The 144,179-nt window shown below is 42.4% G+C and overlaps 2 protein-coding genes, 1 long non-coding RNA gene and 1 pseudogene across 7 annotated transcripts; 3 read left to right on the top strand and 1 right to left on the bottom strand.

The window, feature by feature from the left end:
* Window positions 1-20,261: 20,261 nt before the first annotated feature.
* Window positions 20,262-21,545, top strand: LOC132231893 (actin-related protein 2/3 complex subunit 1B-like; annotated as a pseudogene).
* A 36,754-nt stretch (window positions 21,546-58,299) lies between these two features.
* On the top strand, window positions 58,300-84,707 carry ECI2 (enoyl-CoA delta isomerase 2). 2 transcript variants are annotated; one of them, XM_059688506.1, is made up of 10 exons: window positions 58,300-58,446; window positions 62,622-62,784; window positions 65,626-65,724; window positions 65,948-66,136; window positions 67,847-67,916; window positions 76,945-77,047; window positions 77,799-77,919; window positions 82,214-82,303; window positions 83,708-83,851; window positions 84,451-84,707. In XM_059688506.1, the coding sequence occupies exons 1-10, from the start codon at window positions 58,391-58,393 to the stop codon at window positions 84,604-84,606; spliced, it is 1,191 nt and encodes a 396-aa protein (XP_059544489.1). In that variant the 5' UTR covers window positions 58,300-58,390; the 3' UTR covers window positions 84,607-84,707. The 2 variants fall into 2 exon arrangements, with proteins under 2 accessions (XP_059544489.1, XP_059544490.1); XM_059688507.1 differs by lacking the exon at window positions 58,300-58,446 and adding an exon at window positions 58,476-58,725 and having other exon boundaries at window positions 83,690-83,851.
* On the bottom strand, window positions 80,384-132,669 carry LOC132230680 (uncharacterized). The gene is made up of 4 exons (XR_009451909.1): window positions 132,582-132,669; window positions 105,401-105,594; window positions 86,601-86,850; window positions 80,384-80,501 (listed from the first exon to the last, which is right to left on the bottom strand). It is a non-coding gene; the product is annotated as an uncharacterized LOC132230680 (long non-coding RNA).
* On the top strand, window positions 131,815-142,930 carry FAM217A (family with sequence similarity 217 member A). 4 transcript variants are annotated; one of them, XM_059688502.1, is made up of 6 exons: window positions 131,815-132,276; window positions 133,207-133,294; window positions 134,845-134,929; window positions 136,000-136,074; window positions 136,167-136,234; window positions 141,415-142,930. In XM_059688502.1, the coding sequence occupies exons 2-6, from the start codon at window positions 133,245-133,247 to the stop codon at window positions 142,631-142,633; spliced, it is 1,497 nt and encodes a 498-aa protein (XP_059544485.1). In that variant the 5' UTR covers window positions 131,815-132,276; window positions 133,207-133,244; the 3' UTR covers window positions 142,634-142,930. The 4 variants fall into 4 exon arrangements, with proteins under 4 accessions (XP_059544485.1, XP_059544487.1, XP_059544488.1 ...); XM_059688505.1 differs by lacking the exon at window positions 131,815-132,276 and adding an exon at window positions 135,080-135,093 and having other exon boundaries at window positions 133,127-133,294; XM_059688504.1 differs by lacking the exon at window positions 136,000-136,074 and having other exon boundaries at window positions 131,817-132,276.
* Window positions 142,931-144,179: the final 1,249 nt, after the last annotated feature.

Below are 144,179 nucleotides of genomic sequence, written 5' to 3'. Positions count from 1 at the left end.
GGGATTGATCCTGACCGAGTGATCCAAACACTTACTGAACTTGCTCTTGGTCGTCAGAGAAGTCCTCAACACAAGGAACAGAAATGTAAAGAGGACAGTATAATGTGCAGATAAATGTGGTCTACAAAGAAATTAATGGTCTGGTCTCTGCACCATCTTTCAATCCTGTAAAAAGAAATCTCTTGCTCCTTAATTACAGTTCTTTGGAGTCCACAGGACTTTCCGAAATAATCGCATCACATGTCGGACCAGGGGCCCTTCGTTGGGATAGTGTCATTTAAAGCACCAGGAACAGGAAAGGGAGCTCTGAGAACTGCCTTCATTGGCCGGCCTGCTGGGCCCCATGTGGTGGGAAGCCACCAGTTCCCCACAGGAAACCGAGGAGGAGGGCACTCACCAGGTTGCTCTTTTGTTGTAAATAACAAAATACTGTCCTAAGAGCCTCAAAGCAGAAGTAAATGAAAGCCTTTTATCTGAAAAGCTGAAACAAAGGTGGAAAGACAAACTAAATGAATTGGTAACTCCAACAAAATATACAAAAATAGAAAAGAAAAAAGTATCTGAGCTAGCTTTGGATGCATATATGTAAAACTCCTGTGCCTGGGTCACAATAACAATGTTTATTATAGATAAACAACAACATAACCACCTGCAAAAAGAAGGAAAAAAAAGAGAAAAACTTTAGATTAGTTCTGTCATATTGGCCACACAATTTGGACTCAGCTTATACTTTTGGCACTTACTTAGCTTAACCAAACTATACTCAGGTGAGAAAGGATCACCTGATAGAGCCCAGAAAGAAACAACTGAAAATAGAAATTGGTGGAGTTAGAGTTCTTAAAGGATAAGCACTTCCCAGTGCTCTCAAAACTTGACCAAGAGCCTGGCTTGTGTGGCTCAGTTGATTGAGCACCATTCCATGAACCAGGAGATAATGGTTCAATTCCTGGTCAAGGCACATGTCTGGGTTGCACGCTCAGTCCCCAGTATGGGGCATGCAGGAGACAGCCTATCAATGTTTTCTTTATCATCAATGTTTCTATCCCCCTCCCTTTCTCTCTCTGAAATCAATAAAAACATTTTTTTAAACCTGACCGAAAAATATATTAGATGGCTCTTCTTTACCTTTAATATCTCTGTACCAAGCCCCTTACCTGATATGAGTACCACTTCCTATAACTGTATGGTCACTTCCTTTTCTAAATTCTTTCACTGCACTGTAGTCATGTGCAGTTCTTCCAGAGAGAAACTGTTAAAGAACAAAACTCAACAGAGTAAACCTGAAGATCTAATTGGTTTTATTAAGTGATTTATGAATTGCTCCAGTGAGATGTATAAAATAGACAATTTTTATAGGCAGAAAGTTAAAAGAGTGGATCATTTCAGGCAAGGTCACCTTCCTTTAGGGAAAGTCTTATCAGGCAGATGACCTCACTAGTGCTGACCAGAAAATTCAGACTGGTTTAAATCCCAGCCTGGGAGAGGCTGAAATGGCAATTAAGTTGTTAAGTTTTGTTTGGTGATGTTGCCTAGCTAAAGTGTCTCCATTTTGGCCAGTTTCTTTCTTTAATTAAATAAAAAGCGTTAAGAATTCAATGTGGGTGCCCTTTTTCTGGCTCTGCTGCCACTAGACTTTGGATTTCTAACTCTGATTGTTAGGATAAGGTCTTCAAGGTCCTGTAGATCCTACAAGGTCCATCCAAACCTGTAGAGAATTTTTATTATAAGAGCTTATTTGAGCCAAAATGATGACATATGCTGGGGGGCAAGATTTCAAATGCTCCAGAAAATAACAGCTTCTTTTGCAGCTTCTTTTATGCATTTGGAATTAAGGAGGGGACACAAGGAAGATTGGAGAAAGCAAGATGGGGATTGAATTACAGGATAGTTAACAAGATTGCTTGCTCTCTTGAGAATTAATTCCCCCTTTACAGTATTACTTCTGGTATTTCTGAGCTGTGTTAACCTAGAACAATATGCAGGGCTGGCTTAAAACCTTTCACTGAAGAAGTTATAGGCCTGGAGCATAACTACCCTCCATGACCTGCCCAATTAGACATTTATGATCAGATCATCCTGTGAGGTTACTTTCTATAGAATCCTTTTTTTTTTTTTGTCCACAATACAGATTTTATATATAATAATTATAATTATAGCAGTATTTTTTAAACTCAAGACTTTAAGTAGACAATAAAAGTATTAGTTGAGAATGACTACACTCATACTCATAAGAATTATGTTCAAATCACAACATATGGTCATAAAGGATATACAGTGGGTTGTGAAATTGATTCCTAATCCCTCCAAAGAAACTAGAGATAGTTAAACTGAGCATTCCCATGGTGCCTCTCATATTGTTCCTAAGTGCTCTGATTTGAAGAATGACTGATCAAAAAGTGTAGGTCACATTGCTTCCGTGAGGTACAGGGATAGAAGGTGCAGGGTACATATAATCTTTCAAAGCCTGACAAAAAAGAAGTAAATAATGCATATGATTAACAAAGTAAATTGTGAAATCAATACATGACTCTATCTGCTCTTACCCAGTGAAACCAACTTTTTCTTCAAGACATAATATGAAAACCCAAAAGGACCCCAAAGGGCACCATGTTGATAAGTACCAATCATCTGCACCTTTTCCTCCAGTTTTGTTTTACTTTTTTATGATAGACTGTGTGGTATCTACTCAATTAAAGACAATAGCCTCATGGAAAATCCAAGTTATCTTAACTGAAGCAAGTCTAAAGTCATATCAGGGAAATGACACTGTGCTGAGTGACAAGGTAAGGAATCAGGTGATATGAATCACAGGGGAAGGCCAACAGTAAGAGCACACGGCAAAGAAAAAAGTTGAGGGAAATATGAGTATTTTAGAGGCCTATTTTTAGATAAACTTGCCATGTGATATGGGGATGAGTTCAGCTTTAAGAAATTGAGTGGGGCAATGACAGATAAATAGGACAATGGGACAGGTTAGAGAGCCTAGAAGCATGTGCACACATGTTAGTGTAGTTGCTCTAGAAGCAAGCTCTGAGACTAGGATTTGGGGTGAAGCAGTTTATTTGGGAGGTGTGAGGAGTTGAGATAGGAAGAGAGGCAGTCTAGAGGGTGAATAGCTAACTAAGCCAGCTTTGACAGTGGGCTATGGGAAGATTTTTCATGGGAGAATGCTGTGAGAAGGTCTAAAACATCTCAGAATGATCCCACCAGAGGAGTGAGGGCGGGAACTGGAATATTCCTAAGCCAAGTTCTTTCTGACTTTGGTTGTGAACTGTTCCCACAGCTGTCAACTCCCCAGCACTTTTCAGCTTCTGTGGTTCTGGAAGTCCTCAGGCAGAGATCAAGTGATGGTGACTGGAAGTCATCGGGAGCACAGTGAAAAGGTACACTACATGTATGTTATATTTGGCATATGAAAGAGGTAACCCTATGAAGAGTGAGGGGGGGAAATGACTATTCAATAGATGATGTTGGGACAAATGACTATCCGTATGGCAAAAGGTAAAATTAGTTCCTTATCTCACGCTATATACAAAAATAGAGTCCAGATGGACTAAAGACCTAGATGTAAGAAGAAAGAATATGTAAAATCATGGGTAAATATCTTCATGAAATCTGGATATGAAAGATTTCTAAAGAAGTGAAAACCAAAAATTATAAAGAAAAATATCCTGTATAATAAAAGCCTAATATGCTAAGTGTCCAGTTGACTGGTTGGCTGTTCAACCAATCAAAATGCAATATGCTAATGATATGCTAAAGCCGCTCAACTGCTCGCTATGATGTGCATTGACCACCAGGGGGCAGACACTCCAACTGGTAGGTTAGCTTGCTGCTGGGGTCTGGCCAATAGAAACTGGGTGAGACAGATCGGACACACCCTGGAGACCTCCCTCGGTCCCTTCCCTGCTGGCCAACCTCCTGTGTCCCTCCCGGGCCCTGATCATGTACAGGTGGAGTCCCTCGGCCTGCCCTGTGCTCTCTTGCAATCCAGAAACCCCTCAGGGATGTCAGAGATCCAGTTTCAGCCCAATTCCACAGGCCAAGCCGAGGGACCCCACTGGTGCATGAATTCGTGCACCAGGCCTCTAATTTTAAAGAATAAATACTTGAGACCTAGCCAGTGTTTCTCAGTGGTTGGAGTGTCAGCACAAACACAGAAAAGTTTTGGGTTCAATTCATGGTCAAGGGCAGGTACCTGGGTTGTAAGTTCAAGCTGGGGCCCAGGTCAGAGGCAACTGATCGAGTTGTCTCTCACAGATTGATGTTTCTTTCTCTCTCTCTTTCTCTCTCTCTCTCTGTGTCTCTCTCTCCCACCCCTTTCCTTCCTCCCTCCACTCTCTAAAAATCAATGGAAAAATATCCTCGGGTGAGAATTAAAAATAAAAAGTGAAAAAGGAATAAACACTTGATAAAATTCAATGATTAAACGTAAAATACGATTAAAAATAAGTCCTAGCAAACTTAGAAAAGAAGGTAATTTTTTCAATAAAGAAAATTTACAAAAGTTCTTCAGCAAACATATTTAATTGCAAAATATTTCAACCTCTTCTCCTCAAAGAAAAGAAGACAATTATGTCTGCTATCACCACTTGTGTTCAACATTGTACTAGAGATCTTAACTAGCAAGAAGGTCTTACAAGAAGGCAAGAAAGAGGGGAGAGTAAGGTTAAAAAGGAAGAAATAAAGCTATCATTATTTGCAGACAAGTCTGTGTACATATAAAATCCAAAAAAAAATTATTAGAATAAATAAGTAAATTTAGTAGTGTTGAAAACTATAAGGTCAATATGCAAAAATTAACTTAATTTCTACATATTACCAAAAAAAAATTAGAAAATAACAGCATCAGAAAAAAATATGTAGAGTAAATCAAACAGAAGATTTATAAGACCTCTATATAGAAAACTACAAAATAGAAAAAAATATTCAAAACCTAAATAAATGAAGAGATATTCCATGTTCATAGATTGAGAGAACATTGTAGTTACCTGGCCGGGTAACTCAGTTGGTTAGAGCATAGTCCTGACGTGCTAAGGTTGTGGGTTTGATCCCCACTCAGGCTACATACAATGAATGCATAAATAATTGGAACAACAAATTGATGTTTCTCTCTGTGTCTCTCTCTTCCCCTTTCCTCTCTCTCTAAAATCAATAAATAAAAATGTAAAAAAAAAAAAGGAATGTTATAAATATGTCATTTTCACCACATGGAACTATAGATGCAATATGATCCCAATCAAAATCCCAGCAGAGCTTTGTTGTTTGGTTTGGGTTTTGGTTGGTTTGGTTTGGTTTGGTTTGGTTTGGTTTGGTTTGGTTTTTGGTTTTGTTTGGTTTGGTTTGGTTTTTGGTTTGGTTTGGTTTGGTTTGGTTTGGTTTGGTTTGGTTTTTGGTTTGGTTTGGTTTGGTTTTTGGTTTGGTTTGGTTTGGTTTGGTTTGGTTTGGTTTGGTTTGGTTTTTGGTTTGGTTTGGTTTGGTTTGGTTTGGTTTGGTTTGGTTTGGTTTGGTTTGGTTTAGCATAGGAAGAGACGAACATGGAAATGTGAGGCTGACATTATCTTAAAGACAGAAGACATACAACAACATACATCCAAGCCTATTATAAAACTTCAGTAATTAAATTAACATGATATTGTTGAAAGTATAGACAAATAGACCAAATAAGATAGTAGAGTTCAGAAACAGATGCACACATATACTGTATTAGGGAAAGTAGTCTTTTTAATAAATGGTGCTGGGAGAATTGGCTGTCTCTATGGGAAAAAAAAAAAATCAATCGTGGCTCCTACTTTACACCATAGACCAAAACCTGGTCCAGGGAGATTTTTGAAAACTAAATATGAGAATTAACAAAATAAAGCTTCTTAAAAATAAATAGAAAGGAATCTTCATGACTCTTAAGTAGGCAAAGATTTTTTTAACAGTACATTTTTAAAAATCAACCCTAAAGGATAAGCTTGATGAACTGAAGAAGCTAAGAATTTCTGTACATTCAGAAAAAGTAAGTCATCAAAAGAAAAAAAATAAAGCCAATAAAAGGCAAGTAGAACAAAATAAACTGTTGTAAATCAATAAGAAAAGACAGAGAACTAAATATAAAAATGGGCAAAAATTCAAATAGACACCCCAAATAAAGACACAAATAACCAAAGCTGTTTAACATCATTAATTAGTCATAAAGTATAAGCAAATTGAAACTGATACCATTGTAATAATCTGTTTATTATTTAACAGGAAAGGAGTAAGGGGAAGACTAAATAATAGAGGCATGCCATTTATACAGCTTTTCCTAGAAAGCTGTGATTTAACATTCAAGTCTGTTCCCTGCTGATCGATGGGGGAAGGGACTGGACAAAGGCAGGTTAGACGAATGCCCAGTAAGGTCTAAGTGGCGTGGGGAGGTGCTTACCTGTCTATCAATCACACCTGGGAATAAGTAATTGGCCAGAATTGGTATGCCTACTGCTGGGGCTCGAAACCTGAATATTTAAACTTCTGAACAAAGGCAGTTTGTCCCTTGGCTCTTGCCTCTCCTGCTTGCCTTCGCTCCTGTGACTCCTGTTACAGGGGGCATCCCATGTGGCTCATGGCCATGTGGGCTCCACACAATGGACTGATGGACTTTAATTAGCCTGAATGCTGAACTGGACCCGGCTGCAACATGGAACCAAAACTCTGGACACTGGCTTTGCTTCTGGCTCTGCTGGAGCCCCAGTTGCATCGTCTCCAGGGCTGGATTAAGAGACATGGGACTTTACAACCCGAGGCATGTAACTCCATCATGCAAATAAAGTCTTTTACCACATCTCACTCTCCATGGGGGCTTCTGTAAGTGCTCATTTCAGCGGTGCCCCAAGAACCCCATTCCCACAAGCAACAGAGGAATCCCACTCAGGTATTCCTCCAATAACAAAACTACAATAAAATACCAATATGCACCCATTAGAATGGCTCTAATATTTAAAATGACACTATTCAGTACAGGTAAGACTGTGGAACAGCTGAAATTCCTGGTAAGAGTGTGAGTTACTGCAGTTATGTAGGAAAACTGGCAGTATCAACTACAGCTGAAAAAACACATTCCATTCCTATGCATCTGCCCAATACAAATTCACACAATTGTGCACCAAACACCATGAACATTAATGTTCTCAACAGCATCATTTGTACAACAAGAAAGAGAAAGGCATGACATCCAGGAAAGGAGGAATACAACACAGAAAAAAAGACAAAAGGAATTCCGAGAATAAGAGCAAAGAAAAATCCCAGGACAACAGGGGAACAGAGGGCAACTAGCACAGGGTGGAGAAAAAGGTAATCTCCAGTTGGTGTCTTTGGAGGAAAAAAAAAAATGGAACCAATAGATTATTTGATGTGAATCACCTTGAGGAAAATTGCACTGTGAAGCGATGACATGTTGAGATGTGTGCAAAGCATTAGCAATGAACACAAAGAAACTAAGCAAAAAAAGAGACTGGTAACTGCTACTTTCGGCGGGCAGGCGGGGGGGCGGGGCGGAGAGGAAATGATCATGGTGCACAACTATCAGCTGCAAAGATTATCTGCAGATGTATATTAATATACTGAATATTGCTTTTGCAAATTGAGTGACTGTGAAGGAGGGTAGGGGAGGAGATTCAGAGACAAAGACTTTGTAAGAAAGATAAATCTTTGTCACAATAGGCAGTCAATAGGTAATGTCTAAATTTTGAAAATAATTAGATGCGCAAGGACCAGAAGAGACAGATAAAATAATTGAAAGTAACTGTCTCTGGTGGGGATTCCAGAGGGAGTGGGGAAGGGAGAGAAAGGAAACCACTGCATTTGATTTTTTACAATTCTGTGCTCATCTTACTTCAATAACATGAAAATTAAGTAATTAAACAAGGAAAGAATGAAATGAGAAAAAAAGTCTAAAATAACATAAACAAAAATATTAGTAGCAGTGTCATGTGATTACAGGCTATTATTTTTTCTTTCTTTTGGCTTCTTTGATTTTTCTACAATGGACATTTTTCACAATAAAATGATACAACGAATTCTTAGGCAGAATATTTTATTTCTTTGAGGTGATAATTGTCTTTTGTCAGGGAACTCCCCAGGGAGCTATTACAGGTCATTGGGCAATAGAATCAGAACTCAGGAATCAAGCTGGGGCCTGGGAAAAGGTGACATCACTGAACCAGGAGAGAGTAACCAAGTGGTCCCAGCAGCACCTAAAAGGGCACCCCGTGTTCAGACATATTCCTGAATCAGTCAGTGCACAAGTCTGACAGTAGGTAGTGGGCAGAGGGGCTAATGGTGGCTGTAGAAGCCTGGCAGAGAGTGAGTACTCAGGAGTCCACAACCGGCTAGTATTGTTCAGAAGAGGCCCTGCCTTCCACATCTTCGATGCTCAAGTAGGATCTGTTTTCAAGTAGTCATCTAAGCTGGGGACAGGTGAAGCCTCAGTCTTAGAAGGGGAAACTAGAGGATCAGGCAAGTAATCACTCTACACTCAGTGAGTTCAGAAAAAGCCAACACGGGAAGCTGAGGGGTGTCCCTAGTCTCCAAACCCTAGGCTTCCCAGCAGTGGAGACACCTGAGGGCAACTCAGGAAGTCTAGTCATTGTGACCAAGCCCCTGAAAACTGGCCAGGAGGAGTAAATTCATTTATAGGTGTGTTAGTTTCCTGGGGCTGCCATAACAAAGTACCACAAACTGAGTGGCTTAAACGGCAGAAAATGTGTCTCACAGTTCTAGAGGCTGCATGTCCAGCATCAAGGTGTTAGCAAGGTCATGCTCCCTCTGAAGGTGCTAGAGAAGGATCTGTCCCAGGCCTTTTCTCCAACTTGGATAGTCTTTGGCTGTGGCAACATAATTCCAGTCTTCATGTGGCATTCTCCCTGTCGTGCATGTTTGTGTTCAAATGTCCCCTTTTTATAAGGACACCAATCATATTGGATTTAGGGCTCACCCTATCTCAATATGACTTTAACTTTATCTTAACTCACCCTACCTCAATATGACTTTATCTTGCATGAAGATTCGTGCAAGAGGCCTTCCTTCCCCTGGCTGCGAGCACTGGTTTTCCGCTGGTACCTGGGACCCAGCCTTTGGTCCAGCCGCAGCAGAGGAGCCAAGCCTTGAGGCTAGGCTTTTCCCCTCTGGCTGCAGCGAGGCTTGGCTTCTCCGCTCTGGCAACAGTAGAGAAGCCAAGCCTCTTCAGTCTTCAGTCATCTTCAGTCTTCACTCCATGCCTGCATATGCAAATAAACCTGCCATCTTTAGTGGGTTAATTTGCATACTCATCCTGATTGTCTGGTGGGTGTAGTGGAGTGATGACCAATTTACATATTTCTCTTTATTAGTGTAGATTTGCAAGGACCCTATTTCCAAACAAGAGCATAGTCTGAGGTTACGGAAGTTAGGACTGTAACATGAATTCTGGGGAGACACAGCCCCACGCAGCTATGGATGGTACCATCTGGACTTGGCCTCAAACAGTAGTGAAGCACACCGGTGGGTCCAATTTCAAGAAGCTGAGGAAAGCAGAGACAGGATAAAAGAGCAAAGCTACACTATGCTCAGGTGCATATGTGAGGATGGATAAAGAGATGGCATTATCCATTTTATTTCAGATATGACATGGGAGTGTAGCATAGTGGTATAGCACAATGGAGTCATTTTTATCAATGCTATCATGGCATAATCAAAATCAAAGCTGAAAAATGTTGAGCACTTACAGAAGTGTGCTGTTTTACATGACTAGACACAGTTAATCCTACACTCAGACCAATGGGGGAGGTGTGACTATTAGCCCCATTTTATTTTATTTTTAAAAATATTTTTTATTGATTTCAGAGAGGAAGGGAGAGAGAGAAAGAGACAGAAACATCAATGATGAGAGAGAATCATTGACTGGCTGCCTCCTGCCCACTCCCTATTGGGGATTGAGCCTGCAACCTGAGCATGTGCCCTTGACTGGAATCAAACCCAGGACCCTTCAGTCCACAGGCCCATGCTCTATCCCAGCGGTTCTCAACCTGTGGGTCGCAACCCCTTTGGGGTTCGAACAACCCTTTCACAGGGGTCACCTAACACCATTGGAAAACACATATACAATTACATATTGTTTTTGTGATTAATCACTATGCTTTAATTATGTTCAATTTGTAACAATGAAAATACATCCTGCATATCAGATATTTACATTATGATTCATAACAGTGGCAAAATTACAGTTATGAAGTAGCAATGAAAATAATTTTATGGTTGGGGGTCACCACAACATGAGGAACTGTATTAAAGAGTCACAGCATTAGGAAGGTTGAGAACCACTGCTCTATCCACTGAGTCAAGCCTCACTTTCCTCTTTTGTAAAATTTTCCTCATTTTACCAATGAGGAAAGTGAGACTCAGAAAGACTGAGTGGCTTTGTATAAGTTCCCAGCAATTAATGAAATGACCCAGGATTTGCTCTTGATCTGTCTGACTCTAAAGTCTGTGCTCACCTTCACCACTCTTCTTGTGCTCACACCCATTGAATGAAAGGGCTGCCAAGTCTCTCATGGAAAAAAATGATGAGGTTTAGTGGGAACCATTAATTTTGGGTGTCTGCCATAGACATGCAAGTGGGGAGCTAGGACACGTGTGCTGTGTCTTTGCCACTCTAGTGGGAAAAGCTCTAAACAGGGAGTCCAGAGAGCTGGGTACTAGGCCTGGCCCTGCTTTGTCTATGGGCTTAAGGTGTCATCTGTCTGTGTATCAATGGGCTCGTGAGATGATTTAAAATTTCCCTTCTTGCCCTAAAATTCTATCCTAATACATAAAAACCCTGGGTTGTAATGACCGGTCAAGACCGAGACTGACCAACTGGAAGTCAGACCTGCTGTGGCAACCCAGCGCTGACTGCTTCCGCTGCAGGCAGGGTGACTGCTGAGGGGGCTGTGAATCAGGGCCAGAGAGAGGCCTGAAGAGAGAAGCAGGGACTGATCCGTTGCCTCTGTGGCAGCTTTTGATCAGCACTTGCCTCTCTCTATCTCTCCCAGTCTGGCCAGCAGCCGTGCCTCCATTTCTCTCCAGGCCTGCACCCAGCCCCACCTTTCTTATTAAGCCCCGTTGATAGGCCCAGAGATGCTGACTGGCATAGGAACTGACCAATCAGAACAGAATCAGGGTGCTATGAGGAGCGAATGACTGCCTAGGAGGTGGAGCTTTTGATGTTGATTGACATAAGAACCGACCAATCAGAACCAAATGTGGGTGTTGTGAAGAACCAATGGCTGTCTAGGAGGCAGAGCTTTTGATGCTGACTGGCACAGAAACCAACCAATCAGAACCAAATTGGCCAGCAGAGGAAAACAGTTGGGGGCAGAGATCAGGCCTGGGTGGGGGGGGGGGGGGCGGTTCCGGGCAAAATCAAGCTGGCAGGGGAGGGCAGTTGGGGCAACCGGGCCTGCAAGGAATGGCAGTTGGGGGCAAGATCAAGCCAGCAGGGGAGGGCAGTTAGGGACAAAATAAAGCTAGCAGGGAAGGGCAGTTGGAGGCAACCGGGCTGGCAGGGGAAGGCAGTTGGGGGTGATCAGGCAGGCAGGCAGAGGCAGTTAGGGGCGATCAGGCAGGCAGGCAAGTGAGCAGTTAGGAGCCAGTGGTCCCAGATTGTGAGAGGGATGTCCCCAATTGGAGAGGGTGCAGGCTGGGCTGAGGGAACCCTCCCCTCCCTGCACAAATTTCATGCACCAGGTCACTAGTAATTTCTATAAAGGAAATGATTCAGTTGTTCTTCCTGTCTCCTAAAGAACAATTTATAAATGTGTAAATTTATATATGTGTGCATATTTACATAAAATATTTTATGTAAAAAATACATATTTTTATCTGAACAGAATTCCCTTGCAGGATTTCTTTCCCAAATGATGTGTAAGTTGGTCAGAGAAATATCTCTGGCTATTAGAATAGGCTCCTATATAATTAGCATTAAAAATAATGTGTGGTGGGTGTTCCTGCGTAGGAACTCTGGAGCCCCCATTAATATGCCACAACACATAAAAAGGGGTTCTTCCATCATTCACTGTTCAGGTTGGGGATGGGTAAGCATAGGTGGGAGGCTATTTACATTCATCTCAACCATTCAACTGTATTCTTCATTGCACAGGAGTGCTAGAAGGATTAATGATTGTCAGGCAGTTTAACATTTGTGAAGCATTTTGTAATCCTTGAAGAAAAGAAACATATACATGTAAGCTCATACATGTCAGCCTAAAATAACAACCTTGTCTCTCCTCTCCTTCAATACATGCCAATAAACTTTCTCTCTATACAAATCCTATCATGCTGCTGTGAACGAATTTCAAAGAAAACCCATGGGAACTTCTCCCAACCTCTTCACTTGTGATCTATCATCATTCACAAAACAAATGTGTCTTTATGTCTGAAATGTTTAGACCTTGAGAACTCTAGACAGAATCTGATCATATCTTTCCATTCAGAAGTTGGCTCCTTCACTACACAGCAGGCGCCTTTCCGTAAAATCTCCTCATGAGGAAAGAGCAGGCTGCTTCCCTCCTGCTCTCTCCCATGTACTCCCCTAGACCCTCCTGGGGGACAGAATAATTCAGGCATTATACAAGCATGGAGATGCGGGGAGGGGCTCTGCCTCTGATTTTGAGTGGTTGAGAGAACACTCTGAAGGAACTAGCACTAATAAAAATCAAGACACATTACAACCACTCAGTAATTAAAAGTGTGATATTGGCACAGACAAAAGGAGTATAATGTAGACTAGCCAAAACACCATTGAAAAGAAAAGACAAAGTTAGAAGACTAAATCTACCTGATTTCAAGACTTATTAAAAATATTAGTGTAAAGATAAACAAATTGAATGAATAAGGAAGAAAAGTTCAGAAATAGACCCATACATATATGAACAATTGATTGTTCACAATCATACCAAGGCAATTCAATAGGGTCCTGGAATAATTAGGTCTCTATATGCAAAAGAATCAACCTGGACCCATAAACAAAAAGTAACTGGAAATGGATCATAGACCTAAATGTAAGAGTTAAAACTATAACATTTCTAGAACAAAACAGAAAAGAAAATCTTAATGACCTTGGCCGTGGTCTTGGCACATCAAAATTACAACTAATTTATAGAAAAATCAGCATAGAGAACCACAGGAAGACCAATTAAACAGAAGTCCTATAACTAAGGATATAAACAAGAAGTCACATTGAGACTGGTAGGAGGGGCAGAGAGCAGAAGCAGGCTGGTCCTGTTATCATCATAATTACCTAATTATTAGTATTAATGAAGGGGTTGAACAAAGGGGATAATGGGTGCATGGGCAGTGAAGTTGGGGTGACATGAAGGTGCTTGCCTGTCAGTCTAACCTGGGAAAAAGATCATTGCTGGAGCCACTGCAAGCCCATGGAATCTTGGAAGTTAAAACCCCAGACAAAGAATACCCTCTCTGCCTGGCCGGTTGGCTCAGGGGTTGAGCATCGACCTATGAACCAGGAGGTCACAGTTTAATTCCCAGTTAGGGCACATGCCCTGGGTTGCAGGCTCTATCCCCAGGAGGGGGCATACAGGAGGCAGCCAATCAATGATTCTCTCTCATCATTGATGTTTTTCTCCCTCTCTGAAATCAATAAAAATATATTTAAAAAAAAAAAAAAGGAATTCCCTCTCTCTTGCTCTCTTGCTTCGCTCCTGCTCCCTTGCACTCTCTTACTTCATGACCCACACTCGTCCATGTGCTAATCTACCATGTGGCCTTAGCAGCCGCATGGCCCATGGCCATGCAGCCCCCACACCCAATGGACTGCAGCTGGAACACAAGTTAAGCTAACCAGATTCTGGACTGGACTGTGCTTTAAAATAGGAAAGAAACTCCGGGAAGTGACTTTAATACTAGACCTACTGAAAACAAGATTGGACTTGTCCATGGCAGGAGAGAAGGAAATAGGACCTTGGAAACCAGGGGTTTAATTCCACAAAAATAAATATCACTCATCCCCCCATGCGAGTCTAAGAAAATTTCTGTCCTTTCGACATCGCAAGAATTCCGCTTCAACCAGTACCAGGCAGAGACACAGAGGGCACCCCACCGATTAACAGCCCCACACCCACATGTGGCTGTTGAGAATCAGGAGGGTTATCTCATCTGCAGAGGTCCCCCCTGCAGAGTGAAGGGTCCCAGCCCCACCCCAAGATCCCTAGTCCAGAGCACTAGAGCCAAAAGAGCCCACAAAGCATCTGGCTGTAACAATCAGCAAGGATTCGTCCATGTGGGTGAGACTAAGACAGAGGGCTATTGGAAACCCAGGCATCCTCTTAAGGGGCCCACACACAGACTCTCACTGACAGACACCCACCCTGGGCTCTGGCAAAGGGACAGTGACTCAGTGGAGGTGGGGAGTGCCAGAGACATAGGGGAGAAACTGAGTTGTGTGGCTTCAGAGCAAGGATTGAAGTGATGACTGCCATTGTCCCTGTGTTGAGTCCTCCTCCAGCTCAGCCAAATCTGAATCTACATTAGACGGTGAACTCCACTAGCTCCATCCTGATGACTCCCTGAGACTCCTCACCACCCAACTCGTGACCACCTGAGGTTCTTTCGGCAGCCGGCAGCCAGCCTTGGCCCACACTGCAATCTTTCTTAATTATCAAAGTTCCGCAGGCCCCAAGTGGGCAGCACCTGGGCTAGGTGTAATGTACCCTGTGACTCGCTGAGTGGCCCCAGGCTGAGCACTGGTGCCAAATCTGAATTGGCATTAACCTGGTGAACACCGCTTGCTCTACCATGGTGACTCCCTGAGACCATGTCTCACCCATTTGCATACTACCCAAAGCTCTTTCAGCAGCTGAGCCTTATGGGCATCCAGCAGGCTGCAGCAAGCCTCGGGGACCCTGGGTTCTGTGCTGAGCAGCTGCAAGCCCAGTAGTGGTGGTAGCTGGCTTTGGTTCACAACATGGCCTCTCTCATGTATAGCCAGGTCCATCACAGGCAGCTACCAATCATTGATAGCTTTGTAGCTCCTAACAGGTAGCCCTGGGCCAGTAATAAGCAGTGGCCAACACTGACCAGCACTGGAGCTCCTCTGAAGAGTCCCCAGAAGCAGCACAGGCAGTAACCGGCTTCAGACCACAACAGAGTACCAGCCGATTAGCTCTACAAACAGCATACCCAAAATGTGGTTTTGGTAGGCACCAGACCCCACTGGGGCAAATCCCATTCCGTGGGGTCAGCCCCTGCACAGCAGTTTCTATGCTGTGGTTGTGGCCAATATTCACAGTCAGTCAGCCTGTGGGTTAATTCTACCCACTGACATGTCAACAATAGACAAGGCTCAACTACAATAGGAGGACATACACAACCACACAGGGACACTCCTGGAGTAGCTGGGTCAGGTGATCAGGGAGACTATGCCACTGGGCCCCACAGGACACCTGCTATATAAGGCTACTCTTCCAAGACTAGGAGACATGGCAGACCTACCTAACACATAGAAACAAACACAGGGAAGCAGCCAAAATGAGGAGACAAACAAACATGTCCCAAATTAAAGAGCAAGAAAAGTCTCCAGAAAAAGAACTAAACAAAATGCAGGCAAGTAATCTACCAGATACATAATTCAAAAACTAGTTTTAAGGATGTTCAAAGAACTTATTGAAAACTTCAACAAAGAGATAGTAAGCATTAAAAAAGAGAGAGAGAGAGAAAGCCTCAGTTGGGTGGCTTAATTGATTGGAAAATTATCCCATGCACCAAAAGATTGTGGGTTCAATTCCAGGTCAGTTCATATAACTAGGTTTGGGGTTCGGTCTCAGGTTGAGGCATGTATGGGAGGCAACCAGCTGGTGCTTCTCTCTCACATTGATGTTTCTCTATCTATCTATCTATCTATCTATCTATCTCTAAAATCAATAAAAATATTCTCAGGTGAGGATTTTTTAAAAAAGAAATAGAAAACATAAAAAGAACCAGTCAGAAATGGAGAATACAATAACTGAAGTAAAGAATACACTGGAGCCAAAACCGGTTTGGCTCAGTGGATAGAGCGTCGGCCTGCGGACTGAAGGGTCCCGGGTTCGATTCTGGTCAAGGGCGTGTGCCTGGGTTACGGGCACATCCCCAGTGGGAGATGTGCAGGAGGCGGCTGATCAATGTTTCTCTCTCATCGATGTTTCTAACTCTCTATCTCTCTCCCTTCCTCTCTGTAAAAAATCAATAAAATATATTTTTTTAAAAAAAAAAGAATACACTGGAATGAATCAACCACAGATTAGATGAAGCAGAGGATCAAATTAGTGATTTAAAAGATAAGGTAGCACCCTAGCTGGTTTTGCCCAGTGGGTAGAGTATCGGCCTATGAACTAAAGGGTCCCAGATTCAGTTCCGGTCAAGAACATGTATTTCAGTTGCAGACTTAATCCCTGGCCCTGGTCAGGAAACCTGCAGGAGACAACCAGTCCATGTGTCTCTCTCATATCAATGTTTCTTTTTCTGTGTCTCTCCTCTTCTCTCTCTCTCTCTCTCTCTCTCTCTCTCTCTCTCTCAAAATCAATGGAAAAATTTCCTTAGATGAGGATTAACAGATAAATAAATAAAAGACAAAGTACCAAAAAACACCCAGTCAAAGCACATACATAAATAAATAAATAAATAAATAAATAAATAAATAAATAAATAAATAAAATGAGAATAGTTTCATGGATCTCTGGGACAACATCAAGCATATCATAGGGGTATCAGAAAAAGAAGAGAGCAAGGGACTCTGAACCTATTTGAATAAATATTGCCTGGCCCTCACCAGTTTGGCTCAGTGGATAGAGTGTTGGCCTGTGGACCAAAAGGTACCAGGTTCTATTCCAGTAAAGGGCACATACCTTGGTTGCAGGCTCCTCTCTGGCCTGGGCCCTGGTCAGGGCTCATGCAGGAGGCAACCAATTGATGTGTTTCTCTTAAATGAATGTTTCTCTCTGTCTTTCCCTCTCTTTTCCACTCTCTCTAAAAATCAATAGAAAAAATCCTTGGGTGAGGATTAACAAAGATAAATAAATAAGTATTGCCTGAAAACTCCCCTAACCTGGAGAACCAAATAGACATACAAATCTAAGAAGTGCAGAGAGTCCCAAGCAAGAAGAACCCAAAGAGGCCAAACTAAAACACAATTAAAATGCCAAAGATTACAAAGAAAGATTTTAAAAGCAGCAAGAGAAATACAGTTATCTGCAAGGGAGCTCCCATAAAACAGATTTCTCAACAGGAACTCTGAAAAACAGATTTGGCACAAAATATTTAAAGTGATGAAAAGCATGAACCTACAACCAAAACCTTTCTACCCATCAATGTTATCATTTAAAACTGCAGTAGAGATAAAGAGCTTCCCAGACAAGAAAAAGCTAAAGGAGTTCATCATCACCAAAGCAGTATTACAAGAATCAACACTAATAAAAGAGAAAAATGGTAATTGGCGTACGAGCTACCCTTTTCATTGGCTAATCAGGGCTATATGCAAATTAATTGCCAGCTAAGATTGGCAGTTAACTGCCAACAAGATGGTGGTTAATTTGCATATGGAGGCACAATGCAGGGAGGCCAAAGGGAAAGCAGGAAGAAGCCCCCTGCCACTGACAGTGATTGGAAACCCAGCGGGGAGAATGTCCCAGCCATGATCGGAGAATGTCCCAGCCATGATCGGAGAATCAGGCGCCTTTTCCGCCCTGGCCAGTAATAGCAGGAAGTAGGGGTGGAGCCAGCGATGGAAGCTGGGCACGGTCGAAGCTGGCAGTCCCAGGAGCTAGGGGTCCCTTGCCTGGGCCTAAAGGGAAGCCCACGATCATGGGGCTGCTGCAGCTGCGGGTCCCCGCTGCCCAGGCCGGACGCCTCAGCCAGAGGCGTCCTGCAGGGGCAGGGGCGGAGCCCGCACGATCGCGGCACCCCCCGCTGCCACTGCAGGTCCCCGCTGCCCGGGCCGGACGCCTAGGCCAGAGGCGTCAGGCCTGGGCAAGGGGCCAATCCTGCGATTGGAGGGTGATGGGGGTCAACGCCTGAGGGCTCCCAGTATGTGAGAGGGGGCAGGCTGGGCTGAGGGACACTCCCCCCCCCACACACATCCAGTGCACGAATTTCATGCACCGGGCCCCTAGTCTTATATAATAAAAGCCTAATATGCTAAGTGTCCAGTTGTTCGGTCATCTGTTCAACCAATCAAAGCGTAATATGCTAATGATATACTAAGGCCACTCAACTGCTCACTATGACCTGCACTGACCATCATGGGGGAGATGCTCCGACCAGTAGGTTAGCTTGCTGCTGGGGTCTGGCCAATCAGGACTGAGTGAGAAGGGCCAGACACGCCTTAGAGCCCTCCCTTGGCCCCTCCCCCCAGCAGTCCCACCTCCCATCGGCCCCCATCAGGGCCGCCCGGCCAGACCCCATCAGTGCACGAATTCATGCACCGGGCCTCTAGTGTTAAAAATACTTCTTTAAGAAGAAGAAGGAGCCCTGACCGGTTTGGCTCAGTGGCTAGAGCATCGGCCTGAGGACTGCAGGGTCCCGGGTTTGATTCTGATCAAGGGCATGTACCTTGGTTGCAGGCACATCCTCAGTGGGGGGTGTGCAGGAGGCAGCTGGTCAATGTTTCTCTTTCAATGATGTTTCTAACCCTCTATCCCTCTCCTTTCCTCTCTGTAAAAAAATCAATAAAATATGTTTTTAAGAAAAAAAAAAAGAAGGAAAAGAGAACATAAATATCTATATACTAGAGGCCTTGTGCACAAAAATTTGTGCACCTGGGGGTGTCCCTCAGCCCAGCCTGTGCCCTCTTGCAGTCTGGGACCCCTCGGGGGATGACCACCTGCTGGCTTAGGCCCGCTCCCTGGGGGGTTGGGCCTAAGCTGGCAATCAGACATCCCTCTGGCAGCCCAGAAGCCCAGCAGCCCTCGGGGGATGTCCACTTGCCAGCAGGGAGCAGGCCTAAGCTGCAGTTGGACATCCTTAGAGCTGCTGAAGAGGTGGGAGAGGCTCCCACCACCACCGCTGTACTGGCAGCCATCAGCCTGGTTTGTGGCTGAGCAGAGCTCCCACTGACCACCAGGGGGCAGCTCTTGCATTGAGCATCTACCCCCTGGTGGTCAGTGTGTGTCATAGTGACCAGTCATTCCCAGTGGTTCTGCTGTTAGGGTCAATTTGCATATTACCCTTTTATTATATAGGAGTGCCTGGGTGAGGAACTTATGGTTGTTTGCAGTCTGGCCACAGCCCTTTCAGGGTAGGGGTCCCCCCTGGGGTGCCTGGCCAGTCTGGGTGAGAGGCTGAGGGCTGTTTTCAGGCTGGCTAAGCCCCCCAGCGGGGACCCTTACCCATGAGGGTGTGGCCAGCCTGGGTGAGGAGCTGATGGCTGTTTGCAGGCTGGCCACAGCCCCCAGCCACCCAAGCTCCCAGTGAGGCTGGCTGGATGCAGGTATCTGGGACTTATTTGTCTTCTATAATTGAAACTTTGTTGCCATAAGCAGAGGCCACAGCTGGCTCAGGGCAGGCAGGAAGCTTGGCTTCCTCCATCGCCCAGGCAACCAAGCCTCCTGCTTGCTCCAGCTCCGAGGCTGCCGGCCACCATCTTGGTTGGATTAATGTGCATATAGTCGTTCTGATTGGCTGGTGGACGTGGCTTGGGGCATAGCAAAGGTGCAGTCAATTAGCATCTTTGTCTTTTATTAGTGTAGATATAAAAGGCTAATATGCAAAGTGTCCCCTCAGGAGTTTGATTGCTCGCTATGATGTGTGCTGATTATCAGAGGGCAGCACGGAATGAAGAAAGGCCCCAGCCGGCAGCCAGAAGGTCCCAATTGGACCTGATCACAGACTAGGGCTAAGGACCCTACCCGTGCATGAATTTTGTGCACCAGGCCTCTGGTGAATAATAAAATAGCAATAACTATGTACCTATCAATAATTACTTTAAATGTGAATGGATTAATTGCACCAATCAAAAGTCATAGGTTAGTTGAATGGACAAAAATACCAGATCCATATATATGTTGTCTTCCAGAGATCCCTTCAGATTGAAAGACACACACAGACTAAAGGAAAGGGATGGAAAAAGATATTTCATTGCAAATAGAAATTTTAAAACATTAAAGTAGCAATACTTATCTCAGAGACTTTAAAACAAAGGTTTAAAGGTGAAGAAGTAGCTGTGGGTCCCAGAGCCAGTTCGGCCTGTTGACTGCCCAGAGTCCTTGGCCTGGAGCCCTAAGAAACTGAGAAGCCATGGACTGCCACAGCTTCCTGGTGGAGCCCATCAGCTGCCAGGCCTGGCAGACAGACCACACGGAGATTGCCATTTGCCCCAACCACCCAGAGGTGCACACCTATGGAAAGGGCAGAGCCAAGTGGGTCAAGGTGCACCAACTCAGGCAGCACAACGGGCAGGTGACAGGCGTTGACTGGGCCCCGGAGAGTAACCGCCTTGTGAGCTGCGGCACAAACCGCAATGCGTACGTGTGGAGTCTTAAGGGCCGCAGTGGAAGCCCAGCCTTGTCATCCTGCGGATCAACCTGGCTGCTGGCTGTGTGCGCTGGGCCCCCAACCAGAACAAGTTCGCTGTGGCAGCGGCTCCCGCGTATCTCCATCTGCTATTTCGAGCAGGAAAACGCCTGGTGGGGGTGCAAGCACATCAAGAAGTCCATTCGCTCCACCGTCCTCAGCCGGGACTGGCACCCCAACGGCGTGTTCCTGGCCTCAGGCTCCTGCGACTCAAGTGCCCAATCTTCTCAGCCTCCATAAAGGAAGTGGAGGAGTGGCCAGCACCCATCCATGGGGCTCCAAGACGCCCTCTGGGAGCTGTTGTTTTGAGTCCAGCAGTGGCTGCCTCTGGATACACAGTGTCTTCTTTTCAGCCAGGGGCAGCCGCCTGGCCTGGGTCAGCCACGACTGCACGATGTGCCTGGCTGATGCTGACAAGAAGGCAGTCGCGATCTGGCCTCTTAAAACGCTGTCACTGCTAGCCGTGACCTTCCTGACCTTCGTCACAGAAAACAGTCTGGTGGCTGCGGGCCTTGACTGCTTTCCGGTGCCTTTTACCTACGAGAGCGCCTAGGGGGCGCTGAGCTTCGGTGGGCGGCAGGAGGTGCCCAAACAAAGCTTGCAGCGCGGCTTGCCAGCCTGCGAGCCCTTCCAGAACCTCCGCAAGGGCGGCGTGGCTGGGGCGGGCCTAGACTGGCTGCACAAAAACAGCATCCGCCAGATCTCCGTGCTCCGCGGGAGGTGGGGGAGGGGGAGGCCGGCAAGTGCTTGCAGTTCTGCACCACCGCGTGGGCATGGACAGGGGCATGAGCATCTGGGATGTCAGCCTTGAAGGACTTCAAGATGAAATGACCTGTGAGGAAAATGTTGGCCTCCTCCCAGCGCTGGGGGAGGGGTCAGGGAAGCTAAGGCTCACTTTGCTGAATATTTCTAGGGTACCATTTTGGGTCCCCACAGGGGAACGGGAGGAGAGGAGGCCGGAAGCTTTTCTTACCTATTTGAAGGAACACGTGTCTTTTTCTTAAACAAATACTTTCATTTATTGTAAAAAAAAAATGTCCCCAACGCACTCTGCTCGTCAAGAACTGCTTCAAAACGTGGAGATAATAAAAATACAATTGTAGACATGAAAAATAAGTACATAAACAAACAAAGGTTGTAAAAAAGACAAAGAAGGACACTATATAATGATTTTAAAAAGTCAATCCAACCCACCTAAATATATAAAGCAAATATTGATGGACATAAAGGGAAAATTGACAGTCAAATGGTCGTAGTAGGGGCCTTTAACACCCCCAGTGACATCAATGGATAAATCTTGCAGACAGAACCCTGGTCGGGTGGCTTAGTTAGTTTGAGCATCATCCTGTATTCCAAAAGATTGCAAGTTTGATTCCCAGTCAGGGCACATACCTAAGTTGCAAGTTCAATCCCTGGTGCTAATGATAGGCAAGCAATCAATGATTCTCATATTGGTGTTTCACTCTCTCACTGTCTCTCTCTAAAATCAATAAAAAATAATATCCTCAGGTGATGATTTAAAAAAAGTCTTCCAGACAGAGCATAAAAAAGGAAACAGGTCTTAAATGACACATTAAACCAGAATGTTTTAAAGCACTTTACCACATTTATTATGAGTTCTTTTCTGACAAAAGTAGTATATGTTCACATGAAATTTGGGAAACACATATAAGTACCAAAAATAAAATAGAATTATAAATAATGGCATAATGATAGCCACTGACAGTATCTAGGTATATATACTTTCAGTCTTTTTTCTATTACACACATATACACCTACACACTGCATTTAACAAGACTGGGCCCACGTTCTGCACCAGGTTTTGCTATCTGTGTACCAAGTAAAGGCTGTTGCTCCCCAGTATTAACTAGACTAAGCACGGATAATTCCTGCTAGTGGAGTATTCCAAAGCCTAAATGTACCATAAAGTGAGGGAGGGTTCTATTTGACCAGGTGGGAGGGACTTGAGAATGTTTTTATCTGCAGGTGAGAAACCCCAGCAGAGCTGGAGAGCTGAGGGCCTGAGGGGCATGGGGATGGTGGCATTTAAGGCATAGTTCAGGGGAGCCTTGGTCCTTTCTAAATGAGTATTGCACTTCCTTGTCTTAGAACACATGTTCAAAAATTTTCTAAAACATTTGCTCATTGTAAGAAGGTTGAGTAATTTCAAAAATTACATAAAGAAAGTAAGTTTCATGTAATCTTATCAGCCACTGATCATATTTCTTTCCTGATTATGGTCACAAAACTCATGTATGTATCTGTCCATAAGAAAATACATTGGTTACTGTAAAATACTATTGAAGTGTAGTTACAGCTGTGCTTCTGCCAGAAAAGCCGATTGGGAAACTTGAGTCAGGGGAAGGTGTGAGGTGGGTTACAAGGAGTCCGGGTGGGTGTCAGGCATGGCTTCCCTCACCTCCAGGCCAGCTCAGCAAGGGGACAGTACCCTGTTGTGGGACCCCTGTTTCAAAGGGGCCAGTGCTACCAGAACAGGAGCCCCAGACACTCCCTTACCCTGGAGACACAAAGAGCCAGCAAGGGGTGCCGCAGTGGGGTCTCTGGGCTGGGCAGTGACCCTGTATGGTCACAAGTCGCCCCTGCCTGCTAGGAGTTTACAGCTCATCACAGCCCAGGAGAACGGGCTCATGTAGGGCTTGCCCCTAGAACCACATTCCCTTTCAAAGGGTTTGTCTTCCTAAGAAATCGCCTTGTCTGAACTGGCTGGTATTCCAACTCCGGACACTGTCACAATGTAGGGGAGAGGTGAAGCTCTCTGTCCCAGCATTTAGGATTATAATTGACGTCATGATTTTCTTTTTGTAATAGTCGAATGTGTAAGAAAAACAGACACCCACATTTCCCCTTTGGCATAGTACATCATGCTTGCCAGCAAATTACCACACCTGGGAGAAGGGAGGTCCCTGTCTCTTGCTTGTCTCATTAAGGCTGGGATGGGGGGTGGGGGGCTGAGAGAAAAGGAAAGCAGACCAGAGGCTGGGGAGGGCACCAGCAGAAAGGAGGCCAAGCCTGTTGTGTCTGGCTCCTGCCTGGGGCACCCAGGTGATTGTCTTGTGCTCTGGACTTTTTAAAAAGGCTTTTCTATAAACAGTCACTGATTCACATAATGCATAACTCAACAGACAATAAGATTCCCTTATATTTTATACAAAACTACTTATCAAATTTAAGTTGGGCCAAAAAGATGTTCTAAAATGTAAATAAGTTACTACCATCTTCTAATGCCCCCTGGCTGGCAGTAGCCTTCTTAGAGAAGGATGGCAGCCTCTCCCGCCCTGGTGATGTTTCCTGTATGCTTCTCTCTCCCCTCCAACCCCCAAGACTGCACAGAGGGCAGCCCAGCCCTCGGCCACAAGATCCCCCTGTCCAAACAGCAGCCATTCAAGGAACCTCACTGTAGGACAGCTGGGGCTACAGGACAAAGACAGCGACGGACCCTCCCCACGAGGGTCTCTTCTCAACCAGCTGAGCTAAGTGACTCAGGCGTTAGATTGCTGTAAACTCTGGGCCACCACATAGGCCAGTGATGGCGAACCTTTTGAGCTCGGCATGTCAGCATTTTGAAAAACCCTAACTTAACTCTGGTGCTGTGTCACATATAGAAATTTTTTGATATTTGCAACCATAGTAAAACAAAGATTTATATTTTTGATATTTATTTTATATATTTAAGTGCCATTTAACAAAGAAAAATCAACCAAAAAAATGAGTTCACGTGTCACCTCTGACACGCGTGTCATAGGCTCGCCCTCACTGACAGACCAAACTAGCTTCCTAGCTTTTCAATTACCTTTGGTTTCAGTCAACTATAAACTCAGCACAGAGACCGGATTCTGTCCACCACAGACACGGGCATTAAAGGCACAAAACTCCACAATGATGAGAAAGGTCCAACACCTCACAAAGAATGTCCTAGACTTGCTTCCTCAAATGGCTCAGAAACTCTTCCCTGCTGGAAAGTGGGGAAGGAGGGCTCCTCCTGCCCCAGCAGAGACTCTGCTGCCGAAGAGGTTCACGTTGGACTGCAGGCTGGGTTCTTGAGCAGCCTCCGCATTGGGCCCTACTGGACGGTCCACTGAGTGGGTGCACAGAGAGCAGGGAGTGCAGGAAGCCACCCATTGTCTTCACTATCAGAGAAGTGCAAACAAGGATCCCGGAATGCTGGTGAACCTTGAACCCATGGCAAAGGCCAGAGTTATGCACCGATTGTCTAGTCCAGACAATGGGGGCTCAAGCTATTTCCTGACCAAATAGTCTCAGAGTAAATCCTTCTAATATTTACTGACCTTTAAGATTGTCTTGAGAGAAAAATCAGGTTACAGTAACAAGATGGGTTTAACATTTACAAAGATTAACATGGATAGCTTTTTATATAAATTCTTTTATAAGCTTACTTCGTTAATACATTCTCATTTTAATTCTATTCTATGGCTAATCAGATATAATATAATTAATATAATCCTATATAATAAAAGCCTAATATGCTAAGTGTCTGGTCATCTGGTCATCCCTTCAATCAATCAAAGTGTAACATGCTAATGATATGCTAAGGCCGCTCAACCGCTCGCTATAACGTGAACTGACCACCAGGGGGCAGACAGTCGACCGGTCAACCAGTTGCTATGATGTCAACTGACCACCAGAGGGAAGACACTCTGACCGGTAGGTTAGCTTGCTGCTGGGGTCTGGTGGATCGGGACTGAGCAAGACAGGCTGGACATGCCCTAGCTGGCCAACCTCCCATGTCCCTCCCCAACCCTGATCGTGCACCAGTGGGGTCCCTAAGCCTGGCCTGCACCCTCTCACAATCCAGGACCCCTCAGGGGATGCCAGAGAGTCAGTTTCAGCCCAATCCCACAGGCCAGGCTGAGGGACCCCACTGGTGCAAGAATTTGTGCATCAGGCCTCTAGTATAATTTTTTTTTTACCTAATAATAGACAAACATGTAAATTGACCGTACTTTCATTATGCTAAACAGCCAATCAGAAGAGTATGCAAATTAACCCAACAAAGATGGCGGTTGATTTGCATACATAGGCTCCAAGTGGTGGAGCAAAGCCTAATGGCTCTGGGGCCGGAGCAGCGAAGCCTGACGGAAGCCCTGTGTGTTTATGTCTCCCGTCAGGCCCCAGCAGCCCCAAGTCCCACCACCTCTGTGCTGGGGCTGCTGGGGCCGGATTGGAGACACAAACATGCAGGGGAGCCCAGCACCCAGCAGCCCCAAGCCCCACTGAAGCGGTGCTAGGGCTGCTGGGGGCTTGATCGGAGACACAAACCAACAGGCCTGGCACCCAGCAGCCCCAAGGCCCACCAAGTCGGCGCTGGGGCTGCTGAGGGCAGGATCGGAGACACAAACCCTGCGAGCCCTGCACAGGACAGGTCCTCCGCTCCAGGCAAAGTGCTTTCCCTCCGACCCTGCTCTCCCTGGGAGTCCGGCGTGGAGGGCGCTCTCCCTGGGAACCTGGAAATCCGCCTCTGGGGCGACTGTGCAGCAGCCACACCTGGCGAGCCACGGAGAGGGTGACCTACCCATGCGGATGTGTACGCTGGCGGAGGCCACACAGCTGCCATAATTGAAGTCGTCCTTGATGTAGGAGCAGGGGTAGTGGGGATCAGAGTGGGCCAGGTTGGCAATGGAACCCCAGCTCCCCACCGAATGACTAGGGCACACGGTCCTCAGTCACTTCCTGAGCAGCAGTCAGCCCCGACCGGGGATTAAACCCAAAACCTAAGTAGGTGCCCTGGCGGAATGGAACCCAAACCTTTGCTGTGGCAGAGGAGCTCCAACCCACAGCAGGAGCCAGGGCAGCCAGAGGGGTTTTGTTGAGGGGCCCTGACAGGCAGCGCACAGCGCAATGGGTTAGAACCTCCTCTTGATATAGCAAGGTTGCGGGTTGGATCCTGGTCAGGGTACAGACAAGAAGCAACCAGAGACAGCATAATAAGCAGAACAACACACTGGTGTTTCTCTCGCTCCCGTCCTCTCTCTAAAATAGTCAATCAATAAATATTAAAATAAAAAATAAACCCTCTGGCTTGCAGAGTTGCTAAAAAAAGTTAGAAAGTGAAGTCCCATCCCTTCCCGCTCATTCAACAAATACTTCATATGCTCTTTCAATAATCACACTGGGGATGGGTGTTTGTTGGTTTGTTTTGGTTAATCCTCACCTGAGGACATTTTTTCATTGATTTTTTTTTTTTTTTCGGAGAGTGGAAGGGAGGGAGAAAGAAAGAAACTAATGTGAGAGACATCAATTGGTTGCCTCTTGCTGAATCCCCGACCAGGGCCCGGATTGAGCCTGCAACCGAGGTACGTGCCCTTGGTTGGAATCCAACCGGATACCCTTCAGTCCGCCTGCAGAAGCACTATCCACTGAACCAAACCAGCATTTCTTTTTCTTTTTAAGTCCTCCCCTAAGGATATGCTTTTTTCATTGATTCTAGAGAGCGAGGAAGGAAGACAGAAAGTTCCCCAAGCATTCTGACAGGGATGGAATCCACCACCTGTGTATGTGCCCTCACCTGGAATCGAACCCATGACCCTTTGGTGCATGGGAGGACACTCTAACTACTGGTCCACACTGACCAGGACCTGGAGGTACACTTAAAAAAATTTTTCAGATCTGCCCTGGCCAGGCGGCTCAATTGGTCAGAGTCTCAACCTGTACACCAAAGGATTTCCTGTTGGATTCTAGGTGAGGGCACATACTTAGGTTTAGGTTAGATCCCAGTGGGTCAGCAGGTGCAGAGGCAGCCTACTGGTATTTCTCTGTCACATGGATGTTTCTTTCTCTAAAAATCAATTTTAAAAACATCCTCAGGTGAGAATTAAATTTATATATATATATATATATATATATATATATATATATATATATATATATATATGTATGTATGTATAAATTTTCACATCTAAAATTTTATTTGGTTCTTTTTTAAATTTTATTTTTCATTTACAGTTCACATTCAATATCCTATCCTATATAATAAAACCCTCATATGCAAATTGACCAAATGGTGGAATGACTGGTGGCTATGAACTGACCACCAAGGGGCAGACGCTCAACGCGGGAGCTGCCCCCTGATGGTCAGTTGCCGGGAGCCGGTCCATCCTTGCTGTTTCAAGGGACCTGGCATATATGGCATACTGTTCTTAATATGTTTGCTCACCTTCTTGGCACTGTGTTTTAACCAAGGTCACCTCTCTGAGAAAGGTTGTTTCCCCAGGTAGGGATTTTCCCCTGAAGTTAGGGAGGGAATAAAACCCCTTAACTAAGTGCCAGGCGGGTAATTAATCACTTTAACTATGAACAATCATGCTTAAGCTACATAATCTTTACTCCCTGGAATGGAGATAAGAAACGCCCTAACCTTTGAAATAGAGATTGATAGGATTGGAATCAACTGGTATAAATACAGATGTGACAACAGGACACAGAACCTAGACACAGAAACTAGACACAGAACCTAGAGACAGAACCTAGGGAGAGAACATGGCAAAAGATCCTGGACAGAAACTGGCCACAGAACCTAGAGACAGAACCTAGCGAGAGAACCTGGCTGAAGAACCTAGAGACAGAACCTGGCTACAGAACCTGGATAGAACATGGCAAGAGAACCTGACTAGAACCTGGTGACTGAACCTGGCTGGAGAACCTAGCAAGGGAACATGGCTACAGAACCTGCCTGGAGAACCTGGAGAACCTACAGAACCTGGCAATAGAACCAGGCAAGAGAACCCAACCATGCTGATCAACTGAACGCTGCCTCCATGTCATTCCTTCTTCGCCGACTCCGTCCACACCTTTGGGGACCCCTGGACCTGCTGGGGTTGGACCCCAGCAGTCAGTGTGTTCCCACAAGGGGAGTGCCACTCAGCCAGAAGTGGGGCTCACAGCTGGCGAGTGCAGCGGTGGTGGCAGGAGCCTTCGCGGCAGCACTAAGGAGCAGCAAGCCGAGCGGTAGGAAGCAGCAAGCAGGTGGGCGGTAAGGAGGGAAGGGTCCCGGACTGTGAGAGGGCACAGGCCGGGCTAAGGAACAACCCCTCCATCCCCAGTGCATGAATTTCGTGCACCGGGCCTCTAATATAATATAATCTACATATATAAAACCCTAATATGCAAATAGAATGGTGGAACAACCAAACAACTGAACAACCGGTGACTATGAAGAGCGCTGACCACCAGGTAGTGTGCACAAAACATGGCAGGCATTGGCCATGGCAGGATGGTGGAGCAGGTGAGCAGGGGTGCCAGACCAAGGCAGGGCGCTGGTCGCTGTCATCAGGGTGAGCCTCTGGTAGTTACTGAAAATTCTTTGCTCCTGTGCACCATAGTCCTACCTGGTGCTCACACCTGCTACCAGCACCAGCCCTGCTCACACCCGCTGTCAGCACCTGGCACCAGCCCCGATCACTCAGTGCTGTCAGCGGGTGTGAGCAGTGGCTGCCAGCCCCAATCACCCCTCAGGGCTTTGCCAACTCCCCCTGCTCCTGAGGGGTGATCAGGGCCAGCAGTCACCTCTCACACCCGCTGCCGGCAACGGCCCTGCTTGCACCCACTGCCAGCGCCAGAGCTGCCGCTCACACCCACTGCCAACGCCAGCCCCACTTGCACCACTGCCAGTGCCCGGTGTGGTCCCGATCACTCAGCACCATCAGCAAGTGCTAGTGGCAGCTTCCAGCCCCAATCGTCCCTAAGGGCTTCTCCACCTCCCCCTGCTCCTGAGGGGTAATCAGAGCAGCAGCCCGTGCTCGTAGTAGCTGCTGGTGCTGACCCCAATAGCTCCGCACGATCAGCGGGTGAGAGCGGGGCCAGCGCCGTCAGTACATGGGAGCGGCGACAGCGGGAACAGGGTTGCCCACAGACAAGGGGCTGGGGGCCACGGCAAGAGACCCGCCCCTGTGCCCACTGCAGCCTCGCAGCCCACAGTTCCTTTCAAGGTGCATGAATTCGTGCACTGGGCCCCTAGTACAATACAATACAATACAATACAATACAATACAATACAATACAAAATTTCCTCCTACAGAAAGCACAATATAGGCTCTTGCCCCTCTCCCTCTGCCTCCTGACCACCCTAGCGCTTCCCCGTGTGGCTCTGTGTTTTCAGGGAGCTGTGAGAATAACAAAATGGTAATTTTTGATTTCTGATTTTTTTCCCTTGATTTGCCTCTAGTTTCCCCATAACCTCATTCAGTGTAATTTGGTTAAAACAGTCAATTATACTTTAATAAAGATTTAAACAAAAGAGAGAACATAAAGATATTTACACCCACCCCCATAGTTTTACAGAGGAGAAAAGGAGAAACCTGTTTTCTTCTCCTGGGTGTAGGGCAAGTGGCATTGTGGGGTGAGCCCCTGAGCCAGCTTATCAGCTGCACAAATGGAATAATTTTTAACTGGAAGTCTCTGGACTTCATTTAACAGAGGAGGAGTGAGTGAGGAAATGTAGGCATCTTGGGAGCAGAAAGCATAACTTTGTGAAGAAAATGACAATAAAACCCAGGGCAAATAGAATAGAACTGGTATGCAAAGAGCAGAGCTTGCTGTGCAGGGTGAATTAATAATCAGCATGAATGACAGGCTCAGGGGAGAATCCACAGGAGACCGACCAGAGGGAACTGATGAGTGCAGACAGCAATCAGAGAGCCTAGGACAGGGGTGGGCAAACTTTTTGTGAGTGCGTGCCAAAACCAGCAAAATCTCTGACTCAAAATTCTTCTGTGTGCCCTGACCAGTTTGGCTCAGTGGATAGAGCGTCGGCCTGTGAACTGAGGGGTCCCAGGTTCGATTCCAGTCAAGGGCATGTACCTTGGTTGCGGGCACATCCCCAGTGGGAGGTGTGCAGGAGGCAGCTGATCGATGTTTCTCTCTCATCGATGTTTCTAACTCTCTATCCCTCTTCCTTCCTCTCTGTGAAAAATCAATAAAATATATTTTTAAAAAAAAATTCTTCTGTGTGCCAACCCTAATTTTTTGAGAACATGTTATGCCTACTTGATGTGTATGTATGTGAAGAACCTTGAAGAAATAATAAAATTAATTCGAGTGACAAAAACACAGTATATGATGATGAAAAATACATGTATTTTTTAATGTATACATGTACACTGATAGTCCGACAGAAAGCTATGACTCTGATATTATCAGTGGGACTTTTGCTGCTGCATCACTGATGACAGAGATTTTACATCAGGTTTATATTTCGTGACCTTCAGAGATATGCATGAGCTACTACTTTCATCCGTCAGGCTACTCCTATTATGAGACTTAACAAAATTCATCACTGAGAACAAAGATTCACAAGCGTATGTGGATGAAAACATGGAGAATAACACTGTTGCAAAGTTTTTTAAAAAGAAAAAATTTTCTGGAATGGCATTCCAAGTCCTTAATAGTTTGTTTTCAACACTTCACTCTGGTATTCCTGTCTCTAATCGCTTTTTTTTTTTTTTCAATGTTTTCCAAGTCAACTCTAAGGCCAATAAATTTCTGCTTCCAAATTGAGCTACTCTGAAATTCAATCAACTGCATTTCAAAGTCAGCCATGTCTATCCATGAAAACATTTATAAGTTTAGTTCCTCCAGTTTCATGCTGTCTGGAAACCTCATGAATTTTGCTGTCTCTTCCAGTTCTCTGAATTTCACAAATCTTGAGAAGAACTGCTCAATAGTTGACTCGATGATGTTTAAAAACAGCTTTTGAAGGCTTTGACAGTTTGTTCTGTCATCTTTTGGGAGGTCTTTGATGTGCCTCTTGAGGTTTGGGAAATATCTAAATCTCTCACCATCCACATCCCTCTTAAAGACTTCCAGTTTCTTTTCAAAAGCCTTTATGTAACCAAACATAACATCAAATGTCTTGCCAGTTCCTTGTAATTTAACATTTAAGTCATTCAAATGTTCACAAAAATTGTAAATGGAAGATTATAAGAGAGGGTTTCGCATGCCAGCAAAAGTTACTGGCGTGCCATGTTTGGCACGTGTGCCAGGGGCTGCCCACCCCTGGCCTAGGACAAGTCTGACAGGCCCCTTCTGACCAAAGAAGCTTTTTTCCTCAGGGGAGATTTGGGCAATCACATGGTCTCAGATAATGATGGTCTTAACCAGCAAAGAACAGCAACACTGCATGTGAGCTAGGCTATAGGTGACTCACCCATGCACCTACCACAGTAGGTTCGGTTTGATCTCTCACTCCCACTAGCAGTTCAAAGCAGTCCTTACCTCTCTTCTTCTTCCCAGTCCCTCCCTTCATGTCATTTCCAGAAGCACATCTCTGATGCACACTTTGCCACTACCCTTCACCCCCACCTTCTGCAGTAGCCCAGCTCCTGCATGAGCCCAGCTCTGGGCCACAGAGGCTCAGGGAAATTCTGCCCACTTGCAACATATCCCTTTTAAGCGCCACCTCAACCAACAAGCTAAACAGAGCTTCTCTGTCTGTTTAAACCCTCTGACCTGTGTCTAAGGCTGTGAGATGGGCCCTTGAGGGTCCCATACATTTCTCCAAAGCTCAATTTTCCAAAAATTAATTCACCAAATGGCCAATTCACTAAAGGGCTGACTCACCAAAAGCCAATTTGCTGAGTTGCTGACTGAGGCTCACAAGTTATTGATTGGAGCCCAGCCCTCCAGGGCCAGGGATCCTCACCCAGCCAGGGCTCAAACCCATAGTCATAAACAGAGATTTTGCCTGGGTGTCCACTCCTCCCTATATAACTCTCCCAAAAGCCTGAGTTGGCTACTGGTCCAAGGATTTGGGGATCCTGGGTCCCCACAGTTGCTATCTCAGCCTCTTGCTCAGGGGATGTGAGCTCTGGTCCCCCAGTAACATCTCCCAAGTGATCGGTAGCAGCGCCACAGGCCTCTGGGTTGACCGGGCTGGCAGTCACCAAGGGGTAAATAGGGACAAACCTCCTTTTCCAGACTCTCTATGTTCATTCTAGCTTGAGGAGAGCTGCACAGTAACCCTTTCAGCCTGCTGTTCTTAACAGACAAACCCTGGGGAGGTGCAGCTCTTGTGAACTGAGCAGGGATGTAAGGCTCATTGGCTGAAGCTTCCCGCCTCTGACCTTATATCTCACTCCTACTTTGCTACCACCCTCTACCTGCCACTTCATTGCATAGTCTCAGTTTTGCATGAGATAAGCCCGTACAGACATACCTTGCTTTAATCACATTTCACTTTCTTGCACTTTGCTGATATTGTTTATTTTTTACAAATTCAAGGTTTGTAGCAACCCTGCCTCAAGCAAGTCTATCGGCACCATTTTTCCAACAGCATTTGCTACTTCATGTCTCTGTGTCACATTTTAGTAATTCTCACAATATTTCAAACTTTAGTAACAGTAGTAGTATATTTCTTACGGTGAACAATCATCTTTGATGTTACTGTTGTAATCACTCAGATGATGGTTAGCATTTTTGAGCAATAAAGTCTTTTTTTAATTAAGGTATATACATTGTTGTTGTTTTTTTAGGAATCGTGCTATTTCACACTCAATAGACTACAGTATAGTGTAAATATAAGTTTTATAAGCATTGGGAAACAAAAAACAATTGTGTGACTTGCTTCATTGTGATATTTGCTTTACTTCAGTGGTCTGGAATGGAACCCACAATATCTCTCAGGTATGCCTTAGATAATTTAAATAGTAATTTTGAAATATTTTGCTTCCAGTGAGAAGATATTCTGCAGATTTCCTTATGGCTTGCTTAGAACACTGACCCTTTCCCTTGGAAGTCAGAAGGGATTTGTCACTTAGAGCCATGATAGTGAGATTTGACAAATATAAAGCTAACGGGCGTCCTGCAGTGTAAGCTGCACTGAGGCTGATTCCATCTGATTCAGCTCCTCCTGACGGTCAGCTCACACTATTTGCACCACTTCCTTTAAGACTTCTGCAGAGACTTCGTTGTTTTTGTTGTTAATCCTCACTTGAGGATATTTTTCCATTGATTTTTAGAGCAAGTGGACGGGAGGGGAGAGACAGAGAGAGAGAAACAGTGATGTTAGAGACACATGAATTGGTTGACTCCTGCATGCGCCCTGACCAGGGCAGGGATTGAGCCTGCAACCCGCGTGTCCTTGACAAAATCAAACCCGGGACCCTTTAGTCTGCCGCCGGCACTCTATCCACTGAGCCAAGCTGGCTAGGGCTGTAGAGACTTTTAGAACCTGTTTTACTGACTCCTTTCATGTGGGTCATTCATTATTGAGCATTTCCCCAGATTTTAAAAAAAAATTATTGTTAATGGAAGAAACATTCAAACCGGTGAAGAATTTTTGTGAGTTTATTTGAGCCAAACTGTTGACAAATGGGAAGCAAAATCTGAACAGATTGAGATAATGCTCTGAAGAACGGCAGTTTTGCACCTTGTTGCATACATCACAGTCCAAAGAGGAGACTAAGTGGGTCGCATGAAATCCATTGGTGATGGATTAGGGAGGCAGGAGAAAGCAAAGCGGGGAAACCTCTGGGATTGGGTACAAAATAAAATGACAGACACACATACTTATTTTACTTGGGAGGGTGCAGGATAGTTAACAGTCAACAATGAACTCAATAACCATGAGGGGATTTGTGGTCTCTGCAGAGCGATGCCTGTGCTTTGAGGGGTCTGGAGAAAGGGAAATTACTTTGTTTTTGCAAAGGCATGTTAACCAGGCATGTCATCCTAGGGGCAAAAAGACAAACGGACAGGCTTCGTTAGGTGAAGATTAACATTTGTTAGGGAAAATGCTTTCTTAGGGACATGACTTCCCACCCTAAACTGCTGTTAGTTTAAAAAAAAAAAAAGTTTTAGCCTGGCTGCCGTGGCTCAGTGGCTGAGCGCCAATCTACGAGCCAGAAGGCCATAGTTCACAAAACTCCCCCAGGGGCATACTTTGGTCTAGGTCAGCGGTTCTCAACCTGTGGGTCGCAACCCCTTGGGTAGTCGAATGACCCTTTCACAGGGGTTGCCTAAGACCATCCTGCATATCAGATATTTACATTATGATTCATAACAGTAGCAACATTACAGTTATGAAGTAGCAACGAAAATAACTTTATGGTTGGGTCACAACATGAGGAACTGTATTTAAAGGGCCAGAAGGTTGAGAACCACTGATCTAGGTGAATGTGATCACTGGACATCTATGCTCTGAAATGGAAGTGTCTCAAAAGATCTGCTCTTTTCCTGCACTTTTAGTGACTCTAAGAGGTTTGGAGTAGGAGAGCAAAGTTCAAGGGCAAATACAGTCAATGCTGGCATCTATATGTATAAAAGGCTAATATGCTAAGTGACCGTCCAACTGGTCGCCAGACACACACTGACCACCAGGGGCCAGACGCTCAACCCAGGAGCTGCCATGATGTGCACTGGCACCACGGACCTGGCACCCAAAAGCAGCACTCAGCTTCCACCAAGTGGGACACAGTCCTCGCCACCATCCTGTAGCGACAGCCCACCAAATCACAGCCAAAGCTGCCAAGACCCCATGGCATAAAACACAGCCCACAGCCCAGCCCAGCCCAGGCCAGAGACAGTCTCTGTGAGTGCAGGGTAATGACATCACATAGCAACACCCAGCTTCCTCTCCCTAGCAACAACTAGCCTCCTTGCAGTTTCTTCAGCCCAGGAACACAACTTTCTTTATATCCAGGTGTAACCATTTCACACTTTAACCAAATGTCTGTGAAGCATTTTCCTGTGCCTCATCTCATTTGATCCTCATAGAAGTCCTGGAGTAGGTAGATAGGAGACTCAGTGGAATCCTATTTTGTTTTCATTAGCTGGAAAACAGAGATTTAGAAAGCTTAGAAACTTGACCCAACTGAAAAGAAGAAATGATGGACCTTGAAAATGACTTCAGGTTTTCTCACTGCACAGAATATAGTCAAACACTGCTGCAGTTAAATATTTTACCCTTTGTTCTCCCTGCGTGATCTCCAATAATAATCTGCTTCGTGTTGATATTTACTGCTGTGTTGCTGACAATTACCTGAAAGAGAAGTTGGGGTGCTTCACTGGGCTGGAAAAAGTTTAGCTAAATCAGAAAGCAGCTCTAATTAAGCAAGTTTATTCTATATCTATAAAAGGCTAAGTTGACTCGCACATGCACAATACATATAAAGCTCTCACTGGCTCCAATCGCACGCATGTATTTTCATCTGTCATTGTTGATCATGAATTTGGTTGACACCTCTATTATAAAGAAAGGGTGAATCGCGATATTAAAATATTTCTTTTAATTAATTTCCTTTCAAAGTGCACAAATCTGTGCACTGGGCCACTGGTTGAAAATAATACTGAACTTTGTTCCCACCACAAGGATTGAAGTCAACACCTTTGTTGAAATTTCTCAACAACTCAGGGCTGAGCTCCAACTTTGGGAGTCAAAGTCCTCCAGGTGTTAGGAAGTTAGGCAAGGGGTGGGGCCTGCCTTGGGGTCCTGACAGGGGTCGGACCAACATTGCCTTCCAGCAGGCAGCAGACCACCAGCAGGTAGGTTCAGAACAAGCACATTCTTGGCATAAGCTCATAGGAAAAGGGCTTGACTTCAATACGACCTTACTGTGACCCTGAACTAATTATAATAGAATTTGCATTGCAGTTCTCTCTCTCTCTCTCTCTCTCTCTCTCTCTCTCTCTCTCTCTCTCTCTCACACACACACACACACACACACACACACACACACTATGGGTTTTTCTGTATGCATTATGGGTAAGGGCATGCACAAAAGAAATATAATTTTTTAATCCTTGCCACGACCTGCACAGTGGGGTTCAGGATCTGAAGGAGAGGCCAATGCACAAATGAAAATGCTATACAGGAAATATAAATTTAGCAGGCATTGTGGGTCAGGGAGTGTCTCTTTCGTTAATAGCACACTGACCTCTGGCCTTCTGCTTTTTATTTACTTGAATACACATTTGCCCTTTAGCAATGCATACATCCATAGCAAAGGTAAAGTTTGGTAGACAGTAAAAGGATTATCAGGTGAGGGAATTGCCTCGAGCCACCACTATCTCAACACCCAGTGCTTAGCATCAGCCCTGCTAACACCCAAGGTCCATCAGCCTTCTGCATTCCTTGGTGCACTCTCCTGACAGTATCAGCAGTGGGTGGCTTCCCACAAATCTTTTTCTGTCAATCATCCCTGAATGCAAATGAAAGTTTCAACCCAGAAAATCTCTCATTTAAACCATATAACCCAGGAGTTCAGGGCCATTTTCTCTCTCTGCTGGCCCATTCCTCTCTTGGAGTGTATCTTCAATACATCCCACTTAGCTTTATTTTCATTTTCATTAAAATCTTTTTTTGCATCATGGAGAACTGAGGTCCCAGCTGGTAACCCCAATTGGTAACATAGGGTGCCTGGACAAATCTCAAAATGAGAAATAATGTAAATCTAATTTCCCCCAGACCACACCAGACTTGGTTCAGTGAAGGACCTGGCTGACAATCCACTAGGATTTGGTCTCAATAATGACCCTCCCCCACCATGTTATCCTTCTCAATCTCTCCTTATGGACTCCATATTTCTTTTAGCTATTTTTGCTTTTTACTTTTCAGAGAGTTCTTAATCCCTTGTGCCCTGCTGGGCCTCTGCTGTTCTTAAAATTGAAAAATTGCCTTAAATTATTACAGGTCTTTCAGCCAATGAGTGTCTGGCTGGCTTTGAGCGGCACTGCATAGTTTGGGCCCCATTCTGGCTCAAAGGTTCTTTTAAGTTTTCAGCTTGGACATTTAAGTCAAAATTAAAAACAGGTAGTGGTCATATGCTAATAAAAGAGTAAGCACATCATCAAAGGCTATACTATAGAGAAAAGGTTGAGGCCAAGGACCAAGTTAACAGCTCTAAGCTGGATGCGGCTGTTGTAATTATTTGAATGCAACGGCAGTCTGAAATCTAAGGTGACAAGGCTCATAAAGAGGCAAGAGAAATGAAGGGTGGCCAGTGCCTGAAACAAAAGGCACGGGTCTCTAAACTAAGTGTTTGACAGCCCCTCCTTTGATGGTCTTTAGTAATATAGGCTGTGCTCAGCCTCCAACATGGCTCTAATAAATCAAATGTATAAATTCATCTGCTTAGAAATGTCAAACACTGCTGGAGTGAACATACCCACTGTGCACTTAAAGCCATTCCTTTGTAATGCAGGCCAGTTTTCTAAACCAGGGTGCTTGTCTTCCAGCTCTCACTGACACCTGGTGGCTAAATGCCCAAAAGATTAGGACACTGCTTTGTAGGACTTTTTTGTTGTGGATGACAGAAATCTGACTGAGAATAGTTTACGCTATTACTGAGGAATTTTGTTATTTTTAAAAAATTATCCTATATAATAAAAGCCCAGCAACCGAATGGCAGAACGACCATGACAACCAGTCGACCAGTCGCTATGATGTGCACTGACCACCAGGGGGAAGATGCTCAACGAAGGAAAGTCCTTCACCTGGGTAACTCCCATTTCCCACTGTGGAAGCGCTGCTCAGCTGACCAGGATGAGCAGCGCTCCCACAGCAGACCGATCCCCACAAGCCATGACCCCCGACCAGTTCATGAACCCCGTGCACCAGGCCTCTAGTTTATTAAATAATTTAAAATTTATTGGCAAGTACTAAATGTATCACTTAATTCAAGGAAGGGTTGGCCAGCTGGCTATAAAGAAAACAGGGATGTATTTGGGTGTCGGTAACATTTAGAGTCAGAGTTTGGATACCCCCAGGACTCTTCATCATTATCTGTGCCTCCATTCAGTAGCCTGCTGTCTCCCTGCTGGACAGCTTTTTCCACGGGGCCAGAATCATGGAGGCCAATTCCTTGCTGCTGTTGCCTATGAAGGTATGTTTCACTGACAATTCAAAGCAATCCAGGGAAGGACTGTTACGAGACTCGGTGGGCAGTGCACCCACCTGACCAATCACTGTGGTCAGGGGTTGGGGCTCCACATAGCCCACCCATAACATAAAGTGTCTATGGGAGGCTGGGGAGAGGATTCCATTGCCGGGAGCCGGTCCATCCTTGCTGTTTCAAGGGACCTGGCATATATGGCATACTGTTCTTAATATGTTTGCTCACCTTCTTGGCACTATGTGTTTTAACCGAGGTCACCTCTCTGAGAAAGGTTGTTTCCCCAGGTAGGGATTTTCCCCTGAAGTTAGGGAGGGAATAAAACCCCTTAACTAAGTGCCAGGCGGGTAATTAATCACTTTAACTACGAACAATCATGCTTAAGCTACATAATCTTTACTTCCTGGAATGGAGATAAGAAATGCCCTAACCTTTGGAATAGAGATTGATAGGATTTGAATCAACTGGTATAAATACAGATGTAACAAGACAACAGGATACAGAACCTAGATACAGAACCTAGACAGAACCTAGACACAGAAACTAGACACAGAACCTAGAGACAGAACTTCGCTGGAGAGAACATGGCAAAAGATCCTGGACAGAAACTGGAGACAGAACCTAGAGACAGAACCTAGCGAGAGGACATGGCAAAAGATCCTGGACAGAAACTGGCCTCAGAACCTAGAGACAGAACCTAGTGAGAGAACATGGCAAAAGATCCTGGACTGAACCTGACTACAGAAATTGGCAAGAGAACCTGACTAGAACCTGGTGACTGAACCTGGCTGGAGAACCTAGCAAGAGAACATGGGCACAGAACCTGGCTGGAGATCCTAACCAGAACTTCGGTGGAGATCCTGACCAGGACTTGGCTAGAGATCCTGGCTAGGCTGCTGATCAACTGAACGCTGTCGCCATGTCATTCCTTCTTCGCCGACTCCGTCCACACCTTTGGGTAGCCCTGGACCTGCTGGGGTTGGACCCTAGCATTCCATAAATATGGCAACTCCCAGGAGAACCATGGAGTTGGAGAAGAAGAGCAGCCATTCCCAAAGGAAGGAAAGGGGCTAGGCATCTCCTAACAGAGATGTCCGATGCACATTCAGAAAGTCCTTCATCTGGGTAACTCCCCTTTTCCATCAGGCTCAGCTCAAGAAAACTTTCTCTGTCCCCTAGTCTGGATTAAGTGCCCTAACCAGCACCCAGCACCCGCACATACATCTACCTCTATATTGGGTTTCTGATCAATTGCCTGACCCTACTCCAGACTATGATTTTCTTGGGAATACAACTGTGGTCATACATTCTTGTGTTTTTAATACCTAACACAGTGCCTGGCACATGACATGCTTTCCATAAAAGTTTGTTGACTAATAAATGCATCAAAGAAACATTGAAAAATAACAATGGTGATGGGAAAACGGCTATAGACAAACCAACTACAAAACAGCTCTTGGACCATTTGGTGCAAAAGAGAAGACACTTGAGAAGATTCTGGGAGCAGCATCACACACTAGCACAGAACAAACTTAGTGCTCACAGAGTCATCAAGAAATAGCTCTCTGCCACTTGGCTTGCCGTTGTGTCAGTGAGTGTGGTTGGGGAGCCGAGCTAACTCGAATAAAGACTCTCTGCTTTTGCACCGGACTTGGCTGGCTCCCTGGTGGGCTTTTGGGGATCTTGAAATCTGGGCATAACATTTGGGGGCTCATCCGGGATCCCCAAGACCCTCGAGAGACCCCCAATCCGACTGGCCGCGGACATAGAAAGAAGGTTTGGACCATGCCATCTTGGGAAACAGAGCTGCTTGAGACTAGGATCCTGGCCTCAGCACCACCCAGTCTGATCTCAGATGCATACCAGGACCCTGCAGCCACTGGGGACAGAGACCTGTGACCACAGCCACAGGCCTGCGGACACCAAAAGTTCAGAAATCCCCACGGCAGATCCGTGAGTAACAGAGCCCATCCCCCTTTCCCACAGTCTCGCGGGCAGTGCCAGAGTAACTAACTGATAGACCCACCTCTTGCCGGGGCCTCAGCGCTGCAGGAACTTTGGCCTGTAAGTGCACGAGCGCCTTGGAACTGATCCCACATAGGGCCGGGTTCAGGGGTCCTGGGCTGGGAGCAATCGCACGAACACTGGGAACTGGTCCTGCTCGCACTGCCTGCTCCAGGAGCCCTGGGCTGGGAGCAAACATGCAAACACCAGGAACTGATCCTACGTGCACTGCGGGTTTCGGAGCCCTGGGCTGGGAGCAATCGCACAAACACTGGGAATTTGTCCCGCGTAGCACAGGCCCAGGGACTCCGATTCTCTGGGCAGGAGGCAGCACCAAGCACCAGTGACTTGACTGTGTTTCTTATCACCTGTGCCTGAGATCCTGATTCCCTGTGCATTCATACTAAGAGCCAGTGAATCCAATTCCTGGTGCAAGGGCACACAGGGACCCTGATTCTCAAGGTGAGGTCGCGCAAAGCAACAGAAACTCTGATACTGGATTCTTGGGGAACTCTGACTCCTGGCGCACGCTAGGGGGCTCTGGTTTTCAACACGCTCCAGGGTGTCTCTGTTTCAGCACAGTGCAAGCAGGGTCCTGATTCTAAGGGCGCATACGAGGCCACATTGAGCGCTGGCAACACTGACTCAGAGCCAGCCTGGTTCCCACCAACCCACAACAACCACACATCTTAGTGTCAGAGCTCTTCAGTGACACTAGGGTGGTGTGAGGCTCCCACTGCACACGGCCCAGGCCCACGCAACTCGACGCTTGAACCATCGGGAGATAATCAGAATGAAGAGACGAAACAACACCCAGAGGAAAGACAATGAGGAGTCACCAAGAAAGGAAATTAATGAATTTGAAGCATGCAACATGACAGAAAAAGAATTCAGAATAATGGTTGTACAATTCATTCACCGGATGGATGAGAAAATCAACAACCTATGCAAGAATCAGGAAGAAATGAAAAGTGATATGGCTACAATCCAAAACACCATGGAAAGTTTCAACAGCAGACTAGAAGAAGCAGAGGACCGAATTAGTGAGTTAGAAGATAAGGCAGAGAAACAAGCTCACTCTCAACAGCAACTGGAGAAAAAAATTAAAAAGCAGGAGGAGAGCCTAAGGGAGCTTTGGGACAACATGAAATGAAGTAACATGCGCATAATAGGGCTGCAAGAAGGACAAGAAGAGCAGCAAGGATTAGAAAATCTATTTGAAGAAATAATGACAGAAAACTGCCCAGATATGGGGAAGAAAAAAGTTACACAAGTACAGAGAGTCCCAGGCAAGATGAACCCCAAAAGACCCACACCAAGACACATCATAATAACAATGGCAAATGTACAAGACAAAGGGAGAATCTTAAAGGCTGCAAGAGAGAAACAGAGAGTTACCTACAAAGAATCCCCCATCAGATTATCAAATGATTTCTCAACAGAAACACATCAGGTCAGAAAAGAATGGACAGAAATTTACAAAGTGATGCAAAGCAAAGGACTGAATCCAAGAATACTCTATCCAGCAAGGCTATCACTCAAACTTGAAGGGGAAATAAGAAGCTTCACAGACAAAAAAAAGGCTAAGGGAGTTTATCACCACCAAGCCAGCAATGCAAGAAATGCTAAAGGGACTGGTGTAAAAAGAAGAAATAAAAAGCCCAGAAAGAAAACAGCCACACAAAAAAAGAAATGGCTACGAACAAGTACCTTTCAATAATAACTTTAAGCGTAAATGGACTAAATGGTCCAATCAAAAGACATTGAGTGGCTGAATGGATAAAAAAAACATGACCCATATATTTGCTGTCTACAAGAGACCCACCTCATTAGAAGGGACTCACACAGACTGAAAGTGAAGGGATGGAAAAAGATCTTTCAGGCAAATGGAAATGAAAACAAAGCTGGGGTAGCAATACTTATATCGGACAAAATAGACCTCAAAGTGAAGGCCATAACAAGAGATAAGGAAGGCCACTTCATAATACTAAAGGGATCAATACAGCCGAAACCGGTTTGGCTCAGTGGATAGAGCGTCGGCCTGCGGACTGAAGGGTCCCAGGTTCATTTCCGGTCAAGGGCATGTGCCTGGGTTGCAGGCACATCCCCAGTGGGAGATGTGCAGGAGGCGGCCGATCGATGTTTCTCTCTCATCGATGTTTCTAACTCTCTCTATCTCTCTCCCTTCCTCTCTGTAAAAAAATCAATAAAATATATATTTAAAAAAATTGTATAATAAAATTATAAATAAATAAATAAATAAAGGGATCGATACAACAAGAGGATATAACCCTGATAAACATATATGCACCCAATGCAGGAGCACCCACATACATAAGAAAACTCCTGGAAGATATCAGGGGAGAGATCGACAACAATACAATCATAGTAGGGGACTTTAATACACCACTGACATCACTGGCATCTGGAATAAAAAATGACCCCGAATAGCTGCAGCAATCCTGAGAAAGAACAAAGTAGGTGGGATCTCAATACCAGATATCAAGCTGTATTACAAAGCCACTGTTCTCAAAACTGCCTGGTACTGGCACAAGAACAGACATATAGATCAATGGAATAGAATAGAGAGCCCAGAAATCGGCCCCAACCAATACGCTCAATTAATATTTGACAAAGGAGGCAAGAGCATACAATGGAGTCAAGATAGTGTCTTCAATAAATGGTGTTGGGAAAACTGGACAGATACATGCAAGAAAATGATACTAGACCACCAACTTACACCATACACAAAAATAAACTCAAAATGGATACAGGACTTAAATATACGACAGGAAACCATAAAAATACTAGAAGAATCCAAAGGCAACAAAATCTCAGACATATGCCGAAGCAATTTCTTCACCGATACAGATCCCAGGGCATTGGAAACTAAAGAGAAAATAAACAAATGGGACTACATCAAAATAAAAAGTTTCTGCACAGCAAAAGAAACCATCAACAAAACAACAAGAAAGCCCACTACATGGGAGAACATATTTGCCAATGCTATCACTGATAAGGGTTTAACCTCCAACATTTATAGGGAACTCATACAACTCAACAAAAGGAAGATAAACAATCCAATCAAAAAATGGGCAAAGGACCTAAATAGACACCTTTTAAAAGAGGACATTCAGAAAGCCAAGAGACATATGAAAACATGCTCAAAGTCACTAATCATCTGAGAGATGCAAATCAAAACAACAATGAGGTACCATCTCACACCTGTCAGAATGGCTATCATCAACAAATCAAGAAACAACAAGTACTTGAGAGGATGTGGAGAAAAAGGAACACTTGTGCACTGCTGGTGGGAATGCAGACTGGTGCAGCCACTATGGAAGACAGTATGGAGTTTCCTCAAAAAACTACAAATGGGACTCCCATTTGACCCTGTGATCCCACTTCTAGGAATATATCCCAAGAGACCAGAAACACCAATCAGAAAGGATATATGCAGCACAATTCACCATAGCTAAGATCTGGATACAGCCTAAGTGCCCATCTGTAGATGAATGGATTAGAAAACTGTGGTACATCTACACGATGGAATACTATGCTGCTATAAAAAAGAAGGAACTCTTACCATTTGCAACAGCATGGATGGAACTGGAGAGCATTATGCTAAGTGAAATAAGCCAGTCAATGAAGGAAAAATACCACATGATCTCACTCATGCATGGATAATAGAGACCATTATAAACTTTTGAACAATAATAGATACAGAGGCAGAGGTGCCTCGAACAGACTGTCAAACTACAGCAGGAAGGCTGGGGAGGGTGGGGGGGCAGGAGGGGGCGGTAAGAGATCAACCGAAGGACTTGTATGCATGCATATAAGCATAACCAATGGACATAAGACACTGGGGGGTAGGGGAGGCCAGGGGATTGTCAAGGGCAGGAAAAAAAAAGGAGACATATGTAATACTCTTTGTAATACTTTAAGCAATAAAAAAAAAGAAATAGCTAAATTTTTTTCACTTTTTGTTTACTATAGATAATTTATATATTTTTAAGATGTTCATTAAAATGGTGAAGAAGTAAATATTAGTATCCTTGATTTCTGTGAAATTGTGCTTTCCTGATTCTCTTCTCTATTTTTAACTAAGGAAAGCAAAGGGCACTTTCCACCTGCCAATTCTATAGCAGAGGCAGTGCGAGGCATCAGGGCTATAAGGTATTCACAGCCTGCTGAAACCAGTTGAGGCCTTTGGGAGCAGAGGACAGAGGGCTCTTGGTCATGCTGGGGGATCTGGAAGCTTCCAGAAACAGCACTATAGAGGGAGACAGAATAGAGATTTGGGTTATTTGGTTGCAAGCACAAAATCTGACTCTGGCCAACTCAAGCAAAATCAGACCATATTAGAAAGATCTATCAAAGACAGACTCAGAAAAGACAGGAGTCAGAACAGGTCCAGGGATCCGGAGGTCCAGACAGCAAGGACTTGCTGACCATCGGTCAGAGCTCCAGAGCTGGGGGGAGGAGATTCTAGCATTTCCTGTTCTTCCTTACATCATTTCAGTCATATTTCCTAATCCTGAGATGAGGATCTAGGGACCCACCCTGAGTTACACATCTTTTCCTTAGCCAGGGTAGGTCAGAGTGTATAAATGGCAGATCCACAATTCTGCACATATGGTGGAGAGAAAATATCACTTTAAGAATAATGATGCTCAGTTGATAGTGTGTCATCCTATGCACTGAAAGGTTGGCAGTTCAATTCATGGTCAGAGCACATACCTGGGTTTTGGGCTCGATCCCAAGTAGTGGGGTGTGCAGAAGGTAGCCAATTCATGTTCTCTCACATCAATGTTTCTCTCTTTCTCCCTCTCCCTTCCTCTCTCTAAAAAAATCTTTTAAAAAATAAGGAGAAAGAGATTCTGATAATAAAACAAGAAATAATCAGTAAGTATAGCAGAAATTATCTAAATGAGGAGGAAGAGAAGAGCTTGGCAGTTGTATGGAGATACAGTTGCTTATATTATTGGAGCAAAAGTTCAATGTTGGGAATGACAAGATTGAGCAATAGGAATGGGAAGGGTTGACCCTGAAGAACTTTCAGTCATAGTCTATGCCAGCGGTTCTCAACCTGTGGGTCGTGACCCCTTTGGCGGTCGAACGACCCTTTCAAAGGGGTCGCCTAAGACCATCCTGCATATTAGATATTTACATTACGATTCATAACAGTAGCAACATTACAGTTATGAAGTAGCAACGAAAATAATTTTATGGTTGGGTCACAACATGAGGAACCGTATTTAAAGGGCCAGAAGGTTGAGAACCACTGGTCTATGCATTATCCCAACAGCTTGGAGAGGCTCCAGAAACCACTGGAAGGTTTGAGATAGGGAAGTGACTTGATAGGGTTTGTAGTTGTTTTTTTTTTAATCCCTGGCAAAGATGGAACTGGCTGGGAATGGACCACCTGAAGGGAGGTGGGTGATGAGGAGCACAGTGGGAGATGGGGATAGAGGTCAAGAACAAATGAAGGGACAGAACCCCAGAACTTGATGGTTGAACTTGGGAAACAGGGTCAGGGAGTCAAGAATAATAACAGGAATAATAACAGGAATTCTGGCTTTTTTCCTGTTGTGACAGGAAACAAGGGCGAAGAAACAGCTGAGGTCCCAGGAGCACAATAAAAAGTGAGTTCAGCCCGGCCGGCATGGTTCAGTGGTTGAGTGTCGACCTATGAACCAGGAGATCACAGTTCAATTCCTGGTCAGGGCACATGCCGGGTTATGGGCTCATTCCCCAGTGTGGGGTGTGCAGGAGGCAGCTGATCAATGATTCTCTCTCATCATTGATGTTTCTCTCAATTCTTCTCCATTCCTCTCTGAAATCAATAAGAATATATCTATTTTTTAAAGTGAGTTCAGTTTTGGACACGTTGAGTCTGGGGGTTTTATGAGGTTTTGCAGGGTCTTAAAACCTCAAATCTACCCCTCCCGCCCCCAGAATAATTCTTTTGTTCATTTTATTTATCGAGCATTTATTGACCTCCTATAATGTGCCAGTGTTGGGAATATAGCACTTAACACAATCTCTGCCTTTTAGAACTTGCCATCTAGTGGACAGATTCTAATAAAGATATACAGCACAGTAAGATAATGTGCTACATAGAAGGGTAGTTAAGAAAGGTCAAGCAAATTTCCTCTTTTACTCTTTGGCCTAAAGCCAGACCTAGGTGGAAGAAAGCTTTTTTAAAAATCTTTTTAATGATGATTTTAAATATTATAGTACTCCTGGAGTCATTTTTCTTGTGATTCCCAAACTGTGTATTTTTAACTCTTCAGAGACCTTCCATTTTCACACTATAAAGACATGAAATTTCCAAAAAATTTCCTCTTCTATATTTTAGTTTGTTTCAACTCAATATGTAATTTATATTCACACAATTCATATGTATATACATATGAAGAGATAGAACCCCAGAACTTGAAGAGAGTTTGTAAACAGCTACAATAAACAACAAATTGGTCAGAACACAACTTGATAGAAAGCCAAGCTGTTAAATGAATCCCAATCACTCCCACAATTGCCATATGCCCTGCCACCAGAGCAGCCCTGGGAGTGTGTGTGTGTGGTGGGGGGGAGGCGGGGGGAAGGGGAAGGGAGGCGGGGGGGGGGGGCAGGCAGGAAATCTGGAAACTCCTTCTTGGTTTCCCCACCTCCACCCTCTTGCTGCTCTCCAGTCCTGACCCAGAGGATAATTTCGTGTGACTCACAGACATACACATCCCTGAGGTCACCTGTTTTCAAGAAATTATGGTGCAAAACTCATCCTGGGAAATGTACTACAAAGATGTCTCTTATACCATGAATCATATTGTGAAGAGTAGAAGGCAAAGATGAAGGGGGAACTATTCTATCTGCTGATTTAGGAATGATGCACGCTCTTGATCAATGGCTTGCCATTCTCTAACTCAGCGGTTCTCAACCTGTGGGTCGCAACCCCTTTGAGGGTCGAAAGGCCCTTTCACAGGAGTCGCCTAAGACCATCGGAAAACACATATATAATTATATATTGTTTTTGTGATTAATCACTATGCTTTAATTATGTTCAATTTGTAACAATGAAAGTGGGGGGTCACCACAACATGAGGAACTGTATTAAAGGGTCGTGGCATTAACAAGGTTGAGAACCACTGCTGTATACACTTTGAGTCAGTCATCCATATGGAGAAATACTTTGTAAGGAAATAAATATGTAAGTCACAAGTATCTAGCTCCAAGATGGTCTCATAGCCCTTTTTATGACAAAGAAAACTAAGACTCATCCTAAATGTCAAATGAAAGGTTGCTTATTAATAATTGATAACACATCAGTACAGTGAAATATTATTTAGCAATTATAAACAAAGGCTTCTTTTTTAAAATTTATCTTTGTATTACAAAGTGTTGAAAATATTATAGATGCCCCCTTTTTTTTTCCTTTAACCGCCTCCACCCCGGCCCCCACCCCCTGACTCAAGGCCTTCATAGCACTATTGTTTGTGTTCATGGGTTATGCATATCTATAATAATAAGAGGGTTATGCATATCTAATAATAAGAAGAAGCTAATATGCTAATTATACTGGAATCCTTCTGGGTGTCATTCTGGACGCCCTTCCAGATGAAGGCGGGGCCAGAGTAAAGCCTGGGTCCCGAGTGCCAAGCCAGCCCGGGTCCCAGATGCCAGAGGGAAGCCAGTGCCAGCAGCTGGGGTAAAGAAGGCCTAGTCTTGCACAAATATTTGTGCATCGAGCCTCTAGTATGCATATAAATTCTTTGGTTAATCTCTTCCTGCCCTTCCCTTGCCCCCTTTCCTCTGAGATTCATCAGTCTGTTCCATACCTTCATGTCTCTGGATCTATTTTGTTCATCAATTTATCTTGTTCATTAGATTCCACATATGAGTGAAATCATATGATACTTGTTTTTCTCTGACTGGCTTATTTCACTTAGCATAATACTCTCCAGGTCCCTCCATGCTGTCTCAAAGAGCAAGAGATCCTTCTTTTTTATAGCTGCATAGTATTCCATGGAATAAATGTACCACAACTTTTTTCCCCACTCATCTACTGATGAGCACTTGGGCTGTTTCCAGATCTTAGCTATAATAAATAGTACTACTATGAACATAGAGGTGCATATATTCTTTCTGATTGATGTTTGGGGGTTCTCAGGATATATTCCTACAAGTGGGATCACTGGGTAAAATGGAAGTTCCATTTTTAATATTTTGAGGAAACTCTAGTAGTGAAACCATAAAAATCCTAGAAGAACAATAGGCAGCAAAATCTTAGACATCTCTCATAGCAATATGTTTGCCAATACATCTCCTAGGGCAAGGGAAAAATAAACTAATGGGACTATATCAAAATAAAAGGCTTCTACACAGCAAAATAAACCATCTTCAAAATGAAATGGGAGTCCACTATATGGGAGAACATATTAACCAATGATACATCTGATAAGGGGTTAATTTCCAAAATATATAAAGAACTCATACAAATTAACAAAAGGAAGACAAACAATCCAATTAAAAAATGGCAAAAGGACCTAAATAGACAGTTCTCCATAGAGGACATACACATGGCCAAGAGACATGTGAAATGATCAAAGTCACATCAGAGAGACGCAAATTAAAACAATGAGGTATCACCTTACACCTGTCAAAATGGCTACCATCCGCAAATCAACAAACAGCAAGTGCTGGAGAGGATGTGGAGAAAAGGGAGCCCTAGTGCACTGCTGGTGGGAATGCAGACTGGCGCAGCCAGTACAGAAAACAAAGACTTCTTAAATAGACTACAGTTCAGCCATTCAAATAAATATTATATGTGGAAAGAATAAAACTTCCGCCCTAGCCAGCTTGGCTCAGTGGATAGAGCGTCAGCCTGCAGACTGAAGGGTCCCAGGTTCCATTCTGGCCAAGGGCACATGCCTGGGTTGTGGGCTCAATCCCCAGTAGGGGGCGTGCTGGAGGCAGCCATTCAATGATTCTCTCTCATCATTGATGTTTCTCTCTCTCCCCTCCCCCTTCCTCTCTGAAATCAATAAAGAAATATATTTTTTAAAAAAAGAATAGCCCTAACCGGTTTGGCTTAGTGGATAGAGCCTGCGGACTCAAGGGTCCCAGGTTCGATTCCAGTCAAGGGCATGTACCTTGGTTGCGGGCACATCCCCAGTAGGGAGTGTGCAGAAGGTGGCTGATCGATGTTTCTCTCTCATCGATGTTTCTAACTCTCTATCCCCCTCCCTTCCTCTCTGTAAAAAATCAATAAAATATATCTTTAAAAAAAGAATAAAACTTCTTCTAGACTAAATGGAATACGGGAGACCATATTTACATGCTCACCCAAAACACCTAAAAAAATGGACAAAATACACGAAACAATGGTTTTCAGGCATTGGATAATAGGCATCGCAAAACAATTCTCCAGAGAGAAGAGGGAAAAATAAAGTGATGCCTGCAATACCCCAGCTTACTGCTTTGATAAATATTTCAGACCGTGGCACAGAAAGGTGGAACTTAGTCAGAACCTCGTGGTTTCTCGAGTTGGGAGGTCAGGAAGGTCAGGACAGCTGAAGTTCACAGTGCTGAATATCAACAAGGAGAGAGCTGAACAAGAGGACATTCTCATTAATGTGCAGGTGCTTCTCCTCGTGTAGACAAACATGAGAAAACTAGCCCAGGTCAGGGAAATAATTTCCCAAAAGGATTAGAAGGAACGACCTCCAATGATCACACTGGGGCAGGAATAGTGCCTGCTCTCACCATTCAGAGTGGAAAACTTTTTTTTTTTTCACGCGAGGACATGCTTTTTTAAATTTTATTTGATTGATTTTGAGAGAGAGAAACTTCGATGGGTTGCCTCCTGACACCCTGACCAGGGTTTGAACCCACAATCCAGATATGTGCTCTGACCACGAACCAAATTCACCACCTTTCAGTGTACCCGGCAATGCTCCAATCAACTGAGCCACGCTGGCCAGGGCTGGAAAACATTTTAATTCAGAGAGATTGGGTACAGTACTCAGAAAGGTTTTGTCTTAATAGTGGAGGAAATTAATGCTAAACTAAACCCTGTTCTGATCATCCCTTAGAAGCAACATTAAAAAAAAAAAGTATTTCTTTATTACCTTACCCACATTCCAGAACAAAGTTCAAGAATATTTACAGAAATATAAAAATATCCAACACCTATCAAGATAAAATTTCCAATATCTGGGATCCAATTAATATTTAGCAGGCATGCAAAGAAGCAGAAAAATATAACTCATTATGAAGAGAAAAATTAATCCATAGAAACTAACACAGGAAAGATATAGATTATAGAATAGTAGATAAAGTTATTAAAAACAGTCTTTATTATTGTTTTTCATATGTTCAGGGGATGAGAGGAACCAGTAAACAGTTAAAACCAAAATCAAAGTTCTAGAGACAAATACAGTGTCTGAGATGAAAAACGTACTGAATGGAATAACAGCAGATTAGACATTGCAGGAGAAATCATAAGTGACATTGATGACAAAGCAATAGAAACTACCTAAAATAAAACACACAGAGAGAAAAGATATTGAAAAATATACAGAGTACAAGTAGATTGTTGGACAACTTCAAGCAGATTAATATACATCGAATTGTAGTCTCCAAGGAAAAAAGAGGGTGTAACAGAAAAAAATTTAAAGAAAGAGTTAAAGATTTAAATAATATGTTAAAACTATAAGTCTACATATTCAAGAAGGGCAAACAAACTTTCAGCACAAACAAGAAGCATGAAGAAAACTATACCAAAGCACACCATAATCAAATTGCTTAATACTAGTAATAAACAGAATATCTAAAAGCAGATAGAGGGGGAAAAAACACATTATATGCAAAGGAACAAAGATGAGGATGACAGCAGATTTCTCACCAGAAACAATGCAAGACAGTGAAATAAGAGGTTTAAACTACTAAGGGGGAGCCCAGCCGGGTGTGGCTCAGCGGTTGAGGGTCGACCCAGGAACCAAGAGGTCACTGGTTCGATTCCTGGTCAGGGCATATGCCCAGGTTGCAGGCTCTATCCCTAGTGGGGGGTGTGCGGGAGGTGGCCAATCAATGATTCTCTCTCATCATTGATGTTTCTATCTCTCTCTCCCTCTCCCTTCCTCTCTGAAACCAATAAAAATATATTTTTTTAAAAAAGTACTAAGGGGGAAAAGAAAAAGAAACTTCTGTCAATCTATAATTCTTTACCCAACAAAAATATCTTTCAATATGGTTATGCAAACAATAAAACAAATAAGTATACCCACAACGGTTACAATTACCACAACTTAGTAACTTAAAACAAATCTATTACATAGTTTGGAGGTCAGAAGTCCAACATCAATCCCAGTGGGCTAAAATTAAGATGTTAGTGAGTCTGCATTCCTTCTCGAGAATCTATTGGAAAATGTTTGCCTTTTACAACTTCTAGGCTGCCCCTATCACTTCAATCTCTGCTTCCATTGTCTTTTTCCATGACTCTTACCCTCCTGTCTCCCTCATTTAAAGACCTTTATGATTACATTGGGTCCACTCAGATAAACAAGGATAATCTCCCATTTCAATATCCCTAAATTAGTCATATGGCAAAATCCCTTCTGCCAGGTAGGAAACATATTTACAGGCTTCAGGGGACATATAGTTCATATGAGGGAGAGACAGTCACATACACAGGGACTGTGGTCAAGGGACAAATGTAAAACAGGATCTACTGGAGAAGGGAGAGATGGAGCAGAAGACAACTGCAGTCTGGAAACAGTGAATCATTCTTTATATTTTCCATCTAAACTGATTGGTCAGCTGCATATACAGTTAATTCTCATTATTGGTGGAAGTTAGATCCTCTACAGTTGCAGGGACACTAAGTTAATGAATCCAGACCATTGCTCCTAGGGAAAATACAGGGTTAGGTTCCTACGAGCCTCTGGTCACAACATTTTCATGAACTGATCACTACATAACCTTGCTTTATGAGTGTTTTTTTTTCAATGCATCAATTTAATATATAATGAATCAATATATCAATGCAATAAGATTGAACTCATGACCAACAGCACTACAACTCAGCCTGAAAGAAGCTTATCAAGCACTTGTATTGTCTCCGTAAGGCACATCACAGCCTTCTTGCACCTAGGTAAGCTAGGCAGCACTTAAGTGCTGCATTTGGAGGCAGTGAAATCACCAAAAACACAACAATGTCGAAAACCTGACACTAAAGAGACCATGAAAAGGACACTTGTTTACAGTATGAACAAGAAGGCAGAGCGTCACCTTATTGACCTCAGCTGGGAGCACGCATGTGGAGAAACTCAAACTTTTCCATTCTCTGTGCACATCTGCAAACAGCTGCTGAAGCCGGGAAGCATCGATTCTGAGGTTACAAACACATTTTAGCAAGTAGGTGAATTCTAAAATATGGAATCTGAGAATAATGAGTATTAGCTATGTCTCTTCAAGATCTTAATTTGAACATTTATGGATAGAACTTTTAATTTACTCCTTTCCTATACGAAAAGGAGAGGCCAGGGCCTGTGCTGGTCAACAAGGGTGACAGCCGCTCCACCACCCTGGATGCCATCCTCTGACTGCTTCCTCAGCCTGGAATCAAAGTGCGTTATAAAACATTGTGCTGACTACAAAGCTTAGGATTCTTCTGTGGCTCTCTCTCCGCAGTTCAATTTCACTGTAGCCATTGCTCTTGTCTAAGCACTTAGACAGGGTATAAGTTAAGCTTTGGTAACAAGAAAAAGTGGAATGACTCTGGAAAAATCAGGCATTTCTTGTAGATTAATATCTATCAGTTTCAATCATTCTCAGAGCAGAGTGCCTGAGAGAGATCTCTTTGCTAGAAAAGAATCGTTGAAAAATAATCCTTGAGAACTGTTAGGTTAGGTGGCTCAGGAGGCAGCGCAGGAAATAAAAGAGAGTCGAGTTAATCAGAAAAGAAAGAAAGGAAAGGCTTTATTCTGCATCCCGGGCGACCCATGAACCCCAAAGCCAGGGCACGTGGATCCACACCAACAGGGAGGGGGGCGCTTTTTTTTATACAGCTGTTCAGTGAGGGCGGGGGAGCATGAGCTGTGGGAGTTCCGGCCGCGGGGTCCTCACTGTTTCCAGGTGTCGTCATCAGTCTGGTAGCTGACCTGCTAGGAATTCCAGGGCGGGACCGGTATCTGCGTCACCATCTACCTGGTACACTGGCCTGTTACGGATTTCAGGAAGGGCCCAGTATCTACGTCACCATCTGCCTGGTAGAGGCATGCATCAGCTCCTGGACCCCCTTTCGACCTAACAAGAACAAGGCGGAATTAATGTTTGTATTACACAAAACAAAAAAATGTGGATAAAATAGCTTTGGGTGAATGAACAAATTATCCGGCTATAGGAAATTAAAGCTGGGGTGATATAGTGAGTCAAATGTTTACTTCTGAAATGTCTTTCTTCCCTAAATTATAACAATTAGGAGTAAGAAAAAACACATGAGATTCCAAATATTATTATTTTTTTTAATATATTTTATTGATTTTTTACAGAGAGGAAGGGAGAGAGATAGAGAGTTAGAAACATCAATGAGAGAGAAACATCGATCAGCTGCCTCCTGCACATCTCCTACTGGGGATATGCCCGCAACCCAGGTACATGCCCTTGACTGGAATCGAACCTGGGACCTTTCAGTCCGCAGGCCGATGCTCTATCCACTGAGCCAAACCGGTTTCAGCTATCTAAAAATCTTATGTGAGCTGTGCAAGCAGAAAGACTTAAACTAAGTGCCATACAGGTAGTTAATCACCATAGCTAAGAATAATCATGCTTAAACTACATAACCTTTACTTGGGCCATAGAATAGGAAAACGTCCTTCAGTTATTTTCTTATAGCTTAACAGTAGAGCAGTAGAATAGTGACCTTGGAATAGAAATAACAAACTAGCCCTTATAATGAAACACAGAAACTAACCTTTAGAATAGAATGTAGAAACATAGACAATAGATAAGATTAAAATAAACAGAACTAGATAGAGATAAGATTTTTAGCAAAGGTCAGATAAGAAACTATAAACATAAAACGAGGAATTGTAAAAGGTGAAAGGAGGACCCAAAACATGCCATGATGTAACTATAGAGGCATGCTTATAGAATCAAATAGTATAAATACAGTTGTAACAGGACAATAAAAAAGAACATGACTATGCTGATCATCTGAATGGTGTCTCCGTGTCCTTCATTCTTTGCCAACGCCGTCCACACCTTTGGAAACCCCTGGACCACTGGGGCTGGACCCCCGCAGACATCCTGACCCCTAAGAGTTATTACAGCCCTGTGACCATTCAGGGGGTCTGGGATTCTCTGTACAGACAACGGCATCCATCCCATTGTAAGCAGACCCCTTCTGACAATCAATCCTATAAAATAAAAACCTAATATGCTGAGTGTACCGACTGTTCATTCAACAGTTCGATCAGTCGCTTTGATGCACACTGACCACCAGGGGGAAGACGCTCAGACTGGTAGGTTAGCTTGCTGCTGGGGTCTGGCCGATAGAGACTGGGTAAGAGGACCCGGACATGCCCTAGAGCCCTTCCTGGGTCCCTCCCCAACCCCTATAATGCACTAGTGGGGTACCCTGGCCTGGCCTGCACCCTCTGGCAATCCAGGACCCCTCAGGGGATGTTGGAGAGCTGGTTTTGGCCCAATTCCCACAGGCCAGGTCTAGGGGCCCCACCGGTGCACCGGGCCTCTAGTACTCTATAATAGGATCTAACTGAATAGGATATTAGCTCCAGGGGAACTGATCATATAAAACAGGGTGGAGCTCAGACTTTTGGATGAGATTTTGACTGGGCTTCTGCATTTCTTACTCTTAAATGAAAGCATTTCACTCTAAATCAGTGGTTCTCAACCTTCCTAATGCCACGACCCTTTAATATAGTTCCTTATGTTGTGGTGACCCCCAATTTCATTGTTACAATTTGAACATAATTAAAGCATAGTGATTAATCACAAAAACAATATGTAATTATATATGTGTTTTCTGATAGTCTTAGGCAACCCCTGTGAAAGGGTCATTCGACCCCCAAAGTGGTCTTGACCCACAGGTTGAGAACCGCTGCTCTAAGTGAAGCATGGTAGCAATCATCTCAGGTAGAAACTATAGTTTACCTTTAACCCTGCTGTTTGGCTTCTGTACTTATTTGCTTTGTTTAACAATAGAAAAGTTATTTTGATTTTCTGAACTATATAAATCATCCCATTCGACTGAATACCCTATTGATTGTAATATGAATCATACTGCTCTTAGAAAGCACATTTTCCTTTACCTGGGAAGAACAGCACAGTTATCCCAAGGTCAGAGGGCTCCAGTTAACATGTCCCTGTTGACTCAGTGTTCCAGAGACCCCAAAAAACTATAATTTAGATAACATGCTGCTTCTACTTCTGTAAACTGCTTTTTTTGCAAACCAGGTTCCTCATTCCAGACCCAAGGACTCTAGATAATGTGTTTCTGTCAATTCAGTGATCCGGAGACCCAAAACTATAATTTAGATAACATGCTGCTTTGCTTCTGTAAACTGCTTTTTTTTTTTTTTTTTTTTTTTTTTTTTTTTTTTTTTTTGCGAACTAGGTTCCTCATTCAAACCCTGGGATGTAATCAATACCTTTGTGATTTTTGCCTATATAAACCTGGTGTTGCGACCATCTTATCACTATGAGATCTGGGAGAGCGAAATGCCCCCTCATAGTCCTGGATTTGCAATAAATGTGACTCTTTAATTTGACTTCTTGAGGTGTCTTTGTGTGATTTGCGGGGTACATTACAACATAAGTATATAGTAGGAATATATGATTATACTAGGAAATGGATAACCAGACATACTACTTAAATCTTCAGTGGCTCTCCATTGCTCTTGTTGTAATGTACCCTGTGAATCACAGAAGGATGCCTCAAGAAGTCAAATTAAAGAGTCACGTTTATTGCAAATCCGGGACTATGAGGGGCCATTCCCCAAATCTCATAGTGATAAGATGGCTGAAACACCAGGTTTATATAGGCAAAGATCACAAAGGTATTGATTACATCCCAGGGTTTGGAATGAGGAACCTAGTTCACAAAAAAAAAAAAAAAAAAAAAAAAAAAAAGCAGTTTACAGAAGCAGAAGCAGCATGTTACCTAAATTACAGTTTTGGGTCTCTGGATCAATGAATTGACAAACACATTATCTAGAGCCCTTGGGTCTGGAATGAGGAACCTGGTCAGACTTAAGCATGTTATCTAAATTACAGTTTTGGGTCTCGGGAACACTGAGTCAACAGGGACACATTAACTGGAGCCCTCTGACCTTGGGATAACTGTGCTGTCCTTCCCAGGTAAAGGAAAATGTGCTTTCTAAGACCAGTATGACCACAACAAATAGGATTTCACATTACAATCAACAGGGTATTCAATTGAATGGAATGATTTATATAATTCAGAAAATCAAAATAACCTTTCTATTGTTAAAGCAAATAGGTACAGAAGCCAAACAGCAGGGTTAAAGGTAAACTATAGTTTCTACCTGAGATGATTGCTACCATGCTTCACAACACAGAATCTGAAATCCTTATCATGGATAAAATCATCTTCAGGCTCAGGTGGAGCATCTAACCCACTCACAATGGCTCCCTTTTCTGAGAACTGGTCTCTTCACCCGCAGGCCATGGTCACCATGATTAAATGGTGTGGCCTGCACTCCTGGGAACAGTTTAATACACCAAGGTGGACATTCTCTGCCAGTAATGTCTTCCCAAACCTCTCCCCTCACTCAAACACTGCCATTTAAGGGGTCTTTAGTAAATGACAGCTGGTAGAGATGCAAATAATTTGGGGGGTGGGGGAGGGGAGTTACTTCAAAGGTTATGGTTTTATTGCTCTGTAGGACATTAATCATTTTTGTATCAAACTTGGCAATCTATTCCAGCATTTTTTTACACTAACTATATAAACTATTTTTTCAAATGCTGTTATTACTATACTGATTCCCTAATTAGTAAGTTAAGTCAATCTTTGACACATGTTCTTTCTGTATTTGTTAAATTATACTTTTGATAAAGAGCTAATTTCCCACACCCCACTTTTCTGTGTGAAATATAAGAGGCATAAGCCTGGGAGAGTTCACTTGTATTATAAAAGGGTTCGCAATCCAAACCTGCTTCCCAGTAAAGGACTTTTAAAAATATTAATGGTATTTCTATGAGAGGAGTTTCATCTTCTGGAGCCCACTGAATCTCCCAGAATCCGCATTTTCCGACTAGTGTATCCCATTACCTCCGAGGGCCACCTAACTCAGCCTAGGAGCGGGGTCAGGGTCTTTGACTCAGCTCAGCCTCCCAAACATCATCTTGCAATATCTGAAAAAATATTTAGAATAAGTCCAAATTGTTCTACTTGGCCTTCAATCTCACCCCCACCTACACTATTACCCAGATCCGCCTGATGAAGCACAAATAATAATGGGCCACCTGCACGCAATAATAAACTCACTTGGGCCTTGGACTCCGAGCAGGGGGTTGAATCAGGACTTTGACCACTTTGGGAAAGTCACCTAATTAATGTTTTCTGGACCTCAATTCCCACACCAACAAAACGAAACAATGACCTAGCGCGTCCCCGCCCACCTGCTCCCCCAGCCCCGCCCTCGCGATCCGGCCCCGCCCCTATTGTGTCCAGGCCCAGCCCACATTGGTCCAGGCCCCGCCCCTATTGTGTCCCGGTCCCGCCCCTATTGTGTCCAGGCCCAGCCCACATTGGTCCAGGCCCCGCCCCTATTGTGTCCCGGCCCCTCCTCGCCACCGGCCCTCCCCGCCCTCGCCCCGCGCCCGCTCTCCCTCCCCCAGTCCCTCCTCCCCCATCCCCGCGCCCGCCTATCCGGGGCCCTTCCACCCCAGCCCCGCCCCACCCACCGAGTTCCTCCACGCCCCCGGGATCGCTATGGCGGGCGTGGCGGGGAGGCTGGCCCGGCGCTGGTGTCGGAGTGCCGTCCGGAGGTAAGTGCTGAGCCCGGGCCGGTCACGCGCGGGACGCCGCTGTCCTTGCGGGGGTGTCGCCGCGGGAGCTCCCTCTCTGTGTCTTGTCTCCGCGGCACCGGGGTTTTGCTGGTAGGGTCTTCCGAGGAGAGAGTGACACCAAGTGCCCTTCGGAAAGGCGCACGCTCCTCCTCGGCGCGGAGGGGTCACGGGGAAGCGTCGGGAAGCCCGACTGCTGTTCCCTTTGCGCGGGGCCGCCACCCTGGCTGCTGCGGGCTGAAACGCACCGACTGGGAGCGTGTGAGCATGCTGTGCTTGTGTGGGGACGCTGTGGAAGCGCAAGTCTTAGGAGCAGTGTAACCAGCGGTTCTCAACCTGTGGGTCGCGACCTCTTTGGCGGTGGAACGACCCTTTCACAGGGGTCGTCTAAGACCATCCTGCATATCAGATATTCACATTACGATTCATAACAGTAGCAACATTACAGTTATGAAGTAGCAGCGAAAATGATTTTATGGTTGGGTCACAACATGAGGAACTGTATTTAAAGGGCCAGAAGGTTGAGAACCACTGTCTCTGCCTTTTGGAGAATACTTCTGTAATGCCAAATGGCGGGGTACGCAAACCATGTAAAAACCCAAACGAATCTATCCGTAGGAAACAAAAAACCCTGGGACATGGTGGTTGCCTTGTGGTAATGGAGTTTTGAGTTATTTTCTTGATTTTCTATATTAAACGGTCGTGTTTTGTTATTTTTTAAAATTCACTTTATTTTAAAATAAGTAAGTTTGCACTATAGTTTGTGAGAACTTGCACATTTAGGCCTTATTTGGACTTCTTTTTTTTTTTTTTTTTTACTTTCGTTTCATTTTCTACTTGGAATCTGCCAGGTGCCAAATTCCTGTAGGATACAGAGTTTTCCCCACGGGGGAGAAAACCAAGACTCGGTCAAATATTTAGTATAAAACCTATTGAAAACCAGTTTTATTGAATTACAGAATAATATCTCAATGCTTGATCCTAGACTTCATCCTACTCTTTGAAGATTACATTAGTGCAGAGGAGGTGATACATTTGCTATGTTTGGGCTTTATTTGTAACTATTATTTTGTCATCTTTGGTGCAATTAACTTTATTATCCAAGATCATCATTGTGAACATCCATTTTTTGCTTGTGGCCTCCATATTGTGCACTGAATTTTCCTTCCCTCTGCTAACTGTGTGAGCTTAAGAACTTCTTTTTTTTTTTAATTAAATCTTTATTGTTCAGATTATTACATTTGTTCCTCTTTTTTCCCCCCATAACTCCCCTCCTCCCAGTTCCCACCCCACCCTCCGCCCTCACTCCCCACCCACTGTCCTCATCCATAGGTGCACGATTTTTGTCCAGTCTCTTCCCGCATCTCCCACACCCCTTTCCCCCCCCCCCCAAGAATAGTCAGTCCATTCCCTTTCTATGTCCCTGATTCTATTATGATCACCAGATTATTTATTCACTTGATTCTTAGATTCACTTGTTGATAGATGCATGTTTATTGTTCATAATTTGTATCTTTACCTTTTTCTTCTTCTTCCTCTTCTTAAAGGATACCTTTCAGCATTTCATATAATACTGGTTTGGTGGTGATGAACTCCTTTAGCTTTTCCTTATCTGTGAAGCTCTTTATCTGACCTTCAGTTCTGAATGATAGCTTTGCTGGATAAAGTAAGCTTGGTTGTAGGTTCTTGGTATTCATCACTTTGAATATTTCTTGCCACTCCCTTCTGGCCTGCAAAGTTTCTGTTGAGAAATCAGCTGACAGTCGTATGGGTATTCCCTTGTAGGTAACTGAGTTTCTTTCTCTTGCTGCTTTTAAGATTCTCTCTTTGTCTTTTGCTCTTGGCATTTTAATTATGATGTGTCTTGGTGTGGTCCTCTTTGGATTCCTTTTGTTTGGGGTTCTCTGCACTTCCTGGACCTGTAAGTCTATTTCTTTCACCAGGTGGGGGAAGTTTTCTGTCATTATTTCTTCAAATAGGTTTTCAATATCTTGGTCTCTCTCATCTTCTGGCACCCCTATAATCCTGATGTTGGTACGCTTGAAGCTGTCCCAGAGGCTCCTTACACTATCTTCGTATTTTCGGATTCTTTTTTCATTTTGTTTTTCTGGTTGGGTGTTTTTTGCTTCTTCGCATTTCAAATCTTTGCCTTGATTCTTGCGCTCCTCTGGTCTGCTGTTGGGAATCTGTATAGAATTCGTTATTTCAGTCCGTGTATGCTTAATTTCTAGTTGGTTCTTTATCATAACATCGAGGATCTCATTAGGTTTCTTGAGGATCTCACTACATTTATCAGCGGCTTCTAGACAGTTCTTAAAAGACCTTAAAAGTGTGGTTCTGAACTCAATATCCTCCATTGACAGTTTTGTCCTGTTTCTTTGTCTCTGCATTTTTTATGCTTTCTTGGTGCACCCCTAGTGGTCTTTGTGCACAGTCTTGTTGTAGTTAAGCCTTGATTGATGTCGGCAATACTGGGGTGATTTGACCTCCAGGCTAACTGGCTATGAGAGTCAGCTGTGTCTGCAGTGGGAGAGCTTCTGTGCTGGATCTCTAGGGCGGTGCTAATCTAGCGTTTGCCTGAGGCTATCCGGCAAATGGCTCTGTGCAGGGCTTGGGCGGGGCGGGTCCCCAGGGATCTACAGGGCGGGCGGAGCGAGCAGTTATGGCTGCTCTCAGTTCCGTCCCTAGGGGCTCTGCCTCACAGAGTCCCAGCAACCGCTGCAAACCTCGGAGAGAAAGCTGCCTTCGAGTTCCAACCGAAGCCAGACAGTCCCGCTTCTCCCGTTTGAGTCTGGGTCCCTAGAGACTCGCCCGGATCTGGAGCTCAGAGTCTGAAACTCCCTCCCGATTGAAAACAACAACCATGCCCTCTGCCTCCAGCCCGCTCCGCGTGCACTCCCCACCTTAGTATTTCACTTCAGCACTGCGCCTCCTCTGAGTCTGGGTATGATATTCTCTTTCCTCCTAGTTGTAGAATTTCCACTCAGCCAGCCTTCCTGTGGTTCTGGATGATGTCCATTCCGTCTTTTAGTTGTTTTTTGAAGTGGTTGTTCGAGGCAGCAATCTCCGGCATTAACCTATGCTGCCATCTTGGTTTCCCGCTGAATTTCTTCGAGCTTAAGAACTTACCAGCGGTGCTTGCTGTTCTGCTCCTGGCTGTCTGGTTAAAACATGTGGGGTTAGGAGTGAGTCTGTGTCTGCTCATTGTTAAGTGCAGAGGCTGTTTCTAGGCCTTGGGACACAAACTACTAAATTCTTTCAGTGCACTTTCCCCCTTGGTCCTAGTCTCCTGATTTCTTCTACCTTGTATGCCTTTCATTTTCTTCTTGCCTGTGGCAAAATTTACAAGGGCATTTGGGCTCCTCATACCTCATTTTATTGCACTTTGCTGCACTTAACAGGTGTTGTTGCATTCTCTTTACAAATTGACGGCAAGACCCTCCACCAGTCAAAAGATTAGAACTTGCTCTATTGCAAAACTCACTTTATTGTGGTGGTCTGGAGCCAAATCTGCAGTATCTGTGTGGTATTTAATTTGAGTTGCTACAAATAATGTGCTGGATAGTAGCTTCTTTTACTGTTATTTTTAAATTACTACAGTTAGCTTCTGTATTGATGTCTTATCTAGGGATCATTTTGGAAACTGTTAGGTTAGGTGGCTCAGGAGGCGGCGCAAGAAATAGAGAATCCAGTGAATTAGAAAAGAAAGGAAAGGAAAAGGTTTATTTCTGCGTCCCCAGGAGACCCATGTACCCCAAGGACAGGGCACGTGGATTCACGCCAACAGGGAGGGGGGCGCTTTTTTTGTACTGCTGTTGGGTGAGGGGCGGGGACATGAGCTGAGGAATTCTCTGCCGCCCGGAATGGGCGGGGGTATTCAGAAAGAAGTCAGTATCTATGTGGAGGTATGTGGATTAAGGGAGAAGAAGCTGGTATCTGTGTCTGGCACATTGATCTGTGAGAAATTCCAGGGGAAGTCCATTGTCTCATCACATGTCTGCATGTATCTGATCCTGGGCTCTCTCCGACCTAACAGAAACCACTGACCTTTGCACCCAGGTTGCTGGGGCAAGTATAGGGAAAATATTTATAGAGAAACATAGCATTTTAGTATGTAAGTGTTGGGAATAATTAGAAATCCGTCTGCCTGTTTGCAGTCCTCTGCAGGTCATTAGTTTCCCATCACTTCAGTTGCACTTGAGTGGAACAGCAATGAGAGCCAGTCAGGAGGACTTTGAAAGTGCAATGAATCAGGTAAAACTGTTGAAGAAGGATCCAGGAAATGAAGTGAAGCTAAGACTCTATGCACTATATAAGCAGGTAAATGTCTATGGTCTGATATAATTTAGAGATGTTTTGAGTAGATGGCTCCTCAAATTGATAAACTGTATGTTTTTTTGTTGTTGTTTTGGGTTTTTTTTTAATATATTTTATTGATTTTTTACAGAGAGGAAGGGAGAGGGATAGAGAGTCACTAAGCCAAACCGGTTTCGGCTAAACTGTATGTTTTACTGAAATTCAGTTTTACTATTTTTAGGGTTTGTTTTGCTGCCTTTATTTTTATTTTTTTAAATATATTTTATTGATTTTTTACAGAGAGGAAGGGAGAGGGATAGAGAGTCAGAAACATCGATGAGAGAGAAACATTGATCAGCTGCCTCCTGCACAATCCCTACTGGGGATGTGCCTGCAACCAAGGTACATGCCCTTGACTGGAATCAAACCCGGGACCCTTCAGTCTGCAGGCCAACACGCTATCCACTGAGCCAATTGGCCAGGGGCCAGGGCTGTTTTGCTGCCTTTAAAGAGTGTATTAACCTAAAAATAAAATGTCAAAGTGAAAGGCTTAACAAGTATTTATTTGAGGTCACAGAATTGCAGTTCAGGGTACAGATTCAGGCAGAAACACAAATTGCATCCCAATTACAGGGTGAAGGCAAAGGTTTTTTATAAGAAAGGAAGGGAAATGATTACATGAATAAAGGAAAGAAATTCCTATTGGTGTTGACACATTGAGTTACTGATTCTATCTTCAGAAAGGTAAAATCTTTCCTTGTGGCCCGGGTGTCTGATTTCCTGTAGTTTTACAAATAATTGCTTTGGCCCAGTTCAAAAATTATTTTGCCAGTTCACAAACATTTCAGAGGTTCCAGGAACAAAATGTACAAGCAATTTTTCTGCAGTGGCTACTTTGGCTCTATTTTAAAACCGTTCCACTTGTGTGAACTTCTCACAGGAGTATACATGTGTTTGTATACTATATTTTCAAACCCTGTTAAGGCAAAAAGTAACCCTTCAGGACCACTCCAGAGGAAAAGAGACTTGACTTGAAGGATATAACAACCAAATGTGTAGACCTTATTTGGCTGCCGATTCAAATAAATCAACTGAAAAAGTTGTTTTGAGAAAGCTGGGGAAATTTGAATATGGACTGAGTAGAAACTGTTAATAGTATAGTGGTTATATAAGAAAATGCTGATTTTTTTTTTTTCCTGAATGCATATTAAGAATGTAGGGTGTGCCCTAGCCAGTTTGGCTCAGTGGATAAAATGTTGGCCCTAAGACTGAAGGGTCCCTGGTTCGATTCCGGTCAGGGGCATATATGTAGGCTTGATCCCCAGCCTGGTCAGGGTGTTTCCTGGTGTGTGCGGGAGGCAACCATTCAATGTGTCTCTCTGGCATTGATGTTTCTTACTCTGTCTCTCCCCGTCCCTTCCACTCTCTCTAACGAATCAATGGGAAAATATCCTCAGGTGAGGCTTTTTAAAAAAAAATAATGTAGGATGTGCCCAAGGGCTACTCCAGATTAATAAAAGATTGGAGCAGCCTGAGCAGTGGAGGAAGTCCTTCGGGACTTGGCCGCCTGGTCCCCCAATATTGCAAAATTAAAAAAAAAAACAAGATAGTAACAATGTGATTTACAGTGGGACTTCAGTTACATATTCCATGCCGATGAAGCTCACGATGAAAACTCTGAACACTGAGACTTGAGTGAGCTTCCCTGGTAGGTGATAGATATCCATGCGTGTTGTCACACATCAGTTCTGGGAGAGGTACACTGTCCCGACCCCACAGTGGGGTGGGAGGGGTATACTTCCCCAGACTTCACCTTACGTATCTCCTCCCTTGCTGATGTTAATCTGTATTCTTTCCTGGCAGTAAATTGTAACCGTGAGTATAACAGCTTTCAGTGAGTTCTGTGGGTCATTCTAGCATATTTCTGAACCTGGGAGTGGTAATAGGAGTCCTCTAACCTTGCATTTGGCATTAGAAGTAGGGGAAGTTTTGTGGACTTTGTTGCCTCTAATTTCTGATGTGGTTAACTCTTGCAGTCACTTTTGTTTCTTTGTCTTTGGACAGTCTTAGCTTTGTTTACTGCCTTCGTTTTTCAAAGCTCTTCTTTCCTCTTTTTAGCTAATTATATTATGTAATTTAACATTTTTAGTTAATTTTTAGTAGTTATTTAGTGGAGTCTTAAATTGCCATTTCTGAGAAGTAGTTGATAAGGTAGAATATTTTATTCATCTCAAAACACTCACTCCACCTACCCTCAAACAAGTAAAAAGTCTAGTTTCTTTTTGCTTTCTACTCACATGTCCTTTGATTCAGTTTCCTAAGGGCCAGTGGCTCTGACAGCCCCATCCTGCTCCCTCAGCTACAACTCTGTTGCTCAGTCACCAGAAATCCACCACTGAATTGGTGGTAGTTTTTTGTATTTTTGAATGGGCTTTTAGGGTAGACTGTGAGTTTCTAAATGTTTATTGGCTAATTACACTTAAAGATTGTTTGCTTGAATATTTTATTTATATGTGAAAATGTGATTACCAATTTAAAACTAATGAACTATTAGAATTTTTGAAAAGTGCTTTCCCACAACCTTTATCTTGCAGCATTTTCATATGTAGGTGGTTATAACTTATTTCACGGATTCATAGCCAATAGCACACTTTGTCTCTCCAGTCTTTTTTCTGTTACTTGTGCATTTTTAACAACAGCACCAAAGAGAAGACAAAAGGGAAGTTCAGATCCATTTATGTACCTTGTGAAAGTAGTTGGGAGGGAAGGCACATTCATCCTAGTTGTGGATTTTATGGATCTTAAACTTTAAGGCTCCAATTTACTTGGACATTTGGCTAAAAATTGCCCTTCTCCTTTTCACAGGCCACTGAAGGACCTTGCAATATGCCCAAACCACGTGTGTTTGACTTTATTAATAAGGCCAAATGGGATGCATGGAATGCTCTAGGCAGTCTGCCCAAGGTAAATTTGTTACTTTGCTTTTGTTTTACGTGCTGTACTCCTAAAGGAAGTTGGGTGTTTCTCATTATCAATCCATTATAGATGGAGCCCTTGAGATCTTAATGTAATTCTATTGAATCAGAACCTCTTTCTCCATTGCAAGGTACTACTTATTAGCATAGTAAGTTTCTCCAAATGCTTATTTGTTGACCATGGGTTAAGTTATTTGTCATCTTCTCTTCAGGAAACTGCCAGGCAGAACTATGTAGATTTGGTATCCAGTTTGACTTCTTCATCTGAGTCCTCCAGCCAAGTGAAGCCTGGAGCAGACAGGGGACAACAGGAATATGAAAACCTAGTGGTGACCTCTGAAGACGGCATCACAAAGATCATGTTCAACCGGCCCACCAGAAAGAATGCAATCAGCACCCAGGTGACGTTACCTTCCCTAGAGTTCTCCACCTCCCCCCACCCCACCCCCCCCCGCCCCCGCCCCGGCTATTATACTCAAAAACTATAGTGTTTCAGTATCATTCCTGTTTTTGTAATATATCATTTGATTTTTGCAGAAAGGTTAGTAATTGTGGCTACTTCACACAAAAGAGGTAGGCCTTCATTATTTAGAATCTGTGAGCTTCAGGTAGGTTCTAAATTTGTGAGCTTTGGGGAGTTCCCCAAAGGGAACTACAACTTCCCAATGATGGAAGCACAGATAAATCAACATAAATGGAACATACATTAATGTGCGAGAATGTGTGTAGAGGTTCTCTAAGGTTGGCATAGACCATCCCCAGAAGTATTTTCATGTCGCTTAGGCTTGAGAGTGAGCGCTGCTCTACCTGCATGAAGCTTTATTTTGAATAAGTAGAGGGAGAAAGGAGAGCAGGACTTCATCTAAAATCAATTATAACCCATCTCTGCTTGAAATGTGCTACTTCCCAAGAGCAACTTTAGTCTCTGAATCTGTCATTGAATTAGAATGATAATAAAAATAAGCACTTTAACCATTTCACCTTGAAAAAAAATTACAGGGAGTTAATTGGATGCTTGGTGCTGCACTAGAAGTGAAATTTGAGAGGGCTCTGACCCCTTTCATTGAGTTTATCATTTACGTCTTAAATAAGAATTTCATGAAGTTGGATATATGCCATTCAATTAATAAAACATTTGGTTTTCAAAGCTGTTTTTCCTTTTATCCTGACTCTTTCTATATTATCTTATTAATAATAATAATACTAGCTACTCTTTACAGAGCCTAGTATGTGTCAGCCGTTTCCACATTCCCACAAGGAGCCTAGTTGTTCAAATTCACATAACAAATATGGAGGAAAACCTAACCCCAAACCCTGATATATCCATCTCCTAATCCTGGCTCTTGCCAGTTACCCTGTCCTACTGTGTCATCATAACTATAATAATAATGGAATGACTTCCTTATCCCCTTCCTCAGTGGAAAGATTTTACCTTTATTCATATATTTTGAAAAATTCATACATATTTTTCTAAGTGTCTTTGTATCTGTAAATATCAGCCTTCTTCATCATCATCTCCTACCTTGAAGTCTATCTAAGGTAGAAACTGCGCCTGCTTTAAATGCATTAAAAGTGATAACAACTACACATCTAGTATTTTCAGCAATGTTGCTGATTTAAAATATTGGGCCTATTGTCCTTCACTATCCTTACAGTGTCTTGGAAATCCCAGTCTTTTAGCATCATTAACACTTCCCAGACTGACTACCTGGGCTACTCATGCTCTTTCTTGAGGTTGTAGTTGAAAAGTTGCTTCAAGGAAATCTTTCTCTGGCCACTTCCCATCATATCCACCCTAGATAAGTATCATGCCTTCTCTGAGTTTCCTGCTACTTTGTACTTTCCACCCATTTTAGAGCAAACCCCTCTATTCCAAAGGCTCAAGGATTGTGTCTTATTTGTTTACTTTTGGAAAAAGCATCCACTATAGCACTTGGTACATATACAAGCAATCGTAAAAGGAATAAAAATCCCTTCAAGTGTATTGGGCTGGCTTTTTGATTATTTAAATACAACCAACATAAGTGTTTGGCACTGTGCAGAGAGCAGGCTTGCAGACTGACATTTAGGGAATCCATCCCATAATGGTTATCATCTTCCCCTTTTCATAGATGTATCAAGAAATCATGCTTGCACTTAAAGCTGCAAGCAAGGATGACTCGACCATAACTGTTGTAACAGGTAAGACATTTTCTTAGATTCCTTTTGTTTGTTTGTTTTTAACAGGAGAAAATCAAAGTGTGATACATGCATGGGGAATTCACATAGATATAAATCAATGAAAATTCCAAAGACAGTGAGGCAACATTGGATATGTAAGGTATTTTGGCAAAGGGAAAAAGGGGAGTAACAGGGTATTAGAGTTCAGCAGAGAGACTGGGCGATTTACAAGTAGTTGAGGAAGAGCAAAACTTTTCTTAGATTTCTTAATTAAATTTCTATTTTGGGGGATTTCCTACTAGATAGGAAATTGAGTACATAAGCTCTAAGATCTTGTCCAGTACTAAGATAATCTAATTCTTAAATATATGAAAAATTTAATAGGCACAAATTGGTATTTATAAAAAGCAGATACACATAAGTAAGGAAAGTATTATTGGTACTAAAATTGGGTACTTGCCAATAATAAGAGAAAAGTAATCTTGGCAGCATTACTTTGTGAAAACATTCTAAATATGTTGCCATAATAGAATAATGAAGCAAATTATAGAACATCCATTAGGCTGTATATTGCACAAGCATTCAAAAGTATAATTCTAAAGATCAACAGTATAGAAAATGTTTAAGATATTTAAAAAATTAAAAATATATCAGTATTGTGATTATACTGGAAAATACGATGGATGCCCATGGGCCTGGGCTGATGAAAACATGGAAAATGGAAGTTGTTGGACTTGGAATGGGCATATGCATAGTGGGGACTCATCAACTTGAGGTAAATCCTGGGTTCACTCCTTACTCCTGTGGGTGACCTCTGCTTCTGAACAGAAAAGACAGTGTTTTACTAACGCCATTGAATGGATGGATGAGATGATGACATGAGATAATGCAGGTAAGGGGCACGGCACACAGCAGACACCTGTTAGAAGTAGCTGTTACTGTTTGTAGGCATGGCAGAAGCAAGAGTGATTTTATTTTTAAATTTTCATTACAACTTGTAAAATAAATAATTATCTAGGCATATCAGATACGTCTTACTAAAAAATAGAGGGGGGGGGACTCTAATAGCTGATTCGAGGGAGGAATAAAAGGGAAGAGTTGAAAATGGCCCTCGTCTAGGGGACTGTCTAGGGCGGGAGAATAAAATGGATACATATGTAATACCCTTTGTAATACTTTAAGCAATAAAAAAAAAAAAAGAAAATGGCCCTCGTATTTCATTTGTATGCCCAGATAATTTAAGAGAATAAATATAAGAAAAAGAGTCTAGAAATAGCATTGGTTTGATACTGGAGAAAAATGTTTTATATTTTTTAAATGAACTGTTCTTAATTAAAGTAAAATATAGGTACATGGTATTTTTTTAAAAAAACAAAATGAAAGTTACATAACAAAACTAAATCTCACTCTCTTTGGAACCCCAATCCTGCTTCCTAGAAAAACTCAGTTTTCCTTGATGCCTTTCAGAAAGTTGTCTATGTATATACAAGCGTGTGTGTGTGTTTGTTTCCCTCCACTTAAAAAAAACAAAAACAGAAAAGGAAGCATATAATACACACATATTATACCCACCTTCCTTTCTTAACATTTCCTGAAAAATTGTTCTGCCAGTACATACACTTCTAAGTTTTTCTCTTCAGGACTACAAAGTACTAGTATTAAATTTTTTGGATTTCATAATTCATCATTCCACTATTGATGAACATGTAGATTGTACTTAGTCTTTTGCTATTGAAATGGTGTTGTAGTAAGTACCCTTGGATGTATGTCTTAGAACTAACATGCAAAATATAGGCTGTATTCCTAAAAGTACGATTCCTAAGTTTAATAACAATGATAATAATGGTTAATAAATATATAATACTTTCTGTTTTCCAGGCACTCTAAGCACTTTAATTATTTTTAAAGTTTTCTTTTAATTTCTTAATTTTTTTAAGCTTTCTCGTAACAAGCCTATGTGACTAGGCCCTATTATTACACTAATTAATAGGTTAAAAAATTGAAAGATTAAGTTTTGATAAATAGTGCTTTCACTCATTATTTTCTATATATTTTCCACTTTTGGTTTCTAATTCCTCTTTGATCTAATCATTACATGATAATATTCCTTTAATTTCCAGAAAGTTTGTTTGGGGGTTTCCATTTCTGTTCATTCCTAGCTTTATATATTATAATCAGAAATAATCAGTTTTAATAATTTTACTTTTTTAGAATCTATTAAAATTTAGTGTATATTACTATCTATTGAAAATTCTATCTTAAAGATAAAGAAGTAGAAAATGACCAATTTTTATATCCTCCAGGAGCACTTCAACAGTTCTGTGCTATTTTATATATGTAATAATGTACAATATAATATATGAAAAATAATTTTAAGTAATACATTTATTCTTTTTTTAATTCTTTTTAATCCTTACCCAAGGATATGTTTATTGATTTTCATTTTTTAGAGAGAGGGGAAGAGGGAGAGAGAGAGAGAGAAATATCAATGTCAGAGGAAACATTGATCGGTTGCCTCCCATATGCACCTCGACCAGGGATAGAACCCAGAACCTAGGTATGTGCCCTGACCAGGAATCAAACCCATAACCTTTTGGTGTACAGGACAGTGCTCCAACTAACTGAGTCACCCAGCAAGGGTTATCATCATTTTTAAGGTGTAGAATTTAAATTGTCAGTTTATATTATTTTGATTCCTCAAATTCTGTTTTTTCTTCTAATGACTGTCTTGGATGGAAAAAAAATGAATTAAAGGCATCTATCACTATTTTGTTTCTGTCACTTTCTCCTTTGTGTCAAAGAAAATAGGCCTTTGTTTTAAAGCATGTTTTTATCTTGATGATACTAAAAGATTTATGGTTAGTCTCTTCAATATGGAATTTATCCTTTATTGCCAACTGGCCCTCTAGCTCATTTAATGCTTTTTGCCTTGAAATCAACTCTGTCAAATATTAATGCCATAACACCTGCTTCAGTACTGTTTTCACTTGTCTGTAAACCTTTATTGATCTTTTAACTTGACACTTTTTTTAATTATTTTTTATTGGCTGTTTCATATAGCACATTTTTTGGGGTTTTCCTCCTCTGATCGTGTGTGTTTTTATTGTAAAGGTTTGTGTATATGACAGATATGTTGGGTTTTAGTTCTGGCATCTTACATGCTGTCATTTATAATGCTTCCTTTAATTGTTATTTTTTACTTGATAGTCTGTGTTTCTCATTTTGCTTAGTGTGTGTTTTATTCCTCACCGTTTGGAAGCTTTTTACTGCTTTTACAACTTTATGTGGTGCACATAAACATCTCTATCTTCTATTACTCCCTTTGGGTAGTATCTGTTGGTTGCCTCCATGAAAGGTGAGGAAGTGAGCATGAATCCCCTGATATCCTTAAACCTCTCTCCAAGTGTATAATCTGTTAAATAGAGCTCCATTATTTTCTAGCATCGAATGTTGCTGGGGAGATATTTGAGACTACCATTAATTTTGGTTTTAGTCCTTTAAGATCATTTTTTCTCTCTAGATGACCATGGGATACTTTCCCATTTTTTTAAATCACTTTTCCCTAGGCAGTGCACATCCTTTTTAAACTGATTATAAGGCCTTATTTTAAATTTTCTTTGATAATATCTCTGAATATTTTTGTTTCAATTGATCTGTTCTCTTTGAAAGAAATTCTAGTAATAGAAAAGTAATGTTTGGTCTGCTGGATCTGTTATCTATTATTTTCTCTGAATTCTTAACTCTGTAGTCTTCCATTTGTTTTGCTCAGTTGTCTCAATCCTGTATTTCAATGCCTTGATTGCATTTTTCGCAATGTCTCTTCTCCTTTTACTGCTTCTAATGGCATCATTTCTTTAATGATTATGGTTTTCTCTTTCATTTTTTCCTGGATTCTCTCAGGCACCTTTTCATTTCTTTCTATTGTCCATCACTTCTATTTTGAGTCCATAGGACAGCTCAGCTCTTAATGTTTTAGGTAGGTGGGTAGGTGGGTGGATGGATGGATGGATGGATGGATGGATGGATGGATGGATGGATAGATAGATAGATATAGGATAACCATAAGCATTTTTTGGAAAAGATTTATTGTTCGGAAATTTGTTGAAAATACTATTTATGACACTATTTCCTTCTAGTGGAAACAAGGAAGAAATTGAGGAACAAACATTATGTAGTAATACTGCTGAAATTAATACAGCTCTTTGCTTCTCATCACCCCACATATAACTGTGTAAAGCCCTGCTTACAAAACAAACATGTCCTTTGAAACTGGCCCTCGAGCCCATGTGATCTCTGTTTTTGCTTAGGTCTCCACTGACCATTATATAATTAAATCCACATTTTCAGGCTTTATTTGACTTTCCCTCCTTCTTAAAGCTCTGTCTTCTCTAGGCTGTAGGGGCACAGCCTGCCCCTGGTTTTCCTCCTGTTCCTGGTTGTTCTCTCTGATCGCCTTTGCAAATTCATCTTCTATGTGGCCACCAAATGAAGTATTCCTGAAGGTTTAGCCCTAGGCACTCTTCCCTTCTTGATCTGTGTTCTCCCTGGACCCTCTCATCCATGCCTACTATTAAACTTCAACAAAAGTCTTTAGCCTATGATTCCCATGTCAGTATCTTTAGTCCAGGATGCTCCCCGGGGTTCCAGACTGGTATGGGTGTCACTTCCCACATCTCTACGTGGGTCTTTTTTAGTGTTCCAAATTACAGTGGTGGTTCCATATGTACCACTATGTAGATCAGAATCCTAGCATTCATTTTTAAAATATTTTTTTATTGATTTTAGAGAGGAAGGGAGAGGTAGAGAGAGATAGAACATCAAAGATGAGAGAGAATCATTGATCAGCTGCCTCCTGCAACACCCCCCACTGGGGATCAAGCTGGCAACCCAGGCATTTGCCCTGCCCAGGAGTCGAATCATGACCTCCTGGTTCATAGGTCGATGCTCAACCACTGAGCCACGCCGGCCAGGCCCCTAGCATTCATTATTGATACTTGTCCCTTCCTCAACTTCCGTGTCCAGTCTAATCTCATTTCACTTTATCAATATCTCTGGAAGAATCGATCTTTTTTTCTTTCTGTCTTCTCGGCACTAGTCCAAGCCACCACGGACTCAGTCTGAACTGAAGTCAGCCCATATCTAGTCTCCCTGACTCCCTTTTTCCTTCTTTCTCATGCCCAGTCCAGTCTCCTCACTACATTCAAAATAATCTTTTCCAAATAAAAAGCTATTCCTCCCCCATTTAAAAGTCTTTAGTGGCACTATGGCGCTTCAGTGGAGAAAGAAAAATCTTTTAACAAATAGTGCCAGAGCAACTAAATTTCCATATGGGGGAAAATAAATTTCAATCCCATCTTACACCTTACACAAAAATTAATTTATCTAAGCATAAAACCCAGAAACACAAAGCGTCTAGAACAGAACAAAATCTTTGTGACTTTGGGAGAGGCAGAGGTATCTTGGACAGGAAAACAACAAAACAGCATTAGCCACAAAAGAAACAATTTATAAATTAGACTATCAAAATTTAAAATTAGCCGAAACCGGTTTGGCTCAGTGGATAGAGCGTCGGCCTGCAGACTGAAAGGTCCCAGGTTCGATTCCGGTCAAGGGCATGTACCTGGGTTGCGGGCACATCCCCAGTAGATGTGCAGGAGGCAGCTGATCGATGTTTCTCTCTCATCGATGTTTCTAACTCTCTATCTCTCTCTCTTCCTCTCTGTAAAAAATCAATAAAATATATTTTTAAAAAAAAGAATTTAAAATTAATATAAAGTTACAGGCTGGAGAAAAAATATTTGCCATATAAAAATCTGATTAAGGACTAATATTCAGAATATATAAAGAACTACTAATTAATAAGATGAACCGTCAGATTTTTTAAAAATATATTTTTATTGATTTCAGAAAGGAGGGGAGAGGGAGAGTGAGAAACAATGATGAGAAAGAATCATTGATTGGCTGCCTCCTGCACGCCCCCTACTCGGAATGGAGCCAGCAACCCAGATATGTGCCCTTGACTAGAATCAAACCCGAGACCCTTCAGTCTGCAGGCTGACACTCTACCCACTGAGCAAAAACAGCCAGGGATGAACGATCAGATTTAAAAACTGGATAAAGACTTGACACTTCATAAAAGAAGTGAAAAGGTTCTCAATATCATTAATCAAAGAAATGCAAATTAAAACCACCCTGAGATATGTCACCCACTAGACTGGCTAAAATCCAAAAACAGACAATATCAAATATTGGTGATGATGTAGAACAACTGGAACCCTTCAACATTTCTGATATGAGAACATTTTGTAGTTATTAGTTGGCAACTTGTTATAGAGTTACACATCAGCTCAGTGACATACCAATGCAAAAATTCAAGATAAATTAAGGATATATCTATAAAAAAAAAAAAAAAAACTTGTACAAAGAACAATCATGGTAGCCTACTTCACAGTAGCCAAAAACTGAAAGCAACAAAATGTCTATCAAGCCCAGCCAGTGTGACTCAGTGGTATAGTGTCAACCTATCAACCAGGAGGTCCTGGTTCCATTCCCAGTTGGGGCACATTCCCTGGATGTGGGCTCGATCCCCAGTAGGGGGCATGCAGGATGCAGCCGATCAGTGATTCTCTCTCATCATTGATGTTTCTATCTCTTTCTCCCTCTCACTTCTTCTCTGAAATTAATAAAAATATATTTTTTAAAAATGTCCATCAATAAGAGGATAAATGATCAAGTTATCCTAGTATATAAAAAAGCCAGGGGCTGTCACGACCGAAACAACTGGACGGACGACCGAACAGCAGGCTGAGTGGGGCGACAAGGCCGGTAGGGGGATTAGTGACGACCAAACGACTGAACAGCAGGTTGCGTGGGGTGACCAGGCTGGCAGGGGGGGCAGTTGGGGATGACCAGGCCGGTGGGAGTGGCAGTTGGGGGCAACCAGGCAGGCAGGGGGGGCAGTTAGGGGCAACCAGCGGGGGGGGTGGGGGGGCAGTTGGGGGTGACCAAGCTGGCAGGCAGAGGTAGTTAGGGGTGATCAGGCTGGTGGGGGGGCCAGTTAGGGGTGATCAGGCAGGCAGGTGAGCAGTTAGGAGCCAGCGGTCCTGGATTGTGAAGGGGATGTCCGACTGCCGGTTTAGGCCTGATCCCCGGGATTGGGGCTAAACCGGCAGTCGGACATCCCCCGAGGGGTCCCAGATTGAAGAGGGTGCAGGCTGGGCTAAAGGGAACCCCCCCCCATGCACAAATTTCATGCACCGGGCTTCTAGTCTATTTATAAAAGCCTAAGCAACCGAACAACTGGTCAACCAGTCACCATGACATGCACTGACCACCAGGAGGCAGATGCTCAATGCAGGAGCTGACCACCTGTCTCGGTGGCCCACCAGCCCAATGGCAGCCACTCCCTCAGTAGTCCCTCAGATCCAATATCTGGAGAACAGGCCAGGCACCTACAGACCACACTGCCAGCCTCCTGGAAGTCGGCCTTGGATGTCCTGGCCGCTTCCCCTCCCTAGATGCTCCACAAGGAAGAAATGATATAAAAGCTGCTCCCAACAACTGGGGTGAACGTCAGTGGAAGGGATCTGGATCCTGGGCCATCAAGGGTGTCCCACCACCCGCCTGGAGGGCCAGTCACATCCTGGACCCCTAGACCCACCTCGAGATGGGCATCAGATGCAGGTCTCACGACTGGCAAGTCCTGCTGCAGCAGCATGAGCCTCTCCAGATCAGGACTGACTGGGTGCGAGTCCAGGGCAAGTGCAGCAGGGCCAGGATGAGTGGGAGCAGCAGGTGGCGTTGGACTGCCAGTTTTGGCCCAGTCCCCACAGGTCACTCCGAGGGACCCCACCCATGCACGAATTCATGCACCAGGCCTCTAGTTGACTATACAATGAAATGCTATTCATCAATAAAAGGGAATAAATAACTGACACACACACAAGAACATGGTGGATCTTTAAAACATAGTTGAGCAAAAGAAAGAAGACACACAAAAAAGTATATATTGTATGATTCCAGCTAAATAAACTTCTAAAATAGGCAAAACTATGGTAATTGAAGCCAGAGAGCCTCAGGACAGGGTTGGGTAGAAGTTTAAGGGAACTTTTTCTGGGATGATGGATGTTTTGAATTGCGATCACACAGATATTTACAGTTCTCAAAAATCACTGAACTGGCCCAGCCAGTGTGACTCAATGGTTGAGCATTGACCATGAACCACGAGGTCATGATTCGATTCCCAGTTAGGGCACCTGCATAGGTTTCAGGCTGGATCCCCGGTAGGGGGCGTGCAGGAGGCAGCCAATTGATGATTCTTTCTCATCGTTGATGTTTCTATCTCTCCCTGTCCCTTCCTCTCTGAAATCAATAAAAACATTTTTTTTAAATCATGGAACTGAGTCTTTAAAACTGGTCATTTTATTGTATGTAAATTATACTTTAAAACAAACAAAAAGAAAAGACCTTCAACGGCTCTTCAAAGGAAGGATCTCCAAAGCCTTGCATGCTTTATCCTACCTATCCTCATCCTACTCCTACTCCAGCTGCTTCCCCCGGCCCCCTGCTTTTTCTGCCCTGGCATAATGGTACTTCTTTGAACCCATCATAAACACCAGGGTTACCCCCTCCACAGAACCTCTGCACATGCTATTTCTCCTGCATGAATATTGTTCTCACACCTTTTTTTCTAGTTAACCCTGCCTCTCCTTCAGATCTCAGTTCAATGTGAGAGAGACACATCGATTGGTTGCCTCCTGCACACACTTTTCCTTAGAAAAGTCCCTCCCAAAACTCTGATTAAACCAAACCCCCTATTACATATACTCATATTCTTGTCATGTACCACTCCTTTGTGTCATAGTTTCATTGCTTACACTTATTTGTGTGTTTTAAAATCAATGTCTATTTTACTCACTAATCTGTAAATTGGGGCAAGAACCAGAGCTGGTTCACCAGTGTGTTTCCAGTGTTTGGCACCGAGCCTGGTACATAGATTCTCAACAATTATAGAATGAATGAAAGGTGAGCTTGTTGATTTTATTTACAGGAAATGGTGACTATTACTGTAGTGGGAATGATCTGGCTAACTTCACTGATATTCCCCCTGGTGGAGTAGAAGAGAAAGCCAAACAAAGTGCTATTATGCTGAGGTAAGAATGTCATTTCTCTGGTCCCAGAGGGTTCATCCATATTTGATCAAAGTGGTAATCAGTTGAGCAAAAGAAAAATAAATACTTCTTGTATCCATGTGATTAATTGTGACTTTGCACAGGCATATTTCTCCAAACTGCTTTATCAACAGGTAGACATTCATTCTATCTCTTTAACTTCTGTTACCTATTCATCCTCTGCTCTACATGAGATGCGATTGGAAAGCATAAAAATAAACTAGTAAATAAAGGAAATAAAATTCTCTCATATTGAGGCAGAGGAATTTAGCAAATTATCATGCAGCCAAAGGAATTCATGACTTCCATGATTGCTGGTAATAAGAGACTTTGACATAATCTCAAAAAACAGAAGGTGTGAGGCTCGTCTTCCTGTCTCATTTATCCCTGCAGGGTCTCTGATTCCCTCTGAGCTGTGATATGCAGCATATGCTCAGTCAGCCATCTTAATCTCTTAAGTCCACAGCAGCTTTATGGTCCTGAACTAACTGCCCACAATGCAAGATTTGAACCAAGGTCGAATCTAGGACTCACTCTGTGAGCTGTCAAGTGCCATTCAGATGGCTGTCCTGGATGCATCTGGTGTGGCAAGACAGGGAGGCCTGCTGGGTGAGATGGGAACACCCAGTCTGGCCAGAAGAGTTTGTTACTTCAGAGTCCTGCTGTCTTGCCTGTGCTTCCATAATGCAGCTTTAGAACATTTAAACATGCTTTTGTATTTCTATTTCTGTAGGGATTTTGTAGGCACTTTTATAGATTTTCCTAAGCCTCTGGTTGCAGTGGTAAACGGTCCAGCTGTGGGGATCTCCGTCACCATCCTCGGGCTGTTCGATGCTGTGTATGCCACTGACAGGGTAGGTGAGCTCCCAGAAACTTAGCAAGTAATGCCAGTAAAATGAGATCCTTGACTCTCCATTATTGTTGCTAGTAGTAAATAGATTACATATTGTTTGTGGTTGAATGGACTAAATTTAAATTTTTCTCAAAGAATTAGTCTAACTAATTTGACTCATTTTATTTTGAATTTTTAAGTTGAATTTTTCTAAACACCAATATTGTTGTGAACATTTTCTCAACTCATTTTACAACTCTTTCTGTATTTTAATCAAATTATACAACAGTGATTCAATTTTCATGTTACTCTTAAAATATTTTGGAGACTTTAAAAGCTTGTTGGGAGAGGGGGTAAGGGAATAGCATCTTTGCAGGTTATGCAAGTGGATTATTTGATACTTTTTTTCCTAATAAATGAATGCTACAATTTAGAATTTTAGAATATGAAGGTCATTTTTGAGCATGATCTACTTTCACTTCCTCCTTTGCAGATAAGAAAACTGAAAGCTCAGAGGACTGACTTGCCCAAAACACAATTCAGTCTTGTATTCACCATTGAATGATACTGATTTTAATTTCTGTTCTTACTTCAGTAGAAAATTTTGAAAAATATGGAAAAGTACAGAGAAAAAAGTTAGAAATCATTTAGCTACCACTCAAGAGATAACTAGTGCTAACATTTGAGTTATTTAACTTATTAGTTTAACCAGTCTGACTGCTGGAAGCCTTGGCTGCTTCCAGTTTTTGTCATTACAAGCGAAGACATGATGAACATTTATCTTAGAACCTTTACCCTAGAACTTTTTACTGTAGAATTAGTAGCCACTTCTAGGGTTATCTGGTTATTAGAGTGGCCCTTGATGATGTCATGGTAAAATTTGCTGTTCTACAACCTGGTGGGAAACGTGATTTTTACCACTGATGAGAGTCCTACTTGTGTTTGGAGGTGTTTTCCCCACTGAGAGCCAGGCCTGTATAATAGGGTCCCTAACACTTTGTTTATCTTTTACTGGATTCCATTTAACCAGATTGGGCATTTTGGCAGATGTAATTCTTATTAATAATTTTCCCATAATGGGAGCAAATGAAATTCTAGCATCTACACTGCCTAACCTTTATATGTGGAAGTTTCTGCTCAAAGGCAGAAATCAGTAGTCTTTGGCTACATTCTTTGTGTTAAATGACCAATTAATTGATCTGCTTTGAACAGGGGTGGCAAATAAGTTAAATGCTGCTCATCGTCAGCTCAGTATGTACCTGTTTGTGGCCCCTTAGCTATGAAGGGTACCTGGCCTGAATTTGGGGGTCTCACTCTTCACTACTTAGAGGGCAAATATCATATTTGAATCTTGTCCTGATTCTCCCACTGTATTCAAAATGACTATCATATACATTATCCTTCTAAAGATTTCTGGAACTTTCATCTTATGATATAAATTAGAATTAAAATTAAAATTAGTGTCCCCAAAAAATGTATACACATACTTTGAATAATGATAATGGCAGTGTTTATGAAAATACATTTCATTTTCAAAGCTATCAGTTGTTAAAGTGTGTATACATTTTGGGGGAACATTGTATGTGTGTGTGTAGCTAATATATACTTAATATATAAATATAAACTTTTTTTTTAATTCTCACTCGTTATTTTTCCACTGATTTTTAGAGAGTGGAAGGAAGGGGAGAGACAGAGAGAGAAACATCAATATGAGAGAGACACATCGATTGGTTGCCTCCTGCACACACATACACCAGGGCCAGGTATCGAGCCTGCAACTGGGTATGTGCCCTTGACTGGGATTGAACCCAAGACCCTTCAGTCTGTGGGCCAGAACTCTATCCAGAGCCAACCTGGTAGGGCTAAACATACATTTTTTTAATGCTAAGCGATTTGGTCCAAAGTAAAATATTTAACAAATAATGACTACTGCTAAGAGTTCACCCTACTGAATTAAATCAGGTCTTAATTTTAAATTAGGGAATGACACAGAAGTAAGAACCAGTAGAGAGGAATTCATTTTCTAGGATTCATCATTATCAGCTTCATAAATAAATACATACATTAAATATGGGTTAACATTTAACCCATGTAACCAAATTATTCTTTGTTATAATTAATAGTTAACTCCTATTAGTTTCTCTGTCAGCAAATGGCACATTTTCTCTATGAGTTAATAAAAAGGTTGAAATCATAAAAATAGTAAGCATTTGAGTACTCGACTGTGCTAGGCACTCTGTTGATGCACAATAATAGTCGCTCACTGCACACAGCAGTCCTGTGAGATAGGTACTCATCCACATTTTACAGATGAGGAGCCTGTGGCACAGAGTGGTTCAGAAACTCCCAGAGTCTCAGCAGCCTAACACCAGAGCATCAGACTAAACCCTCGACGACATCTACTGCTCCATTTCCACAGATAAATTAAATGCATGCCTATAACAATGCTTATAAATAAGTTAAATGCTGCTCATCGTCAGCTTAGTATGTACCTGTTTGTGGCCCCTTAGCTATGGTTGTTGGCCTTTTAGTTTTCATTCCATTTTTTTCAGTTTTCTGTTCCTTAGGTTGTGACTTCTCAGTATATTTTCTTGAATAAGCTTTCTTTTGGGAGAGGAGGGAGAGAAAATAGGGAGAGAAGACATTAATAACCATATATTTTTATTATTTTGATTAATATGCTGCATACATTATATATTTACACCTTCTAACAATATTCATTAAAATAAAAACACCACATCTGATAATAGGAAACAAAGCCTAAATATTCTGTTTGTATATTGTCAATATTCATCAAGAAAAACACAGAAATATTTCTGAAATATAAAAAAAAAATACTAAAAATGACTTATTTTAAATAACGAACATTGAAATTGTTCCTAGTGTTTAAAGCAAATCAAGAAACCTCTGGGGCGAAATTGAGACAAATGACAGATTGGGAAAATAGTTTTTCTACTCACATAATAAAGGCTAATCTCTCTAATATATTTTAAAAATACATCTAAAGAGTGATAGGTCACCAACTTAATATAAAAATTTGCGATTAAGGCACAAATAGCTCACAGAAAATAAAGTATAAATGACTTAATAATATATGAAAAAGACACCATTATGAAAATGACTTGTAACCAGAGTATATAAAGAACTCTTACAACTCAATAATAATAATAAATAATCTAATTTAAAAATAGTGGGAAAAGTACTTGTAATAGCTACTCCACCGAGGAAGATATGAAAATGACTAGTAAGTACATGAAAAGATGCACAACATTATTAATCATTAGGGAAATGTAAATTGAAACCACAGCAAGATACCACTACATACCTACTAGAATGGTTAAAGTTAAAAAGACTAATAATAACAAGGTTTTGCAAGGATATGGAGCAATTAGAACTCATACACTGCTGGAGGGAATGTTAAATGGTACACCACTTCAGAAAATAATTTAGTAGCTTCTTATAAAGTTAAACCATACATTTACCACACAACCCAGCAATTCTACTCCATGAGAATTGAAAACATGTTCCTGCAGAGACTTGTACACAAGTGTTCATAACAACCTTATTTATAATAGCCAAAATACTGTAAATTACACCAATAGCTTCAACTGATAGAAAGATAAATAATGACACATCCATGCAGTGGACAAACTAGTAATACATACAACAACACGGGACTCTCAAAAGCCACATGCTAAGGACAAGAGCCTACAAAAGGACAAAATGCTACACAGTATATTATTTCATCTATATATATAAAAAGCTAAGTGACTCTCCGACCATCCAGTAGGTATGATGCACACTGACCACCAGGGGACGGACAGACAACGCAGGAGCTGCCGAGCTGCGGTAACATGGCAGTGGTGGTTCTCGGGTGATGCACCCCAGAACCAGAGAGGAGGGAGCCTGATTAAATATTAAAGTATTTCTTCTAATTAATTTCCTTTCAATGTGCACGAATCCATGTACTGGGCCACTAGTTTACATATAAATTTCTAGAAAAGTCAAAATTTTAGGACCAGAAAGCAGATCAGCAGTTTTTTGGAGCTGAGAGTTTTTTGGCTGCGAGGGACACAGGGGATGATTGGGGGTGATGGAAATATTCTGTATCTTATTAGGGTGGTGGTTACATAACTATACATTTGTTAAAATTTATCAAACTGCATACATTAAAAGAATGAATTGTTTGTGTGTATAATACCACAATACTAATTTTTAAAAAGTTTTCAACTAAGTAATGTGAGGGTATAGATAAATAATGATTTTTTAAAATCACATACAAAAATTATTTCTTTTTAATTTTCTTCTCCAAATAGGCAACATTTCATACTCCTTTTAGTCACCTAGGCCTAAGTCCAGAAGGATGCGCCTCTTACACTTTTCCGAAGATAATGGGCCCAGCCAAGGTAACCTTTGAAAAACCTTAAAGATAAATTTTAATGACATCTCTTTTCCAAAAGTAATCCTGTGCTCTCTTCTCTTTCCCTCAATAATAACAACAAAAGAGAAGGAAATTTTCTGCTCATCAACTCTTAAAGAGTTTTAGCATGAAGAACCAGGCTGTGGGAAATGTCTGCTATGGGGGGAAATCAGAAACTCGCTCTCCAGCACCCCAAATCTGGGGAACTGGTCTTTCCACTGGCTGCCGAGTGCCAGCTGCACCACAAGTGGCACAGGCCTCCTCCTCCACAGCTGCGCGGCATTCTTCAGGGGAAGGACTGGAGCTGTGCCCGCCTCCCTTGGTCTGCGAGGCTGATTCCTCTCCTAATCTCCTCATGGATGAGCATCATCCACTGAAAGCGATACAGTGACATCTTTACTTTCAGAATCATGGGAAGTACCAGCAGATGTGAGGCCCCACGGGGTCCCACTTTGTCACGGAGCCTTTTCATCAGCTGGTTTTAGCAGTGTATGAAGGTTCCTGGAGGGGCTAGGTGGCTGCTCAGGTATATCACTGGGTCTATGAAAGCATAATTGTCATGCTCTGTGTACATAGCTCCAAAGGGTTCATGACAAGACCAGAGAGACAGGGATAGGGAAAGGCTTAGCGAACATTCTTCAAGGCCTGAAAGGGAGAGTAGGAATTGAGCCTATTTTCATTGCTGTTAGGGTTTTGTTACATATTTTTTAAGTCTATTCTGTCATATACCTTGAATTGTTATTGAGGTTTTAACTTTGAAACGTTGGCTAGAAATAACCCTAAGGTTTAAAAGCATTTGGCTATGAAATAGTCTTACTTTTCTGGAAGAGAAATTGCAAGTGTAGAAATATATATACTTAGTGATATCAGGTTTTTTTGAAACTGAATATTAGTCTTATCACTTTCCTTCAGTCAAATAGAACTAATTTGAGTACCTGTGCAGGTAAAAGAAAACCATCAGAGCTGGACCGCTGGGTAGAATTTCCAGGGAAAGGAATTTTGAAGGTTAGGGATTCTAAAAGTTGGTTGGCATTTCCTATGACCATGATTTTTTTTCTTTTTTTAAATAATTGTTTATAGTGTATAAAAGCAGAAAATCATACCTTCTGTGGGTTATAAAGTCAGCACCTGCTTCAGGTCATTTCTGCCCCAGCTTCCTCTCCAACACAGATAACACACAGAAGCAACAACCCTACAAACCTTCTAGAGAGCCTCACTGCTCAGTTTGCAAATTATTGCCTATTGATGGCCTCAGTTTCTTCCTTTGAGAAATACTAGCAACCTCAAAAGACCATAAGTAAATCTCCCTATGTCTATTAAAAGCAATTAATTCTCGAGTTAACAGCCTCATTTCATTAAGTTATTTTCTTAGTCTTGCTTTTCATTTCAGGCAACAGAGATGCTTATTTTTGGAAAGAAGTTAACAGCAGGAGAAGCATGTGCTCAAGGACTTGTTACTGAAGTTTTTCCTGATAGTACTTTTCAGAAAGAAGTTTGGACTCGGCTGAAAGCATATTCAAAGCTCCCCCCAAATGTTAGTATTCTTTTTATTTTTTTACTTGTATGAACCATGGAAATAATTTATTTACCTTAAGAAAATAAGCAATTAAAAAAAAAACACACACAAGACATATCTTGGTTGGCTTTAAGTACACCTAAATTTGAGATTAAAAATTATAATGTTTGCAATACTAATTTTTAGAAAATTTATCAAATAGGCATTCCATTTCTATGACATGAAGGCAGAGGGGCCAGTTCTTTCTGGGGATAACTTTGAGGAGAATGATAGGCAGTATTTGCCAAACACTTTTAGTCTTGATTCTAGGTGAGAAACTAGGTAAGATAGCTTAACTTTTAGGTGATTCTTAATGTAGCACTTTTGTTTTCATATGCGATTGGTAGTGACTGATTGATATTTTTGCTGCTCAAATTGCCATCCTGGAATCAGAAGCTTTAGTATCTAAGATGGTTTGTATGCACATTAAAATTTGAGAAGCACAGTCTTATATTACACAAATATGTTAATGTCTAATCAGATTGAATGAACAGTGCAGAAACAAGAATCAGAATTTTAGAATAATCCCACGCTATTAGAATACCTCTTAACCTTATTGTTGGTTTTGTTTTTTTTAGTCCATGAGAATTTCAAAACAGGTCATCAGGAATATGGAGAAAGAAAAGCTACATGCTGTTAATGCTGAAGAAAGTAGTGTCCTCCAGGAAAGATGGCTATCAGACGAATGCATAAATGCAACCATGAACTTCTTATCCAAAAAAGCAAAACTGTGATGACTAATATAGCAAAGTTAAGCATTTCAAAGGAGGGGATTTGCTATGATTTCTAATTTCCAATACTTCAACTAAATAAACTTCATTGTGCCTTTTTTTCAGTGATGAAATATTTATGATTATTATATTCACTAGAGCCGTGATAAAAAATTATATAAAACAAGCTTTAAGAATTTACATAGTTTTGATGTTCAACTCCTGACTCTGGTGAAGGAATGAGAGCCTTATGGGGCCTCAGTCCTCTCAACTCCAGGTGCCCCCCCACCCACTTCCTCTCCATGTGCTGGGCCTTGGCAATCTCAGCTGCTGCTCTCACATTGCCCTGGAGCCAGTTGATCATTTAGAATTTGATGACACCATACTAGTGTTCTCTACCGGGCTAGTGCTGTCACCTAACAGTATTTGGGAGTGCTAGGGCATATTTTTGGTTGTCATGGTGACAGAGGATGTATTGAGTGTCCAATACCAAGACTTGGTAATATCCAGCATGCCAGGATAGTCACACCTATTAAAGAATTTCATCTAAAACACCCATCATTGAGAAACTTGTTACACCTGGCAGTTTTAGAGTTCCACATCTAATTTTTATTCCCAAAATAGAATTACCCAAGTCAGAATTACAACTACTACATTATCTGAATTTTATAGGTTTGTGGTATTTATTTTAAATCCCCACTTGTGGAAATGTTTTCTTTCCCCAGAAGAATGCTGGAGGAAACTGTGAAACAGCTAAATGTACTCTCCTGCTACACTGATGCCACAATAAGTTTTGTTTTTTCTTAACCATTGAGGTGTCTACAATTCTGCAAAACAGCCAAGTTATTTTAAAAAGTGCCCTTTTCCTAACAATCTTTGTTTTGTGTTTTTTTTTTAGCAAAATTACAATTTGATCTTTTACATAAACAACCAATGGGGAGAGTGTGGAGGCACGTAAGCATGCCTGTTTTGGGTGCTCTGGAACTGTTTTGTAGCCAGTGGTTTTTAGTATGCAGCAGATGTGTTAAACTTCAACACCAGCTGAGGGATTCAAACTTGACCCCATATAAATCAAGGAATGGGAGCGGGGGCCGGGGGGGGGGGTACATTGGGAGAGATCCAAAATGACTTCTCTAGTGCCACGATGTAGATAACTTTATTGTCAGAGTTTTCATTAGAGTGGTAAGCGTTTCATAAAAGATCACTTTAAAACTGAGCTAAACCTTGATACTTTAAAAAACTTAACACACTAGATTTATTGCAGCCTTTTAAAATTAGCAGACTCACCATATCACATATGTGATAGAGCATACTTTTTCTATAACCAGGTACCTTTTGCTGCTTTTGAGTAAGACTTTTCCTGGTTAGATTTTAAGCATTGCCAAAAAGAACTTGTTCTGTTCCCTTGACTGTAGCGTAGCCTCATAGCTCTTGATGCAGCATTTCTATGAGGAAAATGCGTGTCTGCCTGGAAATCCAGAGGACTAGCCATGTTTCCTCAGACCCAACATGTAGTTTGCACTCTTGCCTGTGAGGAGCTCTCTGGCATGTGATTATTTACTTCAAACTAAAGTTTCATGTGCATCCTGTGCAGAATAATTTTTTAATGTCAGATATAACACACTGCACATACTGCTTTTGCACTATTTTAAAATTTTTGTAATAAATAGAAAATATATTCCTTGAGTATGAGACTTAAATAGATGGCCTTATCACTTTATTGTTTTATAACAAATTTTTTTTTCTCAATTATTCTGTTGCAATGTTACTCCGAGCAAATCCTATGCCAAAGTCTTGCATAATGGTTGCATGGCAGATTAAATTTTACTTTTGCATGGTAAGAGTATTCAGTTATAGCCTTCATAGTTGGAATTTGGCATTCCTGCACAAAGTCCACAATGTATTCAGAAATCCAAGTTGGTGTCATACATTTCATTTGGATGTAAGCTTTGCTTTCCTTTGTTTTAAGACCATTTCACAATAAACATTTTGGCAGGAAAAAAAGAAAAAGAACTTACATAGGTTTTTGGTAAAGGGACCCTTACAACTTTTGACATAAATGGTTGTTGCCAGGAACACTGCACCATGGTGCCAGGGGTCCTGCTGTGAAAAGCACTCACAGCATTGCATGCTGAAGTCGTGTTCTCAAATACCACGATGGCACTTTGCTGTCCACAAAGGCTGACTGACTTAATTGGCCCAAAATTGGACAGCTTCTGGATTACTGACTGAAGATCTTCAGTGGGTTTCATGTTCCTTTTCAGCCATCTAGCAAGGGAGCAAATGGAAACAGTAGTATCACCCAGAAAGTAAACAAAAACCTTAGTTTTCATTTATTATACCCATAGGGGAAAAGTAAATTTACAGTTCATATGGAAAATAACACAGTAATCCTATCTAATAAAAGAGAAACATGCAAATTGACCATACCTCTGCTATGCCCACAAACCAATCAGAGTGACTATACAAATTAACCCAACCAAGACAGTGGCCGGTGGCCATGGAGCTGGAGCGAGCAGGAGGCTTGGGTTTCCCTGGCGATGGAGGAAGCCAAGCTTCCTGCCAGCCCTGGCCGGCTGTGGCCTCCGCTCAAGGCTACAAAGTTTCAATTATAGAAGAAAAATAAATCCCAGATACCTGCTTCCAGCCAGCCTGGCAATCCGCTCACAGAGGTGCTTAAAAGAAAAAAGAAAAAGGAGATGCTGGGAGCTTGGGTCGCTGGGGGGTTGGCCAGCCTGCAAACAGCCATCAGCCCCTCACCCAAGCTGAACAGGCCCCCTAGCAGGGACCCCCACCCTGAAGGGGGTGTGCCAGCCTGAAAACAGCCCTCAGCCCCTCACCCAGACTGGCCACACCCCCATGGGGTGAGGGTCCCCACTGAGGGGCTTGGCCAGCCTGCAAACAGCCATCATCCCCTCACCCAGGCTGGCCAGGCACCCCAGTAGGACCCCCACACACACCATGAAGGGGCTGTGGCAGGCTGAAAACGGCCCTCAGTCCCTCACCCAGGCTGGGCAGGCCCCCCTCTGGGACTCCCCACCCTGAAGGGGATGTAGCCAGCCTGAAAACGACCCTCAGCCTCTCACCTAGGCTGGTCAGACACCCCAGCAAGATCCCCCACACACACACCCTGAAGGGGCTGTGGCCAGCCTGATAATGGCCCTCAGCCCCTTACCCAGGCTGACCACTGGCCCATGGAGTAATAGTCCCTGCTGGGGGACATGGCCAGCCTGAAAACAGCCCTCAGCCTCTCACCCAGGCTGGCCACACCCCCATGGGGTGAGGGTCCCCACTGGGGTCTTGGCCAGCCTGCAAAAGCCATCAGCCCTTCACCCAGGCTGGCCACACCCCTATGGGGTGAGGGTCCCCACGGGGAGGCTTGGCCAGCCTGCAAACAGCCATTAGCCCCTCACCCAGGCTGGCCAGGCACCCCAGTGGGACCCCCTGCCGGGAGCCGGTCCATCCTTGCTGTTTCAAGGGACCTGGCATATATGGCATACGGTTCTTAATATGTTTGCTCACCTTCTTGGCGCTGTGTTTTAACCAAAGTCACCTCTCCGAGAAAGGTTGAATCCCCAGGTAGGGATTTTCCCCTGAAGTTAGGGAGGGAATAAAACCCCTCAACTAAGTGCCAGGCGGGTAATTAATCCCTTTAACTACGAACAATCATGCTTAAACTACATAATCTTTTCTCCCTGGAATGGAGATAAGAAACGCCCTAACCTTTGTAATAGAGATTGATAGGATTAAATCAACTGGTATAAATACAGTTGTAACAAGACAGAAAGACTCAGAACTTAGAACAGAATCAAGAAGACAGAGCCTACACGGAGCCTAGAGACAGAAGAACTTCGCTGGAGAGAGCATGCCGGAGGATCCTGGAGAGGGACTGGCCTCGGAGCCTAGAGACAGAGCCTAGCGGGAGAACATGGCAAGGGATCCTGGACTGAACCTGACTACAGAGATTGGCAGGAGAACCTGACTGGAACCTGGACACTGAACCTGACTGGAGAGCCTGGACAGAACCTGGCTGGAGAACCTAGCGAGGGAACATGGCTACAGAACCTCGCTGGAGATCCGAAGCAGAGCCTCTCTGGAGATCAAGACCAGAACTTGGCTGGAGATCCTGGCTAGGCTGCTGATCAACTGAACGCTGTCTCCGTGTCATTCCTTCTTCGCCGACTCCGTCCACACCTTTGGGGACCCCTGGACCCGCTGGGGCTGGACCCCGGCATCTGGCGCCCGAACAGGGACCCCTAGGTAAGCGCCCCGCACTCGGGACGGATCAGACTCCACCGTAGGAAGAGGGTGGATAGTCTTCGCCGACTCCGTCCACACCTTTGGGAACCCCTGGAACAGGGTTCCCTTAGGTAAGCCCCCCCATTGAGAACCCCACACTCGGGACGGATAGGACTCCACCGTAGGAAGAGGGTGGATAGTCTTCGCCGACTCCGTCCACACCTTTGGGAATCCCTGGAATAGGATTCCCTTAGGTAAGCCCCCCCCCCTTGAAAACCCCCACACTCGGGACGGATAGGACTCCACCAGGGTGCTACAGACCCCCCTATAGAGTATAAATAGGGTAAGAAGGTGGATAGTACAGAACTTAGATTGAGAAGCTGTGCCATACTGAGTCCAAAGAAAAAAGACTCTGTATTGATCTTTAGATTAAGAAGATGTGCCATACTGAGTCTAAAGAAAAAAGACTCTGTATTGATCTTTTAACATATATGCTTGCTAGCAGAGGAGTTAAGGTTACTCCCAGTCAGATGGAACATTTTATACAAGAAGTATGTCCATGCTTTTCTGAGGAAGGAAAGGTGCCAGAAAGGTAAATGTAGAGGCATGAGAGAAGGTAGGCCCAAGGAGCCTTATCCTTAACCCCACTGCAGCCTTTCCACCCCGGGAAAGTGCAGGATTGGCAAGCTCTCCCTGGGGTGATAGATCAGGACTCAGGTAATAGCAGAAAGCGCCAATCCTACTCTTAAAATGGATACAAGAGAGCGTTTCAGGTTTTTCTTTTTAATGCTTGCTTTTAAAAAATAAAAAAGGGGGAATTTGCCGGGAGCCGGTCCATCCTTGCTGTTTCAAGGGACCTGGCATATATGGCATACGGTTCTTAATATGTTTGCTCACCTTCTTGGCGCTGTGTTTTAACCAAAGTCACCTCTCCGAGAAAGGTTGAATCCCCAGGTAGGGATTTTCCCCTGAAGTTAGGGAGGGAATAAAACCCCTCAACTAAGTGCCAGGCGGGTAATTAATCCCTTTAACTACGAACAATCATGCTTAAACTACATAATCTTTTCTCCCTGGAATGGAGATAAGAAACGCCCTAACCTTTGTAATAGAGATTGATAGGATTAAATCAACTGGTATAAATACAGTTGTAACAAGACAGAAAGACTCAGAACTTAGAACAGAATCAAGAAGACAGAGCCTACACGGAGCCTAGAGACAGAAGAACTTCGCTGGAGAGAGCATGCCGGAGGATCCTGGAGAGGGACTGGCCTCGGAGCCTAGAGACAGAGCCTAGCGGGAGAACATGGCAAGGGATCCTGGACTGAACCTGACTACAGAGATTGGCAGGAGAACCTGACTGGAACCTGGACACTGAACCTGACTGGAGAGCCTGGACAGAACCTGGCTGGAGAACCTAGCGAGGGAACATGGCTACAGAACCTCGCTGGAGATCCGAAGCAGAGCCTCTCTGGAGATCAAGACCAGAACTTGGCTGGAGATCCTGGCTAGGCTGCTGATCAACTGAACGCTGTCTCCGTGTCATTCCTTCTTCGCCGACTCCGTCCACACCTTTGGGGACCCCTGGACCCGCTGGGGCTGGACCCCGGCAACCCCCCACCCTGAAGGGGCTGTGACCAGCCTAAAAACAGCCCTCGGCCCCTAATCCAGACTGGCCAGGCACCCCAGCGTGACCCCTCATCGTGTAGGGGCTGTGGCCAGCCTGAAAACAGCCCTCAGCCCCTCACCCAGGCTGGCCAAGCACCCCAGCGGGACCCCCGCCCTGATCCAGGACACCAGGGAAAACCAACCAGCCCCCACCTGTGCACCAGGCTTCTATCCTATATAATAAAAGGGTAATATGCAAATTGACCCTAACAGCAGAATGACTGGGAATGACTGGTAACTATGACACACACTGACCACCAGGGGGCAGACGCTCAATGCAGGAGCTGCCCCCTGGTGGTCAGTGTGCTCCCACAGGGGTGACGGCTGCTAGCACAGCAGTGGTGGCAGGAGCCTTTCTTGCCTCCTCAGCAGCACTAAGGATGTCCGACTGCAACTTAGGCCTGCTCACCTCTGGCAAGTGGACATCCCCCGAGGGCTTCTGGGCTGCCATAGGGATGTCTGACTGCCAGCTTAGACCCAATCCCCCAGGGAGCAGGCCTAAGCCAGCAGGTGGATATCTCCTGAGGGGTCCCAGACTGTGAGAGGGCACAGGCCAGACTGAGGGACCCCCTGGGTGCACAAATTTTGTGCACTGGGACTCTAGTCTATATATGTAAAAGCCTAAGCGACTGTGCGACCATTCGACCATCTGACCAGTAGCTATGACACACAATGACAACCAGTGGGCAGACACTCTGACCGGTAGCTGTGACCATCAGGGGCAGATGCTCAACGCAGGAGCTGCCAAGCTGCAGTGACTTGGCAACTGCAGTTCTCAGGTGATGCACCTGGAACCAGAAAGGAGGGAGCTCGATTCTGGGGTGCATCACCCCAGAACTGCCTTCTCACAATCTGGGACCCCTTTGGGGATGTCGGAGAGCCAGTTTTGGCCTTATCCCCACAGGCCAGGCCGAGGGACCCCACCAGTGCACAGATGTGCATTGGGCCTCAAGTTAATAAATAATAACACAAGAACAGACTGTTTGACCTACAAGTGCAAACCTACTTTTGCCCCTCCCTGAATATCCTTCATTCTTATTTAACTTGTTATTTTATAAAAGGCACTAGAGGCCCAGTGCACAAAATTTGTGCACTGAGGGAGGGGTTGTCCCTCAGCCCAGCCTGCACCCTCTCCAATCTGGGACCCCTTCGGGGGATATCCGACTGCAGTTTAGGCCTGATCAGTCGGACAGCCCTCTCACAATCCAGGACTGCTGGCTCCCAACCGCTTCTGCCTGCCAGCCTGATCGCCCCTAACTGCCCTCCTCTGCCAGCCCAATCGCCCCCAACTGCCCTCCCCTGCCAGCCCGGTCGTCCCTAACTGCCCTCCCCTGCCAACCTGGTTGCCCCCAACTGTTCTCCCCTGCTGGCCATCTTGTGGCTGTGGGCGCCACCATCTTTGAGGGTGGACAGTCAATTAGCATATTCCCTCCTTATTGGCTGTGGGCACTGCCATCTTTGCAATGGCATGAGCGTCAATTAGCATATTCCCTCTTTATTAGATAGTATACCTGCAAGCTGCTTTAACTGTCCTTTAAATTCTGTATTGATTACTGCCATATGTATCAATTGAAAAGGATAAGGGTATAATTTCAGTGGCTACAAAATTGGCATAAAATATTTTGCTCTTCTAAATGTCCTCTCTTTTTAACCTTCAAGCATCAGCATCCAGGTAGTCAAACCAACAACTTCTAACTTTTTAGTTCTTACTATTTTTTTTCCAGTAATGCTAATCCAAAATGTTCACTCTTATGGTACATACATGAATAATACCTTAATGTATATTGAGCACTTATTGTCTGTTACTAGTGCTTAAAGCCCATAATCACATTTTATTTTCAGGACACAATGCCAAAAATGAAAAATGAGGTAGGTAATGTTGCTACCACCATTGCACAAGTAGGGATCCAGAGGCATAGAGATGTAGTAGCTTTTCCAGGCTCAAACTTCTATTAAGTGTTGCAGAGTTCCAGTTCCATCCTGACACCTTGAGCCAGTGACTGCCTATCCCACTAATTTCAACTAAAATCTCTTGGCAAAAATATGAAAAAATTACTTGAGGATGCTGAAATTGAAAGCAGATGGATTGTGTCAGTACGGAGAATCATCTGCACAGGGAAGCATCAGACTGCAGGGAACAGGACCTCTCTCCTGAGCATGTGACTTACGCTTCAAAGGCAACCCCCCTGTGGAGCAGCGCAGTAGTGGCCATGATGTGGCTGGCTACATAAAATCTGAGGTAAAGAGAAGCATCTTTCTAATTAAGGAAAGTATCCCTTGGGGGCTAAAGTGAGAGTGAGAGGAGAAGCCCAGGATAGCAGAAAGAGAAAGAGACCTTCCTTTCATTCTGTATAGGAACCCGCACGAGTTTTATGAGTGGGACAGACTCAAACCAACATATTAAAGGTTTTGAGAATTAAACGGGCATTTTAACCACCATCCACACAAGATCAAGGGAGAGCATGCAGTCTGACCCTAACCAGGTTGAAAACAAAAAGACCAACATTCTCCAGATAATCTCAATAGGAGCCAGGGGCCATGCAACACAACATTGACAATGTCCATGACACAAAACAAAGTTATTTGACATGCAAAAGACCATAATACTCTCAGGTGGCAAAAGACAATACATGTCAAGCCTGAGAAGACCTCATGGAATTGTCACATGAAGGCTTTAAAGCAATTCTTATAACTGGTTCACAAAAAAGACGCACACATGAGAAAAGTGGTGTAACCATCACAGTGAAGTGAGAAGACTCCTTTTTATCTTCCCCTAAATTTACAAGTAGGATGTCTACAATCCAATAAAGGCTCATTTGCTCAATACACAGACATGTCTGAGAGATCCACACATGAGTACATCTGCAGGTGGGTGTATTGAAATGTGTAGGGGAGGCAAGATGGGAGGCAGGACAGGGATAGTGTCTGCAGGGGCAGTTCGGCAGCAGCTGCAGGAATCAGGGTTTGACCACACTGCAGCCCACAGACTATGGCACAGTGGAGGGTAAGAAGGGCAGTGGCAACATCGGTGCCCAAGAAGCAACCCCCCCCCCCAATTGTGAGGAAACCTGGTGGCAGAACTTGAGAGGTACTAAACAGCACAAAGGTGCTAAAAGCCATTAGCAACAATGCTACAGGCTCCTAAGCCTGGCTCTCCCTACCCTACACATCCACCCGACCATGGAGGTGGTGCCCTAAGACCAAGGTGAGCTAACACAGTGGGGAAACCCACTACCCCATCACACAGTAGTCAATTTTCATGACAAACACTCCTCTCATCTCCAACCTGGCAGCAAAGTAACAGAGGTAAGAGGAAACAAAAATTTGCACTCTAGTGTTATCTATTGGTAAACAAAAGAAAAACATATGGTTATTAACCTGCTGAATTGTTAAGATCAAAACAGTAACTAAACAAGAGCCTAGTACTTCACATGTGTGAGCAGAAGAATAATACATCAAGTAACATGGTAACCCAAAAAGAAATGACAAGTCTCCAGAAACCAAACTCAAAGTCAGGAAAGAGTGTGACTTAAATGACAAAGAATTCAAGATGGCAATTTGAGGAAACTCAATGAGATAATTCAGAAAATAAACTCAGAAAGGAGATTCAATGAACTCAGGAAGAAAATTAATGAACAAAAGAAATACTTTACTAAAGAGATTGAAACTATAAAAAAGAACCAAACAATAGGAACAAGATGGTGGTGTAGGTAAATGCCAGTGCTTGCCACCTCCCACAACCACATCAAAATTACAACTAAAATACAGAATCACCATCATTCAGAACCACCTGAAAGCTGGCTGAATGGAAGTCCTACAACTAGAGAAATAAAGCAGAAAGCACATTGAGACTGGTAAGGGGCAGAGGCACAGAACGGGCTGATCTGACATCCATGCGTGCTGTTTTTTAATCAGAAGAGAGATGGCCCCTGTGGAGACTTCCCATGAGGAACAAGGGGTCCCAGTCCTATACTAGATCTGCCCCAACCCAGGGTCCCACAGCTGGAAAGAGAAGTCTCTATAACTTTGGGTTGTAAAAACCAGCAGGGATTGAGGCTGCTGGAGACCCAGGTGTCCCTCTTAGAGGGCTGGCACACAAACTTACTAGGACTCCACCCCTGTGAGCTCCAGCACCAGAAGGCATCAGGGGACCCAGACACATGTGTCTGGCACTGGGGCAGGAACTCAGGGGTAGCTTTCTCCCAGATAGGAGTGCTCCCAGGGGTTATTGTTCCTGTGCTGGAACTCCCCTGTCAGAGGGCTGAATGGCAGCTATATCTGAGTCTCCATCATCGTGGCTCAACCTGTTTGCTCCACCCTGATGATTCCTTGAGACCCTGCCCCATACAATTTGCAGCCCCATCCAAGCTGTTTGCAGCAGCTTTTCCATATGAATGGCCTGTCCAGGCTCAGGCCTCAGACTTTGCTGAAATCTCTCAAACAAACTGCAGTTGGTGTCAGCATGCCCCAAAACTATCAATTAAAGGCCCAAGACCTGGCACTAGCACCAGACTGCCTCACTTCCCAGCTGGGCCTCACTTGGGCACTTACAAACCCAACACAAATAGAAGGCATCTGCAGATTTCTTTGTAGCTCCTACTGGGTCGCTCTAGGCAATGGCTTAATTTGCACCTTCCTGGAGACCCTAGAGCCAGTGCACCCAGTGAACAGTTTCAGACCACAGCTTCAGACTACAACTCTAATGACAACCTCAAGGGGCAGACTCAGTGAGCACCAAAACCCTACAGAGGCAAGTCCTTCTCCATAGTGTTGTTTCCTGCACAGCTCTCGCACTGTGGTTGAAGCTGGTCCTCACAGACAATTTTCCTGGAGGTCAGTTCCTCCCAGTGACACCAACAGCAATTAAGGCTCAACTACAACAAGACTGTGCACATAGCCCATACAGGGGTGCACCTAAAATGCCCAGTTCAGGTGACTATGGAGGCTAAGCCAGTGGGCCCTACAGGACACCTACAACACAAGGCTACTCTACCACCTCCAGGAGACATAGCAGCTTTACCTAATACATAGAAACAAACACAGGGAAGCGGCCAAAATGCAGAGACAAAGAAGCATGCCACAAATGAAAGAAATGGAAGAAAGCAAACTGCTGGATACAGAGTTCAAAACCACAGTTATAAGGTTACTCAAGAATTTTCATAAGAGCTTCAAAAGACTTAGTGAGCATGTCAAAGACATGAAAAACGAACACTCAGAAATTAAGCATATACTAACTTAAATAAAGAATAACTTATAGGGATTCAACAGTAGAGTAGAGGATTCCAAGAATCAAATCAACGATTTGAAATAAGAGGAACCAAAAGAGGTCCACACCAAAACACATCATAATTAAAATGCCATACCTGCAGGGAGGCTTTTGCTAGATAGCCTCAGGCAAAGGCTAGATTAGCACCTCCCTAAAGATCCAGGAGCCAGGAAACCCAAAGGTCAGAGTGGGACCATCCAGTTTGCAGCTCCATGGAACCATAAAGGACACACTCAGGGGCAGACTCAGTGAGCACCAAAGCCCCATTGAAGCAAGTCTTGCCCTGGAGGGGTGTCAACAGCACAGAAGTTCTCCCACTGCAGACACAGCTGATTCTCACAGCCAATTGGCCTGGAGATCAATTCCTCCCAGTGATAACTACAACAATCAAGGCTTAACTACAACTAGACTGTGCACAAAGACCACAAGGGGGTGCACCAAGAGTGTCCTCCTCAGGTAATTGGGGAGGCTGAACCACTGGGCACTAGAGGACATTCAGCACAGAAAACCACTTTATCAACACAGGGAAGCATAAAAAATGCGGAGACAAAGAAAAAGGACACAAATGACAGAAATGGAGGAAAGAAAACTACTGGATATAGAGTTCAAAACCACACTTTTAAGGTTTTTCAAGAATTTTCTAGAGACTGCAGATAAACTTAATGAGATCTACAAGAAATCTAATGAGACTCTCCAGGTTGTGATAAAGGACCAACCAGAAATTAAGCATACACTGACTGAAATAAAGAATATTATACAGACTCCCAACAGCAGACTAGAGGATTGCAAGAATCAAGTCAACGATTTGAAATACAAAGAAGCAAAAACACCCAACCAGAAAAGCAAAATGAAAAAAGAATCCAAAAATACGAAGATAGTGTAAGGAACCTCTGGGACAGCTTCAAGCGTACCAACATCTGAATTATAGGGGTGCCAGAAGATGAGAGAGAGCAAGATATTAAAAACCTATTTGAAGAAATAATGACAGAAAACTTCCCCTACCTGGTGAAAGAAATAGACTTACAAGTCCAGGAAGTGCAGAGAACCCCAAACAAAAGGAATCCAAAGAGGACCACACCAAGACACATCATAATTTTTTTAAAGTATATTTTATTGATTTTTTTACAGAGAGGAAAGGAGAGGGATAGAGAGTTAGAAACATTGATCAGCTGCCTCCTGCACACCCCCCACTGGGGGCGTACCCGCAACCAAGGCACACGCCCCTGACCAGAACCGAACCTGGGACCCCTCAGCGTGCAGGCCGACACTCTATCCACTGAGCCAAACCGACTGGGCAAGACACATCATAATTAAAATGCCAGGAGCTAAAGACAAAGAGAGAATCTTAAAAGCAGCAAGAGGAAGACAGTCAGTTACCTACAAGGGAGTACCCTTTGGACTGTCAGCTGATTTCTCAACAGAAACTTTGCAGGCCAGAAGGGAGTAGCAAGAAATATTCAAAGTGATGAATCCCAAGAACCTACAACCAAGATTACTTTATCCAGCAAAGCTATCATTCAGAATTGAAGGCCAGATAAAGAGCTTCACAGATAAGAAAAAGCTAAAAGAGTTCATCACCACCAAACCAGTATTATATGAAATGCTGAAAGGTATCCTTTAAGAAGAGGAAGAGGAAGAAAAAGGTAAAGATACAAATTATGAACAACAAATACACATCTATCAACAAGTGAATCTGAAAATCAAGTGAATAATCTGATGAACAGAATGAACTGGTGATTATAATAGAATCAGGGGCATAGAAAGGGAGTGGACTGGCTATTCTTGTGGGGGAAAGGGGTGAGAAGGATGCGGGAAGAGACTGGACAAAAATCTTGCACCTGTGGATGAGGACAGTGGATGGGGAGTGAGGGAGGAGGGTGGGGTGGGAATTGGGTGGAGGGAGTAATGGGGGGAAAAAGAGGAACAAATGTAATAATCTGAACAATAATGATTTAGTTAATAAATAAATAAATAAATAAAAATAAAAATGAAAGAACTCGAAATTACTCCAAGAGGAAAATGGCGCCAAGAGGAAATGGCAACCGGCAGGAAGGTAGGGAGGGAGAGAGTGTGAGAGCGCAAGGAAGTGATAGAGGAGTGTGTGGACGTGTGTGGACGTGTGTGGTGTGTGTGTGTATGAGCTAGGGACAGTTAGATTCTGCAGGTCTTTTAAGGGGCTGCTAAACCTGGCAGTCTTAGACGGCGGAGCTCCACTCCCTGTGCAAACACTCCTGGACAGCCAGCACGGGCACAGCAACCACGCCATCTTGGAAAACAAAGCTTCTTGAGACTAGGATCCTGGCCTCAGCACCACCCAGTCTGATCTCAGACACATACCAGGACCCTGCAGCCACTGGGCACAGAGACCTGTGACCACAGCTACAGACCTGCGGACAACAAAAGTTCAGAAATCCCCAGGGCAGATCCTTGAGTAACAGAGCCCATCCCCCTCCCTGCAGGCTCCGGGGCAGCACCATAGTAACTGATAGACCCACCCCTTGCCTGGGCCTCAGTGCTGCTACAGGAACTTTAGCCTGGAAGTGCTCGAGCACCTTGGAACTGATCCTGCGTGCACTGCCGGCTTCAGGAGTCCTGGGCTGGGAGCAATCGTGCAAACACTGGGAATCTGTCCTGTGTAGCACGGGCCCAGGGACCCCAATTCTCTGGGCAGGCGGCAGAACCAAGCACCAGTGGCTTGACTGTGTTTCCTATCACCTGTACCTGAGATCCTGATTCCCTGTGCATTCATACTAAGAGCCAGTGACTCCAATTCTTGGTGCAAGGGCACACAGGGAACCTGATTCTCAATGTGAGGTCACACAAAGCAACAGAAACTCTGATACTGGATTCTTAGGGAACTCTGACTCCTGGGGCACACTGTGGGTGCTGATTTTCAACACGCTCCAGGGGGGTCTCTATTTCAGCACAGTGTAGGCAGGGTCCCTGATTCTAAGGGCACGCACGAGGCCACGTTGAGCGCTGGCAACACTGACTCTGAGCGAGCCTGGTTCCCACCAACCCACAACAACAACACATCTTAGCCCTAACCGGTTTGGCTCAGTGGATAGAGCATTGGCCTGCGGACTCAAGGGTCCCAGGTTCGATTCCAGTCAAGGGCATGTACCTTGGTTGTGGGCACATCCCCAGTGGGGGGGGTGCAGGAGGCAGCTGATCGATGTTTCTCTCTATCCCTCTCCCTTTCTGTAAAAAATCAATAAAATATATATTAAAAACAAAAACAAAAACAAAAACAAAACAGACATCTTAGTGTCAGAGCTCTTCAGTGACACTAGGGTGGTGGGAGGCTCCCACTGCACACGGCCCAAGCCCACGCAATTCGAAGTTTGAACCATTGGGAGATAGTCAGAATGAAGAGACGACACAACACCCAGAGGAATGAAAATGAGGAGTCGCCAAGAAAGGAAATTAATGAAGTTGAAGCATGCAACATGACAGAAAAAGAATTCAGAATAATGGTTGTACAATTCATTCACCGGATGGATGAGAAAATCAACAACCTATGCAAGAATCAGGAAGAAATGAAAAGTGATATGGCTACAATCAAAAACACCATGGAAAGTTTCAACAGCAGACTAGAAGAAGCAGAGGACCGAATTAGTGAGTTAGAAGATAAGGCAGAGAAACAAGCTCAATCTCAAAGGCAACTGGAGAGAAAAATTAAAAAGCAGGAGGAGAGCCTAAGGGAGCTTTGGGACAACATGAAATGAAGTAACATACGCATAATAGGGCTGCAAGAAGGACAAGAAGAGCAGCAAGGATTAGAAAATCTATTTGAAGAAATAATGACAGAAAACTTCCCAGCTATGGGGAAGAAAAAAGTTACACAAGTACAGAGAGTCCCAGGCAAGATGAACCCCAAAAGACCCACACCAAGACATGTCATAATAACGATGGCAAATGTACACGGCAAAGAGAGAATCTTAAAGGCTGCAAGAGAGAGACAGAGAGTTAACTACAAAGGATCCCCCATCAGATGATCAAATGATTTCTCAACAGAAACACATCAAGCTAGAAGGGAATGGAAGGAGGTATACAAAGTGTTGCAAAGGACTGAATCCAAGAATACTCTATCCAGCAAGACTATCAATCAAAATTGAAGGGGAAATCAGGAGCTTTGCAGACAAAAAAAGGCTAAGGGAGTTTATCACTACCAAGCCAGCAATGCAAGAAATGCTAAAAGGAATGCTGTAAAAAGAAGAAATATAAAGGTAAGAAAGAACACTGGCATGAAAATAGAAATGACTCCAAGCATGTACCTTTCAATAATAACTTTAAATGTAAATGGACTAAACACTCCAATCAAAAGACATCGAGTGGCTGAATGGATAAAAAGACATGACCCATATATAAGCTGTTTACAAGAGACCCACCTCAGAAAAAGGGACTCACACAGACTGAAAGTGAAGGGATGGAAAAATATCTTTCAGGCAAATGGAAATGAAAAAAAGGCTGGAGTAGCAATACTTATATCTGACAAAATAGACCTCAAAGTGAAGGCCATAACAAGAGATAAGGAAGGCCACTTCATAATATTAAAGGGATCAATACAACGAGAGGATATAACCCTTATAAACATATATGCACCCAATGCAGGAGCACCCAAATACATAAAAAAACTCCTGGAAAATAACAAGGGAGAGATCAACAACACAATCATAATAGGGAACTTAAACACACCACTGACATCACTGGATAAATCCTCTAGACAAAAAATCAGCAAAGAAACAGCAATCCTAAATGACTCACTAGATCAGATGGACTTAATTGACATCTTCAGAACATTTCACTCCAAAGCCATGGAATATACGTTCTTCTCAAGTGCACATGGGACATCTTCAAAAATAGACCACATATTGGGTCACAAGCAAAGTCTCCCCGAAAACAAGAAGATTGAAATTATACCAAGCATCTTCTCAGATCACAAGGGCATAAATTAGAAATAAACCACAATAAAAACAACCCAAAAAACTCAAACACTTGGAAGCTGAATAGCATGTTACTAAATAATGATTGGGTTACCAGTGAGATCAAAGAAGAAATTAAAAACACCCTGGAAACTAATGACAGTAACAGTACAACAACCCAAAATCTATGGTACACAATGAAAGCAGTCCTGAGAGGGAAGTTTATAGCACTACAGGCCTACCTCAAAAAACAAGAAAAAATAATAGTAACTTATTTAACTCTACAACTCAAAGAATTAGAAAGAGAACAACAAAACAATCCCAGGGTGAACAGAAGAAAAGAGCTAGTAAAGATCAGAGCAAAAATAAATGACATAGAGTCCAAAGAAACAATACAAAAGATCAATGAAAGCAAGAGCTGGTTCTTTGAAAGGATAAACAAGATTGATGAGCCTCTAGCCAGGCTCACCAAGAATCAAAGAGAGAGGACTCAAATAAACAAAATCAGAAATGAAAGAGGCAAAATAACAACAGACCCCTCAGAAATTCAAAGAATTGTTAAAAAAAAATACTATAAACAACTCTACTCTAACAAACCAGACAACCTGGAGGAAATGGACATATTCCTAGAAAAATACAATCTTCCAAAACTCAATCCAGAGGATTCTAAAAATCTCAACAGGTCAATAATGGTGGAAGAAATTGAAGCAGTCATCAAAAAGCTCCCAGCAAACAAAAGCCTGGGGCCAGAAGGCTTCACTGGGGAGTTTTATCAAACATTCAAGGAAGAACTAAAACATATCCTCCTCAGATTATTCAAAAAAATTCAAGAAGAAGGAACACTTCCCAGCTCATTCTATGAAGCCAGCATCACCCTAATACCAAAACCAGGTAGACACAACACAATGAAAGAGAATTACAGGCCAATATCCCTCATGAACATAGATGCCAAAATACTCAACAAAATTCTAGCAAATCAGATCCAGCAATACATCAGAAAGATCATACACCATGACCAAGTAGGATTCATCCCAGGGATGCAAGGATGGTACAATATCCGCAAATCAATAAACGTGATTCATCACATAAACAAATTGAGAGATAAAAACCACATAGTCATATCAATTGATGCAGAAAAAGCTTTTGACAAAATTCAACACCCTTTCTTGATAAAAACTCTCAGCAAGGTGGGAGTAGAAGGATCATACCTCAACATCATAAAAGCCGTATATGACAAACCCACAGCCAACATCATAATCAATGGGCAAAAACCAAAATCATTTTCCCTGAGAACAGAAACAAGACAGGGATGCCCCTTCTCACCACTCCTGTTCCACATAGTACTGGAAGTACTAGCCATTGCAATCAGACAAGAAAAAGAAATAAAAGGCATCCAAATTGGAAAAGAAGAAGTAAAACTGTCCTTATTTGCAGATGACAAGATACTGTACATAGAAAACCCTAAAGACTCCATCAAAAAATTATTAGAGTTAATAAATGAATTCGGCAATGTAACAGGATACAAAATTAATGCCAAGAAATCTATGGCATTTCTTTACACCAGTAGTGAACTTACAGAAAGGGAGACTGAAAAAGCAATCCCATTTACCATCACACCAAAAAAATTAAGATACCTAGGAATAAACTTAACTAAGGAGGTAAAAGATTTATATGTGAAAAACTACAGGACACTGAAAAAGAGATAGAGGAAGACATAAACAGATGGAAGAACATACCGTGTTCATGGATTGGTAGAATCAACATCATCAAAAATATCCATACTACCGAAAGCAATCTATAGATTCAATGCAATCCCCATTAAATTACCAACGGCATATTTCACAGATCTAGAACGAACGTTTTGAAAATTCATCTGGAATAAAAAAAGACCTCGAATAGCTGCAGCAATCCTGAGAAAGAAGAACAAAGTAGGTGGGATCTCAATACCAGATATCAAACTGTATTACAAAGCCACTGTTCTTAAAACAGCTTGGTACTGGCACAAGAACAGACATATAGATCAATGGAATAGAATAGAGAACCCAGAAATTGACCCAAACCACCATGCCCAATTAATATTCGACAAAGGAGGCAAGAGCATACAATGGTGTCAAGACAGTCTCTTCAATAAATGGTGTTGGGAAAATTGCACAGATACATGCAAAAAGATGAAACTAGACCACCAACTCACACCATACACAAAAATAAACTCAAAATGAATAAAAGACTTAAACGTAAGATGGGAGACCATAAAAATACTATAGGAATCCATAGGCAGCGAAATAGCAAACATATGTTGAAGGAATTTCTTCTCTGATAATGCTCCTAGTTAATGAAAACTAAAGAGAAAATAAACAAATGAGACTACATTAAAATAAAAAGCTTTTGCATAGCAAAGGAAACCATCAACAAAACAACAAGAAGACCCACTGCATGGGAGAACATATTTGCCAATGATATCACTGATAAGGGTTTAATCTCCAACATTTACAAGAAACTCATGAAACTTAATAATAGGAAGATAAACAATCCAATCAAAAAATGGGCAATGGACCTAGATAGACACTTTTCAAAAGAGGACATACAGAAGGCCGAAAGACATATGAAAACATGCTCAAAGTCACTTATTATACGAGAGATGACAATCAAAATGACAATGCAGTATCACCTCACACCTGTCAGAATGGCTATCATCAACAAATCAACAAACAAGTGTTGGAGAGGATGTGGAGAAAAAGGAACCCTTCTGCACTGCTGGTGGGAATGCAGACTGGTGCAACCACTGTGGAGAACAGTATGGAGCTTCCTCAAAAAACTAAAAATGGAACTCCCATTTGACCCAGTGATCCCACTTCTAGGAATATATCCCAAGAAGCCAGAAACACCAATCAGAAAGGATATATGCACCCCTATGTTCATAGCAGCACAATTCACCATAGCTAAGATCTGGAAACAGCCGAAGTGCCCATCAGCAGATGAGTGGATTAAAAAACGGTGGTACATCTACACAATGGAATACTATGCTGGGGTAAAAAAGAAGGAACTCTTGCCTTTTGCAACAGCTTGGATGGAACTGGAGAGCATTATGCTAAGTGAAATTAGCCAGTCAGAGAAAGATAAATACCACATGATCTCACTCATTTGTGGACTATAGAGAACAACATAGACTGATGAAAAGGGACAGACCCAAAGACTGTGAAACAGCAATCAGACTATTAATCCCCAGAGGGAAAGTAGGGGAGGGTGGGAGTAAGGGGAAGAGATCAACCAAAGGACTTGTATGCAGGCATATAAGCCAAACCAATGGACATTGACAACAGGGGGATGAGATCATGAGTGGGTGGGGGGAGGATGGGGGTTAATGGGGGGGAATGAGGACACGTTTGTAATTCCTTAACTAATAAATAATTTAAAGATTTAAAAATAAATATTTTAAAAAATGAAATAACTCTATCTGACTCTGTTAGAAAGAATAGCGTAAGGATAATAAGATGCTCAAGAAGAAGAGATGGAAAAGGAAACAGAGAGCATATTGGAAGAAATAATTGATGAGAACTTCCCAAACCTAGGGAAAGAGCTGGTCATTTAAGTGCAAGAAGCTAACAGACCACCTAATTATCTCCATGCAAAAATACCTTCTCAATGCAAAAACACATTATGTTAAAACAATCCAAAGGTAATGATAAAGAAAGAATTCTCAAGGCAACCAGGGGAAAAACGACAGTATCCTACAAAGGGAACACCATCAGATTTATCAGTAGAAATCCTACAGGACAAGAGAGGGTGGAATGATATATTCAAAATATTGAAAGAGTGAAACCACTACCAAGAATAGTATATCCAGCAAACTATCCTTTAAATATGAAGGCGAAATAAAGGCTTTTCCTGACAAACAAAAGCCGAGGGAACTTAACCACCACAATACCTGCATTATAAGAAATGTTGAAAGAAGCTCTTCTACCTGACCCAGAAAGAAAAAAGTATATAAAATTTTGAGTAAGTTTCCTCGTATTTTATCTCTGAGACATTTTATATAAATTACATGAAACAAAAATCCAGAGTTGAGACAAAGCATAAAATAGAAGAAATGGAGAAAACAGCATAGAAAACCAACAAACTAAAATGTCAGGCAGAAACATAATGGAAAGAAACCATGGAGATACAGAGCAACCAGAAAACAAAAGATAAAATGGTTGTAGTAAGTCCTCATATATCAATAGTCACCCTAAATGTAAATAGACTAAACTCACCAACCAAAAGGCACAGAGTAAATAGCTGGATTGAAAAACAAGACCCAACTATACTTTGCCTTCAAGAGACATCTTAGCTCCAAACAGGCTCAGTGAATGGGATGGAAGATGATACTGCAAGTAAGTGATATCTGAAGAAAAGTGAGTGTCACCACACTTATATCAGACAAAATCAATTTCAAGACCAAGAAAAAATAAAAAAATAACAAAAGACAATGATGGACATTTTTTTATGATAAAGGGGAAAATACATCAATAAAACACAAACGTGTCCCTATCTCCAGGAGTGTTTTTTTCAATGAGGGTGTTTGAAAATGGGGTTCAGGTAATCTTATACAGAGCAATGCTTGTTTTTATCCTTACCATGTATCTCAAAGACCACAGTATGTCATTTTTAGTTAAGATGTAAAGAATTTGTTATCACCCTATATATTTCTAAATGTATATGCATATGACCAAAGTTAGACACCTACCTGACAACTATAGTTGACATTGGGGGATCCTTTATTCTTTTGTTCAACAAGTGGCACCTTTTCCATCCATGATTTTCATTATTGATGATTTTCCTTTTCCACAGGGGCACATTGCTTGGCTTTGGGGTCATATAAATCTCTTTTGGAAACTGACAACTTGCTAAGATCCTTTCTAAGCCACCGAATTCAAGATCCTCACCTAGTAATAGAAAAAGCATTACTGCAATTCAGTGTTCCTCTCCATTTTTGCATAGCAAGAATAACGTAACATTAATGTGAGAAAGAATATTTATGCCATTTAATAATTGCTATTTAGCTCTTCCACTCTATCACTGCAAAAATATTATTGAGCAACATCTATACATTAGCCTATTCCTAAACATCTAATAAATACACAGCACATGGCCGAAACTGGTTTGGCTCAGTGGATAGAGCGTCGGCCTGCGGACTGAAGGGTCCTAGGTTAGATTCCGGTCAAGGGCATGTACCTGGGTTGCGGGCACATCCCCAGTAGGAGATGTGCAGGAGGCGGCTGATCGATGTTTGTCTCTCATCGATGTTTCTAACTCTCTCTCTCTCCCTTCCTCTCTGTAAAAAATCAATAAAATATATTTTTTTTAAAAAATACACAGCACATGAATGAATTAACAGATGTTCTTATACCACCACAAATACTGAAGGTTATTTGTACAACTTGTGCATGCTCATCAAACTAATAGCAAGTTACTGCACAATTATTTTGACCCACTCCAAGTTAGTTAAGAACAGGGCTGGAATCAAGGGCTCCTGCCCAGTCGTATTAATAACATTTTGCATTTACACAACACCCAGTGCTTCACATTGACCTCAATTGGCCCCTTACCAAGTTTCTCATCTACATTGAGACAAAGAGCTTTGCCAGAATGTAATTCAATACACTGCTTTCTTCAGCAAAACAGCCTTGCTACCAAAAAAAAAAAAAAAAAAAAGGAAGAAAGAAAGGAAAGGAAGGAGGAAGAGAAGGAGGGAGGGAAGGAGAGAGTAAAGAAGGGAGGGAGAGAGGGGAGAGAGGCAGGAGAGAAAAGAGTTAGTGTAACTGCATAGTGTGTTTAGTGATATAGTTGACTTGTATTGGAGTGCAAGCTTCTTATCTCTTTGCTGTTAATAATGTGAGAAACAAAGCCAGTTTGCAGGTTATACTATGTATGAGTAGCTCAGCAATTAATTTAGAAATAACCAGGGCTGGATGAGTTCTGATCTAATTCCTATGCAGGGTTACCTTGAATCTCTCCAAGGCTCGGTTTCTGTTCCTGCATTAAGTTTATGATAGCTCTTTTATTCTCTAATACATTGATGATTCCTCCCAGACAGGGCAATTGGCAGAGATCCCAAAGAACCAAGAACTGGCTCAAAGGACGTAACTTGGCAATCTGACTAAATAGTATATTGACATGATGGATAGCTTGATCCTTGAAGGCCCAAAAATCACTCCAAGTGAGTTAAGAACAGGACTGGAATCTGAGGCTCCTACCTAGTGGTCAAGGCCTGGCCCAGACAGCTCCCACATACTACTCTTAACAGTTTATTAGCTTAGTGATCACACAGCTGGCACACCTGGAAGCTCTCACAGGCAGACTTGAACAATAGGCAGAACATATGATTTGCTTTGGTTGTCAGAATTTCATAGCTAAATTTTATATTCAACTAAATTAACCAAATTCAGATATTTGGTGACATCCATTTAACATAATTTTTTGCCTCTAATTATTTTATTGTTTTGTTGTACAGACATATTTAAATATTGTATACTGCCTCGCCCTAGCCAGTTTGGCTCAGTGGCTAGAGGACAGAAGGGTTCCAGGTTTGATTCCGGTCAAGGGCACATGCCCAGGTTGTAGGTTGGATCCCCAGTAGGAGGCGTGTAGGAGGCAGCCAATCAATGATTCGCTCTCATTATTGATGTTTCTCTCTCCCTCTCTGAAATAAAATATATAATATTGTATACTGCCTCTAATTCTCTTTGTAAGCAACTAGAGGTAAATTAGAAAGAGAATATAACATTTACAAATTCTCATATTCTCCATTTAGTAGTCATATTTAGTACTGCACACACACCAAAATTAGATAAAAACTCAGAACTCATTTTGAATATTTAATTGGATCTTACAGCCCACTTTATTTGAAATTATAAGCAAGTTTCCTGGTTTTGAAAGAAAGTATGGTAAGCATATGAATACCTCAAGAAAATTAATATCATTAGAAGTAAAATGATATTATCAATTTTATTTTTTTTTAAACTCTTTTTTTTTTTTATTAAATCTTTATTGTTCAGATTATTACATTTGTTCCTTTCCCCCCCCCCCATAACTCCCCTCCTCCCAGTTCCCGCCCCACCCTCCGCCCTCACTCCCCACCCACTGTCCTCATCCATAGGTGCACGATTTTTGTCCAGTCTCTTCCCACATCTCCCACACCCCTTTCCCCCCCAAGAATAGTCAGTCCATTCCCTTTCTATGTCCCTGATTCTATTATAATCAACAGTTCATTCTGTTCATCAGATTATTTATTCACTTGGTTCTTAGATTCACTTGTTGATAGATGCATATTTGTTGTTCATAATTTGTATCTTTACCTTTTTCTTCCTCTTCCTCTTCTTAAAGGATACCTTTCAGCATTTCATATAATCCTGGTTTGGTGGTGATGAACTCCTTTAGCTTTTCCTTATCTGTGAAGCTCTTTATCTGACCTTCAATTCTGAATGATAGCTTTGCTGGATAAAGTAATCTTGGTTGTAGGTTCTTGCTATTCATCACTTTGAATATTTCTTGCCACTCCCTTCTGGCCTGCAAAGTTTCTGTTGAGAAATCAGCTGACAGTCGTATGGGTATTCCCTTGTAGGTAACTGAGTTTCTTTCTCTTGCTGTTTTTAAGATTCTCTCTTTATCTTTTGCTCTTGGCATTTTAATTATGATGTGTCTTGGTGTGGTCCTCTTTGGATTCCTTTTGTTTGGGGTTCTCCGCGCTTCTTGGACCTGTAAGTCCACTTCTTTCACCAGGTGGGGGAAGTTTTCTGTCATTATTTCTTCAAATAGGTTTTCAATATCTTGCTCTCTCTCATCTTCTGGCACCCCTATAATTCTGATGTTGGTACGCTTGAAGCTGTCCCAGAGGCTCCTTACATTATCCTCGCATTTTTGGATTCTTTTTTCAATTTGCTTTTCCGGTTGGATGTTTTTTGCTTCCTCGCATTTCAAATCATTGACTTGATTCTTGCGCTCCTCTGGTCTGCTGTCGGGCGTCTGTATAATATTCATTATTTCAGTCCGTGTGTGCTTAATTTCTAGTTGGTTCCCCAATATAAGATCGAGGGTCTCATTAGTTTTCGTGTAGAGCTCATTAAGTTTATCGGCAGCTTCTAAACAGTTCTTGAGAGACCTTAAAAGTGTGGTTCTGAACTCTATTTCTTCCATTGACAATTTTGTCCTGTTTCTTTGTCTCCGCATTTTGTTATGCTTCCTTGGTGCACCCCCTAGTGGTCTTTGTTCGCAGTCTTATAGATAAATCTTGATTGTTGTAGCTAATTCCAGGGAGGGTTTGACCTCCAGGCCAAGTGGCTATGAGAATCAGCTGTGTCAGCAGTGAGAGAACTTCTTTCCTCTAGGGAGGTGCTAATCTAGCCTTTGCCTGAGGCTATCCGGCAAATGCCTCTGTGCAGGGCTTGGGCGGGGCGGGTCGCACAGGATCAACAGGGTGGGCCAGAGAGAGCAGTTATGGCGGCTCTCAGTCCTGTCCCCAGGGGCTCTGCCTCTCTGAGTCCCAGCACCCGCTGCAAAGCTCGGAGAGAAAGCTGCACTCGCTCTGACCGAAGCCAGACAGTCCCGCTTCTCCCGTTTGAGTCTGGGTCCCTAAAGACTCGCCCGGATCTGGTGCTCAGAGTCTGCGACTCCCTCCCGATTGAAAACAACAACCGCGCCCTCCGCCACCAGCCCGCTCCGCGCACTCTGCACCTCAGAATTTGACTTCAGCACTGCGCCTCCTCTGAGTGTCCGTATGCGTTTCTCTTTCCTCCTAGTTGTAGGACTTCCACTCAGCCAGTGTTCCTGTGGCTCTGGGTGATGTCCCTTCCGTTTTTTGGTTTCACTTTTGAAGTAGTTGTTCAAAGCAGCAAACTCCAGCGTTAACCTATGCCGCCATCTTGGTTCTCCCGATATTATCAATTTTAGATGAAGTTTTGGAGATATTGAACCATAAGCTACTTGATTTTTGAAATTTTCTTATTTTAATGTGTGGAATACAATGCATGGTTGATGGATGAATGGACAAATGAATGAATTAGTAACACAATACAAATCATCATAGATAAGGTCTAGAAACCAGTACACACACCCTTGCAAGCGTGCCTGCATGCATGTGTGCGTGCATGCATGAGCGCGTGTATTTACCAGAGACAGTACAAATAGATAACTTAAAACTTTGGGTTTTAAGGTGATCTGTTACTTTTGCACCTCCTCATTGTCTTCAATGTGGGAGCGGAAGTCATGGATTTGGTAGGCGGGTGGCACACACTGCTTCTAAAGTTGCCCCATTGGTTCCCTCTCCAAGCCACTCACTCTGTGGAACCATTCTTCCTGCCTGCCCTGGCTCTCCCTGCATGTCCCACAGGCCAGTTAAGCAACCTCCCAAAGTATTTTTGGGGGCGGGGAAGCAGTGAATTAACCAAGAGACTTACTTTCTTAAACATTAAAAACAACACACAAAAGCTTTTGAACCTTCCTCCCACTTCCTACTTTTTGGTTTGGTACCAGTCAGTCATTTAGGAAACTGGTATGGGAAATGTACTACACGTCATAAAACCAGTGCTAACAAGATCTCGACATAACCCCTCTCTTTGTGGTACCGGGGCCCGAGGGGGAAGGGGAGGACCTCTTGGAGAGTGTTAGGATGTTTGGAGACAATTATCTGGACAGCAGTGTATCTAAATCCATATAGCGTAATGGATCCTCATTTCTCAGTTTCATGTTGTTCTTATGACTTAACTTCACTATTATTTAAAATATAGGAGAAAAACCTGGGTTTTTAGGAATAAATCTTTAGTTAGGTTTTTTTTCTTTCTTTTTGTGATGGCCCAGGGTGACAAATACAGGCTAATACAGGCAACACTTCCCTGCAGATGAAGAAGCAGATGGCCGGGAAGGGATAAAACCGATTTTCAAGGTCAGATGAAATTTCTACTAGAAGAAAGGCTTTGGACACAGAGGCTGTGAGGCAGTGGTATCCATTATTGAATTTATAGCCTGACGGATGAAAGTGAGAAATGGGGCATCTCTTCAGGATGCACTTTCAAGGCAATCACTATGCATTCGAAAGTAGCATTTTGGAAATGAAGCAGCTTTTCAGTGAAGAACTCAGGGCCTCAGTGACTGGGTTCCACCTTCGGCACAGTTCCTTCAGAGCATAGACTGGAAACTCAACGGAGCCATGTCTTCCCCCTGCATGCCAGTCCCCACTCCTCATAGTGCACCTCTGTAGCCTGGCTTCCAGCCCCAGCAGAGAGTGACTGCCGCCAACCACCTCAGAAACAACAGCAAGGGAATCGCCACGGCAGCAGCTTCACAGGGTGGGACACGGCCAGTTGCTAAATGTGTAACCATATCAGTATCTACACTGGGAGGCTAAGGGGACAAAAGCTAAGTCACTTCTTCAACTTCACTGCAATTTCAGTTTTAAAATTACATTTTATTGCAAAAAAAAAAATGGAGAGATCTTTGAATCTTTCTGTGGAGAGATTTCCACTGAAGTAAATAAAATCAGACAACTTAAAGACATATACATAGTCAAAGGGAAAGTCCTCCTTCCTCCAATCTCTATCCTTTGTCCAGAAAAAGCCACCGGCTTAACTTGGATGTGTTTCTTCAGAACTCTTTTCTCTGCCTTGACATACACATTTGTATGTATAAATACACTGCCTTCTTTTGTCATGAATGGAATCCTTGTTTCTTCTTATGCAGCTTATTAAAACTCTACCATGTGTTTTGTAGATTTCTAAAAAATGTTTTTTATTATTTTTTGTCCTCACCTGAGGATATGTTTCTTTTATTGATTTAATATATATATATATATATATATATATATATATATATATATATATATATGATTTTTTACAGGAAGGAAGGGAGAGAGATAGAGAGTTAGAAACATCGATGAGAGAGAAACATTGTTCAGCTGACTCCTGCACACCCCTTACTGGGGATGTGCCCACAACCAAGGTACAAAAAAAAAAAAAATGGAGAGATCTTTGAATCTTTCTGTGGAGAGATTTCCACTGAAGTAAATAAAATCAGACAACTTAAAGACATATACATAGTCAAAGGGAAAGTCAAAGGGAAACTCTTCAGTCCGCAGGCCGACGCTCTATCCACCGAGCCAAACTGGCTAGCGCTCTTTTATTGATTTAAAAGAGAGAGAGAGAGAGAAACATCTATGCGAGAGGGAAAGATTAATCGGTTGCCTTCCACACTCACCCCAACTGGGGATCCAATCCAAGACCTAGGTATGTGCCCTGACCGGAATCAAACCCACCACCTTTTCTTTGGTGTACAGGTTGGCAGTCTAACCAACTGAGCCACTTGGCCCAGGGCTGTTCTATAGATTTTTAAAAAATATATTTTTATTGATTTCAGAGAGGAAGGGAGAGGAAAAGATAGAAATAGCAATGATGAGAGAGAAACATCAATCAGCTGCCCCTTGCACGCGCCTCACTGGGGATAGAGCCCACAACCCAGGGACATGTGCTGACCGTGAATCAGTGACCTGGTTCATGGGTTGACACTCAACCACTAAGCCACATGACTAGCTGTTTGTAAATATTTTGATGTTAACTTTCTTTTTCATATATTCCATAGCAAGAATATACCAGAGTACTTACTCACCCTTCTATTGAGTGACATTGGGCTGTTTATAGTTTTCAGCATTATAAACTGCTTTCACATACATCCTGGTCATGCATCTGTGTGCACAGGTGTATTTCTATAGAAAACTAACTAGAAGTGGAATTGCTAAGCTGAAGGATATGCTTATATAGGGGACTAGAGGCTCGGTGCATGAAATTCATGCTTGGGAGGGGTGTCCCTCAGCCCGGCCTGCACCCTCTCCACTCCAGGACCCCTCGGAGGATGTCCGACTGCCAGTTTAAACCAGCAGTCGGACATCCTTCTCGCAATCCAGGACCACTGGCTCCTAACCACTCACCTGCCTGCCTGCCTAATGCCCCCAACTGCCCTCCCATGCCAGCCTGGTCACCCCCAACTGCCCTCCCCTGCCAGCCTAGTCACTCCCAACTGCCCTCCCCTGCCGACCTGATCTCACCCCCCAATTGCCCTCCCCTGCTGGCTTGGTTGCCCCCAACTGCCCTTCCCTGCTGGCCTGATTGCCCCTAACTCAGCAGTTCTCAACCTGTGGGTTGAGACCCCTTTGGGGGTCGAACAACCCTTTCACAGGGGTCGCCTAAGACCATCGGAAAACACATATATAATTACATATTGTTTTTGTGATTAATCACTATGCTTTAATTATGTTCAATTTGTAACAATGAAATTGGGGGTCACCACAACATGAGGAACTGTATTAAAGGGTCACGGCATTACGAAGGTTGAGAACCACTGCTCTAACTGCTCTCCCCTGCCCCTAACTGCCTCTGCCTTGGCCCCCATCACCATGGCTTTGTCTGGCAGATGGCCGATTGATCCGGTCTAATTAGCATATTATCCTTTTATTAGTATAGATAGATTATATAGGATAGGATTGCTTAAATGGGGGAAGGAGAAGACTTTTTCAGCAGGAGGAGATGCTCTTGGCAAAAAAAATACATAACCCCTATATCTGGACTAAAAACCAGCCATATGCACTATACTGCCAAACTGGTTATTACAAAATTGAACCTCTTTCTTACACCTTACACCAAACAGCTGTTGCCCTTAAAACCCCTCCTCAGCCCCCACCTTAGGTTCTGCCTTCGCAGGTCACCCAGATTTGGTTCTGATTGGTCGGTTACTATGCCAGTCAGCATCAAAAGCTCCACCTCCTAGGCAGCCATTGGCTCCTCTGGGAAATCCAGAATGGCCCTGCCTTCACATTGGCACCGCCCCTTCAGTCACGCCCCCAGTCCGCTACCGGGTGTATCTCTGGCCACTCTGAGAAGCGGCACCTAGGTCTGCTGGTGGCAATTTTGAATTCTCATCCCTGATCTAACCTTCTTACAGTGCGAGCTCTGTGAAGGAAAGCATTTGTCTTGTTCATTCTTAGTGCACTCATAGACTTTACCTGTGTCTATGCATCTATGCTAGGACTGCATGGTGACTGGTTGAGTGGTCGTTTCGGTCGTTATGGTCACTGCCTTTTTATATAGATAGATAATAAAATATTAGTTTTTCTTTTATCTCTATTTTGTCCTAAGGCCACACTAAGAAAAATCCAGTAGGGGCCAATACCTACCTATTCCCAATATACCCATCTATATCAGAGAAGGCTAAGCCTTCTTTAAGGCACGTGAATATTTCTTTAGGCAGAGTAACTACAGTGCTGTGTACTGTGGCATCTCCCCTCCCCCTGGCGAATGAAGGTACTAGGCTGTGTCCTCTAACACCTAATTTATTAGTTTCTAGAGTTGCCATAAGATAGTACCACCAACTAGATGGCTTAAAACAACAAATTTATTGACTCACAGTTCTGGAGGCTAAAGTCAAAAAAGCCAAGTGTGTCATCAGGCCTATGTTCCCTCTGAAACCTCCAGAAGAGAATTTGCCCTTGCCTCTCCCTAGTGTCTAGTGTTTACTGGCAGTCATTCATATTCTCTGCTGACAGACACATCACTCCAATCTCCGCCTCTGCTGTCACATGGACAGCTTCTCCCTGTGTGTCTCTATCTTCTTATAAGGACCAGTCATATTGGATGAAGAACTCACCCTATTCCAGAAAGACCTCATCTTAATTACATCTGCCCCTCTATAAAGACCCTATTTAAAGAAGATCACTTTCTGGAGAGCTGGGCATTAGAACTTCAATTCAACCTCTAGCACCACCTGGAAAAATCTCTTGGTATATGGCCAGGACCACATCTGCCTGTGACCATGGAGAAAAGCGGTCAGTGTACTTTTACCAACTGGATAAAGACGTGGAGGACAGGGCTGCAAATTTTCTATGAACTGTACATAAACTCCCCCAGGAAAGAAACTGGTGTTGAGTCATCTAATACAGCATCTCAAGAGGGCTTTGTATCAGCTGAAATAGAACGGAAGTATACTATATCAAAGATGGGAGGGCTGGAGGTAACGAGGGAATATGTCAGCAGAAGGCTGTCAAATGAGACCTCCAGCAATGGGAAATCGCCAAAGAACCCACACAAATAACAGGAAAGAAAAGATCAGATTTTGAAAGCCCAGAGAGCACATATGACAACCTGATATTTCAGTCAAGAAAAAGCTTTCCATGCCTTCTTAAGAAATAAAATTAAAGCTGCATGTACAGGCACCCAGTAACAAACTGGTATTACAACTAAAATACAGAAAAACTTCCTGAATAATCAACAGAAAAACTCACAGGAGAGAAACATGACACCTGAGGACCAAAAATGGAGACCACATAGAGACTGGTAGGAGGGGCGGAGATGCAAAAGGACTGGCCCATCACCCACAGGCAGCAAATGAAATCCCTGAGAGATATCTCAGCTGTTGGGGGTTGCCACTGAGAACTCTGGGATCTAATCCCCAAGCTGGACCCCCAAGTAGAGAGCACCAAAACTGAGAAGGGTATCCACATAACATCTGGCTGTGAAAAGCAGTGGGGAGCTTTTCACAGCCAGAGAGTAACAGCTGAAAATTCAGGCACCCTCTTAAAGGGCCAACGCAAAAAATTCCCTGTGGAGCCACCCACCTTGTGCTCTGGCAGAGCGAGGGTGAAGTGGACTGGAGTTGTGAGGGCAGAAGCAAGGACTGGGGACTCAGGGGATACAGCTCAGAAGTTAGACACCCCAAGTTTCCTGGGCTGAGTCATTTCATCACACAGGGGAGGACATCTTTCCCACACAGACATCTACATTGACTGGGGGGAAGACAGTTGACACACCCTATTGCAATGGTTCTAAACCTGTGGGTCGAGATCCCTTTGGCAGTCGAATGACCCTTTCACAGGGGTCACCTAAGACCATCCTGCATATCAGATATTTACATGACGATTCATAACAGCAGCAAAATTAGTTATGAAGTAGCAACGAAAATAATTTTATGGTTGGGGACACAACATGAGGAACTGTATTTAAAGGGCCAGAAGGTTGAGAACCACTGCATGATTAGAAAACACCTTGCCCTGAGGCCATTTAAGAGATTAAAAATAACAATTAGCCTCCAGGCAGTAGCAATTGCCCCACCCTGTTGAAAAAAACTCTTGCCACACCTGAGGATGATTGCCTGGAGGGGCAATTCAAGTTGGAAGTCTATCAGTCTGTAGGCAGAGGTGGTCTCTGGGGACTTTGAGTCTTTGCCTGAACCAATCAGTCAGAAACAGCCTTTAACACTGTCCTGCACTAGAGATTGAGAGGTGTAGAGGATTTATGTAATACATAGACACAAACCCAAACAAAAAGCCAAAATGAGAAGACAAAAAAACAATCCTCATGAAAGAACTAGAGAATTCTCCAGAAGAAGAGACAAATGAAGCAGAGATAATAAATTTATCTGAAACAGAGTTCAGAATAATGATGGTAAAGATGCTCAACAGCATGAAAAAAGATATAGAAACTATGAAAAAAGAACAGTCTGAGATTAAAAAAAAAATGACATAACACAAGTAAAGAACATATTGGGAGGAATACACAGCAGATTAGGGGAAGCTGAGGATCGAATCAGTGAATTAGAAGACAGGATTGAAAATATCACTCAATCAGAAAACCAAAAAGAAAACAATAATTAAAAAACAGGAGGACAGCTCAAGGGAGCTGTGGGGCAACATGAAACATAACAATATTAGAATAGCAGGTGGGCCAGAAGAGGCAGAAAGGGAGAAAGTCATAGAGAAGGTATTTGAAGAAATAATGGCAGAAAACTTCCCTAAACTGGTAAAGGAAAAGTAACACAAGTTCAGGAGGCACAGAGAACCCCAAACAAGAAGAACCTAAAAAGGCGCACACCCAGAAACATCATAATTAAAATGCCAAAAATTAAAGACAACAAGAGAATCTTAAAGGCAGCAGTAGAAAAGAAAATTGTTACCTACAACGGAGTTCCCATAAGGTTGACACCTGATTTCTCATCAGAAACTCTACAGGCCAGAAGGGAATGGCATGAAATTCTCAAGGTAATGGAAAGCAAGGATCTAAGACCAAGATTATCATATTCAGCAAGGCTATAATTCAAAATAGATGGTCAAATAAAGACCTTCCCAGACCAAAAAAAAAAAAAAAAAAAAAAGGCTAAAGGAGTTCATCACCACCAAACCAGCATTCCAATAAATGCTACAGGGATTGCTGTAATGAGAAGAAGAAGAAATACAGAGAAAAATCTAGCCATACAGAAATATAATGGCAATTAAGAAGTACCTAGCAGTAATAACCCTAAATGTAAATGGACTAAATGCTCCAATCCAAAGAAGTAGGATAGCAGAATGGATACAAAAACATGACCCAACTATATGCTGTCTAAGAGAGATCCTCCTCAAAACAAAAGAAACACACAGGATGAGAGTGAAAGGATGGAAAATATTTTCCATGCAAATGGAAAAGAAAAAAAAGCTGGAGTGGCAATACTCATATCTGACAAAATAGCCTTTAAAATGAAGGCCATCACTAGAGACAACAAAGGTCACTACATAATACTAAAGTTATAGATCCAACAAGAGGATATGACCCTGGTAAACATATATGCACCCAACATAAGAGCATCTAAATATATTTTTTTTAAAAAAACTTCTAGAGGACTTTAATGGAGAGATCAACAACAGTACAGTCATAGCAGGGGAATTTACCACCCCTCTGACTGCACTGGATAGATCTTCCAGACAAAAACTTAACAAGGAAACAGAGACTCCTCAGGACACATTGGATCAGATGGATTTAATTGACACTTATAGAACATTTCACCTCAATGCAGCAGAATGTACATTCTTCTAAAGTGCACATGGATCATTCACAAAGATAGACCACATGTTAGGACACAAAACAAGTTTCTACAAGTTGAAGAAGATTGAAATCATATCAAGCATCTTCTCAGATCACAGTGGAATGAAATTAGAAATCAACTACGGAAAAAACACCCCAAAACATTCAAACACATGGAGTCTAAATAGCATGTTATTAAACAATGAATGGGTTACCAACAAGATAAGAAAGATATAAAAATTTCCTAGAAGCAAATGAAAATGAACACACAACAACCCAAAATCTCTGGGACATTGCAAAAGCAGTCCTGAGAGCGAAGTTCATAGCACTACAGGCATATCTAAAAAAAACAAAAAAACGAGAAAAATCAGCAATAAACTATTTAACCCTACAACTTAAAGAACTAGAATGAGAACAACAAGAAAAGCCCAGAGAAAGTAGAAGGAAGGAAATAATAAAGATTAGAGCAGAAATAAATAATATACAGACTAAAAAAAAAAATACAAAAAAATCAATGAAACAAGAGCTGGTTCTTTGGAATGATAAATAAAATTGATAAACCATTAGCCAGACTCATCAAGAAACAAAGAAAGAGGACCCAAATAAATCAGAAAAGAAAGTGGAGGAGTAACCACTGACACCACAGAAATACAAAGGATTGTAAAAAAAATACTATGAACAACTATATGCCAACAAGCTGGACAATGTGGATGAAATAGACAAATTTCTAGAAAAATACAATCTCCCAAAACTAAATCAGAAAGAAACAAAAAATGCTAAATAGGCCAATGACAACTGATGAAATAGAAGCAGTAATCAAAAAACTCCCACCAAACAAAAGCCAAAGTCCAGATGGCTTCACAGGGGAGCTTTACCAAACAATCAAAGAAGAACTAACACCTATACTCCTCAAACTATTTCAGAAAATCCAAGAGGAAGGAACACTTCCAAACTCTTTATAAGGCCAGCATTATCCTAATTCCAAAACCAGATAAAGACACTACAAAGAAAGAGAATTGCAGGCCAATATCCCTGATGAACATAGATGCTAAAATCCTCAACAAAATTCTAGCAAACTGGATCCAGCATTACATTAGAAAGATCATACACCATGATCAAGTGGGACTTATTCCAGGGATGCAAGGCTGGTACAATATTCAAAAATCAATAAGTGTGACATATCACATAAACAAATTGAAAGACAAAAATTACATGATCATATTGATAGACACAGAAAAAGCATTCGACAAAATCCAACACCCATTTAAAAAAAAAAAAAAAAAAACAAAGACTATTAAAAAGCCTTGAAGGAGAGAGAACCAAGATGGCGGCATAGGTTAACGCCGGAGTTTGCTGCTTTGAACAACTACTTCAAAAGTGAAACTAAAAGACGGAACGGACATCACCCAGAACCACAGGAATGCTGGCTGAGTGGAAGTCCTACAACTAGGAGGAAAGAGAAACGCATACAGACACTCAGAGGAGGCGCAGTGCTGAAGTCAAATTCTGAGGTTCGGAGTGCACGGAGCGGGCTGGCGGCTGAGGGCGCGGTTGTTATTTTCAATCGGGAGGGAGCTGCAGACTCTGAGCTCCAGATACAGGTGAGTCTTTAGGGACCCAGACTCAAACGGGAGAAGCGGGACTGTCTGGCTTCGGTCAGAGCAAGTGCAGCTTTCTCTCCCAGCTTTGCAGCGGGTGCTGGGACTCAGAGAGGCAGAGCCCCTGGGAACAGGACTGAGAGCTGCCATAACTGCTCTCTCCGGCCCACCCTGTTGATCCTGTTCGACCAGCCCTGCCCAAGCCCTGCACAGAGGCATTTACCGGATAGCCTCAGGCAAAGGCTAGATTAGCACCTCCCTAGAGGACAGAAGTTCTCTCACTGCTGACACAGCTGATTCTCATAGCCACTTGGCCTGGAGGTCAAACCCTCCCTGGGATTAGCTACAACAATCAAGGTTTAACTATAAGACTGCAAACAAAGACCACTAGGGGGTGCACCAAGGAAGCATAACAAAATGCGGAGACAAAGAAACAGGACAAAATTGTCAATGGAAGATATAGAGTTCAGAACCACACTTTTAAGGTCTCTCAAGAACTGTTTAGAAGCCGCCGATAAACTTAATGAGCTCTACAAGAAAACTAATGAGACCCTCGATGTTATATTGGGGAACCAACTAGAAATTAAGCATACACGGACTGAAATAACAAATATTATACAGACGCCCGACAGCAGACCAGAGGAGCGCAAGAATCAAGTCAATGATTTGAAATGCGAGGAAGCAAAAAACACCCAACCGGAAAAGCAAAATGAAAAAAGAATCCAAAAATGTGAGGATAGTGTAAGGAGCCTCTGGGACAGCTTCAAGCGTACCAACATCAGAATTATAGGGGTGCCAGAAGATGAGAGAGAGCAAGATATTGAAAACCTATTTGAAGAAATAATGACAGAAAACTTCCCCCACCTGGTGAAAGAAATGGACTTACAGGTCCAAGAAGCGCGGAGAACCCCAAACAAAAGGAATCCAAAGAGGACCACACCAAGACACATCATAATTAAAATGCCAAGAGCAAAAGACAAAGAGAGAATCTTAAAAGCAGCAAGAGAAAGAAACCCAGTTACCTACAAGGGAATACCCATACGACTGTCAGCTGATTTCTCAACAGAAACTTTGCAGGCCAGAAGGGAATGGCAAGAAATATTCAAAGTGATGAATACCAAGAACCTACAACCAAGATTACTTTATCCAGCAAAGCTATCATTCAGAATTGAAGGTCAGATAAAGAGCTTCACAGATAAGGAAAAGCTAAAGGAGTTCATCACCACCAAACCAGGATTATATGAAATGCTGAAAGGTATCCTTTAAGAAGAGGAAGAGGAAGAAAAAGGTAAAGATACAAATTATGAACAACAAATATGCATCTATCAACAAGTGAATCTAAGAATCAAGTGAATAAATAATCTGATGAACAGAATGAACTGGTGATTATATTAGAATCAGGGACATAGAAAGGGAATGGACTGACTATCCTTGGGGGGGAAAGGGGTGTGGGAGATTCGGGAAGAGACTGGACAAAAATCGTGCACCTATGGATGAGGACAGTGGGTGGGGAGTGAGGGCGGAGGGTGGGGCGGGAACTGGGAGGAGGGGAGTTATGGGGGGGAAAAAAGAGGAACAAATGTAATAATCTGAACAATAAAGATTTAATTTAAAAAAAAAAACTCTCAGCAGAGTGGGAATAGAGGGAGCATATCTCAACATGATAAAGGCCATATACAATAAATCTACAGCCAACGTCATACTCAATGGGCAAAAACTAACACCATTTCCCCTAAGAACAGGAACAAGACAGGGATGCCCATTCCTGTTTGACGTAGTACAGAAGTGCTAGCCATAGCGACCAGACAAGAAGGAGAGGAAAAAAAGCATCCAAATTGGGAAAGAAGAAGTAAAACTGTCATTATTCATAGATGACATATTATTGTACATAGAAAGCCCCAAAGACTCCATCAAAAAACTACTAGACTTAATAAATGAATTTGGCAATGTAGTAGGATACAAAATTAACACCCAGAAATCTATAGCTAAAAAAAACTACCCCATTTACCATTGCAACAAATAAATTAAGATACCTAAAAATAAACTTAACTAAGGAAGTAAAAGACTGATATTCATAAAACTACAGGATACTGAAAAAAGAGCTAGAGAAAGACAAAAGCAAATGGAAGAATATACCGTGCTCATGGATTGGTAGAGTCAACATCATTAAAATGTCCATATTACCCAAAGCAATCTATAGATTCAATGCAATCCCCATTAAGATACCAATGGAATATTACACAGACCTAGAACAAACTCTCCAAAAATTCACATAGAATAAAAAAAGACCCTAAATAGCCGCAGCAATCATGAGAAACAACAACAAAGTTGGAGGGTTCACAACACCAGATATTGAGCGATATTACAAAACCACTGTTCTCAAAACTGCCTGGGACTGGCACAAGAACAGACATATAGACCAAAGGAACAGAACAGAGTACCCAGAAATAGACCCAAGCCATTATGCTCAATTGATATTTGACAAAGGAGGCAAGAGCATACAATGGAGTCATGACAGTCTCTTCAATAAATGGTGTGGGGAAAATTGGACAGGTACATGCAAAAAAATGAAACTAGACCATCAACTTACACCTTACACAAAAATAAACTCCAAATGGATAAAGGACCTAAACTTAAGATGGGAAACCATAAAAATCTTAGAAGAATCCATAGGCAGCAAAATATCAGATATATGTCCCAGCAATATCTTTACCGATACAGCTCCTAAGGCAATGGAAACAAAGGAGAAAATAAACAAATGGGATTACATCAAAATAAAAAGCTTTTTCACAGCAAAGGAACCATCAACAAAACAACAAGAAAGCCACTACATGGGAGAACATATTTGCCAATGTTATCTCTGATAAGGGTTTAATCTCCAACATTGACAGGGAACTCAGACAACTTAACAAAAGGAAGAGAAATGATCCAATCAAAAAATAGGCAAAGGACCTAAATAGACACTTTTCAAAAGAGGACCTACAGAAGGCCAAGAGACATATGAAAACATGCTCAAAGTCACTAATCATCTGAGAGATGCAAATCAAAACGGCAATGCAGTACCATCTCACACCTGTCAGAATAGCTGTCATCAATAAATCAACAAACAACAAGTACTGGCGAGGATGTGGAGGAAAAGGAACCCTCTTGCACTGCTGGTAGGAATGCAGACTGGTGCAACCACTATGGGAAACAGTATGGAGTTTCCTAAAAAAATTAAAAATGGAACTCCCATTTGACCCAGTAATCTCAATTCTAGGAATATATCCCAAGAAATCAGAAACACCAATCAGAAAGGATACATGCACCCCTATGTTCATAGCAGCACAATTTACCATAGCTAAGATTTGGAAACAGCTTAAGTGCCCATCATCAGATGAATGGATTAGAAAACAGTGGTACATCTACACAATGGAATACTACGCTGCTGTAGAAAAGAAGGAAATCTTACCATTTGCAACAGCATGGATGGATCTGGAGAGCGTTATGCTGAGCGATATAAGCTAGTTGGACAAAGATAAATATCACATGATCTCTCACTCATTTGTGAAATATAATGAACAACATAAACTGATGAACCAAAATAGAGCCAGAGAAAAGAATTTTTTAGGATATAATAGAAGTAACCTTGGTATTTGCAGATTTTTAATATTTCCTACAACTTTTGTGATAATATACTCTTAGTACAGTGTTGGTAGTATTATTATATTTATTATCTTTTTTCTTGAAATATTAATTTTATTGCACACAATATTATATTTAAAATTGTTTTTCTTGAAATATTAAGGTTTATTGCAAGTAACAATATTATATTTAAAATCATTTTTCTTGAAATATTAAAAATAAATAAAGAAAATTAATATTTCATCAATTAAAAAACAGGGAAAAAAGCTTTCCAATTCCTCCCACCCTCATCCTTGTCAACTTAACAGCCAGTGAGAGAAGGGGCAGAATAAGAAAAAGTAACCCCCCACACAGCCAGGCCTACTTCCAGTTTCTAAGTCAGGCTGGAGCAGTGGGGAGCAGAGAGGTTTTAAACTGGATAAGGTTAAAGAGTTTGGATATTCAGCTCGTCCAATAAGCCAATACCATACATTTTAATTTTGAGAAAAATTTTTGAATTATCTTTGAAAAAGACTGAATCAATTAACATGCCTCCAAGGGTATTTATTTCCCCACATGTTTATCATTATCGATCTTTTAAATTTGACCAGGATGATGGTCTGAGAACATCTCCTTGATTAATCTTTTACTTTCCTGATAACCAGAGTGTTTAAACATTTTCATGCTTATTGATGATTTGTATTTCATCTGTGAATTGCCTGTCTATAACATCTATTCTATTAGGTTGCTTATATTTCTCTTGATGATATTCATGTAATCTTTAGTGTAATCTGAATAGTGGGATTGATTCACAATACTGTGGATTCAGGGATTAGAGATCAATAGGGATACAAATGGCCAAATTTGCCATGTTTTAAAATCATTATCCCAATAGCTACCTTCTTACTTAGGACTTGTGTTTTCATCACTATGACAGTTGCTATTTAGCTTTCTACGTTCATGGGCACAGATGGCTAACATCTACATTTGTCCTTCAATTAAGCATGAACAATTCAAGAGACAGGCTCCACCCAGTTCTGCAAATCAGTCCAGTTATCTGCCCTGACGGAATTTCAGGAGTAGTGGGCCACTCCAAAGTGCAACAAGTACAAGTTGCTTCTAATCCTCAGGGGAAATATCCAGTTTCTCTCTGGGGTGGTACAATCCTGGCAACAGGAGGAAGGAGTAGTAGGAAATAGAGCAAATGAATAAACTTCAAAGCTTGAAGTCATTCATCTTCAAGTCAAAACTAAATCTGAACTTGTAAATAGTGGTGTTTCCCACTTAACCCCCTCCCCATCTTTCCACAAATATGCTTTTCCTAAAGAAGACTGACAGACCTATCTTGATTCTTAAAAGGAATGTGAAGAAGTGATGGTGAAGTCAGTGAAGGGGTAAATCCCACGGTAAGCTCAGAGGACATGGGCCTCTATAGCATGATCAGTGTGGCTCTCAAGAGCTGCAAAGTAAAGAATAAGGTCTGACTCATGGCTAACAGATACTAAATCTGGTGCCAAGATACTAAAAACTTACTAAGGAGAGTTCACACTCGCCCTCTACCCACATACATTTTTGTTCGTCCAGTCCATTCCTGTAGCAACGAAGCAACTGTATCAAATGATTTGGAAGCAGCATGTGAAGATTAGATAGAGTCTCAAAGGTGCGCCGCAGAACTTCAGGATCGTCATAGTTTTTAGATGTCTTACACTCTTCCAGGGGTGGAAATTTCAGTACAATTTGATTGCTTTCGGCCGTTTCCATAATGACCCACTGAGTTACAGAGAAGAACAAATAGAGAATTTAAAGAGTGAAGCCCCTGGCAGTTGTCCTTTCTCCAAGCTTTTCTCCATCTCCAAGAAGGTATCCTGGAGTCTGTTTTCTCTTCTCTGACTGCTTGGCATTCTGAGAGTCACAATGGCCCAGACCCTAGCCTGGAACTCTGAGTGCTCGTCCTGCAGCTTCAACCCCGAGGCAATCAGCCTGTCAAAAATACCTTGGCAAGTCTTACAGGGATTTTTAGATAGAAACTCCTGTTTCTGCCTGGGCATGGACTGTATCTGAGGAAAACAGAGTGCTTTCCTCAAAAGGAGAGGAAAGGGGTGTGTACACACCCAGTATTCTTTTCCCACCTGGCACTTAGTAGAGGTCTTGCACCCTGTGTGTACATAATTAAGGCTCCAGCCCCTGAGGGGAGTGGTTATATCAGCACAGTTCTCTGAGGAAAGAGCTTCATCGTCCAAAACCGAGGAAATGTCCAGATTAACACAGGTAAGCTGCCAGCTGCTTCTTATTCTCTCAACCAAATTAACACCGAGGAGACAGAGTAAACAAACAAACGTGCTCGATTCTTTCTTTACTGGTAGAAGCCATTCTTCACTGCGAACCCAAAACAGAGGACAGTAGAGGTAGTAAATCTTAAATCATCACACTTGATAGCAGCTCTAAGCAATAGCATGGCTGCCAAGAACTCCCAGATTTGGGGCAAAAACACAGAGTCAGGTTTACTACGGCTACACCTCACTCTCAGCACACTTCATCACTGAGACAGGTTCCCCATCATTGCTCTGCTCTGTGAACTGGCTGGGTAATGACACCGCAGGATGGTGAGAAGCAGGGAAAGCCATGGAGCCAAGCAAGCTACGGCAAAAGCTGGCAATGTCCGGCTTTCACCAAACTGAGAAACCTTTGGTCAAGACAGTAAAAACATTATAATTATATCATATCATTAGTGTCCAGAGCAAGAGATATACAATTTCACTTTTTTTTATTGTTTTGTGTTTGTGTGTGGGGTTTCTTGTTATTCTTAACTGAGGATATATTTTTTTAAATATATTTTTATTGTTTTCAGAGAGGAAGGGAGAGAGAAAGAGAGAGAGAGAGAGAAACACATCAATGATGAGAGAGAATCATTGGCCAGCTGCCTCCTGCACACCCCACACTGGCGATTGAGCCTGCAACCTGGGCATATGCCCTGACAGGGAATCAAACTGTGACCTCCTGATTCATAGGTCGATGCTCAACCACTGAGCCACGCTGGCTGGGCCCTGAGGATACTTTTTCCATTGATTTTTAGAAAGAATAGAAGGGAGGGAGGAGAGAGAGAGAAACGATATGAGGGAGAAACATTGATTGATTGCCTCCCACACATGCCCTGACTGGGGCGAGGGATTGAACGTGCCCTTGATCAGAAATCATGCCCACCACCCTTTGGTGTGTGGGCCAATGCTCTACCCACTAAGCAACACTGGCCAGGGCCAATTTCACTCCTTAATTTTCAACTTGCAAACTTAAAAAGTAAAACTTTAAAAAATAAAAGATATACATTAAATACAAATATATTTAAAATATGTTACAGAACTAACCAGAATTACTTGAATATAATGTGATCCTCATAATTTCATGGGTGTTTTTGAAAAAAGAATGAAATTGGTATAGGTCAGGGGATTGAATATTTTGATAGCCAGAGGCTTCTTTCTTCCAAGCAAGTTGATTCTTACTGTAAGTCCTCATTTACATAAATAGCAAGGAACAAACCATGTTTTAAGCCATCTAACGGGCTAATGATGTGATCTATTAAAACTGATTCTTTATACCCCATGGAAATTGACCCATGTATTCTTAATCATTGCTCTAAATAGTAATCAATGGAATGTTTCTCGGTATCTAAAGTATATTGGCCTTGGCTGACTTCAGACGTAGGCCACAATGATTGCATTTTATTTTTAAATTAGCTATCTGATGGATAAATTGATGGATAAATGTATTTTGCAATGGGTTAGACTTCTTCAAGGAATCCATCTTACTCATTTTCTCTAATAATGGTGTGGTGGAAAGAACACTGAATCAGGACGGGAGTTAACAGTCGAGAATGGAGCCTGGTGCTAAGCCAGCATGGCTCAGTGGTTGAGCACTGACCTATGAACCAGGAGATCACAGTTTGATTCCTGGTCAGGGCACATGTTGGGGTTGCAGGCTCTATCCCCAGTGGGGCGGGGGGGGGGGGGGTGGCAGGGGGGAGGAAGGGACGTGCAGGAGGCAGCTGATCAATGATTCTCTCTCATCCTTGATGTTTCTATCTCTTTCTCTCTCTCTTCCCCTGTGAAATCAGTAAAATAAAAATAAAATAAAAAATAAAAAGACTGGACCCTGGCAATGCCTTGCTGCTGACTAGTTGTGTGATCTTGATCGCATCCAACCAGGTCCCTGAAACTAATGCTCTTTGATAAAACAAATCCATTTGTATCTTGCTTTGTATTCCACTTACTTCTAATTCTATTCTTCAATGTCCAATATATTTACCTTTTCACAATCATGTTTGCAATAGGTTACTATTCTCTCACAAGAAAAGATCAGAAAACTAATCCTCCTAAGCTAGCCCTCCTTGTCTTATTATGACATGAGTCGCTATAAAGGGGCAGTAGCACCTCTCAGCATAGCAGCTGCAGGACTCTGGGTTGTTTTCTAGTTAGGCTGATCTATTATTTTTAGGTAAATAGCAATTCCTTTTTTGTTTGTTTGTTCTTGTTCCCAAGAGGGCTGTTGTGTCCCCCAAACACCTTCCGATCCCCCTCTGCCATGGTGGATGTGACAAGGTCAGCTGGCTTCCAGAAGGCAAAGTATTCAGTAATGTTCAAAGAGAAAAGATCATCTCCAAGCTTCTTAAAGAAAGTGTCCTAAAGAGAGTGTTCCGTTCAAAGCAAATGAGGTGGGAGGGTCCCAACCACCAGAAAGAGGAGCCAAGCTCCAGCTTTCCTGGCGCCAGAAAGTAAGTTCTGATCCTAAAATTTAAATCAAAATTCAAAGTAAATTTGACAGAAGGCTAAGAAAACCAGTTACAGAATATATGCATCTGAAAGACAGGAAGACGTTTTAAACAATTCAACCTATAGAAACCAGGTCTTGCAGAAAAATCTAAATAAAGGTGGAAATATGGTTGAGCATTTATTCAAAAGTACTAACTGAAACATATGCAGATGTAGAATTTACTGATGTAAACTTCTTACTTTTGGAAATATATTTATATGTATCACTATCACACTCATTCTAGGAGTAAATACATTTTTAAACAAGATTTCTCATATTTTTACAATAGAATGGTGGCCTATCAAATAAAGAAACAGAGTATTAAAGGATAATTTTTCAAACAAAAACACAACTTTTAACAAAATCTTTTCACTTATACTTCTTAAAAAGGGATTATAATTATAAAAATTATACAAGTAAGTTAGGGTAGTTAGAAATGGAATCCTAAATCAGGGATAAATATAATTGGCTATGACTGAAAGATAAAGGGAATAAAAAACAAGTTAGCTAAATCAGCCACTAAATACAAACTGCTCATAGTTGAATTGAAATGTTCCCCACTCACTTAGCATCTACATGAGAACAAAAATGCATATTATTAATTGGAAAATATTATCCTGACTTTCTGAAAATCTATAATAATAAAAGCGTAATATGCTAATTAGACCGAAGTCCATCCTTCCACCCTTCCGTCCTTCCGGATGAAGCTGGGACTGCGAGGGAAGCCTGGGTCCCTCCCACTAGCTGGGGGGAAGCCTGGGTCCCTGCCAGTAGCTGGGGGGAAGTCTGGGTCCCGGGTGCCAGAGGAAAGCCAGTGCCGGCAGCCAGGGGAAGGAGGGCCTACTCTTGCACGAATTTCGTGCATCAGGCCTCTAGTATTTACATAATTACACTGAAGAAGACTCTATTATAATATATGACCAGCCATGACCTTGGCAATAATCTAGGGAAAAACAAAGGGAGGTAAATGGGCAACGTAAAAACATGAGAGGTATCAAAAGAGGTAGACTGAAACAGAAGCCTTTTCCCTCCAGAATAAATAGAAACTAAACAATGTTATTACTGGCATTTATTTGCATAACCCTGGACTATGAAAAAAAATGTATATCAAAGTGCTTTCCAAAATAGCTATCTGGTGGTCAGTATGTCACCTTTGTCACAGTAGGAGAAATTGAGGTGGGCAGCAAGGCATGCTCACCTACTAAGTGATTGGCCCAAGGCTTTTCTGCTTTTCCACCAATTCAGACCACCTTCCTTGTAATTGATGTAAGGGCTTGTTGAATGACAGGAGACAGGGAACATCAACCTTACCCTACACCATTGGATTAGCTAAAGAGGTGCTGGTTTCCATGGAGGCCTGAGGCTACCACTAAAAGTTGAATTCACAGTGCCTTGGGATGACCTACAAGGAAGGTGTGTGCTTTGGGGCCGAGAACTGATGTTAAAGCTGGATCAGACCCAGTATGGAAAATAGCCCACTTCTAATTAATCCCCTTGCTCTCAAGGCGGGACTTGAGCCAAACTATACTCAGGAGTTTGGAGAAGGCGTTGTTCTCTTAGTTGTTGCCCTTATATTTCACAGTACCACATTTCACATTTAGTTCTTCTCTCTCTTAACCTTGTCTCCTCACCACTTAGAATGAGTGTTCCCCTATAAAGACTGTACAGGGACTATCATTTTAAACATGTAATGCTAAAAACTATCAGTTCAACAAGTGGAGGTGCGGGGATGGTACATGATTTTGAGGCTGATGTCAAAGTGTTCAAAAGTTCTGCAGAGAAAGGAAGATTTTAGAAATACGGGGGAAAAAGAATCTTAGAGGATGTATTAATGGATGACAAACTCAGAGGGACTTTGGGGTCAAGAATCAGCTCAAATTCTGAAACAAAAGAAAAAAGCAGAAGCAGAAACATGAAGCAAGAAAGATGGGAGATGTGTGAAATGCATGCATGCATATACACACACACACACACACACACACACACACACATTTCTTGTCTCCTATCTGGAGAACAACAACAAAAATTCCCAACTAGATAAATTTGTAAAAAGCATTAGCTGGAAATTCATGAACTCTAAGATTTCGCCACTTCACTGTTTTTCAAGTAACTGTAAGTTGGGAAAAGTTGCTTAACATTTTTTAGTCTCAGTTTAGTCATTTATAAAATAGGAATAACTAGTAGCATCAACTTCATTGTGTTGTTAAGAGTATTAAATTGGTTAATCTGTATAAAATGTTCAGTATTATGTCTGGTACATGGTAACCACATCATACACTCAAGCAAATGTTATTTTTGGAGTAAATTATTTCAAATATTTAATGAGTGCCTAGTATATGCCAGCACACTGCTAGCTAGAAGAAGGCCAGGTCTTGCCTTCAAGGCATTGAAATGAGTGAGATATTGTAAATGTATAATTATAATGTGACAGTAAGGAGTTGTAAACAAGTCATCATAATATAACCCAAAATAGGGTTCTTGGAAGAGGTAGCAATTTGTTCTTCCTGAGGTATCAGGGAAGATGATTTGTGAGCTACATCTACATAAACAGGACTTAAGCAGATAAAAGGAGGGAGGATGTAAAAAAGAGGAGCAAAAATAGAAAAAGTAAACATAGTGTATGTCCTGGGGGAGAGTGTTTAGAAAAACTGCAAAATGTGTAACGTGTTCTTCTTCTTCTTTTTTTTCATTGACTTGGGAGAGAGAGGGAGGGAAACACCGATTTGCTGTTCCACTTATTTATGCATTCATTGGTTGCTTCTTGTATGTGCCCTGACATGGGACCAAACCTGCAGTCTTGGGGTATGGGGCACTGAGCTACCCAGTCAGGGTCTAATGTGTTTGCCCTGTTGTAGGCACTGAAAAGGTGATGAGCAGATGCTTAAAGCCTGGCTACATAATTTGGGCTTTACCTTGGGCATGAGGAGGGCATTTGTTTTAGATCAGTGGCATAGAAAACAGTCTGAAGAGGAGCATGCTTAGGAGGGAGACATCCAAAGAGGCATAGGCTAATCTTACAATTATTCTTCTATATTTAATGTGCTGCTACTGGGTGCCCAGCACAATTTAAAGTGATGGGATTCAGCAATGACCTAGACAGGAAAGGCCCCTGCCCTCCTCTAGGATTACAGCCTACTGCAAAGAGACAGGTAATTTAAAAAGCAAATAAGACTGACAAGATCATGAGATGTACAGAGAAGAAATAAAACTGGTTTTATGAAATAATGTGGGTGGGAAGGACTTTTTAAAAATGAAGTCAGGAAAGGCCTTTCCTTTTTTTTTTTTTTTTAGTTATTTTACTTTATTTCTTGAAATTAAAAAAAAAAAAGGAAAGGCCTTTCTTAGAGGAACATGGAAATGCAGAGGAAGGAGGACATCTCTGGGAGTGGGGTGGAGATGGGGACCACAGATCTGAGAAAACCCATGTGCATTTTCCTTGGAAGACACTCAGAGGAGCATGGGATCCCTTTCCCCAAGTGTTAAACCAGTGCAATTAGATGCTTAATAAAACATTTGGGGGGTTGAATCTAGAGCTGGGTGTTCAACCCAACAGAATGCAATAGTATCCATCAGCAAAGCAAAAAATTCGTCTTCAAATGACAATGCTTTATTATATCTACATCTGACAAACATTTTTAGTATTTAGTTACATGTACAAATATATGGCAGTCACAAATGTGTAAATATTCACTTACATACTTATTTACATAATATATGTATATATAATGACATACCCATATTCTGTGTGTGTATATATACATGTATTCTTTCCTCTCCTCCCCCTACTCCAAGCACTTATTTCAGGGAACTAAAGTAAGGGATATGAACTTGGAGGGCAAAATTGGCCTCCCACAATCTAAATGTATTATAGAAACAAACAAACAAACAAAACTTCTGTGCTTTCTGCTGTGATAGCAATGACTTAGGCCTGCTTTGGGCGGGAGCACCTACTTCTTCTACTGCTAGTATTTATGGTTCTACATATTATAAGCACAGTGGCACTTGACATACAGCTGCACGTGCGCTCTGATTAGCCTTGTCTAGCTTAGCACAGGGCACAAGCCCCGGCTTCGCGTGAACCGGGAGCGGGTGGAGGCTGGAGGCTGGAGGCTGGAGGCTGGAGGCTGGAGGCTGGAGGCTGGAGGCTGGAGGCTGGAGGCTGGAGGCTGGAGGCTGGAGGCTGGAGGCTGGAGGCTGGAGGCTGGAGGCTGGAGGCTGGAGGCTGGAGGCTGGAGGCTGGAGGCTGCGGGCGGGCGGGTGGGGGCGGAGGGGCTGAGGCCGTGACCCCGCCCGTCAGAGCCCCCGGAGGCCACCCACTCACGACGGCCCCCGGGGCCCAGGACGCCCCATGAGGCCCCGGGGGCGCGTGGGCGGCAGCGTCGCCGGGTGACCCCCGGGAGGCTCGGGCCTGGGCGATGGCTACCCGGGGGCGCGGGAGAACGCCGGCCGTCGTGGGCGCCCACGCTCGACGGCAGTTGCGGGGCGACCGGGAGCCCGCGGAGCCGCAGCCCCCACCCCCATCCCCACGCCCCGCTCATGTCGCCCGGCTCCGCGGCCGCCCGCGGGCCCCGCCGGCCGCCCCTCGGCGGCCGCCCGCTGCCCGCCCTGTCCTCCCGCTGCAGGAAGGCCGAGCCGGAGGAGGCGTCCGCCCAGCCGTTCGCCGCGCGCGCGGAGGCGCCGGGGCCGCGAGGCGGCTGCGCGTTGGGAGACGACGCCGGGGACGACGCGCGGGCCCGCGACGGGGCGGGGTAAGAGCAGCCCCGCCGGCCCGGCCGCGCTCCGCCCAGCCGTCCGCCGCGGGGGAGGGCGCGCCCGGGCCGTGCACCCCCCGCCCCGCCCGGCACCGGTCCAGACCCGCTCCGGCTTTTCGACCCCAAGGCTCCTTCCGGGCGCCGGGTCACCAGGCCGCCTGTCTCCGGGCCCCTCCGCCACGGGCGGGGCCTTTGCCCGCGTCCGGGGCCCTCACCGGGCGCCCACCTGGGGGTCCCCTCCCCGCCCTCCTCCACCCAGCGCCGGGCACAGAGCCGGCGGCTGCACCCGCACTGGCCCAAACCTTGCCCGAACTGTGTTCCGTTTCTTCGGGATGCACCTCCCCCTCCAGGAGGCAATAAAATGGAACCGACTGGCACCAGACTGGCACTGCAGTGGCTTTACTTGCGGTCTCGCACGCTCCTCTTGCACAGGAGTGGCCGGGGCCAGGACAGTTTGCTGGGAAAGAGCGGTCCTGTGGGCCTTTCACTGCCTCTGAAACGGGCCTGTTTGGGGGCTAATTCTGTTTCACAGGGAGCACCTGTGGGTGATTAATAGCAGCGTTCACCGCCCTGCTTTTTAAGTTCCAGATAATTCACCATATTTTTTTTTTTGTGATTTGTATTTTATTTTCCTATCTGATAATACCTCCTTTGTCATCCCAGACCTTAATTTCCTAATCTTCTGTTAGATCTTCCAATTTGCTTTTGTCTATACACCTCCCCTCTGCCCCCCGCCCTTTTTTGGTCTGGTTTGCCCCTTGTTTCCGGTTGATTTTATTTGTTACCCTCACCCTACCCTCATAGTCCCGTTCTTCTGCTTTCTGAATATGTTCTTACCCTCCTTTAGATGGGGAGCCAAAGTTCATGCTTTCTTTAAATCAGTATTGTGCCTTACCCATAAATGCGCTTGTTCCACAACCTGTATAGGATTTTAAGGACACAGAGGAGCAAAATGGGGAGAAGAAATGGTGAGAACTATGGCACCAGCCTGCGTGTGTCAAACATCTCTCATGAGGTACAGCACATGCTATTGCCCTTGAGCGTTTGGGCAGCAGCTCCCGTTGTTCAAACCGAACCCCACGGACCTGCTGCTGAGGTCCCTTGCTGCTGTCTCTTGGAGGACAGTTGTCCTGAGCTTTTAACCCCTTGGCACATTTGGAATACCAAATGGAAAATTTTTATGTCTTGTAACAAAGAAAAAGTTAACCAGCTTCTCTCCAAATCTGGAGACATTCCTAATGACAATTGGATTTTGTTTTATTTTCTCTCACATATTTTGTGAAAAATATTAGTAAAGCAGGTGGAATTCCAAAAATAACCAATTCCCAACCTGTAAGGAATTTGCAACCTCGCTGGCTTCATGTGTGGCTGACGGCCTTCTTCCAACGGGCAAACTTGGTAATATTACTTTTTTGTATGATCTCCACAGCACCATTCAGCAGCTTCCCTTTACTATGTTAATTTAAGAACATTTCTCTCCCTTGTTATTTGATACAGTAGTATACCAGGTCACAGACATAGCTGAGAGAAGCTTGAGCATCTGTTGGAGACATTTTAAAAATACAAACAACAGGGCCATATCCTCATCCTACTAAATTAGAATTCATAGTATTTTTTCCAACTGTTATTTTTTAAAAGCTCCCTAAGTAATTCTCACAGAGATGAGACTATTATTTCAGAGAACATAGAATAATTTATTAATTTTATTTTTCAAACACCACCAAACAAAGATAATCTACAGCCTGCCTCCCAAGATTCAGCTCCCCTTCCTATCAGGAAATGATCCGTGCGGATCAGTTAAATCCTCAAACGGTATTTGAGCTTAATTCTCCCTGTTCCTCCTTAGTGTGGGGATGACACCTAACACTACCTAACATCTTACTTGTATATTGCTTAGAGTTTAATTTACAAATGATTTCCTCATTTGAGACAGGAAAAAACTGAGTTCATTTCTAAAAAACATTACTTTAAAAAATAATCACCTCTTCCAGGATAAATTATTACAATCCTCTCCTACACATCCCACATTCCACCCCCATAGCACTCAGCACAATGTCTGGAACATAAACACTCAGTTGATATTTGTACATTTTCTTATTCATTTTTTGAGTATTTCCTCAGTGTTTTCAACATCTGAAGCCCAGAATGAGTAGTGGGCTGGTCATTGTTGAGTATAATGTGAGGATTAGGAATTTCCTTTGGTTGATTTATAGGCTTTCAGATACAGAAACTGGTGAATTTTACACAATGAAGTGGACATTATATTTTAAACTCAATTTTGAAAACCCGTGTGCCATTATTTTTAAGAAAGTGAGAGTGAAACCATAAGTTATTATAAAAGCCTTTCCATTTCCTGACTAATAAGTGTTATCAAGCTGATAATAACTTGATAAGAGAACATTGATACTCCTCAAATATGCTGGTAGTACCCTTATAGGTGGCAGAGGGGTCATGAAACTTTGTGCCTTTTGTCACACTCTACCCAAAGGACATGTCAAATGATGTACTTGAGCTTTTTAAAATTTTCTTAACATTAAGTTTATGCTAAAACAAATATTGTTGTAGAATTTATCTCACTGGAATTTGGATTCAGAAGTACCTGTTCCTGAGAATAAAAACCTCCCACCTGGAAGGGATAGTGCAGCAGGTGGTAAGAAATCCTAGATGTCTATATACTTATATTTATAAATATATGAAAATGTACTCATATGAATAACCACTCATATAAAAGGGGGTTTGTTTTTAGTACAACCAATTTTATGTAACTATTAATTGTTATTTTTTATACACATTCTTTCAGGCAAAATTAACAAGGTAAGGATAAATGTTTGGCTTTAAATAATTCACAAAACATTATTTTAAAATTAAATGTTATATTCTTTAAAAAATTCTTTACTCAAAGTTAAACTTTATATTTCATGTCTGTAGAATTCTTTAATCAAGTTAAAGCTGTTATTTTTTTTACAGCTTCAAATTGGTCATTAAATTACTATTTGGTTATGTTGTTTTTTCAATATACAATACTATATATGGAAATTATAGTGAATATAGTATTTTCTAATCACTGCCAAAGGTAATGGTCTCAGCACTTAAAATATCTTAAAGCAGTTGAAATGGTTAATATTTTGTTTTGAAATAGTGAGAAAATTAATTTCATTTACCTTTTTTTGATCAAACTATAAAACACTTAACTTTTAGTAAAATACTGATAACCTTAACAGTATTCAAGGCTCATTAGTTAACACTGTTTAGTTGGTATTTATAAGATTATACTAATTCCTATGAAGACAGCAAAAACAAATGAAATCTGTATGTCTTCAAAGGAAAAACAAATGACATCTGTATGTCTTCAAAGGAATATATATTACTATATATTTCTTTTTTTATATATATATATTTTATTGATTTTTTACAGAGAGGAAGGGAGAGAGATAGAGAGTTAGAAACATCGATGAGAGAGAAACATCGATCAGCTGCCTCCTGCACATCTCCTACTGGGGATATGCCCGCAACCCAGGTACATGCCCTTGACCGGAATCGAACCTGGGACCTTTCAGTCCGCAGGCCGACACTCTATCCACTGAGCCAAACCGGTTTCGGCATATTACTATATATTTCTTTATTGGAACTACATATCCCTTAGTTACAACAACTATCAGTCTTAGAATAAGAGTAGGGACAGAGATAGATTGTGCTTAAAAGTCTTCTGCTGCTTTATAGAACCATTTGGAAATTCCAGTAGAGCAACTGATGCTAGAACTTAATTTGTCAGAGCATGCTCACAAAAGAACACAGGTGGGATTTTATTCATCATAGTCCTTTCCTAAAGTATTATTTTCTTTAAATGCATGTTACTAAAGTGTTGCCCATGGCTTTTCTGTTATCAGAATAGTAAACAAAGGACATTTCAGTTATGGAGTTATCCTCTTAAAGAAGGAAGTACCATGGACAACAGGTAAGAGGATATTTTTGTAAACCCCTAAATTAGTGAAATAAATTTAAATACAGATGAGTTAACTATTTATCTGAAATGCTAGGACAAAAAACTACTAGAAGAAAATGTATTGTGTCCAAATAATGGGAAAGTATAGAAACTCACACTAAACTAGAAAGTGACTGGCAAACACCACAGAGATAATCAGTATATGGGTAATTGAGAGTTTACTATGCCGTTACAATTGAGGGTTTCAATGGATAGAGTTTAGAATTCTTATTGAAGGGGAAAGGAATTGTAATAGGAAAGTAATATTCCATGTGCTAGGAACAATTTTAATTTCTTGTATATATTAACTCATTTAATCCTCACAACAATCCCATACGTAGGTAGCTATCATCATCCCTGTTTTACAGATGAAGACACTGAGGCATGAGGACAAGTTAAAGAACTTACCCAAAGTCATACAAGTAATGAATGGTAGAATGTAAAAGTGCCTTGATTCATGCTCATAATCACTATTGTATACTGCTTCTCAGACCTTACCTGGATTTGAATTCTTCTATTTTGGTTCTTAAACTTTAGTGTGCATTAGAATCAGCTATAACGCTTCTGAAAAATGCAGGTTACTATTATTTGGAAATTAACATTTATTGAACACCATTATGTGTTACTTTTACATAGAGTGTATTATTTAATGGAGGACTTGAGGCAATAGGGTGGTTACTTGATAGCAGACATCTCCTAGTCAGAGGGTTTTTACACTTTGTGAGGCTCAGGATACTGCTAAAATTTGAAGGGGGAAACCAATAAATGTGAAAGAGATTGTATTGATTAATGTCCTAAGGTAATGTTGGTGCTGATGAGGATAGGAAAGGCTATTTTTACTAGCGAGAACTCGGCTGGGAACAAGGATTTCAAGGTAAGAGGTCAAATGAAATGATTTCTGTTATACTAACAGAAGAGCAAACAGTAGATTGCAGGCTAGGGTCCCAGACATGGGATCCTACCACCTGAGTTTAAATCCCAGCTTCACTAGATGTGTGACCTTAACCGCTTTGCCTCATTTACCTTACCCATAAAAGGTAGAACATAAAAAATGCCTATTTCATGAGGTTATTGTGAGGACTAAACAGAATAATGTGTTTGACAGGCATTTGCTGTTAATATTACAGAGTTGGAAATGTTATCAATGAAATATTTCATTATGGAGATTTTTTTCTCTTCAATATAACATCAACAAGAGAATAAAAGTAATGGTAACTCATTCAGTGTTTAACATTTTTGCAAAGTATGTTCATATAATCATTTTATTTCTTAGACCACCTCCAAGGGAGGCGTTCTCATTTCCATTATGCTCAATGTTGAAAAGGGGGTTCAAACCTAGGTCTTCTGTCCCTAACCATGTTTTTACTACACTACAAGGATTGTGTCTATTATCAATTGCAGATTTAAAATAATCTTTCTGTGGTTTTTCAAAGGCAAGTCGGGGGTTGGGGAACGTCCAGCCCCGTGAAATCATTTGGTCTGGCCCTGCCATGGTATTAGGGATGAGTTAAATGTTTGACTAAATATAGCAGGCTAATTTTTAAGTTGATAATTTTGTATTGTCCACTAATTGTGTTATAAATATCCAAATGACCCTTGGCAAAAAAAAAAAAAGGTTCCCCACCCCTGAAAATGAATAAATTACCATTTTCTGTAGAAATTGAAACATTTTTCACAATCTTTCGAGATTACTTTGCTGTCTTTACTATAAACTGGCTTTAAAAGAAGCAAGAATTAATGAAACTATATTCAGTGTGTCCCCCCAAAAATGTATACACACAATGTCTATAGATTCTATTACATTTTTAAAATGAAATATATTTTAATAAACACTGCCTTTATAATTATTCAAAGTATATATACATTTTTTAGAACACCCTATACATGTCATTTAATCGATCAAATCTTTCAATGTCAGTATTTCTAGTAGGCCTTTTTTTAAAAAAATTAAATCTTTATTGTTCAAATTACTACAGTTGTTCCTCTTCTTTCCCCCCATACCTCCCCTCCACCCGGTTCCCACCCCACCCTCTGTCCTTTCCCCTCCCCCCCACTGTCCTCATCCATAGGTGTACGATTTTTGTCCAGTCTCTTCCCGCATCCCCCACACCCCTTTCTCCCCGCCCCCGAGAAGTCAGTCCACTCCCTTTCTAACCCCTGATTCTATTATAATCACCAGTTTATTTTGTTCATCAGATTATTTATTCACTTGATTTTTAGATTCACTTGTTGATAGATGTGTATTTGTTGTTCATAATTTGTATTTGTACCTTTTTCTTCTTCCTCTTCTTAAAGGATACCTTTCAGCATTTCATATAATACTGGTTTGGTGGTGATGAACTCCTTTAGCTTTTCCTTATCTGTGAAGCTCTTTATCTGACCTTCAATTCTGAATGATAGCTTTGCTGGATAAAGTAATCTTGGTTGTAGGTTCTTGGGATTCATCACTTTGAATATTTCTTGCCACTTCCTTCTGGCCTGCAAAGTTTCTATTGAGAAATCAGCTGACAGTTGTATGGGTACTCCCTTGTAGGTAATTGACTGTCTTTCTCTTGCTGCTTTTAAGATTCTCTCTTTGTCTTTTGCTCTTGGCATTTTAATTATGATGTGTCTTGGTGTGGTCCTCTTTGGATTCCTTTTGTTTGGGGTTCTCTGCGCTTCCTGGACTTGTAAGTCTATTTCTTTCACCAGGTAGGGGAAGTTTTCTGTCATTATTTCTTCAAATAGGTTTTCAATATCTTGCTCTTTCTCTTCTTCTGGCACCCCTATAATTCGGATGTTGGTATGCTTGAAGTTGTCCCAGAGGCTCCTTACACTATTTTCGTATTTTTGGATTCTTTTTTCATTTTGCTCTTCCGGTTGGGTGTTTTTTGCTTCTTTGTATTTCAGATCTTTGACATAATTCTTGCGCTCCTCTGGTCTGCTGTTGGGAGTCTGTATAATATTCTTGATTTCAGTCAGTGTATGCTTAATTTCTGGTTGGTCCTTTTTCACAACCTTGAGGGTCTCACTAGACTTATTGAGGGTCTCATTAAATTTATTGGCGGTCTCACTAGATTTCTTGAGTGTCTTAAGTTTATCAGCGGTTTCTAGAAAATTCTTGAAAAACCTTAAAAGTGTGGTTTTGAACTCTATATCCAGTCGTTTGCTTTCCTCCATTTCTGTCATTTGTGACCTGTTTGTCTCCACATTTTTTATGCCTCCCTGTGTTGATAGAGTGGCTTTCTGTGCTAGGTGTGCTATAGGGCCCAGTGGCTCAGCCTCCCCAATTACCTGAGGTGGACACTCTTGGTGCACCCCCTTGTGGGCTTTGTGCACAGTCTTGTTGTAGTTAAGCCTTGATTGTTGTAGGTAACACTGGGAGGGATTGACTTCTAGGCCAATTGGCTGTGAGAATCAGCTGTGTCTGCAGTGGGAGAACTTCTGTGCTGGAGACACCCCTCCAGGGCAAGACTTGCTTCAGTGGGGCTTTGGTGCTCACTGAGTCTGCCCCGAGTGTGTCCCTTATGGATCCGAGTAGTTGTCATCCGGATGGTCCTACTCTTACTCTGACCACTGGGTACACTGGCTCTTGGATCTCTAAGGAGGTGCTAATTTAGCCTCTGCCTGAGGCTACCCAGCAGGAGCTCAGCTGTGAAGGAATGCAAGCTGCTGTGGGACCTTGGGCCAGCTGCAGTTTGTTAGGTAATTTTCAGATTGCAAAGGGCCAGGCCTTTCATATGCAAAAGCCAGCGCACAGCTTTGGCGGGGCGGGGTCCCAGGGGATCAACAGGGCGGAGCAAGCAGCTATGGCTGCTCCTCAGTCCTACCCTAAGAGACCCTGAGTCTCAGTGTCCCGTAATCGCTGCAAGCACCTCTGAGAGAAAGCCACTGTCGAGGTCCAACCGATGCCAGACAGTCTAGCCCCGGGGTGGGCAAACTTTTTGACTCGAGGGCCACAATAGGTTCTTAAACTGGACCGGAGGGCCGGAACAAAAGCATGGATGGAGTGTTTGTGTGAACTAATATAAATTCAAAGTAAACATCATTACATAAAAGGGTACGGTCTTTTTTTTCAATAGTTTTATTCATTTCAAACGGGCCGGATCCGGGCTGCGGGCCGTAGTTTGCCCACAGCTGGTCTAGCCTCTCCCCGTATGAGTCTGGGTCCCCAGAGATTCAACCGGAACTGGAGTTCAGAGCAGTTGGGAGCTTGAGACTCCCTCCCGAATTGAAAAAGATAACCGTGTACTCAACTGCCAGCCCTTTCCACGTGCGCCTCCACACCTCTGCACTTTACTTCCACACGGCACCTCCTCTGAGTCTCAGTGTGCTTTTCTCTTTCCTTCTAGTTGTACAATTTCCACTCGGCCAGCCTTCCTGTGGTTCTGGATGATGTCTATTTTATCTTTTAGTTGTATTTTTGAAATGGTTGTGCGAGGCAGCAATTTCCGGTGTTTACCTATGCCGCCGTCTTGGTTTCTCCTCTAGTAAGCTTTAACAAAAACTAACTGCAAACTAAACTCAGTATTCTATGGCCTAGCTTTTTTGCAGTTTTCTATTTAAACATAAAACCCAGAAGTATTTACTCCTAAAGCAAAAGAGCACCATCAGATGAAAATTACTATGAACTATATCTGGGGTAATTTTTGTTTGACTGACATTGTTTTGCTTTCTTTTTTTTTATTAGAATAATTTTTAAAACCATAATGGCTAAAGTAGAATCCGTTATTAAGTAACCTAACTAATTTCTTAGTCTCTTTATCTAATTCTGGTTCAATAAACATTTCACTGTAATTTCAGTTTGAGTTATATATAGCCTCCTTTTCAGACAGCATAATTGCATATACAATATAGTCATAGGCAAACAGATAGAATTAGCTACTTTTAACCTATGGCCATTCATAGTCACAGTTAACCATTTGTAATGCTTACAATGATCTCATAACCTGTGTATGCACAAGGGGATGCCCTGTTAACATTTTACTTCTTTTAAAATGTATATTGTTTATAATTAGAGCATATTTGAAAATTAGCATATTTCTGTTAAGATAGATATGCACATTCCATTGGGAACTAAACATTAAGTAGTCTTTGATAAAGGTTACATGTTATCATTTAATAGCATTTTAATTCTAGTCAACAAGCCATTCATTAATTAAATCATTTTTAAGGGATTTCAAAAAACCTTCAATGGAAATTGGCTTTAATACAACCAACAATCCCATAAGGCTCTTCACTCTGAACCACTCACTAACAAGTGCTCCAGCTGATAAGCAAGTTGGTTCTTACTCTGAACTGCTGACGCCATTAGGTCTCTGCTGGCCCTATGCTGATGGAGATTTTTTTAAGGACAGAAATGACTCTCTTAATAATTTATGTTCAACTATAGAAAACAACAATGGTGAAACTTTATCTGCTCCAACTTGGAATTTGAAATATAGAAACAGCAGTGTAGAAGAAAATTTAACAGATGAAAGTGATTTATCAGAAAATGAAAAAGCAAATGATACTTTACTCAGCTGTTTTAAAAAGATGGACCTGAACTTAAAGCCAGAAACAATAGAAAATGTTGAAGAATCTTTCACAGAAGAACCAAGTGAAGTATTTCCATATCCTGATTTTCTCCCTCCTCCTTTCAATACTCTGGACTTGCACAAATTAGCCCTCTCAAAATCTGAAAATTGGAAAGCAACAGTGGAATCTCCAGAAAGCTGTATTGAACCTTTGATAACTCGTTTATTAGAAATGGAACGATTACAACATACTACTATACAAAAAGAGAGGCCAAGAGTACAAACTACCTTCTGTACTCCAGCAGTTACTGAACGACCCTTTTCCTCTAAAACTATACCCAAAATGAGACAGCCAAAACTTTCTGACTCTGTAAGTCTTCAGACAACTTGTGTAGATAAAACTAGAGAAAAAAGGAAAAAGAATTCTGCTTCTTGCAAGCTTGAACAAAATGCTTCACAGTGGAATTGGAGCAGTGCTGGCAAATATAAATGGAATTCTAGACCACCATCACTAAAAAGTTCATCCACAACAAAACAATTGGTGGCAACTTATGATGACTTTAAAAATCCCCAAAGCTCCATTTTAAATCCATGCCAAGAACTCTCAACCAATGCTACTACTGCCCAGTCAACTCAATCACTGGTTAAAGTGGTCTCAACAAGACCCTGTCTGCCACCAAGGTCTCTAATACCAGTTTCACCTATACCTCTGTCTTTTTCTGAAAATCAGAGGGAAGAAATGAAGGCACCAAGGACCAAAAAGAAACTTTACCGAAAACATATAGCATTGAACAGGCCATTCTATATTCAGAATCTAAACTGTCTATCACCTTCATTTAGAGCTAAGGGTAAGTGCTCACCCATTGAGCAAAAATGACATTTCCCCCCATACATCTCTATATGAGCAAATCTTTCAAGAAGCCCAGCTAAAATATGGTTCATCATTTCGAGATGCAGGTATTAAACACACACACACAGTACTTGATGTGATATTGAGCAGAACCTGTGGAAATCACTGCTGGGATCGGTGACGTATCAACCCAAGGTGACGTATTGGACAATCTTTTGCATGTTGTTTCAAAATGTTTCGCTTAGTAAACTATTCTACTCAAAAGATTGTTCTTTTGTTGTGATTGTTTCCCAGTATAATTCCATCAATAAATTGCATAATTGACTTATTGTTGCTATAATTATCCTTGTGTTCTATTATACACACGTAAGAGTTAGTTACCTCTATCAGTGATTTTAAAAAATTCTTCCCACTCTGTTACCTTTTTTCTTTCCCTTCCCATCTCCACAATCTCTTCTATTATTTTGACCTATCATTTGGGTATTTGGTCATTAAATGCTAAGGAAGTTCCTGTTTTGTTAATATACAAGATCCTCATGGTTCTCCTATGACTTCTTAGAAACTTTCCATTTCCCACGCCCTTTTTATTTAAAAATAAGATTGATTCTTTTTGGAGCCTAACTGTAGGTTTAGGCATGAAACAACCCTCTTCCACTCAAATCTAATAGTTTTTAAATGTCCAAGGAAAAATGGGAAAAAAGTCACTGTCCACAGAGAAGCCAGAATTTCATGTAATGAAATCCCTCCCAACCCCGACCCAGGCCCTTTGTTGCTGTAAGTCTTAACCCTGGCTAGCTGAAACTAAGCTAAAGCTTAACTCATTAACTGGTAAAAAGGGAAACTATGGATTGACACTTACTGTACCTAAGAATCAGGAACACAAAAAAGTAGAGTTCAATTGCAGGCTTACAAAAACAGAATCTTTGGGAGTGGGGCCTGGGACTTACAAAATAAACATCCCAGATCATTTTAATGCAGGTGGTTCTTAGATCATATTCTGAAACACACTGTAAAGGAAAAACATGATGTAATATGCTTAGCTCAGAGTTTGAATATTTGGCGGGGGGGGGGGGGGGGAGGATGCGTTGGTTTTAGTGAATGGTTTAGTTTTTCTTAAATGTTAAAATAAAGCCACACATGATTGAAACTCCAAACATTACCCCCCCCCAAAGGTAAAAATGAAAAGTAAAAGTCCTCTCCCCATCCCCAAACCCCCACACAAAGGCAGTCAGGGATTCACACACACACACACACACACACACACACACACACACACACACACACACACACCAGATAAGATGGAATATTTGTGGTAGAGATGAGATGAATAAAAGGATAATTCAAATAAATGTTGAGGAGAGCAACTATAGTTTAAATCCACTCTCTATAGGAGAGTAGGGAGGAGCATTTTAGAGGCAGTGGTAATCAGGGACCAGTCTGTCAGGAGTTACATGAAGTTGATCATACACTAAAGGACTGCTTTGATTCTTTGGACTGTGTGTGCGTGCGTGCGCATGTTGGGGATGGGAAGGAAGGGAGGTGTACAGGAAGGTAAGGGCAAATTTTTCTTTGG

This window comes from Myotis daubentonii, chromosome 3 (assembly GCF_963259705.1).
Source record: "Myotis daubentonii chromosome 3, mMyoDau2.1, whole genome shotgun sequence".
Classification (NCBI taxonomy): domain Eukaryota; kingdom Metazoa; phylum Chordata; class Mammalia; order Chiroptera; family Vespertilionidae; genus Myotis; species Myotis daubentonii.
Note: the sequence above shows the minus strand (reverse complement) of the source record. Positions and strands in the feature narration are given on the sequence as shown.

What these genes read in the sequence shown, in the direction of transcription:
- FAM217A (XM_059688505.1), top strand. Translation starts at nt 133,181, where the DNA reads ATGCGCTTGTTCCACAACCTGTATAGGATTTTAAGGACACAGAGGAGC. An exon ending in TGTCAAACATCTCTCATGAG is followed by an intron (nt 133,295 to 134,844) that starts GTACAGCACATG and finishes ATATTGTTGTAG; the next exon opens with AATTTATCTCACTGGAATTT. An exon ending in GGAAGTACCATGGACAACAG is followed by an intron (nt 136,235 to 141,414) that starts GTAAGAGGATAT and finishes ATCATTTTTAAG; the next exon opens with GGATTTCAAAAAACCTTCAA.
- ECI2 (XM_059688506.1), top strand. Translation starts at nt 58,391, where the DNA reads ATGGCGGGCGTGGCGGGGAGGCTGGCCCGGCGCTGGTGTCGGAGTGCC. An exon ending in TGTCGGAGTGCCGTCCGGAG is followed by an intron (nt 58,447 to 62,621) that starts GTAAGTGCTGAG and finishes GCCTGTTTGCAG; the next exon opens with TCCTCTGCAGGTCATTAGTT. An exon ending in CTCTAGGCAGTCTGCCCAAG is followed by an intron (nt 65,725 to 65,947) that starts GTAAATTTGTTA and finishes TCTTCTCTTCAG; the next exon opens with GAAACTGCCAGGCAGAACTA.